Source organism: Rhinoderma darwinii, chromosome 1, assembly GCF_050947455.1.
Source record: "Rhinoderma darwinii isolate aRhiDar2 chromosome 1, aRhiDar2.hap1, whole genome shotgun sequence".
NCBI lineage: Eukaryota > Metazoa > Chordata > Amphibia > Anura > Rhinodermatidae > Rhinoderma > Rhinoderma darwinii.
The window spans coordinates 403,082,205-403,226,383 of NC_134687.1; the positions used below are offsets into that span (position 1 = coordinate 403,082,205).

Sequence of the window (144,179 nt, forward strand, 5' to 3'; positions counted from 1 at the left end):
GGAAGAGAGAACAGCGTTTCATTATGCGCTTGGCGGCAATTGACACCGGGAGAGAGAACAGCGCTTCATTATGCGCTTGGTGGCGCTGATCACCAGGAGGGAGAGCAATGCTTCATTGTGTTTGTCGCTGCTGAACACTTGGCAAGAACACTCTCTCTCTCCCGGTGTTCAGTGGCGCCAAGCGCATAATGAATCACTGCTCTCTCCTGGTGATCAGTGCTGCAAGGACGGAGTTCAGTAACCACTTCGTAGAAGAAAAATGTAGCAAAAGTTGGTAGTTCAGTCTTATGTGCATCCCCCTAAAGCAGGTGTTCAGTAGACGTAGTCTCTCCTACGTGCCCCCCCCCCCAAATCTGGTGTTCAGTAGTTGTGATTTCTCTTATGTGCACACCCCAAGATGGTGTTCAGTAGTCTCTTTCTCCTGGGTGCAGCGCCCCCAAGCTGGTATTCAGTAGCCGCAGTCTCTCCTGTGTACAGTTCCCCCTAGCTGGTGTTCAGTAGCCACAGTCTCTCCTATGTGTATCCCCCCTCCCAGCTGGTGATCAGTAGCCGTGGTCTAATATGTATGGTAGCTCCTATGTGCAACCCCCCCCCTCCCAAAGCTGATGTTCAGTAACTTGCTTAAAGCTCCTAGAGCCATTTAATTTGAAGCACACAAAAAAGGACAGAGCATCAATTAACTTGCATAAGTTAGGTGTATTGAATAAAATATAACAAAAACAAAATTAAATGCGAGTGGCATATGTCTCTTCCTGTGACACCGTGACGTCTTTTGCACTGCAGAAGTGACCTGTAACCAATCACGAGCTGGTCATAAAGAAGAGAGATATGGGCAATGCTTATGTAGTGGTGTAAAGCTCTGTATAAGCAACATGTTCTGATGGCAGGAAGTGCATATTGTAGAAATATACACTACCGGTCAAAAGTTTTAACACCCCTAAATTTTTCCAGTTATGTAATGTAAAAAAATTAACACAAATTCTAGTACATCAAATAATGTGAAATGGTTGAAAGTTTCAAAAGTATGTTAAAAACATAAAAATAATATGAATTTTTAACCTCCAACGCAACAATAGTCTGAATTTTCTGATTTTAACCATAGGGCTTTTTTCAGGGAAGACATCAAGGACAGTTGCTCTGCAGCACAGAAAGCAAATGGTTTTTAAATTGGATGCAATCTATTTCTATAGGTGTCTCAACTTTTGGAGATTACTTTCAAACCCTCTGATTCTAGATAATGTTGGAACAGACTACATTACAACACCCTGTAGGGCAGGATTTGGACAGTTTTGCTATTCTGGACAGAGTACATTGATATCATAATGGCAAGAAAAAGGCAATTAACAAAAGAAGACAGACAATTATAACCCTTAGGCTGGGTTCACACGACCATGTTACATCCGTAATGGACGGACGTATTTTGGCCGGAAGTCCCGGACCGAACACACTGCAGGGAGCCGGGCTCCTAGCATCATAGCTATGTACGATGCTAGGAGTCCCTGCCTCGCGGCCGGACAACTGTCCCGTACTGTAATCTAGTTTTCAGTACGGGACAGTAGTTCCACGGAGAGACAGGGACTCCTAGCATCGTACATAACTATGATGCTAGGAGCCCGGCTCCCTGCAGTGTGTTCGGTCCGGGACTTGCGGCCGAAATACGTCCGTCCATTACGGACGTAATGTGCTCGTGTGAATCCAGCCTTAGAAGCGTAGGTGTGTCCTACAGAGAAATTGCCAACAAAGCCTAGGTGGCAGTCAGTACAGTTACCTATACCATCAAAAGGCACTAGGAAACAATGACAGAAAAAAGTCTGGCAGACCAAAGGCCACTACAAAATCAGATGACAAGTTTTTGAGTGTCAACAGTTTGCGTGATCGGCGCCTCGGCACAACACAACAAAATCTTCAAGCCCAGCTTAATGCAGCAAAATATAAACAAGTTTCCATTTCAACTGTGAAGAGAAAACTTTTATCTGTAGATTTAACAGGTAGAGTATGAGTAAGGCTATCTTCACACGCTTAGCAAAAATAGTCTGAAAATACGGAGCTGTTTTCAAGGGAAAACAGCTCCTGATTTTCAGAAGTTTTTTTTAGCAACTCGCGTTTTTCACAGGAGTTTTTGGAGCGGTTTTTCCATAGAGTAAATGAAAAACCGCTCCAAAAACGTCTCAAGAAGCGACATGCACTTCTTTTTCCGTGGCATCTTCTTACGCGCCATTTTTCGAAAATGAGGCGTAAAAAAAATGCCCCATCGGAACAGAATGCCGAATTTCCCATTGAAATCAATGGGCAGATGTTTGGAGGCATTCTGGTTCCGATTTTTCAGCCATTTTTCGGGGCCCAAAAAACGTCCGAAAACGGGTCATGTGCACATACCCTAAGAAAGCCACTGCTAAGATTGCAAAAAAAAAAAAAAAAAAAAAAAAAAAAAGGACGTGCATAGGGTTACACACTGGACAAAAAGGGCAACCACAGCATTTTGATGCGCCATGCAAAACGCTCTGGTGTACGCCTACTTGGTCAGGGATTCATATTAGAGCAAGACAATGATTCAAAACATTCTTCTAGATTATGTCAGAACTACTTAAGAAGACAAGAAGCCAGTAGGCTTCAAAGAATGGAATGGCCTGCACAGTCGCCAGCCTTAAACCCCATTGAGCTGGTTTGGGATGAACTGGACAGAAGGGTGAAAGCAAAGCGACCTCAGCACATTTGTGGGAACTTCTGCAACAATGTTGGGAAGAAATTTCTGAACTATATCTGAATGCAATTGTAGAAAGAATGCCTCCATTGTGTAGAACGGTTATATTAGCTAAAGGCGGCTAACTTTGAAGTGTCAAAAATATCGATTTAATTTGTTAAGACAAAGTTAATCCATTATTTTTATTCATCTTAACTTGTTTATTTCTTCTATGCTTTCCTTTCAAAGTACATTTGAGACACCAAACTGTGTAAATATCAATAAAAACTGGAAAAATTGAGGTGTTCTAAAACTTTTGACCGGTAGTGTAGATTGACAGCAATCAGATCTTGAAAACCAACAAAAATTGATACAGAATTAAAAAAATAAAAAATAAATAATTATATATATATATATACACACACACACACACACACACACACACACACACGTTAAAAAAAAATCAGGCAGCACTCCAAGGTATAAGCAAAAAGCCTTTCTCAAGCAGCGTATGTATGCATATATATATATATATATATATATATATATATGTATGCATATATATATATATATACACACACACACACATACACACACACATACAAAAATTGTATGACTTTTCATCAAGCAACAACCTGTATTTGCGGAAACCGCAATACTGCCGTTAAACGATTATTCCCATCTTATAAAATTATGCCATATTGCTAGGATATGCCATCATTTTATGTTCAGAGGGTAGTCTGGACACTGGGACCCCACCGATCCTGATAATAAAAGGCGCCACAGCGACGATTTAGGCCTCATGCACACGGCTATGCTTTTGTGTCCGTAATGTATCCGTATTTTTGTGGATAAATTGCAGGCCTATTAATTTCTATGGCCCCATGCACACGACCATGGTTTTCACAGATCCTGGTGCTGGGGCCGCAAATCCGGACAAGTCATTTTACGGTCCGGATTTACGGCTTCATAAACTGGTAAAATCATATTTTTTTTGTTGCAGATCCGTGAATCCTTACGAAAGAGATGCACAATGGTTTTTTTTTTGCGGACAAATGGACCACAAGGATTTGAGGTTGTGTGGCCCATAAAAACCTCGTCTAAAGTTTTCCCTGCACATCGGCGCTCTGGGCCACCCAGCTGTGCACAAAGCTAAAGCCGGCTATTTTTATTATATTTTTTTTAGTATCTTTTTTTTTCCACAAAGTGGAAAGTATTAAAAATATAATAATAAATTGACATGTTTTCCTATGTGGCCACCAGAGGGAACACTGCCAAAAATTACAGCAAGGTGAACCAGGCAGAAGAAACCCGACTCACAGCTGCTGTAAATGTGGGCGGGAGACTCACCCCTCCCTCCCTATTTTTGGCTACAAGCCAGGAAAACGTATCTTCAAATTGCTAAGCAGATTGTACAAATGGTAGTTGGCTGAAGCTAAAGAACACACCAAAAGGCTAAAGGGCTTGTCCACACACAACGGAGTTGCTGCAGAAACGCACCATTTCCCATGGTTCTTACCACAGAAAATGGTGTGTATTTTGCTAAATTTTACTCAATGCGGGGAGATGGTAACATCTCTGAAAAACGCAGCAATTCTGGCCACTTTCCGCAGCAGGAAGTCACATGCTGCGGTCAGAAAAATACGCACCACAGGTCAATTTCTGCTCTGAATTTTTACGCAGCGTGTGGATGACATTTGTTAAATCTCATCCACTATGCGGCTACTGTATTCTGCTGCGTTTTTTCCATCCAAAATTCAGTACGGAAAAAACCGCAGCAATTCTGCAGCGTGTGGATAAGCCCTAAGAATGATGAAAGTCAAGAGGGAAGACCCTGTGGTGAATGACTTATCAGTTGACAGGTTCACACAGCGTGCATTTTACATGGTTTTTGGCACATTTTATGTGCCAAGAGACACGTAAAAAAAAAACCGCTTTAAGCAGAAAAAAAAATATTCCACAGAATTCCTTTAGCAATTTTGAGGTCGATTTTGAACTGCCTGCCCTTTTTTTGTCCACGGTTTTCGTTAAGGTTTTTGCCTGCGGCCATTAAATCTAATACAAAGACCGTAAGCAACAAGCGCCACAGGTTTTTTTTCTGCCTCCCATTGATTTCAATAGGAGGTAAGAGGCGAAAACTGCGCCAAGAAAGGACACACTGCTTTTTTTTTTTCTCCCGTGAGCGGCGAAATCCACCCAGGAAGAAGACGCCTCTGCATCACATTGAAATCAATGCGGGGCAATTTCGGGGGTTTTATGGAGCAGATTCCAACACGTTTGTGCGACAAAAATATCTGTTTTTTAATACTTTATTAGTACCTTAGTAATGGCAGTTGTCTGTTTGATGACGTCCATTACTAAGGTGGGGCTTCGTGCTAGCCAATAAAAAGGCTAGATGGTCGGGTACTGGATCGTACCCGGATCTTCCCGATACCACTGGTAGCGGTGGGTACTGGGGTAATGGGGGGTTAGCACTAGCCTTTTTACTGGCCAACACTAAGCCCCACCTTAGCAACAGACACTATCAAACAGACAACTGCCATTACTTAAGGCACTAATAAAGTATTAAAAAAAAAAACAGACATAAGAAAATATTTTTTATTGAAATAAAAACTCCCCCACACAACCCCCTTTCACCATTTTAGTTATTTAAAAGAAAAAACCCATAGATCGCAGTAGTTCAACGAATCTACGATGTAGTCCAATAGGTCCAGCAGAACCTGCAAAATAAAAGAACTTGGTAATATGGAAACTATAAATACTCCCCTAGAGCAGACGTCTGTCCTCCCCTTGCGCTGCAAAAAAACAAAAAACTAGAGGTCAATGAACTGGGATGGAAACTAGAGATGCAGCAGAAATATTAATAGTTATTAACCCCTTCCCGACATTTGACGTAAATGTACGTCATGGAAAGCATTGACTTCCCGCAAAATGCCGTACATTTACGTCAAATGTTTGGCACCGGCTCAGAAGCTGAGTCGGTGCCATCATCGTCGGATCTCAACTGTATCTTACAGCTGACATCCGACTAACGGTGGGGACCGAAACTAGCTTCGATCCCCGCCATTAACCCCTTAAGTGCAGCGCTCAAACGCGATCGCTGCACTTAAGGTGTTTGCAGCTCATCGGAGCCGCAGCAATGAAATTGCCGGGGTTCCGGTGGCTGCAATGGCAACCGGAGGCCTAATACTGGCCTCCCGGTCTGCCTAGCACCGAAGCCGGTCAAGATCCGCCCAGCGGCGGAGCCTGATCGGCTTCCGTAGCTGCCGGCAAGATGGCGCCGGGTCAGGAGCTGATCCGGCGTCATCAGCGGTGGAAGTCAGCTGTACTGTACAGCTGACATCCACCTGTAACGGCAGGAACCGGAGCTAGCTCCGATCCCTGCCATTAACCCCTTCGATGCAGCAATCGAAAGCGATTGCTGCATCGTAGCGGTTACTAGCAGATCGCCAGCCCTGAGAGGCAATCGGGACTGGCGACTGCTGTTATGGCAACAGGAGACACAATGGTCTCCTGCTCTGCCATTACGGAAGCAGATTTAGGCCCCGCCGGGAGGCGAAGCCTAATCGGCTTGCTGTCAGTGAATGACTGACAGATCTAATACATTGCACTACATAGGTAGTGCAATGTATTAGAAAAAAAAAATCTGACCGTTGGACCTTCAAGTCCCCTAGTGGGTCTTGAAGAAAAAAGTGTAAAAAAAGTATAAAAAAAGTGTAAAAAAAAAGTGCAAAAAATAAAAGTTTGAAAACAATAAAAGTTTCAAGTAATCAAATAAAACACAATCCCCCTTTTACTCTTATCAAGTCCTTTATTATTGAAAAATAATAATAAACCATATGTATTTGGTATCGCCACGACCGTAACGACCTGAGGTATCAAAATATTATATTATTTATTGCACGCGGTGAACAGCGTAAAAAAAAAACGTAAAAAACTTTACCAGAGTTTCTGTTTTTTGGTCACTTTGCCCTACAAATATTAGAATAAAAAGTGATCAAAAAGTCGCACGTATCCAAAAATGGTACCTATAAAAACTATAGCTCGTCCCGCAAAAAACAAGCCCTCATACACCTTCGTCGACAAAAAAATTAAAAAGTTATGGTTCTCACAACTTGGCGACAGAAAAAATACATTCTTTTTACAAAAGTAATTTTATTGTGCAAAAAGTTGTAAAACATAAAAAAGTGCTATAAATTAGGTATCGCCAGAATCGTACTGACCCGCAGAATAAAGTTAACATGTAATTTATAACGCATGGTGAACGCTGTATAAAAAAAAACGAAAAAAAGCTGTGCCAGAATTGCGTTTTTTTGTTTACCTGGCATCCCAAAAAATAGGATAAAAGGTGATCAAAAAGTCACATGTACCCCAAAATGGTACCAATAATAACTACAGCTCGTCCCGCAACAAACCAGCCCTCATACCGCTACGTCTATGAAAAATAAAATTAGTTATGGCTCCAATAAGTCACAAAATAAAAAAATATGCAGTTGTGCCCGAGGGGAACATTTCTTCTGTTTCAAGAGGCGATTTATCAAGGACCTAAAATTAGGGAACCAGGAAGGGGAGAGCCCAAACATATCCGCTGGAAGAGACGGTGCCCGTATTATACCAGGACAACACTTTCCCAGCAAAATTCCCCAAACTACAAAAGGTGCTGAGTGTGGACCAAAAGGGGGATAAGAAATGACACCATTTATCAGTGAGACACTGGCCTGTGCGGAAAGGATTGCTTCACAGCGTAACACACATATATGGATTATTATTTTTTTTTTATACCACCCGACTATGCCCCTTATATACTCCACCCCGCTTACATGTACCCCCACATTATAAAACACCAGCAATACTCAAACAAATATAGTACCAAGCAAAATCTGCTCTCCAAAAGCCAAATGGTGCTCCCTCGGCTCTGAACCCTACAGCGTCCCCAAACAGCAGTTTCCTTCAACATATATGGCATCGTCATACCCGGGAGAACCCTTTTAACAATTTTTGGGGTGTGTGTCTCCAGCGTCATAAGCTGGGCATGACATATTTGCCACTGAATGGCATATCTAGGGAAAAATATAAATTTTTAATTTGCACCATCCGCAGCGCATTCATTTATGGAAAAGACCTGTGGGGTGAAAATGCTCACTACACCCCTTAATAAATGCCTTGAGGGGTGCAGTTTCCATAGTGGGGGTCACTTATCAGGGGTTTCTTTTTATTATTTCATATCTGAGCCTCTGCAGTTGTGAACCAATACTTTGTAAATCGCCAAATTAGGCCTCCACTCCGCATGGTACTCTTCACTTCTGAGCCCTGTCATATGTCCAGACAAAAGATTAGGGCCACATGTAGGGTGCTTCTAAAACCGGGAAACACCACATAATAATTAGAGAGCTGTCTTGTTATGGTGGCACAAGCCGGGCACCACATATTGGCATATCTATGGAAAAAAATCCCATTTTCACTCTGCAACATCGAGTGAACACTAATTTCTACAAAACACCTGCAGTGTTAAAATGCTTACTACACCCCTTGGTAAATGCATTGAGGGGTGTAGTTTCCAAAATGGGGTCACTTCTGGGGGGTTTCCACTGTTTTGGGCCCACAGGCGCCCAGAAACCAATCCAGCAACATCTGCACACCAAATGGCGGTCCTTCCTTTCTGAGCCCTGCCGTTTGCCCAAACAGCAGTTTATGACCACATATGGGGTATTGCCGTACTCGGGAGAAATTGCTTTACAAATGTTCGTTTTTTTTTTCTTCCTTTATTTGTTGAGAAAATGAAAAAATTTGCGCTAAAGCTACATCTTATTGAAGAAAAAGGACTGTTTTTATTTTCACTGCCTAATTCTAATAAATTCTATGAAACATCTGTGGGGTCAAAATGCTCACTACACCCCTAGATGAATTCCTCAAGAGCATTTCTGACCTGGCTGTGTCCATTTGTAAGTATGGCCTTTTTCAGTGTTTTTGTATATGTCCCTGTGTTTTTATCGGTTCTGAATTCCTCAAGAGGAGTAGTTTCCTAAATGGAGTCCCTTTTTGGGCGTTTTCATTGTTTTGTCCCCTCAGGGGCTTTGCAAATGTGACCTGGCCTCCGCAAATCATTCCTGCTAAATGGGATCTCAAAAAGCCAAATAGTGCTCTTTCCCTTCTAAGCCCTGCAGTGTGTCCAAACAGCCGTTTATTACCACATGTGGGGTATTGTTTTACTCGGGAGAAATTGCTTTACAAATTTTGTGGTGCTTTTTCTCCTTCAGTCCTTCTGGAAATGAGAAAAAATTAGCTAAACCTAGATTTTTTTTTTGAAAAAATGTAGATTATTATTTTCAGGGCCTACTTCCAATAATTTCTGCAAAAAAAACTGTGGGGTCAAATCGCTCACTATACCCCTAGATAATTTCCTCAATGGGTGTAGTTTCCAAAATGGGGTCACTTGTTGGGGGTTTCCACTGTTTTGTCACTTCAGGGGCTTTGTAAATGTGACATGGCCTCTGCAAACCATTCCTGCTAAATGTGAACTCCAAAAGCCAAATAGCGCTCTTTCCCTTCTCAGCCACGCCGTGTCTCCAAACAACAGTTTATTACCACATGTGAGGTAGTGTTTTACTCGGGAGAAATTGCTTTACAAATTTTGTGGTGCTTTTTCTCCTTTAATCCTTGTGGAAATGAGAAAAAAAAAAAAATCGCTAAACCTACATTTTCTTTGAAGAAATGTTGATTTTAATTTTCACGGCCTACTTCCAATAATTTCGGTAAAAAACCTGTGCTGTCAAAATGCTCACTACACCCCTAGATAATTTCCTTGAGGTGTCTAGTTTCCCAGATGGGGTCACTTTTGGGGGATTTTTACTGTTTTGCCACTGCAAGAGCCCTTCAAACCTGACATGGTGCCTAAAATATATTCTAACAAAAATAAGGCCCCAAAATCCACTAGGCGCTCCTTTGCTTCTGAGGCCGGTGCTTCATTCCAGTAGCACGCTACGGCCACATGTGGGATATTTCCTAAAACTGCAGAAACTGGGCAACAAATATTGAGTTGCATTTCTCTGGTAAAACCTTCTGTGTTATAAAAAAAAATTTATTAAAAATTTATTTCTGCAGAAAAATATGAAATTTGTAAATTTCACCTCTACTTTGCTTTAATTCCTGTGAAATGTGTAAAGGGTTAAGACATTTTCTAAATGCTGTTTTGAATACTTTGAGGGGTGAAGTTTTTAAAATGGGGTGACTTTTTGGGGGTTTCTAATATATAAGGCCCTCAAAACCACTTCACAACTGAACTGGCCCCTGTAAAAATAGCCTTTTGAAATTTTCTTGAAAATGTGAGAAATTGCTGCTAAAGTTCTAAGCCTTGTGAGGTCATAGAAAAATAAAAGGATGTTCAAAAAACGATGCCAATCTAAAGTAGACATATGGGTGATGTTAATTAGCAACAATTTTGTGTGGTATAACTGCCTGTCTTACAAGCAGATACATTTAAATTGAGAAAAATGCTAATTTTTGCAATTTTTCGCTAATTTTTGGTGTTTTTCACAATTAAATACTGAACATATCGAGCAAATTTTGCCAGTAACATAAAGTCCAATGTGTCACGAGAAAACAATCTCAGAATCGCTTGGATAGGTGAAAGCATTCCGGAGTTATTACCACATAAAGTGACACGTCAGATTTGAAAAATGAAGCTCTGTCAGGAAGGTCAAAAGTGGCTAAAGAGGGAAGGGGTTAATAATTCTGGCGCATCATGGAGCTTTCCCCCCACACACACACATGCAGCCACTCCCAAAAAAACAAACAAACACACCCTTGAAGTAAATAAATAAATTAGACCTGGGACCGGCATTTTGAAAAAAAAAAAAAATGTGTTATTACTATTCTCCCTCTCCTGACAGCATGCCAGGAGAGGGAGAAGTTACAGCAGATCAGTGGGCGGCGGCGTATGCCCCAAACATGCAGAGCGCACGCAGTGCTACCGGTCTCCAAAATGGCGCAGGCTTTCCCCCTATAAACCAGCTCTATGCTGGTTGCTCTGAATTGCGCATGTGCAGTACAGAGCTAGACAGCAGAAGCAAGGGACATGTGAACGGGAGCTGTTCATTATAGTGTGCGTGTGTGTGTTGGACAGACACATACACAGAAGAAATAAACAATGTCAGCCCCCAGTTAAGTTAAAAACGTAAAATGACAAAAAAAAATCTGACAAAAAAAATAAAGTAAATAACATTTTATTGAATAAACACACAAATGAAGAAAAAAAAAACAAAAACACGACACCTTTCCTTTAACAATTATTATAAAAGGCATAATCTTACAACTGCATTACTAAAAACAATTGGTACAAACAGATGGACATCTGCTCCTTTAGTCAGAACACTTTATACTTGTTTCAAATAAATTTTGCAGTCATCATTGGTAGGAAGTCATTTAGTTTACCATCTTCTATGAAAAATACAAGTTTGTTTTTTCCTTTTGAGCCATCTCCAAACAGAATGTCCCATGAGAATTTGTACCAAAAATTGTATGCAAATATAAAAATCTTGGGAGCACACAGACACTGCATGGTTCAGGAAGGAGGCACATATTAACTTCTAGGGCTGAACAAACGTTGGTTTCAGCGTCAACCATGGCGCCGCATGGCTACGATCTAATGCTCTAACACAATAGCGTGGCATGCTGCATTATGGTCTCCGGAAAACCCTGCCGGATCTGCAACGAAGGCCCCTAACGGAGCCTCCGACGCAGATGTGAACATAGCGTTAGGGTATGTTCACACGCAGTGAGCAAAAAAGTCTCTAAATACGGAGCTGTTTTCAAGAGAATACCGCTCCTGATTTTCAGACGTTTGTGCCACTCGCGATTTTCGCTGCGTTTTTTTACAGCCGTTTTTGGAGCTTTGTTCAATAGAATCTATGGAAAACTGCTCAAAAAAAAGTCCCAAAAAGTGTCCTGCAATTTTTTTTTATGCGTAAAAAAATGGATGTGAAAAAGAACACAGCGAAAAATGCTCCGTCGAAACAGAACAATGTTTTCCCATTGAAATCAATGAGCAGATGTTTGGAGGCGTTCGGCTTTCGATTTTTCGGCCGTTTTTCGGGCGTTTACGGCCCGAAAAACGGCCGAAATTAGGCCGTGTAAACATACCCTTAGACCACTTTTTTGCACCAAAATATTTAGAGCACAAAAAGTGGCTGAAACACTATCAATATGATGCACAGAATGTGTAACAGAACTCGATTTGATTAGTAAATCTGCCCTATTGTATTACTTTACTTATACTGATTCTGTGTTACAGCCCAGAGCTGAATTTTGGACTCTTAAGAGCCGATATATCCCAGCATTCGTTGCTGGCTCAATGTCTGCTTAAGCATGTTTTGGTTAGCTGCATTCTGGAAAGTGTAGTTTTTACACTGGGAACTGAAGTGCAATCTGATGAATAGGAAAACCTCACAAAAAACATCAGCAAACCCCCCCCCCCCCCAAAAAAAAAACCAAAGAACAACGCACGTGTGACCGCAGGCTAATCTTTATTGTAACAACCAGCAAAATACATGAATACAGCTCTGGGATATAACATAAGCTGTATTCACAGGCTGTGAACAGAAAATTTCTTCCAGTAGGAGAGCAGCAATATCTTAAAGGGGTATTCAGACGAGGGCCATATAATTTGGGATTTATGGGTTCCAAAGCCGGCTCGCTCGGTAGTTTATGCTACTATCAGACTACAAGGAAGAGTTCCATGGATATGTGCGGCCAGAGGGAACATTTTACACCCTTCTTTAAATTGAGGTAGTGCTGTGACTTTCTGCTACAACACAACTACTATTCTGTCACGTCACCCATAACTGGCAAATTTCTAATTGGCAATACTGTAAATAAACATTATAGATGTACATAAGGACAAAACATGAAACATTTTTTGTACCGTTTTATTTAAACAAAATTCTATTCCAATTCTAGGAGTTCTTTTATTTTAGCAGCAACAAAAAGGCACATGTTTAAAAAAATAAAAATAAAAATAAAATTCAAAAAAAGGAAATTTAGTACAAAACATCAGTAGTTACAAACGATCCTTTAAAAGTCTATTTACCATGGATTTCTGATGGTAGGATACTCGTTTTTATTATTGACAGTTATTATAGTTACAAAATACCATGCCTTGCGAGACTATTTACCGCCATGGTGTTTTTCCGGTTTTGTTGCATTAAAAAAAAAAAAGAATTAGATTTTATGTAATGGACCGGACAAAAAAAAAAGTCCAAATTGTTGCAGTGGAATGAAAAACAAACAGACACCTTGTTAAAAAACAAAACAACTAAAAACCCTTTTAATCATCCCAAGAAGCATGGTGGTGGCAGCATCATGCTGTGGTGAGGCTTTTCATTGGCAGGGACTGGTAAACTGGTCAGGATTGAAGGAAAGATGGATGGCAGTAAATACTGGCAATTCTTCAGGAAACCCGTTTCAGTCTGACAGTAAACATATTGCTAAAGCTACACTGAATGGGGAACATTTATATATCTTGGAATGGCCTAGTCAGAGTCCAGACCTCAATCTTATAAATAATCTGTGACATGACTTGAAAACTGCTGTACACCAACGAAACCCATCAAGTTGGAGCAGTTCTGCCTGGAAGAATGGACAAAAATCCTAATGTCAAGATGTGATAAGCCAATAGAGACATAACCGCACGAGACTTATATCTGTAATTGCAGGAAAAGGCTGTGACTGTCACCGTATAAAATATTTTGCACCTTGAAAAGTGGTAGACATGTTGTGTAAATCAAATGGTTCAAACCACCCAAAAAAATTTAAATTTTAAAATCAAGGTTGTAATGCAACAAAACCGGAAAACTGGTGGGGGGGGGGGGGGGGTGGGGAGGGGGACGACGACGACTTTCGCTAGGCTCTGTAAGTAGCTGCTTTCAAACTTTGTTCAAAAATCAACAAACCTCCTTGGAAAAACAATAGAGTTTGCAAAGACATATTACCTAAAAGGGTCACTATCATTTTATCTGCTCTGCTCCTCCCGGCCGAGGTGACAGGGGCAGCTTGTACATTGGACGGTACAGTTGACAAGTCAAAATGTACAAAGCCTAAAGTCAAAGCTATTATTTAGATTAGCCCTAACTTTAACGTTACGTCACTGTTAACTGGAATCCGGCAAATGTTTGAATTTAGCTTTCTGTCTGACCAAAGACTAAGACATTATATAATTAAAAAGCATAAAGTAACACTAAAGTATTCATAAAGTTACTAAAAATGTAATGCAGATATAATAGTGAGAATTCCACTTCTGAATGCCATTTTACTTAGTAAGTGGGTATACTAATAAAATATAGAATTGTTATAATTATCAATATAGGCAGCATATTTTTCATAACATGACAAGAACTAAAAGTAACACGCCAGGTTTAACTAGTAAATATAAAGCTCTTTTTGTACATGTGAACATGTAGATGTGCGCAGTATAAAAATAGACACGACCGATAGACAATAGCGGATGTGGAAAACAAGCGTGAAGTAACATTTCAAACAATGTGTAGCTGCCATTATGATCACTAACCGGGTATAGATCAGACGGTCGTCTAAGCCCTAAATGACTCTCACCCGAAAAGGCAGTCACTTGGTAGCATGAAGTTCACATGACTCTTCTTCAGGATTTTTATTCCTTTCAACCACATATCTTTGTGAATTCTACTTGTGACTTATAGGTAAGAAACAGAGCAGAAATTTTGAGGTTACATCCATCATGCACTTTCAAGTCAAATTGCCTTGAAAATGATCAGAAAGTAGCAAATGTCAAGCATTCCCTTCACTACTATGAAGCAGACATATGCATTAGTAATATTTGCAAGACAGATAGGTGCCTTTAAGTCGAATATGCTTGGAACCAGAAAAAAAAATTATGTAAACCGAGAAATGCAACCCACCCTTATGGCACTGACCAGTTCTACAAAAGGTGAACTTGTGCCCATTCCCATTTAGCATACAGAGACTGTAGTGCTTTTATGAAGGGAAGCATAAAATATACTTCATATAGGTGTATACGTTATAGGTACGCAAGGCCCCATCGGAAGTAAAAACCAAATCCATGGGGCTCCATGCAGATCAATGCTGAAAATTAAGTGTTTGGTTAAATACATATAAAAGGAGTGTCATCTGCTAATGTTAAAAAAAATGAAAAAAATGTAATTATGTTATCACGTTAAGAGTTTTTACACATGGGCATTTTAAGTCATAAAAAACAACCAGTGATTCAATTACACTTTTATCCAGTCAGGAATACAAATAGCAAGTCAGGTTTGTTAATAAACAATCTTTTTTTTCCTCTTTGAAACATCTGAAATCTTGGAAAAGGTTCAACATAAAAAAAGTGTGCCTGTATCCATCTGCATATATGTACACCTTTATATAGAAGCACACACACCTATCAAAATAATATTCACATATATCGTGTATCTATAAACATACATGTCCTCAAGTTAGCTGTAGGAGGTTTCCAACATGACAGGATGGAAGATTTGTTCCAAATAAAAAAAAAAAAAGACTAATAGACCCAGGTTTCTATTCACTTTACTGTGGGTAATACCTTTTAAAAAATTTATTTGTTAGCAAACAGAAATTAGAGAAAAAAACAAAACAGAAAATCACAGCGTAAGTTGTAAAAAAGGTACATGACAATCTGTTCTGCACCATTATTTGGTTTTCTGCTAGTTTTCTTTCCCCCTCAGACTTGGAATGTATGCTGCTCTAAGGCTACATATGTAGCGCCTTCTCCCTGGATCACGGTAAACAGCTTACCGTCATCAGCATGTCCTTAATTTATCAGAAATGTATCAACTTAATAAAAATAAAAAATTAATTTAATATCAAAGAGGCTGCTTGCTTGATCACTGAGGCGGCCGTGTTCAGTTCTTCATCTGTTTGCTCGACAGTCACTATTACCCTTATGCTGTAAAACACAGAACATGTTTTAGATCCTCTCAAAGCGGTTATTAGGGAAAGAATTATACGTAAATGAGAATACCATTATGGTTTTCATGACAAAATTCTGTCTGCCGGCAGCAATCACTAGGGGGCGCACAGAAGCTAACTACATACTGCTTTAAGAATTAATTTCAACGTACACACAGTCAGTCTGCGTCCTAAGATCTCGACAGTACATAATGCTTTAACCAACGAGACGAGGGCAGGCTATCCTGATCTTCCCCTGGCTCATTGCTCAGTTGCAGAAGCACAACACAACTTCAGCGTTTTAAAAACGCACAAAAATAACATGTGTTTTTAAAAAAAAATAAAAAATTAAAATGAGTCGTTTTGTACAAGTCCTCTAATGAAGACTACGGGAAAAAAATTACAGAAAGACCACCATACTGAGCGAATGATGTGTTTTGAAAAACTGCACAAACGCTGAAAAAAAAAAAAAAAGATGCTACAAAAAAGGCACAAACCAAAATGCAGTGTTTGTAGGCTTCTCAATGTTTCACTATAGACTTTAAAGGCAGCGCTTATACCTTCTATCCACCCTTGTACCTGGAATTTTCTATTTTTAATAAAATCTCGAATAAAATTGGAACGGAGTTCCCTTTTTTAATATATCTTTTGTCTTGGCGCTGGATCCATCCTTCACAACCCTATACGTTTCTACACCGTGTGCCGACGCGGGTATCCGGGCGCAATCAGCAGTGCAAACCTGCCTAATGTGAGCTGGAGGATTTCTCCTACAAAACTTTTAGACTTTAAAGTGCCATCTTCCACAGCATTTTTTTGGTCCAAATAAAAAAAAGTGCTAATTTTTTTTGCAAAAACCGCCCACAAAAATGTGAGTACACGGTGTGTGTGAATCCAGCATTACAATAAATTGAAGATGGATTTTCGGTTTGCAAATATACTGTATCACACTGTTCATATTAAGAAAAAAAAACAATACATTATAAAAAAAAAATCTATATACAGATCTGTCTATTAGTTATAGTCAGAAACTTCAATCAGGTTGTTGTGCAATTTTGAGGCTTGTGTCTTGGATCCTGTCATTTGTTTGTGTCGTGCCGGTCTTCCCTTTTGCAAATGTTCTCAATCTTTTGACAATAGTGTATAAAACAACAACAACCAATCATCAGACCCCTATAAACAGCATTCTCTGAACTGTGCCAAAAATATCTGTAGTGGTGATATTACACTAAGAAAAGTTAAGAGACAGTACAAGATACTCTTAAACATTTCCAAAAGAAAACTCTAGCGTTACCGACCTTGGTGGTGGGAGATTCTTCTCCTCTTTTTCCAAATAACGAGCTTGAGTTAATGCAATTTTCCGATTCATGCACTGAAACATGAATAAATTGGGTTTTTATAGAAGGCCCAGATGTTGTGCATTTAAACAGTTGTTAAACCTATAACCAACATCACTGAATGATCATAGGTGGAGAAACGACACTTATTAGAAGAAATCAAGGTAAGAATAAAGGGTGCCCGTACATGCAGCAGTCGTGCCACCCTTACAGTCTTTGTGAGATGACCTGCTACGTCCCAAAAACAGCAACACATTTTCCAAATATACTTCAAATAGCATGATCCGTCTCATAACTGGCTTGTAGGAATTGGAGTGCATTAGTTCAAATAAAACACACATGGAAGTAGAATAGGACATCAGCTTACTTCTCCTAAACATCTTTCGTTTCACACAACCAGAGCAATAGTCATGTAAGATCATATGATTACGGTCTTAGTAATAATCTGATGTCATTTAAAATGGCAGTACTTCATTATTATTGGTTTATGGAAGAGATGTGAACCTCTACTGTGATTGGATATCAATGTATTTCTAGGTTCTTCATTACGGTATAGAATCAGCTGTACTTCCTGAATAAAGGTAGAACAGAACAGAGTCTTCGGAGTGTCTGGTCTCTTTGCGCAAGTTAAAGAATCTAATAATGTTAACAAAATGGGGATGATTAAGCCCTTAATGACCAGCCTATTTTAACCCCTTAGTGACCAGCCCATTTTAGGCCCTAATGACCAAGCTATTTTATTCGTTTTTCTATAGTCGCATTCAAAGAGCTATAACGTTTTTATTTTTTCGTCTACATAGCTGTATGAGGACTTGTTTTTTGCGGGATTAGTTGTGCTTTTTAATAGCACCATTTTTGGGTACATATAATTTTTTTATTAACTTTTATTAACTTTTGGGGGGGGATTATAAAAAACCCTGAAATTCCGCCATTGTTCTATGCGTTTTTAAATTGACGCCGTTCACTGTGCGGCGTAAATAACATGTTACCTTTATTCTATGGGTCGGTACGATTACGCCGATACCACATATGTAGAGGTTTTTTATGTTTTACGACTTTTGCACAATAAAAACACTTTTGAACTAAAATTATTTGTTTTTGCATCGTCTCTTTCCAAGAGCCGTAATTTTTTTTATTTTTCCATCAATGTAGTGATTTTTTGGGCTTGTTTTCTGCGGGACGAGACGTACTTTTGATTGGTACTGTTTTGGGGTGCATGGGACTTATTGATTAATTTTTATTATGACTTTTTGGGGGGCAATAGAAAAAAATTGCAATTTCGCCATTGTTTTTGAGTTTTTTTTTTACGGTGTTCACCTTGCGGTTTAAATTACATATTAACTTTATTAATGGAGTCATTACGGTCGCGGCAATACCATATATGTGTACTTTCATTTATTTTTTACACTTTTACTAAATAAAACCACTTTTTATGGAAAAAAAATGGATTTATTTACTGTAATTTTTATTATTAATCTTTATTTCACATTTATTTTTTATTTCACTAGTCCCACTAGGGGACTTTACTGTGCGATCTTCAGATCGCTGCTATAATGCTTTGGTATACTTCGTATACCAGAGCATTATTGCCTGTCAGTGTAAATCTGACAGGCAATCTGTTAGGACGTGCCTCCGGCACGTCCTAACAGGCATATGTCCAGGGCAGACCAGGGGGATTTTATCAAGCCCCCGGCTGCCATGACACCCCATCGGACACACACGATTGCATTCGCGGGCCGCCGATGGGTGACAGAGGGAGCTCACTCCCTCTGTAAACAAAGTTAAATGCCGCATTTAACGGGTTAAACGTCCGCGATCGAAGTAAACTTCGATCGCGGGCGTTGGAGCAGGAGCTCAGCGGTCATCAGACAGCAGAGCCCCGGCTCCTGCCTGCACGGGAGACCCGTGCAGGACTTAGACTAGGCTCACGTGAAAAGGCGTCAGCCTAGCCTAAGGCCCCTTAGTGACCGACGTAAAAAGGCGTATTGGTGGTCACTAAGGGGTTTAACCTTAATGACCAAGCTATTTTCCAAGTTTTTCCATCGTTGCATTCCAAGAGCTAGAACTTTTTTATTTTTGCGTCGACATAGCTGTGTAAGGTCTTGTTTTTTGCGGGACAAGTTGTATTTTTTAATAGCACCATTTTTAGGTACATATAATTTATTAATTATCTTTTAACAACCTTTTTGGGGGGGGGGGGGGGGGGAATTGAAAAACAGAAATTTTCTTTGCGTCCTAAATCTACGCCATTTACCGTGTGTTATAAATAACACAATAACTTTATTTAGCGGGTTGCAAATTTGTATCGTTTTTGTATGTTTTACTGCTTTTACTCAGTAAAAACGCTTTTTTTCCAGAAATATTTGCTTTTATGTCTCCATATTTGAAGAGCCATAACTTTTTTTCTTTTTTTGCCGATGCGGTTGTATGAGGACTTTTCTTTTTGCGGGACGACTTGTAGTTTATCGGTACCATTTTGGAGTAGATGCGACTTTTTGATCACTTTTTAGCACATTTTTTTTAAGTCAGAATTCACAGAAAACAGCAATTTTTCCATTGTTCTTTATTTTATTTTTTACGGCACTCACCGTGCGGGTTAAATAATGTAATAGATTTATAGTCGGGGTCGTTACAGACGCGGCGATACCAAATATGTGTAACTTTTTTGCTTTATTGTGTTTTTGAATAGTAAAGCATTTTGTAAGGGGAAAAAGTGGGTTTTTCATTTTTTTTCACATCTTTTTTTATTAACTTTATTAACCTTTTTTTTATTTTTTTTTACTAGTCCCACTAAGGGACTTTAATATGCGATTATCCGAACGCATTCATAATACACTGCAATACTTTTGTATTGCTGCCTTTCCGTTTAAAACGGACAGGTATCTGCTAGGCCCTGCCTCCGGCATCACCTAGCAGGCATTCACTACAGGCAGACCTGGGGGCCTTTATTAGGCCCCCGGCTGCCATCGGAGACACAGACAATCGGCGATCTTATTGCCGGGTGCCGGTGGGATGAGAGGGAGCTCCCTCTCTCCAAAATCACTCAGATGCGGCGCTCGCTATTGAGCGCCGCATCTGAGGGGTTAAACGGGTGAGATCGATACTTATATCAATCTCACACGTTCGAGCGGGGATGCCCCAAGCCCTCAGCTACCAGAGGATTGGGGGTTGCCTGCCTCGAATCCAGTCTTGAACACCAAACCTCCCCATCACTAAGAAGCCCAGCGACATGCAAACAAAAAAAGCCTCCAGGATGGTGACCTAATGTTGAAGATTTCTACAAAGTTCTCCTCTTCCACATTCCATGGGGGAGTGAACAAGAACAAAAAGGTTAGGGGAAGGAGAACGTGAACCTCTCCTGTATTTCACCTGTGCCTGAAAAGGCAAGGAACTCCTCATGGTGGTGCTGTCTAGGAGTTGTACGGAATAGGAAAGTTTTACTTTAAAGGGTTGTCCAGGTTGGGGGCTGTTTTTATTTACTGATGACCTATCCAAATGACAGGTCATCGGTATATGATTGGTGGAGGTCAGACACCCAGACCCCGCACTAATCCACTGTTCCAGCTGCCTCCGGGGACCAAAATCTATGCAGGGGTCGGTGCCGGAAGCAATAGGCTCGGACTGCTTTATAGCGGCCGTGCTGCAGCTCTGCTTCTCTTCAAGTGAATAGAAGCAGAGCTTCAGTAACCCAACACGGCCGCTATACAGTGGTCGGAGCCTTCTGCTTCCGGCACCGACCCCCGCATTGGCTCCGGGGACCGTAAGCTGCCGGAACAGCCGATTGGTGCTGTGTCCGGATGTCTGATCTCCCACCGATCATAAACTCATGAATTATCCTGTGGATAGGTCATCAGTATAAATTACAGCCCCCAACCTGGACAACCCATTTAATTCCTTGTTGACATCATTTGAAAACCACACCATGACTTAAAAACGATGAGTTCTGTCATGAGAAAAAGGATCACATTTCATGATTGTATGCTGTGCCTATTTCTGTGTAAAATTATAACGCTAGTCTCTAAAGAAATAGTTGAAAAGGTCAAGGAGAACTCTGCTGGGTCTGGCAATGATTTCTGTCATTTACTATAATACGTTATGTTTTCAGGTACGTAGGAGTTTAAAAGTCAGTCAAAAAATAAATCAATGGTCATTTGCAGCACTTACGTGATCTACAATATCTTGTAGCATTTTTGTATCTGTTTCCCGGCATCCTGTGCTTTTTTCTAACTGCAGATGAAAGGCAGGGGAGAAGTTCTCACCAACAACCTTTAACCCTTCAACACTACATAAAACAAATACAAGATTAGTAGGAAGAACAACATTTCAAGCAGTCCTACATTGAAAAAAGCTCCTCAGTGGCTAAGGATTTCTTACTAAGAATGTGGCTAATAATATTTTATAGTAAAATAAAAGTAAAGCACATATGTCATAAGCTTCAATTGCTATGTAAATATACTAAGTGACATATTTCCTGCTTTAAAGAGAATCTGTTACAGGGGTTCACACAGCAATAATCACGCATTGTGCACCTCTGACTTTTTGAAATCCATCTATGTAAAATTACGCCACCTTTGGAAGGGTGCCATCATATACCGCACTGCACTTGCACAGAGCAGCATTAGTGCCTGCTTGTGCAAGTGCAGTGGCAAATATCTAGAATGATCAATAGAAATCATTTACATTTAGGGTACATACAATTATACAGGTGGGTAGAGCACATATGCCCTGGGCGGTAGCGTCATTGGACACCATGAAGGCATTTGATTCTGTTGAGTGGCCCTTTCTTTCAGCAGGTCTTCAGCATTTTAGCTTTGGACATAATTTTATGTCATGGATCCCCAGTAGCTAATGTAGTGGTTAATGGCATCCCTTCTGATACCTTTTATCTCACTAGAGGCACGAGGCAGGGATGCCCCCTATCCCCGGGCCTTATTCGCCAACACCATTGAGGCCATCGCAATTAGATTGAGATCTACTTCCTCGATAACAGTTGTGCAGTGGGAGGGAGAACCAATGTAGTTGGCCTCTACGCGGATCATATGGTCCTTTTTCTACGTAACCCCAATGAGTCATTTTGGTCATGCCATTCATTTACTGGATAACTTTTCTCAATTCTCTGGGTTGAGAGTTAATTGAAATCCGCTATAATGTATACGGCAGTTAATCCAATTTCAGATCCTTTAGTATCCTAAGGCCTTATTTACACAAATGTGTTAAACGTCCGTGGGACGGCCGTTGAAACAGCGGCTGTCCCACGGACCTATGTAATTCAATGGGGCCGTTCACACAGCCGTTATTTCAATGGACCGTGTGAAGGGTCTGTGCGAAAATAGGATGTCCGTTCTTTTCACGCATCACTCCATAGACTCAACTATGGGGGATGCGTGACATCGCGTCCCGCAGCGGTGCGTACGGATGCACCTTGGACGTGAAAAACCAGCAGTTTTTCATGTCCGAGATGCGCAACGCTTGCGTGAATCAGGCCTTAGCGGTGGTTACTTACTTCACATATTTTGGTATCGTAAAGGCTGAAACTATTGACCCACTATTGGCCCACATAAGTTTGAAAGTAAAACAATGATCTAAGTTGCCTTTGTCAGTAGCGGGACGTATTAACCTTATTAAAACGGTTATTCAACCTAAATGCCTATACATACTACAACTTGTTCCCCAATCATACTTTCACTCATTGAATTCTCTAATAATTACCTTCATTTGGGGTTCCTCCAGATCAAAACTTAAACTGACTACCCTGCACCGCCCCAAGGTTAATGGAGGAATGGCGTTGTCAGACCTATACTTGTATTATTTGGCGGGCCAGATACGGGGATTACGGGCTTGGTTTGTTGATACATCTTTATTAGACTCCCCTTATTTACGGTCCTCCCTGGTAGCTGGCAATAGCCTGATTAGCGATTTAGAATATCCTTCGCATGCACAGGGTAGCCTTAGCAGTATGGCGCATCTCCAAGAATGTGTTACTTTTTAGTGATACCCTCCCAGAGTTACCTTTAGGGCATAATCCCACACCACCATCCATACAGGCAATGCCTAATCCTTAATTATGGCAACAATTGGGGATAATGACGGTGGGGGATGTGTATACGGACGGGGCATTTCTAACCCTCCTTCAATGCAGGAGATCCACCATCTCACCCGGTTGTAATGGTACAGATATTTTCTGCTTCGCCATGCCTTTCACTCTCAGTTCCCACCCAATACTACTACCATATCGATGTACCCTTTAAAAGGGCTACTGAAGTTGCAGGGCCCTAGGGGTCTTATCTCTGCACTGTACACTCATTTGTTGTCTACTAAAGTGGCCTCGACTCCATTGCCGGTGTATGACAAATGGTTACTGCAGATCGCAGTTTTATCTTCAGGAGTAAGATCTGGGGTTTTAAGCTCTCACCTTACAGTCTCTCCGGCTATTAATAGTAAAATTATTCAGATGTGTATCTTACATCAGGCCTATCTAACCCCTACTAGATTATATAAAATGGGTAGAATGTCCTCTTCGGCTCACCATAGATGTTACCGCTTAGAGGCAGACTTCTGGCACCTTATGTGGGACTGCCCTTACATCTCTACCCTACTGGTCACAAGTGTTCGATTTTCTTACATCCCTTCTACCTGATATTCTACCTAATTCTCCCAAAACTGTATTATTTGGACTTTTGGATGAAGAAATATGGACATATTATATTTCTATATTCTTAAAGAAAACATTGTTCTTGGACAGGAAGGTTATAGCACTACATTGGATGAGAGATATCACAGTGGCAGGCATTAGTTAACACTATCATACCTTATGAGCGCCTGGTTTATCAGCATCGCGGCTGTCTTGACAAATTTGGGGTTTGTGGTTGGATACTGCTGAAACTCTAGATGCAGAAGACTCTTGATTCACCCATCGAGTCTCTAATTTTACTTCCATTGCTTACATAACTTACTCTTTAATAGTCTTTATCTGCACATATTTTTAAGTGGCTTAGACTACAGGTTTTGTTGTTAATGTTTCTACTGGTTTGTACTTAGAAATGTTGCTAACACATTCTACTCATTTCTACTATGTGATATTGATTGTACCATTCTATCTGTACACTGAAGATTTTGTACTATGTTTTCATGATATTGTCTGCAACGTTTTAAATAAGTTATTAAAAAAAACAAAACACTTTACATAAAAACCATTAATAATCAGTGAGCATGTGAAGAAAAGTCTGATAAAAATGTAATCATTATGTTTATTTTGGATTTGTGTACAATATACACTATGAAGCACTGGTTTCTGATTCAAAACCATTCCTACGGTCACAATCAATTTAATTTATGAGATAATGTTAAATGACCCAAATGGTCTTAGAAAAAATTTGACTTAACTGGTTGAAGACGCAGGACGAGAATGCTCGTCCTGAGCGGCGGGTCGTTGCCGCATTAGGACGAGCATTCTCGTCCTGCAGTTAAACTGTCACCGCTTGTAAACAAATGGTGACAGGAAAGTGACTTCAGCTGTCAGACAGCTGAGCGTCACAGCTATCGGCGGTGGGACCAATCACGGCTCTCCCCCCCCGTGGATCGCTGTGATTGGTCAGTCACTCCAGACTGACCAATCACAGCAGAAAAGTGAATTGCCGCCCTTCCTCTGTGACGGATCTCCTAATTTCTGTCACAGTTGTGACAGTTCTGAGGAGATCGGACCAGAGTGAATTTAGTGTGTCCCCTCACGTGAAATACAGCACACAAAGCCGTTTAACCCCATAGAGCTCCCCAATCCACCTGCCCTTCCCTCTCCTTTTGCCAAGTTACTTCCTTTGTTAAAAAAATCAACAAAAAAAAATCTAAAAAAATTATATGTAGTGTAGGATATATATAGGTGATTATTTTTTATATATTATATATACACACACACACACACACACACACACACACATATATATATATACACGTGTATATTATATACATACATACGCTATATAGTATATATATATATATATATATATATATATATATATTAAATATACGCTATATATATCGTACGCAGACGTCCGAAAAAGTGTTAACCCTTCCTGCGCTGACTTTTTAGGCGCGATTTTTTGTTTTAGCATAAAATAAAAAGTTCACATTTTAAATCTAAAAAATTTTAGTAGTAGTTTAGGTAGGTTTACATATACACGCATACACCAGGTTTCTGACGACATTTCAGACGTCGTTTTTTTATTTGTCATAAAATTTTAAAAAAAGTATACATTTATGGCTAAACAGAATTACACTGTGGAGGAGGCCTACGCCATGCTGTGTTCAGACACAGACACGGAAACCGCCAGTGAGGATGAGGAACACTTCCTTATTTTGTCATCCTCTAGCGATAGTGAGGAACCCCCACAAAGGCGGAGTAGGCAGAGTGACAGTCACTCAAGTGACTCCAATTGGGTGCCCCCAAATATTTTTTCACCCCAAATTCCTGAATTCACTTATGCCCCAGGAATAAAAATGGATACCACTGGGTACACTGAATGAAAAAATTTTCACATTTTCTTCACGGAGGAATTGGTGAACCTAATGGTCACGCAAACAAATCTTTATGCCGAACAATACCTGGCCAGTCACCCCGCGTCATATTACGCTAGAGGCCAGAAGTGGCATCCAACATGTGCTGCAGAAATTAAAAAGTTCTGGGGGCTCCTTCTTAATATGGGGCTTATTAAGAAACCCACCATACGGTCCTACTGGTCGACCAACGTTTTGTATGCTACCCCAATGTACAGGGCTGTAATGGTGAGAACTCGGTTTGAGGCAATATTGAGATTCCTCCATTACACTGACAACAGCCAGTGCCCTCCGCCTGGTGACCCCAACCAGGACAGGTTATTTAAAATTAGGCCGCTCATTTCACTTCTGAGTGAAAAATTTTCAGAGGCATACACACCTAATAAAAATATTGCCATAGATGAGTCACTCGTTCTCTTCAAAGGAAGGCTACGCTTTAGGCAATACTTGCCAAGTAAAAGGGCAAAATACGGGATCAAAATTTATAAGCTCTGTGAGAGTGAAAGTGGATACACTCACAGATTTCGAATTTACGAGGGAAAAGACTCCCAAATCTGCCCAACAGAGTGTCCCCCTGTCCTCAATATAAGCGGCAAAATTGTGTGGGACCTTTTGTACCCCCTACTAGATAAAGGTTATAACCTTTATATAGATAATTTCTATACTAGCGTCCCACTGTTCCACTACCTATTTGATAAAAATACAGTCGCCTGTGGCACAATACGGAGGAATCAAAAGGGCCTCCCAAAAAATTTGGTCGACCAGAAACTGAGACCTGGTGATAGCAGGTCATTGTCTAATGGGACTGTGATGGTGACCAAATTTAGGGATAAAAAAAAGATGTTTTTATCATCACGTCCATTCATGGGGACAGCAGCACCCCTGTTCCAGTAAGAGGGCGTAATGCCACCGCCCTCAAGCCTGTGTGTATACAGGAATATAACCAGCACATGGGTGGCGTAGACCTGGCAGATCAAATGCTACAGCCATACAGCGCAATGAGGAAGTCCCGCGTATGGTACAAGAAGACTGCAGTGCACCTCATACAAACAGCGCTGTACAATTCTTTTATTATTTATCGGAAGTCATGGAATAAAGCACGGTATCTTGAATACCAGGAAAAAGTAATAAAGCAACTACTTTTCAAAGACCGAGCAGAAGAGGCTGCAAGTACATCCCATAGCAGCGAGGCCAGCACTTCCCAAGTGAAGTGCCCCCCACTGAGAAAAAGAGAAGACCATACAAAAAATGTTGCGTCTGTTATAAAAACGGAATGCGAAAAGACACGGGCTATCAGTGTGAGACTTGTCCTGATAAGCCAGGATTGTGTATCAAGGACTGTTTTCGCGCCTACCATTCCTCCCTAAATTATTAATTTTATGACTTACTCTACTTTTTTTTTTACCCATTTTTGGCCTTTCATCCCTATTTCCGGTACATTATTGCCCATTTATGAATTGGAATTTAACCTAAAAAAAACCTAAATACTTCATTATACCCCTAGATGAATACTAGTACATTATTGCCCATTTATGAATTGGAATTAAACCTAAAAAAATAACTAAATACTTCATTATACCCCTAGATGAATACTGAAGGACAGTGTTTTCTGCTCAGTCACTTCAGAAAGTCTGCAAATAAATTGTGCCTGGAATTCATCTAACTAGGCCCAAAAAGCCACAAGGCGCTCCTTCAGTTTTATCCTCTCCCATAATTCTAGCTAAAAAAAACGACATGGTCAACATAATCACTATACCCCTAAATGAATACTTTCAGGGTGTAGTTTCCAAAATGGTGTAACTTTTTTGGAGTTTCCACTGTACTGGCACCTCAGTGGCTCTGTAAACATGACATGACACCGAAAACCATTCCAGCAAAATCTGTTCTCAAAAAGCCAAATGGCACTACTTCCCTTCTGAGCCCTGCCGTGGGTCCAAACAGCAGTTTACGGGAATACCTCATATGTGGTTGTAATCAGGAGAAGTTTATTTACAAATTTTGTGGTTCTTTTTCTCCTTTATTCCTAGTAAAAATTTAAAATGTCTAAGTTTTTTCAGAAAAAAAGTAGATTTTCATATTCATGGCCGAATTCCACTAAATTCTGCAAATAACCTGTGGGGTCAAAATGCTCACTATACCCCTAGGAAAATTCCTTGAGGGGTGTACTTTCTAAAATGGGGTCGCTTTTGGGGGGTTTCCACTGTTTTGGTACCTCCAGGACGTTGCAAACGCGACATGGCACTGAAAATCATTCCAGCAAAATCTGTGCTCCAGAATCCAAATGGCGCTGTTTCCCTTCTGAGCCCTGCCGTGGGTCCAAACAGCGGTTTATTACCACATATGCGGTATTCCCGTAATCGGGAGAAGTTGCTTTACAAATTTTGTGGTTCTTTTTCTCCTTTATTTCTAGTAAAAATTAAAAAGGTCTACGTTTTTTCAGAAAAAAGGTGGACTTTCAATTTTACAGACTATTTCCAATAATGTCACGAGAAAACATTCTCAGAATCACTTGGATAGGTAAAAGCGTTCTGGAGTTATTACCACATAAAGTAACACGTCAGATTTGAAAAAAAATCGGCTGTGTCCTGAAGGCCAAAACAGGCTGTGTCCTTAAGGGGTTAAAATGGATGAGAGAAACATAAAAAAATGAATAAAATAAAACTGTGCCGACCGCACAATACTGCTGGGTGTCTTTGGTGGTGGATCATGGGATTGAAGACATCTGCCACATTTCTTGTGAAGTTTAAAATTGCCCAAGGGCTTATGAACACCACTTGTCCAGATGATATTTTTCAAAGGAATATGTGACAGTAATGTGTGTGTGTGTAGTGTTTCATGCAATGATCTGTTTAAGCATGTGACGTTTTCACACTCGTTTCTTATGTGCTGTGTGACCTAGCTCAATACAAAGAAGCCTGCTTAGTAATATCTATGAATCTTTAAACTATTCGTGAAGAAAATCAGCAACATTCTTCAAACTACTGGATCACCTCTGACATCCCTCCATAATCTTCTTACCAGCTTAGGCTCAGAACTATTTGAAACAGGCTCTTGAAGTGTGGTTTTTGAGCTACTGGTTTTTGTTTTTTTATACAGGGATTTTACATGAAGTCTAAGGACTCATGCACACGAACGTGTTTTTGCGGCAGCAATTCAGCCGCAAATGTGGGGAGTGAATTGCGGACCCGTTCATTTCTATGGGCTCATGCACACGACCGTGGTTTCGACGGTCTGTGCATTGGCCGGAAACCCGGGCCGCAAAAAGATAGGACAAGTCATTATACGGTCCGGGTTTGCGGTCTGGGCTCATTGAAATCAATGTGTGCACGGTCCATGAATTGCGGGCGTACCACGGATGACTCAGCGGCCGTCCGTGCCGCAATCACGGGCTGCGCACACGGCTACGTGTGCATGAGGCTTAAAGAGGCTCTGTCACCACATTATAAGTGCCCTATCTCCTATATAAGGAGATCGGCGCTATAATGTAGGTGACAGTAATGCTTTTTATTTAAAAAAAACGATCACCACTTTATTAGCAATTTTAGTACAACGCCCACTTGGGCATTAAGCAACTCATTAGCATAAATCTAAAACCGCTAATAAAGTGGTGAAAACAGATCGTTTTTTTCTAAATAAAAATCACTGCTGTCACCTACATTATAGCGCCAATCTCCTTATGTAGGAGATAGGGCACTTATAATGTGGTGACAGAGTCTCTTTAAGGCCCTGTTCACATGTTTTTTTTGCAGGCAGAAAAAAAATGTGCCTCAGAATTCCTTCAGGAATTTTGAGGCAGATATTGAACTGCCTGCGCTTATTTCCTGCGTTTTTGCCTGCGGCCTTAGAATCGAATGCAAGGACTGCAGGCAAAAAAACGCTGTGGAAAAAGATCAGAAACGAGCGCCATGGGTTTTTTTATGCCTCCCATTGATTTCAATAAGGGGCGATTTCAACGGTTTTTTGGTGCGAATATCGACGCAGTTTCTTCCTCAAAATCGGCACCAAAAACCTCTGTGTGAACTGACCCTAAAGGAAAGGTTAATGGACATATTCTATACATACCCTTGCAAAGCTTTATTGATTCTTTGGCACTTTTCTTTTAAGGTGTGGAATATTTCTATTAACAAATAAAATAAAAATAAGTAAAGAAATGTAAGAATGTAATAAAACAATTTTAATGAAAAATGTTCGTTCCCAACATAAGAAAACCAAAAGGCACAGCAGTATCAGAAGAAAACAAATCATATTTTGTAGAACTTGTGGCATCGCTCATTTTGAAAACTAAACCCAAGGAAGAAATTGAACAAAAGTTTAAAAAAAACTCTTGACAAAGTTGATTTCAATAAGTAAATAATTATAAAATGTGTAAAAACCAAGTATAGCGTTTTAAACATTTGCTAGAAAAGAAAGCATACATTATTGGTTAAATTGGCCACTCAGGCCAACAGTATATTTTCAGTACCAGAAAGTGTGCACAAAGCCACTTTAAATATGCCTCTGCTGAAAGTTTGAGCCTGTGAAAGAGTATGCGGAAAAAAATAAAAACTAAAGATACACCAAGCCTTGTAGATTTCCATTCACACACATTCAATAGCTGCAAACTGCTATAGGAAATCCATGGCAGCGACCGAAGACAAAATGATAGAAGGGTCTTTGGCAGGCCGCAAATCTAGACTTCATGCCATTGATGCCTTTTGGAGAAACAATAAAACAATACACAGATCAATACTGCAGCTTGTTATGGGAAGCAGTTTTGTAATCGGACATACCGCTAATAGTTTAGCGGAGCTTCAATGATGTAGTAGGAGATTTTTTCCTATATATTAGATTTCTGTCCACTAGCTGGTATAAAGTTGAAACTTCCCAGAATGCAAATCCCCAGTATAAGATCTGTGCAGCAGTCAGAAAACGATTGCTGGGAGATTTCAGCTCTTAAGCCTGTAGAATTGGGAATGCAGCTCTGGGCTAGAAACTCAGGGTCAGTAAAAGGGAAGCAATAAAATGTATTTATAAAATTATTTAGCTTTTTGTGCAGATTTCTTCTACAGTTTAAAGGCAACAGACAGCCATCATGTAAAACACATAAGATGCCGACCTCAATCCTATTAATCAATACCTGAGGTTTCCTCCATAACGTTAAGACCTTCAATAGCAGCAGAAGCCAGCAGAGGAGGAAGAGATGCGGAGAAACAGTAACCTTGGCCAGAAAGTCTCTAAGAAATATATAAAGAATACATTATAGAAAAAAAAAAAAAAAAAAGTTTTGTTATTTTCAATACCACATATATTTAACGGCTACGAAGCGTAGAAATACCCGCATTTTCTAGCTGCAGTCCATCACACCTCACTGTAGACCACTCTGCTACTTACATGATGTCAACAGTTCCTACACACTGCAGAATAGTGAAGGGACTGTATTTAGTACATTTTCAATATTTATAGATACATATACAATAACCAGATTAATATAAAGAAGAAAAGAAAATCTTAAATCAATATCTCCTAGAACCCTACAAATAAGTAGAGCAGCTATATCTAGTGCTTAATTCTGCTCCTGTCAGGTCCGCAGGTCTGACGGGTTCAGTGTCAGCGGGTCCTGCGTGACTGACATGCAGGATCGAGCTGCTATCGATCACATCTAAGTTCATACCTTAGATGTGTTGGATAACAGGTGGATCCTGCGTGTCAGAGTCACGCAGGACCCGCGGTCACCGAACCAGTCAGACCTGCGGACCTGACGGGAGCAGAATGAAGCACTAGATATAGCTGCTCTGTATATAGTATACAGAGCAGCTGTAACTCAAAAAGTAATAATTTTTTAACTAAAAACGAATTATAAAGTTGCACCAATCGCACGGATTGACCTTTTTATTTATTTAATAAATAAATAAAATATATAAAAAAAAAAAAAAAAAAAAAAAAAAAAAAAAGACCTTTGTGCTTTCCAAGAATCATACGATTTTCAATGAATGAGGACCTCCGCAGATCATGAGAACGGGGACTTCGAACCCCCAGATCCTTCTAACTGCACCCCCCCCACGGAGGAAAGGGAGAAGAGCATGAATAAAGGGGCAGTCTAGCATGTGCCCGCCGCTCTATTCTCTGTCTATGAGAATGACGGAAACAGCTGAGCACTGTATTCGGCTATTTCCCTCATTTTCATTGATTTTGGATTGAGTGTTAGCACGCATGCTTGACTACCGCCCCATTCAACACACCCCTTAATGCGGTCGAGCAATGAGGAGGAACAGGAGCTTTGGGACCCCCGTTCTCAAATTCGATAGGGATTCCAGCAGTAGGGCCCCCTGCAGTCAGACAAATTATCACCTATCCTGTGGATAGGTCATAATTAATGATTCTGGGAAAACGCCTTTAAATGGCTTTCTAAAAATCAGAAAAGAATTTAGTACATACCTGATGATCAATAACAAATGATCGGCCACAGCAAAAACCTCCGATGGAAGCCAGAGCATTCTCCATATTTGCGCTTATCAAGTCAATGTCATCAATCTAAAAGGAAAGAAGAAACAATGCAACCATTTCATTCTTCGTTTTAAGCATGTATGACATAATTACGTATGTTACACTTGAAATACATTCCACCATGCGTTTATATAAAATGTATTCCTGGAACTAAATGTTTAGCCGTGGCAGTTTAGTTGCGGGGATTTGTTGTGCACATTGAAAACCTTATATACACGTAGTAGATTATTTGGCTGTAGATTATTTTATTTTTTTTAAAATCTGCAGCATACCTATTCTGGTGTGGATGTTAAGTGTATTTAGACTACAGATTTCACTTCTTGCATTGCAAGAGGTAAAGTCTGCAACAAATGTAGAAAAAAAATAAAATAATCAAGGACTTCACAAAACAGATTTGTTGTGTAAGGACAGGGCTCTGAAATTCTGTACTGAAGCGCAGTACAATGCAAGTGAAGGAATTTATCAAACCCTATGCGCACAGTCAGTATAAATCTGCAGCACTTTCTAGGCATGCAGCAGATTTTCAAAATCAGCAGAATGTCCTCCCTATCTTTTGCTAATTTTTGCCAAGGATTACATTAATTGCAATGCGGGAAATCTGCGGCCACATTTGCATGTAAATTTCATTGTGGATTTCGGTGCAAATTTTATGACTGGTCCCGCAGCTTATTTCATACCGAGCCTAAAACTCTATTTATTTATGCTGCTTAAAAAGTGCCTACGTAATTCACAGCGCTGCATAGAAGTTGTCATCACGGACTGTGCCCAGTAAAGCTTACAATCTAAAATCCCTCATCAGTAGGTTTTTGAAGTGTAGTAGGAAACCGGAGTACCGATGGGAAACCTATGAAAAGGCAGGGAGCACATACATATTCCATGTGGAGGTTTTCCTTGGTCAGATTTGATCCCAGGACTCAAGCAGGTAAGCCAACAGTATGACCAAAGCTTAAAGTATATGTCTACCTATGCAGCCATTTAAAAAAAAAAAAAATTGTAGTTTTTTTTGCTCATATGCATCCAAAATAAAAAAAAATAGGCATATTTGCAAATACTCGCATACCGTTATTTTGTCAATTTCTATGCAGACCTACAAGTCTATATGATCACAGACTACAAAAAAATCCTACGTAACCTGATCCTGCAGTCATGCGTTACACCATTCCCTTCCTTACCGCTTTCCAAATTTATGTATGAAGTAGACGAAAGAGAAAAAAAACTGAAAAATAGAAAGCGAGAAAGAAGTCTGACAGGTGAAGTGAATAACATTGATTATCTTGGAACAAATGACACCTGTCAAGGGGTGGGATGGCTGTATTAGGCAGCAAGTGAATAGTCGGTTCTTGAAATTAATGTATTGGAAAAATGGGCAAGCATAAGGATCTGAGGGACTTCGACAAGGAGCAAATGGCTCGACAACTTTGTCATCTACAAAACAAGTCTTGGTCATGGGCGCTCAAGGCTCCTTAATTCGCATGGCGAGCAAAGGCTAGCAGTCTGGCCCAATGCCACAGAATTGCTACTGTAGAACAAATTGCTGAAAAGTTCTCTTCAAAATCGCTCCAAATCAAGAGTTAAGTTACTTGTAAAATTTGGGATTACTGTATAGAAAAAAAAAGCATTACGCCAAAAAGATTAGTTATTAAAAAAAATTCTTAGAGATTCTTTAGAAAAAAAAAAAAGGTAATTCAAATTAGAACATTAAAGGGGTAGTCCCATTTCATACAAATTATGGCTTATCCACTGGCCACCACACTCAGGCAGGGACTCAATTCCAAGGTGGCAGGGAGTAAGGAAACAGCCAAGCTACGCTGTTTCAGTAACTCGAGTAAATAGAACTGGGAACCCGGTTCGAGAGAGGTGTGGGTTCCGGAGCTGGCCATAAATGTCTAGGATGGCAATACCCCTTTAAATTAATAAAGATCAATTACAAAAGATCAAGTGGCTAAGCTGAAGTCTGGACTTGATGAAAATATTTCTGACAATAGCACTGGACCAGACGTTTTGTACTAAACGTAATAACTCCATAAATCTGTTTTAATTGGCTAGGGATGAATGAAGGCAGCCTTGGACTACAGATTTACAAAACTATTTTCTGAGACAACATTATAACCACACGTACCAAGGATTTACAACAAGGGTTCATATGTTAAATAATGACTTTTTTGTGCAGAGGTTCAAAAGAGCCAAAAAACGCTCAGCACCAGTTTTCGTGGGACTCTTGCTTGTAGTCCTTCATGATAACGTAAATGGACTGAAAAGCAATTTATTAGCCATAAAATTAATTTCAATTTCCTCTGCTGAAAGCAGAATGAAGCCCCATTGTGTATTCTGAAATCCTTCTACCCTGCTCATGATTTGGAAATGCCATATCAATGCACAAGATGACTACAAAAATACACAAATTATGTTACGTAATACCCTCGTCCATATGACATGTGCTTAGCTTATAGTTTTAGAGCAAGTAATAGGTTATATATGGATTAAATTACTCTAATTTGTCCCAATGTGCTGAGCCTCAACTAGGCAATGGAATGTAGTTAAAATACACAAGGCAGACACCAAACATGTAGAACTTGGGGAAGATTTACTAAGCAAAATGCACCAGAATTCTGTGCGCCAAATTTATTATGTGTTTCAGACACATTTTGCACCTTCCTAGACAGTTTTGAAAAGGGCCTAAAGGGAAAGAAAACAAGACAAAAAAAAACACTGGCTACGAGGAGTTGTAAAATGTGCATGATTTATTAATGGTGCACCACTTTTTTGCGCAAAATATCGATGTAAAGAACGCCAGTCACGAGGTGTCGTAAGGAGGAGAAAAATATCTAACATGTCCAGCAAGAAGCGCCAAATGTATCATACAGCATGCGCCATTGTGAAGTTTCTGCCTGTCTGGTCTAGTTTCATCCTGCCTAACTTTAAAGGAAACCTGTCACCAGAATTTCACCTATTGAACTTTACTTATCCCTCACTGGCCGCTACTATCAAAAGTTCATTGCAGTTATCCCCTCTCCTAAACTCCTCTTCCAACTGTAGATAACGGTCTGCAAACATTTCACGCTTTTTATCATAAGGCTATGTTCACACGGGGTATTTTGCCGAGTTTTTTGACGCGGAAACCGCGTTGCAAAACTCGGCAGAAACGGCCCGAGAACGCCTCCCATTGATTTCAATGGGAGGCGTCGGCATCTTTCCCGCGAGCAGTAAAACTGCCTCGCGGGAAAAAGAAGCGACATGCCCTATCTTCGGGCGCTTCCGCCTCCGACCTCCCATTGACTTCAATGGGAGGCAGGAGAAAGCGTATTTCTCGCTGTTTTATGCCCGCGGCGCTCAATGGCCGCGGGCGAAAAACGGCGCGATAATTGCCGCGAAAATCGGCGTGCAGGGAGAGGAATATCTGCCTCAAAGTTCCAAACGGAATTTTGAGGCAGATATTCCTCCCCCAAAATACTCCGTGTGAACATAGCCTTATACTCCGGTGTCCCTTTGTGCACACACGCCACAAGAGGACATCAAGGCACAAGCGTGGGATTGTGTATGTGCTGGGGGACGGCGAGGAGCTGTCAATCAAAAGTAAGGAGGCGGGGTAAACTCGGAAAGACTTGAGGAATGAAAATACGACTCTTATGCTCTTATGTCCGGCGTCCACTTCAGTTTACCTCCGGCGTGTTGAAGAAAAGCCGGAGGCAAACTGATGCTAGAACGGATTCCATTGTTTTCTATGGGATCAGTTGTGGCGCCGCACTTCCCTGGGAGCCGGATCTAAAAAAGTTACATGCAGCGTTTTTGGTTCCGGCTCCCAGGTAGGTCCGGCGCCGTATACTATCTATGTTAATGGTGGCTGGATGAACACCGGGTGCTGCCGCATGCACCTTCCGGCAGCACCCGGCGGGAAGGTGGATGTGAGCTAGGAGCGGAATCTTCGGTCCTAACATTGCCGGGGATTCCGCTCCAGGCGGGGACCCTGACAACTACCCTCCCACCCAGGGCCGGCCTTCGGGGTGTGTGACCTGTGGCATTGCACATGGCGCATTACCCCAGCAGGTGGAAGGGGGCGCTGTGCTGGCTCCCTTCCCCTGCTCGTTTCAGAAGCGCACGGGCCCGACGACTCAGCAGTCACCTTTCCACCCTGCCGCTTCTTCACTCGGTGACGTCGTTGCCGCTGTAGCAGCCATAGCGGCGACACCGGGCATGAGGGCGCCCGCCGGAATGGGGGACAGGACCACCCATGGCAGGCGACGCCGCTAGCAGCTGCTGCTACAACGGTAGCGATGCCACTATAGCAGAGGAGGGAGGTATCTCCCTGCTCTGCTATCTACTAGCACCACTGTAGCTTCCTGAAGGAGCGGAATTCCCGTGTGGCCGGGGATTCCGCTCTTGGAGCGCTCCGCTTGATGTCTCTGTCCATATATGGACAATGACATCAGGGGAAACTCCTGAAGCGGAATCCCCGTCCACAGCGTTGCCGACTGTGACCGGTGAATTCCACTCCAAGATAAGCCAGTGACGTCACTGTCCATATAAAGACAGAGACATGAAGGGGGAGCGCTCCAGGAGCGGAATCCCCGGCCAAAGGGGGCTGGGTGGCGCTACCGACAAGGGGGCTGGGTGGCATTATATACAGAAGGCACTGCGACATTATATACAGGGGCATGTGTGGCACTATATACAGGGGGGCGTGTGGCACTATATACAGGGGGCACTGCGGTATTATCTACAGGAGGTGTGGTGTGTGGCACTATATACAGGGCACATTTTCAGAGCCAAGACTACCATTTTGTGGACCAGTGTGGTAAAAACTGATGTTAAAAAACGGATGACAACTAGACAACTAACGACAACTGATGGTTTTGTAGTAAAAATCTTGAAAAAGTCGGATGGCAACTGATACATTTTTGCATCAGTTGTAATCACTTGACAAAAAAAAACTGATGCGGATTCAACTGATATATGTGAACGCACCCCAAGGTTCCCTTTAAGATAGGATTAAAAAAAGCTTTCTCCTAGTCTTCTGCGATTTCCAAAGATAGATGTAACCAGATTAACCAAAAAAACTAAAAGTGCATTTACACATGCCGTTTTGAGTTTCTTTTTTTGCTGTAATTAACCCAAGATTTTGCACAAATTGCAGCCTAGAAAAAATAAGAAAATAAAAATTAAGAAATAAAAATAAAAAAAGGCTAAAAAAATAAAATAAAAAAAAACCCAAAAACAGAACGTGTAAATACACCATGACTTATTGCAACCTATTGAGGCCTTGTACTAAAATAAAAAATTCAAGTTTTTCCCCATTATTCTTTACTCAATACCCCATAATGACAAAGCAAAAACAGAATGTTAGTAATCTTGCTAATTTACTGAAAAGGAAAAACTAAAATATTGCATTGACATAAGTACTCAGACCCTTTACTCAGTACTTAGTTGAAGCACCTTTGGCAGCAATAACAGCCTCCAGTCTTCTTGGGTATGATGCCACAAGGTTTGCACACCTGAATTTTGGGATTTTCTGCCATTCTTCTCTGCAGATCCTCTCAAGCTCTGTCAGGTTGGATGGGGAACATTGGTGGGCAGCCATTTTCATGTCTCTCCAGAGATATTCGATTGGGTTCAAGTCAGGGCTCTGGCTGGGCCACTCAAGGATATTCACAGAGTTGTCCCTAAGCCACTCCTGTGTTGTCTTGGCTGTGTGCTTAGGGTCATTGTCTTGTTGGAAGGTGAACCTTCGGCCCAGTCTAAGGTCCAGAACACTCTGGATCAGGCTTTCTTTAAGAATATCTCTGTACTGTGCTCCATTCATATTTCCCACAACGTGACCAGTCTCCCTGTCTCAGCCACTGAAAGAACACCCTATACCACGGGTTGCTGTGGTTGTCTAGACTAGAGAGACGCTTATTAGCGTCATTTGAATTACCTAAAAACCAGCGATATTGCGTGTCTTACCCTTAACATCCATTTGTATGTTACCATCATTCATAGTAATTTTAATCCTTTTTCAACAATAGAAAACCTTCTTATTTACTCAATATGTTCTACTGATATCAGGGACAAAGACACTCACTTGTACTGCCCCAATAATTCGGTAACTAGCGATATTACGCTCTACCCTTTTAACATCTATTTATATGTTTGCATTGCATACTTAGCGATTTAGTATGTTTTAGATTACATTTCACAATTTTGTTTTATATATCTTAAATGGGTTTTTAACTAATAATATATATGCTCATATAGATTAAAATGAGAGTTCTATTGATCCCCTCAGCCGATCTTTGAAACCTCGTTTGACAGATGCATCTTTTTACAATTGTATCTATGTTACTTTTTATAAGGCAATACGGATGGTCTTCCTTTCTGGACCGGACTGGTCCATTCGTCAGGTCAGTATACAATAGTTGCACTCACCTGACGAAGGGACCAGTCCGGTCCAGAAACGCGTCGTCTTCTCAATAAAAGATCTCCTAGATCCTATGCACTTGACTCCGTTCCTGATCCTCTTCAGCCTGGCGCCGATACCCGTAATTACACTGCATTTTTTTCTCTTCACCTTCTGACTCTCACCTTGTCCCAGGTACTAAGGATTTAGCACCAAGGGACTACAGTGGGTGGCAGCCGGCGATCTACACTTCACCACCTCATAATAGTCTCGGAGGAACGCCGCCATCCCCTCACCTTTTTGCTGTCCTAACTCATTGTGCTAGTGGAGACTTTCATTGCAGCAGACATTTTTTTTGTACCCTTCTCCAGATCTGTGCCTCCACACAATCCTGTCTATGAGCTCTACAGGCAGTTCTTTCCTCCTCATGCATTGGTGTTTGCTCTGAAATGCATTGTCAGCTGTGAGACCTTATATAGACAGGGGTGTGTCTTTCCAAATCATGTCCAATCAAATGATTTTACTACAGGTCAACTCCAATCAAGGTGTAGAAACATTTCAAAGATGATCTAGAGAAATGAGACCCCAGAGATAAATTTCAAGTGTTGGGGTATGTTCACACGCTTACTAAAAAAAAAAAAGACTATAGAGTCAATGAAAACCGGCTCTAAAAACGTATCAAGAAGTGACATGCACTTCTTTGTACGGGGCGTCTTTTTATGTGCCGTTTTTTCAAAACTACGTAAAAATACGCCCCGTCGGAACAGAACGCCTTTTATCCCATTGAAATCAATGGGCAGATGTTTGGAGGCGTTCTGCTTCCGATTTTTCAGCCGTTTACAGATTAAAATAAGCCGTGTGAACATAACCTTATAGCAAACGGTCTGAATACTTCTGTCTATGTGAAATTTGAGTTATTAATTTTTAATAATTTAAAAAATTCTGTTTTTACTTTGTCATTGAGTGCAGAATGACGTTGCACCATGTTCGGCGCGGCTGCCAAATACACTGTTAATGGCCGTTAACGCGGGTAAAATGTCTCTTTATCTGTAAAATTGTGGGGCCATTAATTAATACACCCTTTATGGCCCGACAATTTTGCAGGTAAAGGGTCTTTTTACCTGCAAGAACGCGCGGCAATTAAACGGGTATTTGACAGCTGCGCCGAACATGGTGCCGGCGCATTTGTTGGCCACATCACTACCACCGGGTCAGGGTAGCTCTGTGTGGCCTTATCCTATTAGTATTCTGAGCTACAACTGTATATTACTTACCACAAAAAAACAAAAGGGGGGGGGGGGGTTGAGTTGACAACTTTGCTCTTAGGCATTATTCACACGAGCGTGACAGACTTGCATCCACAAGAAAAAAAAAATATGACCGTTTTTCATGCAAATAAACGTCTGTGTTGCGTCCGTGTGATTTCCATGTGTCATCCGTTTTTATATATATCCTCCGCAAGCACTTCCTGGCTTAGACTTTTTTTTTTCCTGCATTTCTTTTCCAAACGGACCGTGTGCGGTCTATTTTTTCCATTGACTTTAAAGGGGTTGTCCACTACCGGACAACTGATGACCTATCCACCTATGACCTATATACTAATGACCTATGCTGATGACCAAAGGGTCATCAGTATATGATCTGTGGGGGTCAGACACCCGCACCGATCAGCCGCTCCGGCTGCCTCCGGGCACTGGACGTCGATGCCAGAAGCAGGTGACTCTGGTCACAGAATAGCGGCCGAGCTGCAGCTTTGCTCCTATTCAAGTGCATAGGAGCAGAGCTGCAGTTCTGCAGCACGGCCGCTATGCAACGTACGAAGCCAACTACTTCCGGCTGTGTACATTGACATCCGGTGCCCGCCGGCAGCCAGAACAGCTGATCGGTGCAGGATCCTGTGGATAGGTCATCAGTTGTCCGGTAGTGGACAACCATTTTAACGGATGAGTCTGGTCTGCAAAAACAGACCAAAATAAGACATGCTGCGAGTTTTTCGCAACGGACACACACTCCGTGAAAACAAAACAGATGGGTGAATAGCCCCATTGAATTGCATTGGTCAGTGTGCAGTCAGTTTTTAAAACGGTCCGCACACTGTAGAGCAACACGTTTGTGTGAATAAGGCCTTTGGGTAAGCTTATCCCAGGCATTTGCTGTAATAAAATGGCTATAAAAACACGTGCAATTTATACATTACATTTTTTTCTAAATAGGACACAAAGAAAATCCACAAGAAATTTTTCAGCATATAACTTTAGATCTGTTTTAACTGAACTAGAGATTCGTGTGGAGTTGTTCAGATAGCACCAGTTTTCTCAGGTGCTCAGAATAGGCTACCAACCCAGTTGAAGAAATAGAAAGAATTGTATTCGGCATACTCTTGGAAAGGTAAAGTGAATTTATTTCGATATTTTCTTAATGCCAGTGGCTATATGTGCAACGTTTCGGTCGTGGGCCACACTGCCCACCCTATATAACTTACTTGTGTGTAACCCTAGATTTACCGATACTCTGTGCTATCTTATTTTAGATATGTCCACCTGTTTCCTCAACTGCTACGTATATACGGTCAGGATATATACTATTACCTGTTGTGTGAACACACATACATATGTACAGATGTGTATCTATACACATACAAAACATATTTCTCCAACAGGGTTACCTCCCAGGTACTTGATGCTCTGCACTGTCGCTTGATGCTAGACACTGTTCCTATTTTATATTACCCAACTTTGTACACATCTCTGTTTAGTGTATATTTTCTATAATGCATTTCATTGTAAATCTGATTATACATCCTGTATTTGTTCATGGAATTTCTATACAATATTAAATTACCTGTATGTGTTTCTTTAGTGCCCGACGAAGGTCTCACGACCGAAACGTTGCACATCTAGCCACTGGCATTACGAAAAAAATCTAAATAAATTCACTTTACCTTTCCAAGAGTGTGCCGAATAGGATTCTTTCTATGAGCTAGAGATTCATTCAAACATTTCATAAAGACTGTGCTTAAAAATATAGAAAGATGGCACTAAAATGCCGCCTACAACACAATGTACATGGATGCAATCGGCACCACCTTTTTATTGAGATGTGGCTGTCACTCTACTGGACCACTAAAGCTACACTGCAGGCAACATTCCTATTGCATTATCTGAACTTATGGTGTAGATCAGGGGGTCAGCAACCTTCAGGACCCCAGCTGTTGGGAAACTACAGTTCCCAGAATGCCCCGAGTCTTTGGCTGGAATATTATATCCCTCGACTGTCCGTGCATGCTGGGAGTTGTAGTTTCACAACAGCTAGAGTGATTAAGGTTGCTGACCCCTAGTGTAGATTGTACAGCGAGAATTTCTCTTTTTGGGAGGAGTGAGATCATCTCCATGCTTTCACAATAAAAGACGACATGTTCAAGCTTACAATAATATTAACATTTAAGACATAAGACAGAAAATGCACTTGTTTTTCCCCTTATTTTATGGTAGCAGATAGCCAATAAAATACATTGTCGTCAATAGAACAGACTTACGTTTATACCAAAGTGTTCAGTAACTCCACGTCCATGTTCCCCTAAAACTCCAAAAGAGAGGCTTTCCTCCAGAAATATTCTTACTTTGTATTTGTATTTTAGCTCAACCTGCAATTTCCAAAAGACATCAAAAGACAAAGTTTTAATTAAAAAAAAGAAAGGCATATAAATACCGGATAAAAATGTGCATGAAATACAGGACACAGCAAAACTATTCCAATAGACCCTTTGTATATGCCTGGGAACTGGTTTATATTCAAACTTTGCACCCTGTGATTATTTTTAAATAGTCACCACATAAATGGAAAAAAAATTGTGTACTACTCATCACAATGATTCCCTTTTTATTAAAAAAAAACAAACAAATAAATTAAAAAAAAAAAAAAAAAAAACACTTTAAAAGTTTATGGATAAAGAGCTTAATTTAAGAGATTATAGAAGAATTTTCATGTCACTGACTGTCTGGAAACTTTTTTACCTCTTATAAAATAAAATAATTTTTTTTTTAAAAAACGCACAGCAAGGCCTTGTTCCCACAGTGCAGGGGTGTCTTTTTTTTTTTATAAAAAATTTTTTAAGCCAAAACCAGGAACAGAACCTAAAGAGAATAAATATATAAACGGGAAGGCCTCATCAGTCTACTCTACGGATCCAATTCTGGTTTTGGCTTAAAACATGCATGTAAAATCTGCGCTGTTGGAATAAGGCCCAGTTCCTATTCTGTATCAATCCGTGTAGCCATTGGCACAGCTATAGGGGTTCAAGCGGTAGCAATCCAAATGAGCCTCATATGGAGTCACAATAATTGCCTGCTGCTGTTCAGAAATCTCAGTGGTACAGCAAAGGTTTGAAAAGTATGAAAAATGCGGTGTTTTGTTTTTTTTAAAATATTTCAAAGACAAAAGCCTTAGGCCCAATGCACATGGCCGTGGTGATTTTGCAGTCCGCAAACCAATGGATCCGTTGTCTGTATTTGTGGGCCATTTGTCCGCAAAAAACCTTCTGTAGTGCATGTGTCAACAGTATTCAAGGATTAAAAAAAAAAAAAAAAAAAAAAAAAAAAAAAAAAAGAAGAAGGGGGAGTGGGTCACATGATCGTTCAGGGGCCAAATCCCTGGCGTAGCTTGGCAGCGTATCCGCAATTGCAAACGACACGCTGACGGCAACCCGTATGCCATCCGCAATTTTCACAGTTCCATAGACGTCTGCCGCAAATACGGACAGTAAAATCACATGTGCTGAGTTTTTGTGGACCAGACTCACGGCCCCCCACTGGGATCCATAAACATCACGGTCTTGTGCACGGGGCCATATGAAGGAGTCCGTGTGCTATCCGCAAAATTGCGGCTAGAACGCTCACAAAAAAACACTGTCGTGCACATTAGGCCTTAATATAAGGTAACACATATCCAATCAGGTACCAAAATAGGCTCACTTCCATCATGAAAAGGCATCTTCAATAAAACATGTACATAATTAACGCGTTCCAGTGAAAAACTCGAACCTTAGAGGCAAGGTGTTCGGTTATAAAAACGGTGACTAGGGCTTTCAATAATAGATATTAGCCATTACTCCACTGGTCCCAAAGCAGCTCTGTTCGCCCGTCTCTCTGAGAACAGTAATTAGTGGCCTTTCTGGCCCCCAGTTCTGCTGTATAAGAGTATAATCGGAAACCCAGATGTGGACAAGCAGTAACAGAGAGGATCTCTAAAGTACCCCTCAACTTTTCCCTTTGATACCATTGAGTGTAGCAGAAGGCATCCATCATGGTGTTTCTGACTTGGACCAGTGTCTAACAATAAATGGCTTCCACCTAACAAAGAATAACTGGGCTATGACCTCTGTTTAATAAAGGCCACCAGACATCCCAAAAATTTCAGGTGTGCTCTCACAGGTTCTGCGAAGGCAGCGCGATGATGTCATCTCCTCGCCTTCGCAGAACCCGTGAGACTAGAGACCACACGTAAAGTAGACGGCGCTGCATCGGTGAGTATGTGTCATCGCGCCGCCGATAGCCAAATTCCCTTGCATCTTGAATCCCCATGTCACAGATCAGTTTTTAACGGTTGTTACGTGTATTGACAGCCGTTATAACCGGATCCATTGACTTCTATGGGGGCCATCTGGCCGTGAAAACTGCCAAAAATAAGACATGACCTATTTTTTGACGGCCATTAAAAAAACCGCTGTGACACGGCCGTATACTGAAAAAGTTACGTACCAGTTGAGGAAGAGGACAGACGTAACCAGTGTTCATATACAGTCCTTCAGCAACGATAAATCGTCTGGTCACTCTAGCTTTGCGTGGATTCTTTTGGAATCAAGTATACAGAAAAAGCATTAATATTTTTGGCGATTACATATGATAAAGAAAAAAATAAATAAAAAAAAAGACAAACCTATACATACACACAATAATTATGCCTCATTTTTTTTAGGGAGCACAGGCTTATGCATGGTGCTGTCTACAACAGGTTTGTTTTCTAGCCCGTCGCCTAGTTTTCCTTTTCACAGGCCGGGTTTGTTCTCAACCACGAACAACGTGAAGTCTTCCTAATGATACACATCACTGTGGCTATTTATCATGCAACACTCGGTTCTTGGCAGAAGCCAGCAAAGTCGGTTTGCCAACAAAATAGAGCAAAAATAACCATAAATCATTGTCTGTTACATTTTAGCAAGCTTTTTTTTTTTTATTCTTAAATAATAAACATTGATCTCGTGGGCACTGGCCCATACATAGGAATTCCACAAATTTTACAAGCCTAGGCTATTACCCATAAATTTTACAAGACCATGTGTGTGATCCCTTTCAGTGTGGGCTACATTCTTTTGTTTTTCTCTCCTATTATTGCATAGGAAAAAAGTAAAAATGACACGGTGTTATCTATTAATATACTTGGTGCTTTGAATGCATGAGCTATATACCTAGGGGGAAAATGTACTGCTTTACTGGAGCAGTGGACATTAAATCCTCATGTTACATTTGTATGCAATTTGTTACACCACATTAAGAGAGACTGACCCAGAATCCAAAGTTGTTATTATTACTTCTACTTTTATTGGCCAGTTGAGGTTACTAGGCCTCATTTTTCTAGTGTTGTAAAGTAGTCAAATAATTATCATATATTGCCACAAGTGAGATTTACATGGATACAGGACTTCGCTGAAAGACTTGCCATAAACCGACATCAGTAAAAGTGCGTTTAATATAGAAGTTTCCATAAAAGATAATTTTCCCCGGTGGAACAACTCTGTAGCATTCTAGAACAAACAGATTGTTTCGGAACGATTTCTAATTATTAACAACTTGCCAATACAAAGTCTATTGCATTATAATTCAGACCTTTACATTTAGGATTTCAGTTCATGAAGCAATAGAGAATAAAAACCACATTTAGGTTTTATAGAAGTTCTTTTTCAACTTTTCAATTATCAGATAGAAGTTTAATAAATGACTATATACTAGCAAGAGAATTGTGTTGGCTTACAATCACATCTATGTAACCGCCACCAGAGGAGTATGGTTGTCTCTAGTTTATCCTCTGTAGCAACAACATGATTGGTTAAACAGAAGCTGCCAAAAGCAATTCATAAAATGCGGAAAACATTTATATCTTCTACGTGGATACAAGATTGTTTGTTTAACCCGTTAGTGACCGCCAATACGCCTTTTAACGGCGGCCACAAACGGGCTTTATTCTGATGCATGTGCCTTTTTACGGCACTGCATCAGGATAAAGTAAACAGAGCAGGGAGCCGTTAAATGTCCCTGCTCTCGGCTGCTAGAGGTAGCTGAGGGCTGGGGGCGTCCCTGCTCTGCCGTGTGAGATCGATATTAGTATAGATCTCACACGTTTAACCCCTCAGATGCGATGCGCAATAGCGAGCACCGCATCTGAGTGGTTTTGGAGAGAGGGACGGAGCTCCCTCTCTCTCCCACCGACACCCGGCGATACGATCGCCGAGTGTCAGTGTCTTCTATGGCACCCGGGGGCCTAATAAAGGCCCCCACGTCTGCCTGGAGTGAATGCCTGCTAGATCATGCCTCTGGCATGACCTAGCAGATGCCTGTCCGTTTTAAACAGACAGGCAGTAATATACTGCAGTACAGAAGTATTGCAGTGTGTTATAATAGCGATCGGAGAATCGCATAGTGAAGGCCCCTAATGGGACTAGTAAAAAAGTTAAACAAAAGTTGAATAAAGTTAATTGAAAAAAAAAAATGTGAAAAAATGAAAAACCCAGCTTTTCCCCTTACAAAATGCTTTACTATTAAAAAACCTAAATAAATGTAAAAAGTTACACATATTTGGTATCGCCGCGTCCGTAACGAGCCCCACTATAAATCTATTACATTATTTAACCCGCACGGTGAACGCCGTAAAAAATGTAATAAAAAACTATGGAAAAATTGCTGTTTTCTGTGAATCCTGACTTAAATTTTTTTTTATAAAAAGTGATCAAAAAGTCGCATCTACTCCAAAATGGTACCAATAAAAACGACAAGTCTTCCCGCAAAAAAAAAAAGCCCTCATACAACCGCATCAGCGAAAAAATAAAAACGTTATGGCTCTTCAAATATGGAGACACAAAAACAAATAATTTTGGAAAAAAAAGTGTTTTCACTGTGTAAAAGTAGTAAAACATAAAAAAACTATACAAATTTGGTATCGTTGCAATCGTAACAACCCGCTGAATAAAGTTATTGTGTTATTTATATCACACGGTAAACGGCGTAGATTTAAGACGCGAAAAAGCGTGGTGAAATTTCAGGGTTTTTTCTATTCCCCCCCAAAAAAAAGTTAATAAAAGTTAATCAATAAATAATATGTACCTAAAAATGGTGCTATTAAAAATACAACTTGTCCCGCAAAAAACAAGACCTTATACAGCTATGTCGACGCAAAAATAAAAGAGAGTTATAGCTCTTGGAATGCGACGATGGAAAAACGTAAAAAATGGCTTGGTCATTAAGGTTTCAAATAGGCTGGTCATTAAGGGGTTAAAGCTACAGGGCCAAAGCCTCCAAATTGCACTGCTGACAGATTCAACGTCATGTTCCGTTCTGATTTGTGTCAAATACAGGGTTGTCAGAGACCTTGTGGGGATCACCGTTTACACATCAGCCACTATTAGTCTTAAGTGCGGATTAAATTCAATAAGAGGTCTCGTACATGGACACGTGACCACGGCAGCCAATCTATGGCCGCCATGGTGATGTGCAAAACTTAGTAGCTTCACAACGGCAGCCAACCATTGACTGCCACAATCACATGTGCATGTACAACACATCTTGCTCTCATGGCAGGTGATCCTGGTACCAGAAACATTGTCAGATGTCATAAAATCCCTGCAAGATCAACCATGACACTTCTATTTTTGTTAAAGTCTATGGTTATAAACATCATGATCATACATCTCTAATTGTTTTTGACAGTACACCACATTTTAAGTTTAAGTTTTTAATAATGTACTAAAAAAAAACAAAAAAAAACAAAAAGAAGAAATATTTAAAGGGAAACTAAACGCTCAAACTTCTGACATGTCATAGTGACATGTCAGAAGTTTTGACTGGTGGGGTTCCAAGCACTGAGACCCCCAGCAATTGCTAAAACGAAGCAGCCGAAGAGCTCATGTGAGCGCTGAGCCGCTTATTTTCTTTTCGGCTTTTTCCAGAAAATCGATGTAGCAGTGTACGGACTCAATAGAAAGACTATGATCCTGTGCACCGCTACATTGGCTTCCCGGAAAACGCCGAACAGAGACGAAGTGACACAGCACTCACACAAGTGCTTCTGCTGCTTTGTTTTAGCGATTGGTGGGGGTCTCAGCGCTCGGACCCCCAAGAATCAAAACTTCTGACATGTCACTATGACATGTCAGAAGTTTGTTGATCGCTTAGTTAGCTTTTTTTTTTTTTTTTTTTTTTTAGTACATTAAAAACGCAAAAAACTATTAGTTACCCTTAATTCCCCTTTATTCCCCCAAAGTAATATTAGAAATAAAATAAACATAGCTGGTATTGCCATGTCCATAAAATTATTACAATACTACACGTGTTCACATCAAGTTTTGGCCCTACTTTTGGCATGCACGTCTGGAAAGCTCCCTACGTACACGCTAAATGCTATTCCATCATGAAAGAACTGGCAAATAAAAAAAAAAAACATATACCGCACGAGCGTGTCTGTGTGACAGATGCCACTGCATAGCCACCGTATAGCATCCGTCACAGGAATACGTTAAACGTATACCTCGGGGAGCTTTCCCAGGGCAGGAATCCCCGGCAAGAGCATCAGGTAGCGCTCGGCCCAAGGATTACAGCCCTGGGGAAGCCCCGGATGTCACTGTACATACATGGACAGAATCCCTAGCCAGAGCATTGCTAGCGCTCTGGCCTAATAATCCAGAACTACAGGAGCCCCAGGAGTTACTGTCCATATATGGAAAGTGACGTGAAGGGCTTTCCCATCATAGGACTGCAATGATGTGGCAGGGGACAACATAGCTAAAAGCCCCTGATATAACTATCAATATATGGACAGTGACGTCCGGGCTCAGTGCTTGCCTTCCGTCGGAAGTATACGTTGGGACTCCTCCCGAAGTATACCTCCAAATGGAGGAAAAAATGCGATGTGAACAGGCCCTTATCGTGCAGATCCAATATTCTCCAGATCAAAAAGCATATTCACTACAACACGCTAAACTCGCATTTTTGCTTTTCCAAGTCCTATCCTATCCGTACTCTGGGCGGTGTAATATTTTCTGTAGGACACTGTCCAATCAGCATGCAGTTTCTCCCCTTCCCTGCCCAGCAACACAGCGTGATCATATAGTACACAGCCACTGCCCCACAGCAACTAAACCACAGCAAAGCTGCATTCAATTACATGCAGTTTTTACCAGTTTCACCTTGATTGTGGCTTTCTTAAACAATTACCACAGTTGTGATCAAACCCTGCCAAAGTACACAAGTATTTTCATGTGGTGCCGCAAACAATCTGTATGAATACACAGAATAAAAAATAATTCAGAGTTAAAAAAGGATGTTAGGGGCCGTTCACATATATCTGATGTCCCTGTCAGTTTCCCTATGGCGTGTTGCAGAAAAGCCGGAGGGAAACTGAAGCTAGAACGGATCCAATAGCTTTCTATGGGATCTGTTCTGGCACATGGAACATAGGGTGTGGCGCTGTACAGGAGCATTGCCGACGCTCTGGCCAGGGATTACGCTCCTGGAGGAGCCCTGGACGTCACTGTCCATATATGGACATCAGGGGCTCCCTCTAGGAGCGGAATCCCTGACCAGAGTGTCGGCAACGCTCCGGCTGGGGATTCCACTCCTAGAGGGAGCCAGAATGAAGCCATCTACAGGGGGATGTGTTGCATTATCTACAAATGAAGTTCTTCAGTTTTCAGAATGGACAGTGAAAAACGTAACTGAACGGATGCAAAACGGGCGTGAAAAACGGACGAAGATGGCAGTTTTTAACAGCGGACACCAGGACCCGGTCGTGTGAATAGAAACAGCAGCAATCCCGGTGTGGTGTGAATAGGAGATGCGGGGTGGGAGTGGGTAGCTGTAAAGGCGCCAAACACTAGCTCCTCCCCGAAGTTAGGGCTGCTTCAACGATCTGATGTGAGTGGACAGTAGCTGCCTTCTAGGCTCTCCCTCTCATCGCCGGCCTCGCCGCTGCACTAAATAGGACAAGGATCACGTCAGAAGTTTTGGGAAATGACAAGTACACATGTATCTAATCTATCATGTAACCAATCTATCACAAACTATGCACCACTCTGATAAAATTGGCACATTTTCAGACCCTAGACTACCTTTTTGGTGGACCATTGTGGTAAAAACTGATGTTAAAAACGGTTAACTATCGACAACCAATAGTAACTGAGGTTTTGTAGTAAAAAGTTGATAAAGCCTGATGGCAACGGATACATTTTTGTATCCGTTGTATTCACGAAAGAAAAAAAACAAAAACTGATGCGGACGCAACAGACATATGTGAACGCACCCTTAAAAGGATGCCAGTTTAATTATTTTTTTGTTATTTTCAGTCAGATCAATGCTGTGGAGTCGGTAAGCCTAACTTCTGACTGACCCCTCAGTTCTCCACAATCCGACTCCTGTATAAATGGCTCATGTATAATATAAGTACAGTTGTTTGCTCGCTATGTATAAATGTAAGAAAAAGAGAACAGCGTGAACTCCTATAACGCTATGCGACTATATACGTATATATGTCCTGGAAATCCTCTGGACAGAAACAGCAGGAAACAGTTAATGGAGGCTTTGAGGCGGACACTCAGAGGAATAAACACAACACTGCCGCTCTTCCCGATCCCTGTGTATGCGTCCCGTTCGCCCTTGCGTCCTTCACCTTAATTGACGGTCTATCTTCCTACTCCCTTTCTGTGTTGATCTGGTTGTTCTCCCTCCTATAGTACGGATCAGCAGCGCAGCTCGCTGTAGCGCCACTGAACACTCTGTAGTGTTCCTGTGTGTCAGAGAGACAGATTTTCCCCAGGTGGCAGGGCTAAGAGGGAGGAGGAGCGCATAGTCAGCTTTAATGGAGGCAAGCGCTGACCAGGTATAGCGGCGCCACACCAGCTGAGCGGATTGGCTGGGCGCCGAGGAGGGAAGGAAAAATATAGGAGAGCAGGGTTACGAATCAGACGGCATGATAAGTACAGGACACTACAGCACAGCCCTTGTACTCACAGCCCTAAGTGAAGCCCGATCCCTGGGAACAGAAACAATATTAACCCTGAGCGCTCCAGTCTGTTCAGGAGGAGGGGCCCCGCCAACTTATGAAACTTTTGCACTATGCCCACCAAACTGTTAAAACTGCACAGTGCACAGTAGTATTGACTTTGTTATTTTTATTTTAAAGCCAGAGTTGGGGTCCGTACATTTCTAGAGACTCCAACCAAAACTGACCCGGACTCCACGGCCCTGTATGGATCCACAGGAACATTACAACTAGAGCATGCATTTTTATTTTAAAAAAACAAACAAAAAAAAACAAAAAACGACCGCTCTAAAACTGCCGACAAGAATACTAATGTATCCGAATGTGGACAAAGCCTAAACTGGCTTTTTTTTCTTCACTTCTTTAATTTGGTTGAATACATAAAACATTGTATGGACAAGTAGATTTGTGGAGGCAGTATGTGTATAGTTAGTAATGCTAATGAATTATTCACCTTTTGATCTTCTCGTTCCTGTTCCTTTAACAATCGCTCCAAGTCACTCATATCGTTATGTTTGAAGTACTTGATGTTGCTTCTTGAAGCTTGTAGCCCCTTCTGAATAGCAAAACATGCTGCTTCATCCCTAGGAACAGAGCAGAAACTCATAAATACCATACTAGGATTCCCCTTCCTTATGACAAATTTGAAGTGTAACAGTGTCATTTCCATCAGGTCATTAACAGGATTCATGAAAAACTGCTACAAACAATACTGGGTGATTCCCATTGATGTCAAACAGTACGAGGGTCAACCAGGTGCATAAAATAAAAAATACAAAAGCACCCCGAACTGATGCTTCGTCTATTCTAGTAAACATTTATATTAAAACCTATAGAATAGAATGCTTTTTTTCTGCCCACTTACAGACCCTACTTGTTCACTTCTCTCCCTGCACTGGATCAGGATCAGTGTTTAGTAAAATAGATTTGGGGGTATCAGTGTGCACAGGGCTATTTTTCTAGTGCTTTTCTCAGTTGCTCAACGCTGTCTTTTTTGCTTCTGCGGTTGATGCTCTATCTTGGCCTGCGTGCTTCTTCATGTATGCACATTATGATCTTTTGCTTGATATTGAAAAGGAAAATAAAATAATTTATTTAAAATATAAATAGATTTGGGGTTTAGGCAGTACAGACCTGCACACATGGTTTGTCATAAATAAAAACAACAACTTTACCCCAGCGCAACAATACAGCTGCACTTGAGAAATAAAAGGGTATGCTACAATGTAAGAATGGAGAATAAAAAAACAAGGGAGGCAGGCTCTTCATAAAGAAGCTGAAACACAGGCTTAGGCCCAGGTCACATGTTTTTTTTACACTGATTTTGATGCTGAAACTGCATGGGAGTCAGCGCCAAAAACCACCCCCATTCAAATAAAGCTTTTAGCCGCTCACCGTAAAAAAATAAAATAAAAAATAAAAATAAAACAATTTGATTTCAATCCCATTGATTTCAGAAAGCGGCAAGAAATTGCAGGCAGGTCAAAATCTGCATTAGATGTTCTCTGCCTGCAAAGAAACGGTGTGAACAGGGCCTTAAATTGACAACTGCTGGAGCTCAAGCCAAGCGAACTACAAGAACACACAAACTGCTAATCCGGGAATGCTGGAATTTGTAGTGATACAAAGAAGAGCCTCTAGTGATATAGTTAGCATTTTGACCCCACAGGTTTTTTTGCTGAATTTATTGGAATTAGTCTGTGAAGATGTAAATCTACTTTTTATCAGAAAAAACATTTTATAATTTTTATAAGGAATAAAAAGGAGAAAAAGCACCTTAACATTTGTACAGAAATTTTTCCCGATTACGCAAATACCCCATATGTGGTAAACTGCTGTTTGGACCCACGGCAGGGCTCTGAAGGGAAGGAGTGCCATTTGGATTGGTTTCTGGGGGCCATGTCGCATTTGCAGAGCCCCTAAAGTATCAGTACAGTAGAAATTCCCCAGGTGTGCTCCCATTTTGAAGACTATACCCCTCAAAGAATTAAATTAGAGGTGTAGTGAGCATTTTGATCACTCAGGTGTTTTAAAGATTATTAGAATTGGGACGTGAAAACGAATTTTTTTCCCCAATAACTTGTAGATTCAGCTAATAATTTTCATTTCCACAAGGAATACAGGAGAAAAGACAACCCGAAATTTGTTACACAATTTCTCCTGAGTATGGAAATACCCCATATGTGGCTGTAATCTGTTATTTGGACACACGGCAAGCGTCTAAAAGGGAAAAAGCACAATTTAGTTATTGGAGTGGAGATTTGACAAAATTGTCTTTTGGCGCCATGTTGCATTACGCTGAGGTACCAGTACAGTGAAAACCCCCGAGAAGTGACCCCATTTAGGAAGCTACACCCCTCCAGGAATTCATCTAGAAGTGTAGTGAGCCTTTTGACCCCAAAGGTTTTGCAGAAATTATTGCACAGTGGATGTTGCAGATTGAAAATTGCCATGTTCCACAGATATGCTATTTCAGTGCCCAATGTGTTGTTCTCAGATTGTGCCACTTTAAATTGTTAAGCGGGTTCTCCAGGGAACAGGAATACACCGTATTTGGTCATAAACTACTGTTTACATTTATCTCACACAGTCAGCGAGGTTACAGAGTCAGCGTTCTGATGCTGTGTTGAGACGATACACAAGGTTTAGTGAGACCATTAGAATATTATAGGGACATTCAGATCACATTGGGTACTTTAATTCTAACTGTGTGCTTAATATTTAGTTCTAATAAAAGTTATGTTTTATACAGAATAGGAAGTATTCATTCGGTACCTGGGAAACCAGGGCTAATTTATTTGCCTTAGGCAAATTTGGTATTTGGGTCTGAACCTTTGCCCACCATCTAACTGGGTCCACTATTCTTTGCTTGTATAAAACTGTTTGGGCACACTGCCAGGCCCAGAAGTAGCGCAATTTGGCTTATGGAGAACAGATTTTGCTTGGTAGTAGTTTTGTTTAGTGTTTTACTTGTGTTTCAGTTTATAATGTGGGGGTATACGCAAGCTGGGCAGAGTGCATCGGGGTACACGCAAGCTGGGCAGAGTGCATCGGGGTATACGCAAGCTGGGCAGAGTGCATCGGGGTACACGCAAGCTGGGCAGAGTGCATCAGTTCATAATAGGATGATGTAATAATGGGGTAAATTAATAATAAACTTAATTATCCATGGATAGTGACGTATGTTTTGAACCAATCCTTTATGCACAGGTCAGATTTTTGGGTGCAGGAGTCGCAGTTCTAAGGGGTGGCCATGGTATTATACAAAATATCCGCACTCCAGCATAGACTAATCTTTCACTTCTTCACTAGCCCCATATGTAGCACAGACCCCAAAATGTTATAGTTTCCGCTGCATTTACAGGGTCTACCAGTGGTGGCTGCAAATGATGACGTGGGGTTTTAGGTGAAGAACTGCTGCACATATAAATTAGTCTGGGCCGTCGTTTTGCATTATTGCGTTCCAAGAGTCATAACTTTTTATTTTTCCGTTGACGAGCTGTGTGAGTGCTTGATTTTCATGGGACGAGCTGTCGTTTTTATTAGTATCATTGTGGGGTACATGCGATTTTTTTGATCAGTTATTCAATTTTTTGGGGAGGTGAGGAGACCAAAAAAAACTAAATTCTCAAACTTTTTAACGGTGTTCTCTGTGCAGTATAAACAGGTTTACTTTATTCTGCGGTTTGATACGATTATGGCAACACCAAAAATGTATATAGTCTTTATAGGTTTTACTACTTTTACACAATAAAACCACTTTTTTCTAAATAAAATAATGTTTTAGTGTCACCATATCCAGAGAACCATAACCTTTTTATTTTTTTTGTCTACAGAGCTGTGTGAGGGCTTGTTTTTTGCGAGGCAAGCTGTCGTTTTTATTGGTACCATTTTGGGGTACTTGCGACTTTATCACTTTTTATTCAATTTTTTTGGAAACCATGTGACCCAAAAAAGGAAATTCTGCCGTTGTCGGATTTAATTTTTTTACGGTGTTTACCGTGCAGGATAAATGTTATTTTTATATGCCAGACCGATACGAACGCGGCGATACCTATTCTGTTATAGGTTTTTTGTTTTTTTTCTAATTATAAAAAGGACTTTATCAGGGAAACAGGGCGATTATTGTTTTTATTACATAAAACTTATTTAGCTAAAACATTTTTTTTTTTCACTTACTAGGAGACTTGAAGATCTGATCTTCTGATCCCCAGTACAATACACTGCACTACTTCTGTATGTACTTACGTAGTGCAGTGTATTGTGACGGTCATTTTACAACTGACCATTAAGCCTATTACGTCCTGCATTGGGCAGGATCTAATAGGCTTCCGTACCTGGCAATTAGGGAGCAGTTGCTGGGTTACCTGGTTGCCATAGCAATCATTGGCATAACGTGATTTTTTTTGCGTGGGGCCAACCGGTTACAGAAGGAGCCCCCTTCCACTGTGTCAATAACTTAAATGCCGCTGTCGCTATTGACAGCGGCATTTAATGGGTTAAACTGCAGCAAGCGGAGACAACTGTGATCGCTGCCGTTGCAGTGGGATGTTGGTTGTACATTACAGCCGACACCCGCTGAAGCGCGCACAGCTCCTGTGCCCGCTTCATCCTCAGGGCGTTATTGTACGCCCATTTGGGGGAACGCACCACTAAAAATGATATACAGTAACGCCCATTTGCGGGAAGGGGTTAACCTGTATTTTATAGTACAGGTGTGCTCTTATGTGGGACAATGCTCACTGGGTCCAGCCCCCCCCCCCCCCACTCAGGCAGCAGGTGCTATTAAAGCCTCTGCACACCCTATAGTTACGCCCTAGCCTAAGAATACAAGAACGTATCAGAATACATGCTGCCAGATACCACAGTAATGCATCTCTCGTTAAAATTCTGCTCTTGTCCAAAGGACTTTATGTTTACATGGGCAAAGCCACACTGTGGCCTGCAGCTATTGCACCCGCATTACCATACATCTCTTTTAATTTAGGGATGTATGGTACACACTGAAACATTTCCTAATGCACAGCCCTGTTTTTTTCTGGGCAGGTGTCGCATTGGTAACTTTCCCTCCATATTCCAGAACATACACAACTTTTTTGGGGGTCCGCTTTTTTTGGTAGCAGGGGGCACTTCAGATGGGAAAGGTTGTCCTGGGACAATTCTGCGGGCTTGACTTTATGAAGTCAACCCCCTCCCCTCCTCTGGGGCTGGTCTCCAAAAACTTTTTCATGATAATCGAGATAGGATCCCTGGGACACTTGAATGAGGTGAACGGCAAGTTTTTGTTTTTTTAAACCATATCCAGGATTTCTGTACAGCATTCGGGGGCTGCAACACCTGGTCTGCAAGGTCCACCCCACCCATAAATGTATTGTAGTCCTGTATGCAAACAGGCTTACGGACAGTACTACTTGTCCCGTGTACAGGAACGTGGCTGCTGCTGTCTGGATGAATGGATGTTCGCATGAAAACATCTTTTTTCACGAAACTTGACAAGCAGCAAGTCCTAATTACAAAGTCTCCTGATTTCCCCAGCTTTGAATTTTTGGTTGACATGGGATATTAGCAGGCCTTTTTGATTGTGACGTATGATGCCACAGGTTCTCTCTATCTGAAGGGTACATTAGAATAGAAATCAATAAATAAATGGTGCCCCCTATCCAAAAGAGGGTGCAAAAGGTCCCATACAATTTTTCCACTACGGTTGAGTAAAGGGGGCATTCTGGAGGGACAGTTTGGGTGCCTTTCCCTTCATAAGCTCTGAATTTGCGAGTGTAGTCTGAGTCACTAACAATTTATACCTTTTTAATCCGAATCAGGCCCTTATATCTGGCAAATATTGCCTGCATTGTAGCAGGCCTTTGAAAACGAGCAGAGATGCAATCACGGCAAAAAAAATAAAAATAATTCGGGGGTATATGTCTGCGCAAACGTGCTATTTATAAAATTAGGCCACTTTTTTTATTTAAAGTCATGGCTGGGGGTCACCGCAGGGTGGACAAATAGAATGGTCATAGAAATGCAGGAAGCGCAGGATAGTTTCAAAGCGCTGCCTTGTCATTACTTTTCTGTATATACCAGTGTTGTACAGGACGTCAGATGTCCAATAGGACCCAATTGTGGATTTCTCTACCAAACCAATGTTCAAAAGGAGGCCCCAAAATTTTAAAATGTCTGCAACAACTGGGTGCCACACACTAATTTTGGCGTATTAAGATGTGGAGTGACTGACAACAAAATTGAGCAGCATAAGCACATGAAATGTTTATGTTAATGACCGTACAATTAGAAATAGGCAGAACAGGTATTGTTTCATGAAAGGCAGCTAAGTAAAAGACCCTTCTCTCCAAAAAGAATATAAAAGCACAACTTAGGTTTATATAACTTCATCTGAACTTTGGAGCCTTTGGACGGATGAGACCAAGGTGGAGAGGTTTGGTCATCATGCACAGTGCCAGGTTTGTTGAAAACCAAACACAGCGTAATGCCTCATACCAGCTATCAATAGTGGCAGTGAAGTGATGATATGGGCTGTTATGCAGCCATAGGACCACATCAGCAGATCAGAATCTAGTCATAAATCTGCATGGCTGAAGAATACAAAAATTCAAAAGTGTTCTAATGTCTAAGTCAAAGTTCTACCTCATTGAGATGCTGTGGCAGAATCTTAAGTGAGCTGTGAATAAACTAAAGTAGGGCTGGGTGATATTGGCAAAAAATAAAATTACGATTTTTTTCAACCCTATAAGCGATTTTCTGTTTGAATCTCGATTTTCTTACTACGGTTAAATAAACTGAAAAGATACAAAGCCATAATTTAATAAATTATTTTATTTCCATAAATAACTTTTTAACATATTACTATAATTGTACATAACTTCACAACTTATAACCTCTGCAAATATTTCATCAGAAATACAATTGGAAAAATGTATATCTAATGGATTAGAACTTCTGCTGGCCTGTTCCCCGGCAGGGAACATGTTAACAGAATCTATAATCAATTATGCACTGCATGAACTAATATCCCTCTCTGCCAGTCACCACCCCATCCGGTCTCCGACATTGTGGGCGAGAGCAGTCTAAATTGAGTGGACACTTTGGGGAGAGATTAGATTAGCATCTGAAGTCTGAGCAGGACCCTGTGCAGCACCGGCCCCACGATGGGGTTTTAAATAACTGACATTTAGGCCGGATTCACACAACCGTGAAAAACGGTCCTCGTCTCCGCCGGATTTTCCGCCCCCCCCCATGGTACATGTGAACGGGACTCCTGGCATTAGTCATTTAGGCTACATTCACACGACAGTGGGAAAAAAATGGCCATTAAAAACGGATTAAGGCCTCATGCACACGACCGTAAAAACTCCCGTTATTACGGGTCGTAATTACGACCCGTAATAACGGGCTCATAGACTTCTATTGGCGACGGGTGCCTTCCCGTTTTCTCACGGGAAGGTGCCCGTGCCGTTGAAAAAGATAGAACATGTCCTATTTCAGGCCGTAATAACGGCACTGACAGTCCATAGAAGTCTATGAAGCTCTCGTAATGACGGGTGGCTACATGTGTGCATCCGTCATTACGGCAGCGTTGCTAAGCGACGTCAGTAAATAGTCACTGTCGAAAGAGTTAACTGATCGGCAGTAACTCTTTCTGCACCCTGGACAGTGACTACCGATCAGTATAAACCTGTAAAAAATAAAAATAAAAGACGTTCATACTTACCGACAACTTCCTGCTTCCTCCAGTCCGGTCTCCCGCCCGTTGCCTTGGTGACGCGTCCCTCTCGACATCCGGCCCGACGTCCTGGATGACGTTTCAGGCCATGTGACCGCTGCAGCCAATCACAGGTCAATCACAGGCTGCAGCGGTCACATGGACTGCCGCGTCATCCAGGGATGTCGGGCTGGATGTGAAGAGGGACGCGTCACCAAGACAACGGCCGGGTAAGTATGAATTTCTTTAACTTTTATTACAGAAAAGGCTGTCCCTTCTCTCTATCCTGCACTGATAGAGAGAAGGGGCTGCCGATTAGTGCAGTGCTATTTTGCCGCCAAAAACGTGCTCGTAAATACGGGTGGAATACGTGTGACACCGGACCCATATTTACGGGCACGGGTTCGTAAATACTGGTGCAAAACAGGTGGAATACGTGTGACACCGGACCCGTATTTACGCCAGTATTTACGGGTGGGAAAAAATACGGTCGTGTGCATGAGGCCTTACTGTCAGTTTTTCATCAGTGTGTCTCCAAATTTTCATCCATTTCCAGTCCTTCTGTGCATTTTTGCTGATCATATGCCATCCATTCATGGCCATTAAAAAATATAAAATAAAAATTGATGAATTTCATTTGTCAGGGTTTTCTTTGTCCCAACCCCCTGAAAACACGAGTGCCCACATATAAAGTGCCAGAGCCTACAGCACCTCGCACAGCACCCACGTAGACAGCGCCTCGCACAGCACCACTGTAGCTCCCTCTAGGAGCCGAATCCCCAGCCAGAGCGTTGCCCAAGCTCTGGACGGGGTCTCCGCTCCTAGAGGGAGTCCCTGACACCTCTGTCCGTATATGGAAAGTGACGTCAAGGGCTTTCCCAAGACAGGAGTTCCCAGCCAAAGATCTTGCGATGCTGCGGCCAGGGAAACCGCTTCTAAACAGAGCCCCGGAAGTAGGGCTGGGCAATTAATCAAAAAATAACCAAAATTCATGGCAATTATACGGGCATAATACTGTGTGGGGAGCACTGTTAGGCAATATACTTTGTGGGGGCAGTGTCAGGGTGTATATTAGATACAGTAGTTTACAGCAGGCTCAGGGCATAACTATTAATACAACAGCGTAGCATGCAAATAGGGGGATGTGGTATGCAAAAAGAGAAGTGGCCTAAATAATAGTTAATGAGGTTACATGTTCAATTAATCATGATTTAGATCATAATCTCCGAGCCCTTCCCTGAAGTCACGGTCCATATATGGACACAGACGTCAGGGACTCCCTCTAGGAGGGGAATCCCTGACAGGGCGCCGGCCGGGGTTTCCACTCCTACAGGGAGATACAGTGGCGCTATCTACAGGGCGGTGTGGCACTAGGAGTCCCTTCTTTGCCACGGATCTGATGTTGCGTACTGTATCATTTTGTTCAGTACAGAACAGCAGTTCCATGGGGAAGCATGGACAGAATAGGAAGACGACAGACAGAAGGGAGGGAGCACAGCCCCTCAGACGGGGTGGACCAGGCAGGTAACTAGGTGGAGCTTCCTCCTGCAGCACAGCGGCGGCGCCACTAGAAAATAGATTCAACGAAATTGCCAGAGGCTGTGAGGGCGAATGAATCAAATTAATTTGATTAGTCGCCCAGCCCTAAACTAATGCTCTCAAAACATCAAGTAACCGCAATTATATTGTAAAGAAGAGTAGGATAAAAAAAAAAAAAGCAATGGGAAAGACAAACTACAAAAACGTTTACTTACAGTTAACGTAGCTAAAGGGGTCAATAAATTATACGGTGCACTTTTTTGTTTAACATGTAGGTTATTTGGTCATAGAAGTGGGTGAAGATCTCGCAATTGGTATTTAATCCCTTAAGAGAACAGACTTCTAGGACCGAAAGCAGAAGTACAGAGATCTAATATATTCTTGTCAAAATGGGAGTCTTGGAAGTAAAATAAGGAATGAAGAGTGCTATTCCCAGAATTTTATTACCAAACGTATTAAAAAAATAAGTATGACTTTACTTGGATTGCCTGGAAGTATACTGATGAGGAACACAGAAGCCTTTGAATGATCCTTTAAGATGCATTAACTGTCGTAAAAGCAATAGTGATCTCTCCAAATTATTTAGCAAGGAGGAGAAAAGGTGTATGGAGTTACAAAGTGAAAATACAGGTTAGCTCCATTAGTCAGATCACAGAGTGTAACAAGTATTATGTGAGGGGTGAAACAATACTACAGATAATACTAACAAGTTACAAAGAAAACAAGGATCTCTAGAAGCTATAGTTGAGCGAATTAACTCGCTACAAATTTGCAAGAAGTTTCAGATTTTAGCAAATATGAAACGTTTGGGATTTGCCCCGCACGCCACCATTTCACAGATAAGAAGGAGAAGAAGAGCAGGAGGAGAGGAGAGGAGAGGAGAGGAGAGGAGAGGAGAGGAGAAGAATCCCATGGCCTCGGGCGGGAGCCCAGCGGTCTTCCCCATATTGCCTTGAAGGCATTCCTTCCACTAGCACAGCATAGATTTTAGACAGAGATAGGAGTCAGTGTGTTAGGCCTCATGCACACGAACTGATTTTTTCCTTCCGTAAATACGGGTCCTTGGTCACACGTATTCGACTCGTATTGCACCAGTATTTACGGACCCGTGCCCGTAAATACGGGTCCGGTGTTACCAGTATTCCACCCGTATTTATGGGCACTTTGTCGATGCAAAATTGCACTGCACTAATCGGCAGTCCCTTCTCTCTATCAGTGCAGGATAAAGAGAAGGGGCAGCCGTAATTACGGCCTAAAATAGGACATGTTCTATATTTTTCAACGGCCCGGGCACCTTCCCGTAGGCATACGGGGAGGTACCCGTGGCCAATAGACGTCTATGGCCCGTGATTACGGGCGTTTTTACGTTCGTGTGCATGGGGCCTTAAGGGGGTTTTACACTGGACAATTATCGTGCAGACGAGCGTTCATATAACGCTTGTTGCAGATAAGCAGATTAACGAACAAACACAAAGTGAGTGAGTGAGTGAGTCATATACACACCAGCAGACATCAGATACAAAAAGAATGAAAAATAAAAATTTGAATTTATGGACCATTTTTTTTTTTTTTTACTTTAAAAATGATCAGCACTGAGATTTTTTTTAATGCTTTTTAAACAGAAGGTATCTTCCCCATAGCCATATATATTGCGGACACTTTCACATTACTAATGCGGTCTTGGTGTTAAACAGCTTGAAAGGAGTTGGATACAATCCTAGAAGGCCTCCAAGAGTCATACAAGACTTTTCATGGCAATCAGGGCACTTTTGACTCGTGACAAATTTATTCGGAGCGAATCACATCTCACGGCCAGTTCGATCGAACCCGGAACAAAGTTCGGGAAATTCGCTCATCTCTACTAGAAGAATAAGGGTATGTTCACAGGCAGTGACCAGAAACTTCTGAAAATATGGAGCTGTTTTCAGGCGAACACAGCTCCTGATTGTCAGAATTTTTTTTTTTTAACTGTTGTTTTTCGCAGCGTTTTTGGAGCTGTTTTTCAATGGCGTCAATGAAAAACGCCTCCAAAAATGTCCCAAGAAGTGTCCTGCACTTCTTTTGACGAGCCGTCATTTTACGCGCCGTATTTTGACAGCGACGTGTAAAATAAAGGCTCGTGGGAACAGAACATCGTAATTCCCATTGAAAGCAATGGGCAGATGTATGTAGGCGTATTAGGGGCGTTTTTTCAGGCGTAATTCGAGGCGTAAAACGCCCGTATTACATCTGAAACCACTGCGTGTGAACATGCCTGGATCTGAATGATTAAGGGTATCTGACAAATTTCCGTCACATATGCCTGCTATGAATTGAAGTCCTGAAAAAAAAAAAAAGACACACACTGTCTCAAAGTGCAATGCTCATCTGCGGATTTGACCATATATCTACAGATATCCAGATATCCATAGAAATCAACCCTTTCGGGGCAAAACAAATTTTTTTACTCCCCACCTTCCAAGAGCCATAAAGTTTTTATTTTTTTCCATCAATGGAGTGGTGTGAGGGTTTATTTTTTGTGGGAGGAGCTGTAGTTTCTATTGGTATTTAAAGTACTATATAATGTACTGGGAAACTGAAATAAAATTCTTTGTGGTGTGGAATTCGAAAAAAACAACAAAAACAATTCCTCCAGTTTTATGGGTGTTTTACAGTTTTCACCGTACAGTAAAAACTAAAACAATATGATTATGGTGATACCAAATTTAAAAGTTTTTTTTTTTATATATTTAATTTCACAAAGAAAAGAGTATATGTTAAAAAAAATAAAGTATTAGTTTTGTTTCACCACATTCTGAGAGCAATAACTTTATTTTTTTAGTCTTATTTAGGTTATGTGCACATCTGCGTTCCGACGGAACGGATCCGACTGACACAGTTTGTCTCTGTTGTGCAAGAGTTCTGTAGTTTTGACGGGATGAATAGCGTAGTCGAGTACTGTATTCCTCCCGTCAAAATGACAGAACCCTTGCAAAAGGGAGACAAACAAACCATTGGCACCAGATCCGTCACCATTGAAATCAATGGGGATGGAAACGGAAACCTATGGTTTCAGTTTGTGTCAGTCAGGGCTCCGTTCTGACGGAAAGCTCCGACGGAACATCGGAATGGAGCCCTGATGCAGATGTGAACGAAGCCTAAGTCGTGTGAGTGTTTATTTTTTGCAGGACGAGCTGTAGTTTTCACTGGTACCATTTTCTGTTTTGTTTTTTTTAGAGCCATGGTGATCAAAACAAAAAACTGATTTCGGTGTTTTGCATTTTTTTTTTTATTGCGTTCACCGTGTGGGTTAAATAATATTATATTGTAATATTTCAAACTTCTACGGACGTGGCAATACCAAATTTTGTTACAATTTTACATTATTTTAGAGGAAAAATAGAAAAGGGCTGTTTTTTTTTTTACTACTGAAAACTTTAAACTTTTTTTTTTTTTACACTTTTTATCACATCGTGGGGGGGCTGTCTGAGGGGGTCGTCTCCTCTTCCTAATGGCTTGGACGTCACAGTCGCTGTTGACTTCAGCATCGAATTTTTTTGCCTCCATATGATTTTTATTAGAAGAGTTATCAAGTTACAGACAGAGGAAAGAAACAAATATCCATGATAAAATATGCATACAGCAATGGTAATCGTACAAACGCACAAAATACAAAACGAGCAAAAGAATGCACAAAAAAAAAAAAAAAGAGAAAAAAAAAGGTAGACAGCTATAGCACATATAGCATAAAAACTTCAGCAAAGTATGTATTGAGCAGCACATACAGCATCATTAAAAGAAAAGCAGTAGATAGGACAGGTGTGCTGCATGGAATAAGAGAAGGAAAAAGAAGGAAATGAGGAAGAGAGGGATAAAGAGAGGGTGTTCGAGTTGCCAGATGGGGGTCACAATATCAAGTGTATATTGCGTTCAGCACCGTACAGGAGAAAGAAATCTCAATGTAACTATAACAAAATGTGGACCAGACGTATGAGTGGACCATGACCGTTACAGAAGCATGACACAGAGTGGTCACGACCTTCAGGCATTCGAGATTCCACTCTATAAACTAGATCCATCTTAGCCACTGATTCTCTAATAGTTGGGGGGGGGGGGGTGTTTAGTGGACTTCCAATGTCTAGGAACGACAGTATGAGCAGCTGTCAGGAAGTGCCTAAGGAGGGCCTTCTTTATACCTAGGGGACAGGGATCAAGGACAGAAGTGAAGTCTTGGGCGTAAATATAAAAAAACAGCGTGGCAGAAATATTGTAGAACCACACAGGACTGCCAGCACAAATCAGGCACCACAGGGAAGAGTTTGAGCAAAGTCTGAGGACACTGATACATTGTAGTTAATAGCTGGATATTCTTTTCATGGGCATGACATGCAGTAAACATTTTATGTGTTAGGAGAAAAATTGTATTACACTCTGACTCAGATAGGCTTATATAGAGCTCACGCTCCCAAGCATTCATGTGTGAAAGCGGTTGCTCAGACGAAGCATCTAAGACAGGGGGTCTCAAACACGTCATCTGTAGCCCGCAGGGAGAGGAGAGAGCAACTTCATGACAACAGTCCTTTTCCCACACTGCCGACGCATTGGTGATAGGGGAGCAGTGGCCCGACCGTCCCCTGTAGTGAAACATCCCCCTGTTGATAGCGCCACACACAGCCTACTTTTGACAGCGCTACACCCCCCTCCCTGTAGATAGCTGCATTGGGGCTCCCTCCAGGACCGGAATCCCCAAAGCGCTGCCGATGCTCTGGACTAGGATTCCTCTGCTGTAGGTAGCGCCCCACACACCCCACCCTGTTGCCAGCACTACACACCCCCTCGACGTAGGTAGCTTCATTGGGGCTCCCTCATTGACCGGAATCCCCGACCAGAGCAATGCCAGAGATTCTAGCCAGAGATTCCGCTCCTGGGAGGTAGCCCCGGACGTCACTGTCGATGACAGGGTTCCTCCAGCTCTGGCTGGGGATTCCCCTTCTAGAGACGGGTGTGTGTGGCACTATCTACAGAGGGGCTGCCCAATATTGACATTCTTGCGTCTGCCAAAAACTGCCAATTGAGCCGCCAGACTGCATTTAGCGACACTTAGACTGGAAAACAAGATTGTTAAAAGAAAAAAACATGGAGTAAACTCGTAAATTTCCGGTAAGTTTAAACCTAGTGGTATTATAGTAATGTAGTATTAAAGTAGTTAGTATTAATATAGTAATGTAGTATTGTTATAGTAATGTAGTATTATAGTAATATAGTATTAAAGTAGTGTAGTATTATTATAGTAATGTAGTATTAAAGTAGTGTAGTATTATAGTAATGTAGTATTGTTCTAGTAGTTTAGTATTATAGTAATGTAGTATTATTATAGTACTGTAGTAGTGTTATAGTAATGTAGTATTGTTATAGTAATGTAGTATTAAAGTAGTGTTGGATTATAGTAATGTAGTATTGTTCTAGTAGTTTAGTATTATAGTAATGTAGTATTGTATTATAGTAATGTAGTATTGTTCTAGTAGTTTAGTATTATAGTAATGTAGTATTGTATTATAGTAATGTAGTATTGTTCTAGTAGTTTAGTATTATAGTAATGTAGTATTGTATTATAGTAATGTAGTATTGTATTATAGTAATGTAGTATTGTTCTAGTAGTTTAGTATTATAGTAATGTAGTATTATAGTAGTGTAGTATTGTTCTAGTAGTTTAGTATTATAGTAATGTAGTATTATAGTAGTGTAGTATTATAGTAATGTAGTATTGTTCTAGTAGTTTAGTATTATAGTAATGTAGTATTGTATTATAGTAATGTAGTATTGTATTATAGTAATGTAGTATTGTTCTAGTAGTTTAGTATTATAGTAATGTAGTATTATAGTAGTGTAGTATTGTTCTAGTAGTTTAGTATTATAGTAATGTAGTATTATAGTAGTGTAGTATTATAGTAGTGTAGTATTGTTCTAGTAGTTTAGTATTATAGTAATGTAGTATTATAGTAGTGTAGTATTATAGTAATGTAGTATTGTTCTAGTAGTTTAGTATTATAGTAATGTAGTATTATAGTAGTGTAGTATTGTTCTAGTAGTTTAGTATTATAGTAATGTAGTATTATAGTAGTGTAGTATTATAGTAATGTAGTATTGTTCTAGTAGTTTAGTATTATAGTAATGTAGTATTATAGTAGTGTAGTATTATAGCAATGTAGTATTGTTCTAGTGGTTTAGTATTATAGTATTATAGTAGTGTAGTATTATAGCAATGTAGTATTGTTCTAGTAGTTTAGTATTATAGTAATGTAGTATTATAGTAATGTAGTATTATTATAGTAATGTAGTACTAAATTAGTGTTGTATTATAGTAATGTAGTATTGTTCTAGTAGTGTAGTATTGTTCTAGTAGTTTATTATAGTAGTGTAGTATTGTTATAGTAATGTAGTAATGTAGTATTATTATAGTAATGTAGTACTAAAGTAGTGTTGTATTATAGTAATGTAGTATTGTTCTAGTAGTTTAGTATTATAGTAATGTAGTATTATAGTAGTGTAGTATTATAGCAATGTAGTATTGTTCTAGTAGTTTAGTATTATAGTATTATAGTAGTGTAGTATTATAGCAATGTAGTATTGTTCTAGTAGTTTAGTATTATAGTAATGTAGTATTATAGTAATGTAGTATTATTATAGTAATGTAGTACTAAATTAGTGTTGTATTATAGTAATGTAGTATTGTTCTAGTAGTGTAGTATTGTTCTAGTAGTTTATTATAGTAGTGTAGTATTGTTATAGTAATGTAGTAATGTAGTATTATTATAGTAATGTAGTACTAAAGTAGTGTTGTATTATAGTAATGTAGTATTGTTCTAGTAGTTTAGTATTATAGTAGTGTAGTATTGTTCTAGTAGTTTAGTATTATAGTAGTGTAGTATTATAGTAATGTAGCATTATAGCAATGTAGCATTGTTATAGTAATGTAGTATTGTAATAGTAGTTCAAATAACTAATTAACAATAATTTTTTATTGTATCAAATTTGAAAGTAATACAGCCCATCAACTTCAATTTTTTTCTATGTGCGGCCCATTTAACCCAAAGCAGAGTGGTACGTCGCTCCATCGTCACAGCTGTGGAGATCAAAGCAATATGCCACCAATATCTGTCATGAGACAGCCCCATTAAAGTATCTGGGTGCGGTTAGACAAACCTTTGTTATATGTCCTGTTAAGCCAATAGAAAGGGGGGCCCTAGAAGCAAACTAGATGCTTGCAGGGGTGCTCATTAAAAACAGTAGACAAGGACACATTCATTTCAGAGGGTGATCTGTGGTTCAAAGGGGCTTACAGCAGTGAGAATCCTGCAACCAGCTTCCAAGAGTAGGGCCCACAACAACGAGGGGGTTGCTCAAACTTTTCATTCTCTACATACAGTATAGTAAATGTCCGAGAACTAAAGTGAGGTATAACCATACATATTAACTTATATTAAAGGGGTTATTCTGAAATGTAAAAGTGACAATAAAAGATAAAATAAATACAATGTACTTACACAAATACTATGTCTCCTCGTTTTGAGTAAGCTGGAATAGCACTTGCAATGGTGGCAAATCCATAAGAATAAATGATTGCTTCTTCTGTCCTCATAAACTTGGCTAGTCTTTCTTCTAGTTCCAAATGTACATCTGCAAGATACGTTGTAAAGGGGTTAAGTACTGTGGTCAGCCGCTTTTTCCATGTTAAACGTGGCAAACATCTGTGGGCCTTCCATTAAGAAACCTGAGCTATACATGTCTGATAAAGAAGATGATTTGAAATGCGTTTATACCTGAAGCTCCACATTTTGTTTAAGAGTGCATATGGATCTTTAATCCTTGGACACAGATCTCCCAAAATATCGCACATAAGAGCATTCAACATAGGCAGTCAGGATCAGCAACGACAGGAAGTGGCATCTATTTTTAATTGACTTAACTCATTTACGTTTACCTACTTAAAGCCTCATGCAAAGCTGTGCTGCAACATAGCACTGTTTTACATCGGGTTGCACAACGCATCGAAACTTCGATACGGTTTCGATGCTGTGCACCCTTCAAACGTTTCGATAGTTATTTCATGTATTTCGATACAATACTGAGCTGTGTGGCCACACAGCTTAGCAACACATGGATGTAGTTAGAGCGGGGCTGCGGGTGTGTACTACAGTCATTGCCCCGCTCCTGAGTCTTGATAAGCTTGTGCGTGGTCAGCATGAGGTGATGCGACCAGCGCTGCACTAATGATTGCTATCACTGAAGACAGAACATGGCGGGCACTCTACAAAACACCCCATGTTCTGTCTTCAGTGCCTGGGCCACCGCTCATTAGTGCAGCGCCAGCCGCATCACCTCATGCTGACTGCGCACGCGCTTGTTGTCAGGAGCGGGGCAATGGCTGTATTACACAGCCGCATCACATGAAGCTGACCTCGAGCACACACTTGTTGACAGGAGGGGCAATGGCTGTATTACACAGCCGCAGCCCGGCTTTAACGGCGGAGATCAGAGAAACCGCTCATCTCCGCTGCTATTCCCTTGAATGCTGCGATCAAAGCTAACCGCAGCATTCAAGCTTTAAATGAGAAGGGGGTGATGCCCTTTGCATCGCATCACATAGAATCCCTGTGACGGATTGAGGGACATACCATATATGGGCCGACAGCCCAGGGTCCATTGAAGGACCCCAGGGCTGTCTGACCATATTTCCTGTTAGGGCATACTGAAGTATGTCCTTACAACTGCCTGTGTACTATGAGTATATAGATATATGCCAGTACATGAAGGTTAAAAAATAAAAAGTAATGTTAACCCCTTCCCAACATCCGCCGTGTATATATATATGGCGCTGTCGGGCTGGGCTTCCCGCAAAGCGCTGTATCATTAAGTCGCTGTTGTAGTGCGGGCTCAGGGGCTATGCCCGCACCATCACCGCCGTGTACCAGCTGTATGTTACAGCTGGCACCCTGAGGTATCAGCCAGGACCGGAGCTAGCGTCCGATCCGGCTGATTAACCCCTCAGATGCTGCGTTCAATAGAGCTCGCAGCATGTGAGGAATTCTTAGCCACCGGCATCCCAGCAATGTGATCGCTGGGTTGCCGGTGGCCGCAATGGCAATCGGAGGCCTAATACTTACCTCCCTGTCTGCCAGCAACGGAAGCCTCCTATGCCCCGCTCGCTTCCGGTACCATCAGCATGTTACAGCAGACACCCCGCTGTCACGGCAGGAACCGGAGCTAGCTCCGATTCCTGCCATTAACCCCTTTGATGCAGCAATCCAGTGCGATCGCCGCATCAAAGTGGTTTGTAGCAAATTGGCAGCATGCCATGCGATGGTAAGGCTGCCAACTGCTACTATGGCAACAGGAGGCCTAACAATGGCCTCCTGTTCGCCATTAATGAAGTCGATTAGTCCCCAACAGGAGCTGGATCGGCTTGCGCTCAGTGACAAGGTGGCGCAATGTATTAGCACATCAAACAGTTGGACCTTCAAGTCCCCTAGTGAGACTAAAAAAAAAAAATTAAAAAAAAATGTGTCAAATAAAAAAAGTTTCAAGTAATAACAAAATACTATCACCCTTTTTCCCTCATCAATTAATTTATTATTGCAAAAAAATTATATATACATTTGGTATGGCCGCGTCCGTAACGACCTGAACTACAAAAAATATTATGTTATTTGTCGCATGCAGTGAACGCCGTAAAGGAAAAAAATTCCAGAACCGCTTTTTTTTGGTCACTGTCTTCCAGAAATTTAAATAGAAAGTGATCAAAAAGTCGCATGTATCCAAAAATATTACCCATAAAAACGATATAGTTCGTCTCGCAAAAAAACAAGCCCTCATACAGCTCTGTCAATGAAAAAATTAAAAAGTTATGGCTCTTACAACTTGGCGACAGAAAAAAAAAGACATTCTTTTTACAAAAGTAATTTTATTGTGCAAAAAGTTGTAAAACATTAAAAAAATTCTATAAATTTGGTATCGCAGGAATCGTAATGACCCGCAGAATAAAGTTAACATGTCATTTATGACGCGTGGTGAACACTGGAAAAAAAAAAAAAAGCCTATGGCAGAATTGCTGTTTTTTGGTCACCTTGCCTCCCATAAAAAAAGGATAACAAGTGATCAAAAAGTCACATGTACGCCAAAATGGTACCAATAATAACTACAGCTCGTGCCGCAAAAAAAAACCAGTCCTCATACCACTACGTCTATGAAAAAAATAAAAATTAGTTAAGGCTCCAATAAGTCAGGAAAGAAAAATATGCAGTTGTGACGACCCGAGGGGAACATTTCTTCTGTTTCAAGTGGCGATTTATCAAGGCCCTGAAATTAGGGAACCAGGAAGGGGAGGACTCAAACATATCTGCTGGAAGAGAGGGTGCCCGTATTATACCAGGACAACACTTCCCAGCAAAATTCCCAAAACTGCAAAGGTGCGGAGTGTGGACCGAAAGGGGGATAAGTAATCACATTTATCAGTGCGACACTGGCCTATGCATAAAGGATTGCTTCACAGCGTAACAAATGTTTATGGATTATTTTATTGTTTACCCCATTATTATACCACCTGACTATGCCCCTGATGTACTACTCTGCCCAGCTCACATATGCCCCCCACATTATAAACTGAAATACCAGTAATACTCCAAACAAAACTACCACCAAGCAAAATCCACGCTCAAAAAGCTAAATGGAGCTCCTTCCCTTCTGAGCCCTACAGCGTGCCCAAACAGCAGTTTACGTCTACATATACGGCATCGCCATACCTGGGAGAACCCTTTTAACAATTTTTGGGGTGTGTGTCCCTAGTGGCATAAGCTGGGCACAACATATTTCCCACTGAAATGTCACATCTAGGGAAAAATTTAAATTTTTACTTTGCACCATCCGCAGCGCAATCATTTATGGAAAATACCTGTGGGGTGAAAACGCTCACTACACCCCTTAATAAATGCCTTGAGAGGGGGTAGTTTCCAAAATTGTCACTTCTCAGAGGTTTCTTTCATTATTTCACATCAGAGCCTCTGCAATTGTGAACCAATACTTTGTAAGTTTCCAAATTAGGCCTCAATTTCCCATGGCACTCTCACTCCTGAGCCCTGTCGATAGTCCAGGCAAAAGATTAGTGCCACATGTAGGGTGTTTCTAAAACCAGGAAACACCGCATAATAATTAGAGAGCTGTCTTGTTATGGTGGAACAAGCTGGGCACCACATATTGGCATATCTATGGAAAAAAACAAATTTTAACTCTGCAACATCAAGTGCACACTAATTTCTGCAAAACACCTGCGGGGTTAACATGCTCACTAGACCCCTAGGTGAATACCTTGAGGGGTGTAGTTTCCAAAATGGGGTCACTTGTCGGGGGTTTCAACTGTTTTGGTCCCAAAGGGGCTTTGCAAATGCGACATAGTGACCAGAAACGAATCCAGCAAAATCCATACTCCAAAAGCCAAATGGCACGCCTTCCCTTCTGAGCCCTACTGGGTGCCCAAACAGCAGTTTATGACCACATATCGGGTATTGCCGTTTACAAACGTTGTGGTTCTTTCTGTCCTTTAATTATTGAGAAAATGAAAAATTTTGAGCTAAAGCTTTGTCTTATTGAAGAAAAAGGATTTTTTTTATTTTCACTGCACAAATCGTAATAAAACCTGAAACATCTGCGGGGTCAAAATGCTCACTATACCCCTAGATGAATTCTTTAAGGGGTGTAATTTCATGAATGGAGTCACTTTTGGGCCGTTTCCACTGTACTTGTTCCTTAGGGGCTTTGCAAAAGCCACAGTTCCAAGAAAACAATCCAGCAAAATCTATACTCCAAAAGTCAAATGGCGCTCCTTCTCTTCTGATCCTTGCCATGTGCCTAAAAAGCAGTTTATGACCACATATGGGGTATTGCCGTACTCCTGAGAAGTTACTGTACAAACGATGTGGTTCTTTTTTTCCTTTATTTGTTGAGAAAATGAAAAAATTGAGCTAAAGCTACGTATTATTGAAGAAAAAGGATTGTTTTTATTTTCACTGCCCAATTCTAATAAAATCTATAAAACCCCTGTGGGGTGAAAATGCTCACTACACCCATAAATGAATTCCTCAAGGGGTGTAGTTTCCAAAATGGGGTCACTTGTGGGAGTTTTCCCACTGTCACAAATGCGACATGGCCTCCGCAAACCATTCCTGCTAAATTTGAGCTCCAAAAGCCAAATGGCGCCCTCTCCCTTCTAAGCCCTGCTGTGTGTCCAAACAGCCATTTAGGACCACATGTGGGGTATTGTTTTAATTGTGAGAAATTGCTTTACAAATGTGGCGGTGCTTTTTCTCCTTTAGTCCTTGTGGAAATGAGAAAAATTAGCTAAACCTAAAATGTAGATTTTAATTTTCACGGCCTACTTCCCCCTACTTCCAATAACTTCTGCAATAAACCTGTGGGGTCAAAATGCTCACTATACCCCTAGATAATTTCCTTGAGGGGTCTAGTTTCCCAAATGGGATCACTTTTGGGGGATTAACACTATTTTGGCACCGCAAGAGCCCTTCAAACCTGACGTGGTGCCTAAAATATATGCTAATAAAAAGGAGGCCCCAAGAACCACTAGGTGCTCCTTTGCTTCTGAGGCCTGTGCTTCAGTCCATTACCACACTAGGGCCACATGTGGGATATTTCTAAAAACTGCAGACTCTGGGCAATAAATATTGAGTTGCATTTGTCTGGTAAAACCTTCTGTGATACAAAAAAAAAATAAAAAAATAAAAAAAAAAAAAGACAAATTTATTTCTGCAACAAAACGAAAAAAAAAAAAAAAAAAAGGAAATTCGTAAATGTGAAAACGTCTGAAAAAGTCTAAAGTGAAACGTCTAAAGGGTTAAGAAACGTTTTAAATGCCGTTTTTAATACTTTGAGGGGTTTAGTTTTTAACCCGTTAGTGGCCGCCAATACGCCTTTTCACTGCAGCCACTAATGGGCTTTATTCTGATGCATAAGCCTTTTTACGGCGATGCATCAGAATAAACAGAGCAGGGAGCCGTTAAATCTCCCTGCTCTCAGCTACTAGATGTAGCTGAGGGCATCCCTGCTCGAACAGGTGAGATCGATATAAGTATCGATCTCACCCGTTTAACTCCTCAGATGCGTCGCTCAATAGAGAGTGCCGCATCTGAGTGGTTTTGGAGAGAGGGAGGGAGGGACCTCCCTCTCATCCCACTGACACCCCGATGGCATCCGGGGGCCTAATAAAGGTCTGCCTGTAGTGAGTGCCTGCTAGGCTATGCCAGAGGTATGTCCTAGCAGATGCCTGTCCGTTTAAAATGGACAGGCAGTAATACACTGCAATACAAAAGTATTGCAGTGTATTAGAATAGCGATCGGAGGATCGCATATTAAAGTCCCCTAGTGGGACTAGTAAAAAAAAAAAAAAAAAAGGTCAATGAAGTTAATAAAAAAAAAAATGTGAAAAATAAAATATGAAAAAAAACACTTTCCCCTTACAAACTACTTTACTATAAAAAAAAACAATCAAAAACAAAGCAAAAAAATTACACATATTTGGTATCGCCGCGTCCGTAACGACCCCGACTATAAAGATATTACATTATTTAAGCTGCACGGTAAACGCCATAAAAAATAAAATAAAAAACCAATGGAAAACTTGTTTTCTGTGAACCCCGACTTAAAAAAAAATATAAAAAAAATGTGATAAAAAGCAATCAAAAAGTCGCATCTACTCCAAAATGGTACCAATAAAAACTACAAGTTGTCCCGCAAAAAAAAAAAAAAAGCCCTCATACAATTGCATCGGCGGAACAATAAAAAAGTTAAGCCTCTTCAAATATGGAGACACAAAAACAAATAATTTTGGAAAAAAAAGTGTTTTTACTGTGTAAAAGTAGTAAAACATACTAAATCGATACAAATTTGGTATCGTTGCAATCGTAACAACCCGCTAAATAAAGTTAGTGTTATTTATATCACACTGTAAACGGCGTCGATTTAGGACGCAAAAAAAAAAAAAAGGAGTGCCAAAATTTCTGTTTTTTTTCTATGATGTTTGCAGGCGTACTGGATCCGTCTTTTCAGGTGTAATTCAAGGCGTAAAACGCCCGAATTACGTCTGAAAATAGGCCGTGTGAACATACCCTCAGGCTGTAGGAGTCCTGCCTCGCTGCCGGACAACTGTCCCGTACTGTAATCATGTTTTCAGTATGGGACAGTACTTCCATGGAGAGGCAGGGACTCCTAGCGTCGTACATAACTATGATGCTAGGAGCCTGGCTCCCTGCAGTGTGTTCAGTCCGGGACTTGAGGCCGAAATATGTTCTGTCCTTTACGGACGTAATGTGCTCGTGTGAATCCAGCCTAATGCTCTCCTAGAAGCAGAGCTACGTAATCCCGCATCTAATGGATCACAAATACGGTACAGCCACATAATTACTAGAAGTATGTCTTCACTGTACTAACTATTACAGCCTACACAGCATTTATTTAACATTCTTTTTTTGCTTCTACAAATTACATTGTTGTTAAGTTAAAATATTTGGTAAAAATATAGCTGATAAATTAACTTCACGGGATTTGTAAAGTTAGGTTGCTTAAAGATAGGTGGGTAAAGACTGCCCTCTAACTGGCAATTTAGGTATTACAGACATGCAGAACAAAATTAATGTAAACCATTGAAAGTGTTTTTTTTTTTTTTTTAATAAAAAAAATGTCCGTTTGTTTGGTGCTACTTTCAAATTCGTTTTTATAAAAAAAAATCTTACTTATGGAGATACAGCTACTCTGTAGCCTGTATACAGGGCAGCTGTATAGTTCGCTGAATCCCGTACCAGTCAGGTTCGCGCAGAGGCGTAACTAGGAAAGACTGGGCCCCATAGCAAACTTTTGACTGGGCCCCCTCTCCCCTGGGTATCACACAACCCCGACTGGTAATTAGTGCCTCACTGTAGATTCCGCCACACAGCGCCCCCCTATAGAAGGCACCATACACAGCCCCTTGTAAAGAACGCCGTACAGCCCCCCCCTGTAGATAACGCCATAGAGCACCCTTCGGACTACCGGTGTCTGCGAGGTTCAATAAAAATGAAAGGAGCGCTGGTCATGCATGCGCACAGGCGCGACCGATGCACAATTAATTTCTATGGAGCTGCCGACAGACCTCGGAAGTCCGAGGTTTGTCATGGAGAACTTCGGGGGACTTTGGGTCCCCCCTTTCTCCTTATCGCTGGGCGTCCCAGCGATAACACGTGATCCTGTGGATAGGGGATGCATGTCTTTTGCAGGAACAACCCCTTCAGTGGCGTCACACTGTAGCAGCCATAGTGGCTGCTAGCGGAGCCTCCGGCCATGGGGGGGGGGGGGATGTGCCTCATGCTGCGGGCCCCGTGGTACTTACGCCACTGGGTTCGCGGGACTACGGTTCAGTGAAAGCAGGTTTTGATCTTATATGTGATAAAATGACAGGTGGATCCTGCGTGACCCGCTGACTCTGCACCAGTCAGGTCCACGGGACTGACGGATTCAGGTCTTCGCGAACGATAGAGCTGAGAATACAGAGCAGCTGTATCTCAATAAGTAAAAATCGTTTTTCTAATAAAAACTAAAATTGTAAAGTTGCACTAATCACACTGATTGACACACACAAAAAAAAAAAAAAAAAAAAAAGGTTTGCATAGCCTTTAAAAGGGAAGGTGTCATGATTTTTATTTTATATTTTATTATATTGCTTTTAATATAATGTAAACAAATTTTATTTATTTGTGTTGTCACTTTCTACTTTTTTATGTAGTCATACTTCTACTTCTCTATGGGGGCTGCAATTTGTTTTTCCTCTCTGTATATGTCGTTTAACGACACATACACAGATGGAATACGGCAGCTACAGGGCATAGGGCACAATGAACGTGAGCCGTTCATTGCTTCTGCTATCTGGCTATGTACTGCGCAGACGCAGGTCAGAGTCACAGCAGAGAAGCCGGTTTGTAGGGAGATAGCAGGCGCCATTATGAAGACCAGCTGCACTGCAGGTAATGTGTGTGTCTCGGTCTGTCCCTCTCTCTCTCACAGACTCCGGCTCTCGTGACCCCCAACGGCCCCCCCCCCCCACTGTCGCTAGATGTATTGTCAGTGTGGACGGTGTGCGGAGCTAAGCTTGTCAGATGTAGTAGAGGTGTGTGTGTGTGTGTGTGTGTGTGTGTGTGTGTGTGTGTGATGTAATGTCAGTGTGGACGGTCTGCGATCGGGTGAGGAGGTGAGGTATCAGTCAGCATGAGGTCGGGGAGGAGACTGTCAGCAGCAAATGGTTATTCCTATCACAGAGTGGTGTGACAGTCTCCTCTACTGCAGAGGAGACTGTCAGCAAGATTGTATGGGGACGATGGAGGAGACAGTCAGCAAGATTGTATGGTGATGCATCCCCACCCAATCTTGCTGACCGTCTCCTCCAGCATCACCACCTAATCTTGCTGACCGTCTCCTCCAGCGTCACCATACAATCCTGCTGACAGTGATCCTGGAGGAGACTGTCAGCAGGATGGAGGGATAGAGACATTTAGCAGGAGAGGCATATAAAATGCGCAAAAAATACTTGTCAAATACACGCCATGTGAACCTGTCAACTGAAAAGTCATTCACTTCATTTTCACCATTCTAAGGGTATGTTCACACGCAGTGTTTTCAGTGGTTTTTCGGGCCTTAAACGTCCCGAAACACGGCTAAAAATCTGAAGCCGAACGCCTCCAAACATCTGCCCATTGGTTTCAAATGGGAAATACGGCGTTCTGTTCAGAAGGGGTGTTCCTTTACGTGACCATTTTCCAAGAAAGGCACGTAAAAAGACTCCCGCCAAAAAGAAGTGCATGCCACTTCTTGGGATGCTTTTGGAGCCGTTTTTAATTGACTATAGAAAAACAGCTCCAAAAACGGCCGTAAAAAACGCAGCCAAAAACTCGAGTTTGATTAAAAAAAATGTCTGAAAATCAGGAGCAGTTTTCCCTTTATTTAGTGAGCATGTGAACATACCCTTAGCCTATTGGTGTGTCCTATAACTTCTGCCAGATGCAGAATCACACCCAATATGGCTGCCGGACACTGCTTAGCAATTTGAAAACACCTTTTCCTGGCTTGTGGGGGGGGGGGGGTGAGATTCCCTCCCACATTTACAGCAGCTGTGAGAGTCAGGTTGCGTTGCCTTATTCACCTTGCTGTAATTCTGGGAAGTGCTCCCTCTGGTGGCAAACATAGGGAAACATGTCAAATTATTATTACATTTTTAATACTTTCCACCATGTAAAATAGAAAAAAAAATACAGCAATAAAACGTAAAAATATAATAGAAATAAGTAACTTACCAAAAAAAAAAAAGAAAAAAAAAAGTTTCATTCGCAACACATTCCCTTTAAAGAGGCTATCAATAGTTTAGTAATGCCCTATCTCTTAGCTAATCTAATAGGCATTGTCACATCGATTTGTGTCCCAAAAAGTTTATTTTAAAAGTTATGAGCTTTTATTCTAAATATGCAAATGAGGCGATACTAAACAATTAGGCTGGGTTCACACGACCTATTTTCAGGCGTAAACGAGGCGTATTATGCCTCGTTTTACGTCTGAAAATAGGGCTACAATACGTCGGCAAACATCTGCCCATTCATTTGAATCAGTTTGCCGACGTACTGTGCAGATGACCTGTAATTTACGCGTCGTCGTTTGACAGCTGTCAAACGACGACGGGTAAATTGACTGCCTCGGCAAAGAAGTGCAGGACACTTCTTTGCCACGTAATTTGAGCCGTTCTTCATTGAACTCCATGAAGAGAAGCTCAAGATTACAGGCGTCAAAGACGCCTCGCATAATACGAGGAGGTGCTTTTACGGCTGAAACGAGGCAGCTGTTTTCTCCTTAAAACAGTCTGTCATTTCAGCCGTAAAAGCCTGCTACCATGTGTACATACCCTTAAGCGTCAACACGAGCGATTCTCCTGAGGTGGAGCCTCCTAACAGCCTCTGACGCTGTCCTATCAGCATGAAGCTGCTTCACACAGTGTGAGAGACAGAGGCTGGAGGGAAGGGGGATCAGTTCAAACTAGGGATGTGTCACGATACCAGGATTTGGACTTCGATACCGATACTGTGTGTAATATTGCGATTTCGATACCAAAACGATACTTTGATAGTTCTTCAATTCTGATGTGAGGCGCGAGGTGTGATGAATTTTGAATGTGCCTCACATTAATAGTAATTAACCCCATCATGTTTCTCAGTCATAATGGGTTAATGTGTAAGTTACATGATTGGGTTAATAACTATTAATGTGAGGCACATGGAGGTTAAATTCATCACACCTTGTGCCCCACAATAAGTGATAGAAAGCAGTTTTTATTTTATTTTTTCACAGCGTACACATCATAAATGATGCAAAAAAATTGTTGTGAAGGTTATTACGGCCGCGCCAATACCGAATGTGTATATATTTTATGTATTGAGACTTATTTTAATGTTTATTGTAAAAAAGGTGTATGTGTATGTTTTTTTTATTTAACATTACTTTGTTTTTACTTTATTTTTTAAACTTTAATGTACTGGCATATATCTATACACGAATAGTAAACAGGCAGTTAGGACATACACAAGTATGCCCTAACAGGAAATATGGTAAGACAGCCCTGGGGTCCTTCAATGGACCCTGGGCTGTCTGCCCATATATGGTATGTCCCTCAATCGTGTCACAGGGAACCCTGTGATGCATTCCAAAGGGCATCCCCCTTCTCATTTTCCCCTGAATGCTGCAGTCAGCTTTGATCGCAGCATTCAGTGGAATAACGGCGGAGAGAAGAGGTTTCTCTGGTCTCCGCTGTTATAGAGCGGGGCTGCGGCTGTGTGATACAGCTATTGCCACGCTCCTGACATGAAGTGCATACGCGGTCAGCATGAGGCGATGCGGCCGGCACTGTACTAATGAGCAGCGGTTCAGGCACTGAAGACAGAACATGGGGGTGATTTGCAGTGCGCCCGTCATGTTCAGTCTTCAGTGCCGCCGATCATTAGTGCAGCACTGGCCGCATCGCATCATCCTGACGGCACCCACGTGTCAGGACTCAGGAGCAGGGCAATGGCTGTATTACACATGCATTACACAGCAACAGCACCGCTCTCATACATTCATGTGTTACTATAATAAGCTGCACAAAGTATCAAAGTTTCGATGCATCGTACATCCCTAGTTCAAACAGTCAGATCTCTGGCTGTGGACCACCTAGAACAGTGATGGCATATGAAAGATAAGATTCTTTTTTTTTAAATCAAACCAGTTTTTATTGATAATACAACATATATCATACATCTCATGTACATTAACTTGGTTCCAACCGTCAATACATTTTCAGTTTTGTACAACATATACAGTTATATGTATCACAACTCCCACTTCCCTCCATCCCAACTCCCCCCCCCCCCCCCCCCGCAGTACCTCCTCCTTTCCCTGACTCATATAACCATTCTCTCTCCTGCCTCCTACTGATATATCCATACTTGCCTCCTGATCATTCCACCTTAAGGTGTATTCTACCTCCCTGCAGTGCCATAATTGTGTTCCCATTTTCCCCATTGCTTATCGTATTTGTGTATTGCCCCACGTTTTAGGTATATCCGATGTTCCAATGCCACCGTGTGATTAACGTATTCCACTAGCTCAGACGCCTCCGGGGGATCCGCATTCAACCAATATTTTGCTATTAGTTTCCTAGCATGATACAAAACCTTTTTTATGGCCAGTAATTCAGCTCCATCTCCTCCCTCCTCCCCCATGCAGCCCAACACATAGATCTTAGGTTCCAACGGAAAAACTCTCCCAAATACCCTCTCTACCATGCCTCCAACCTCCTTCCAGTAATCATTCAGCTTCGGACAACTCCAGAACATATGCTTTATGTCTGCCCCCTCAAACGAACACCTGGGACACTCCTGCGTTGGTCTGAGTCTCATTTGCATTAACACCTTAGGCGTCCTGTACACTCTATGTAGGAGAAAAAGTTGTGACCTCCTGTGTGCTACATTAATGGAGAGCATTTTGGGCGATTCCAGTATCTCCTCCCACTCATCATCAGTTATATTCCCCACATCCTCTTCCCATTTGCATCTGATCACCCCCATCGGATCTCCAAGGAATTTGGAAAGTAATGTACCATAGATCACAGAAATAATCCCTTTAGTGTCTTTTGCTCCCAATACCTGTTCCATCACTCCCATAGTAGAGCAGCCCAAATCCACCAATCTACCCTGGGCCTGCGCCGCATGCCGCAACTGGAGATATTGATAAAACATCCGATGTGGGAGTCCGAACTCCTCCTGTAACTGTGAGAACAATTTGAGACTTCCCCCCTCATATACCTGGTATACATATCTGACCCCAGCTTGTTCCCACTCCTGAAAGCCGTCCAAGATATGGAATTCCCATAAGTATGGATTATCCCATAGAGGCATATAATTGGAGCACCAAGTAACGCCCAGTATTTTTTTGCATTCCCACCAGACCCTATGTATCAATAGCAAAGTCGGTTTCCCTTTCGCCTCCCTCCTTAGTTTATGAGACTCCATTGCCTCTAGTATATCCTCGCCCCGACTCAAATGATGCACCAGTTTCCCACTAGAGTCCCACTCTTCCCTATTCTTCCAACCTTTAAAATGTTGTGCTTGGGCTGCTAAGTAATATATCCACGCATTTGGAATAGCTAATCCTCCCTTTTCCGTTGGTAATTGTAATTTTTCCAATTTAATCCTGGGGATCCCCCTTTTCCACACTAAGTCCCTAAACAGATTATGTATTCTCCTGAACCAGTATTTAGGCAACCACACTGGGGCATTATGCACCACATAAAGAACCTGAGGCATCAGAATCATTTTAATCAGGTTTGCTCTTCCTAGCGCTGAAAGTGGTAGTCCAAGCCATATTCTGGTCTTATCTTTTAGTTTGTCCAATAATGGTTTCACATTCAGCGCAACAAAATCCTGCACCCTCCCCGAGACCTTAATCCCCAGATATTTAAATTCCTTAACACAAGGTACAGCAATTCCCCCCACCACCAGTGGCACCTCCAATGGTTTGAGTGGCAGCAATGTCGACTTACTCCAATTAATTTGAAGCCCTGAAAATTTGCCAAACCGTTCCAATATGGTCATTATCAACGGCAGTGACCGAACTATCTCTCCCAGGAATAGTAAAATATCATCCGCATATAATGCTATGCGTTCCTGCAGCTCCCCACATCGAAACCCTTCTATACCCGGATGTTGCCTTACCACATTTGCCAGAGGTTCGATCGCTAGAGCGAATAATAGCGGGGAAAGTGGACATCCCTGACGCGTCCCCCTCTCTAGTCTAAAGGAATCTGACATCCGCCCATTGGCTCGAATCCTAGCGAAAGATAAGATTCTAATCTTTCATATGGCACCATGATCGCAGTTCTAGCTGTGAAACAACCGGAGGTATCACCAGTTGAAAACACAGTCGGGAATGTAAGCTGTATGCTATATGGTCACGCTGTATTGCTGGGCTGGGAAGCGTCACACAGAAAACATTATACCGCCCAGAGTGAAAAGAAAGAGTAACCTCCCATTTGGCAAGTATAGCCAAATTAGCATATTTAGAAAAATGCTCATTTTTGAAAAAAAAATTACACTGTAGTTATCAGCATCATAGCGCCTATTAGATTAGTTATGAGACAGGGCATTAATAAACTAGTGATAGAAAGATGAACGCTAGTACAACAAATTAATGACATACAAACACTTAATAGCCGTTTTCAGTACAATGCTAAGAATAAACGACTGGCTCTTGACATATTATACATTCTAGATTAAAGAGTTACTGCACTTTCAGAAAACTTTTGATATGTCAGAGACATGTCAGACGTTTTGATCGGTGGGGGTCTGGGTTCTGAGACAGTCACTATCACTGACACAAAGGGACGGAAGCACTCAGCCGAGAACTCTGCACCTAAGGCTGCAATTGGCTCTCCTAGTTAGCCTGAAGACGGACTTAAGTAGAATGAGGAGAGACGATTACAGAAAATGTGCAGAGTGCTCGGCCGAGTGCTTCTGCCGCTTCTTAAATTAATACCTTAAAGTCAGTACAAAATTATACAAGCCTAATTCAATGGTATAGCTATAAGTGGGTACACTGGTTGCAACTGCATATGGGCCTCCGTGCTTCATGGTGCCCTGTAGGCCATGTAAGAGGAAAGCAGTACCATAAATAAGCAGGTCAGAGATGTAATACCATGTCATGATATTAAGCTGGAAGAGATTTTGTATTGTGGTCAAGAAGCTTAAAAGTTCTTCCAGTGATCAAATAACTAGCTATGGCCAATTTTTTTTTCATCATAAACTCTTCATGTTAAAAAGCTATAACTTTTTTCCCAAAACTTAATGGGTAATGTACTTACCAAAAGTACCATAAAATCCTCTTGGACCACATGTTCCAACACCGTACTTTCTAAGCGATGCCAATGCTGCACTCTGCAAGATACAGGGAGAAAATGCTTCATTCAATATTAACCATTAAGACTGTGTTCACATGACCATTGCTCTTCCGTTGAGGGGTTCCGTCAGAGCTTTCCGTCTGGGGAACCCCTCAGCGGAAAGGCAAACGGAAACGTTAGCTTCCGTTTGCATCACCATTGATCTCAAGGGTGACAGATACTTTGCTATGGGTTTCCATTCGTTGACTGCGCTACTGATTCCATCAAAAAAACTGAACCCTTTCACAACGGTGACAAACGGAAACCATTAGCAAAGTATCCGTCACCATTGAGATCAATGGTGGTGCAAACGGAAGCTAAGGTTTCCATTCGCCATTCCATTGAAGGGTTCCCCCGACAGAAAGCGCCCACTGAACCCCTCAACGGAAAGCAACGCTGATGTGAACAGGCCCTAACCCTTTCGGGACAGAGACATTTTTTTGCTTTTTCATCTTAGTTTTTCATTCCCCGCCTTTGGAGAGTCATAACTTTATTATTTTTCCGTCAATAGAGTGGTGTGAGGGCTTATTTTTTGTGGGAGGAGTTGTAGATTCTATAGTACCATATAACGTGTTGTGCAACTGTAAAAACAAAGTCTTTGCGAGCTGAAATTGGGAAAGAACTGTGATTCCTCTATTGTTTTTTGGGTTTAGTTTTTATGGCTTTCACCGTGCGGTAAAAACGGTAACTTAACTTTATACCGTGGCTCAATATGATTACGGCGATACCAAAATTTATTTAGATTTTTTGTACATTTTACTACTTAAAAAAATAAAATAAAATAAATTGTTTTGTTTCCACACATACTGATACCCGTTACATTTTTTTTTTTCCATAGCTTGAGCGGTGTGAGGGCGTATTTTTTGCAGGACAAGCTGTAGTTTTTATTGCTACCATTTTTTGGTACATACAACTTTTTGATCATTTGTTATTAAAAATTTTTTGACCTCTAAGTTGACCACCGATTTTGTCGGTTGAAATTTTTTATGGTGTTCCCCGTGCAAGTTAAATAATGGTATATTTTAATAGTTCTGACTTTTACGGACGCATGAATACAAATTTTGTTTATTTTTTACAATACTTTAGAGGAAAAATATATATTTTTTTTCACTACTAATAACTTTATTTAACTTTTCTTAACACATTCTATTAGTCCCCCTAGGGGACTTGAACCAGCGAATGTACGATCGCTGGTGCAATACGAATATATCGCAGTATATGGTCATTTTTACAGGCTTCTGTTAAGACCTGCCATAGGCAGGGCTCAACAGAGGCAGAGTGAAGGCAGACCTGGGGGCCTTCAGTAGGCCCCTGGGCTGCCTTGACAACCATCGGCACTCCACAATCATTTTGTGGGAGCGCTGATCCCCTCTTTTTATTGACTCTGATGCTGCGGTCGCAAATGACCACAGCATTTGAGGAGTTAAAACGGCAAGGAACAGTGCAATCGTTGTTCCTGGCCGTTAGTCCCGGGTGTCAGCTGTAAAACACAGCTGACACCCGGAGCATATGAAACAAGCTCAGCGCGTGAATCCGCTGCAGACATCACCCCCCCCCCCCCCCGCACCCCGACATGCTATTATGTCATGGTGTGCAAAGGGGTTAAAAATCAACAATCAAAAAAAAAAAGTATTAACACAAACCGTTAAATCAGGCTCCATTCACACTAGCTTTTTTTCTCATTTCTGTTCCCTTGCTTATATAAGAGTAAAGACATTTTTCTGATAAGAGCTCCATTCATTTAGATCAGTTAAAGGTTTTTTTTCCATGAGGGACATTTATGACATATCCACAGGATATGTCATAAACGTCAGATAGATGCAGGTCCCACCTCTGGGACCCACACCCATCTCTAGAACAGGGCCCACTAATCCCCATTCTAGCTTTTTGTGCTCGCGCGGCCTCCTGACCACTTCCTGACTATATGGTCGGGAGTTACGGAAACAGCTCAGCTAGCTGCGCTACTCTGTTTCCATAACTCCCACAGTAGTGAATGGCAGTTATGGGAGCAACGTAGCATAGTCCTCATTCTGGAAATCCTTTATTTTATTCTGGCCAGAGAAAAAAAAATTGTCTACTACACGATTCTATCCACAAAAAAGAAAAAGAAAAAAAAAAGAAAAACTTACATTCCTTGTCTTCATTTAAATCAATGGGAAATTAAAGGCATCTGATAAAAACAGTGTGACACTAGTGTAAACAGCAGCAGAAAAAAATGGGACATAGATCACTTCAAAACCACAAAAAGGCCAGACTTACTAAGTGGGTGGGTGAAAACCCGTTGCCAGCAGGACGCAGACAGGTAAAAAATGCTGCAGAAGGAGGGTGCATTACATAATGATAGCCACTCCCACTAGTCTTGAGGGGAGTGGCAAACTAAGTGCTCACAAGTGTAAACATAGTCTAAATAGAACAAGATTCCCTGACCCAGTCATATTGCACTAAATAGTGGATTTCCTAGTGCAGACTCGAGAGCCAAAAGTCATCAAGTCTCAAGAGAAAAAGGCATGGAATTTGGAGCAATGTCAAAACCGCTTTGTTCTAGCATTCGCTGGGGTTCTACGGACTCATCAATGACATCTCTCAGTGACTTGTCAGAAGAGGTTTAACAGGTGAAACCACATGGCCTAAACCTGTACAGATACTGAAGGTCCAGACATTCTATATTAAAAAGACATATATAGAGGAGATGTTCATAGGGGCACAAGACAAATGTTAGAACGATCTACACTTCAGAAGCATAATGGGGATTGTTACCAACCTTAACCCTATCGTTATCAAGGAGGCCAAGGAAATTGAAAGATGAAAAATTGATGCATTCCTTCCCATTGACAACAATCTTGTGACTTGGAGGGCTGCAAGACAAAACAAAGGCATAAACATATTATAAATCCGGATAGGGCCCAGATTAAAAGCATTTTGAAGCGTAAAATTAATAAACTTACTCAGGACTAACAAGGGTGTATTTTAGGTCAGTATCTTGCATCAGTATTCTTAACCCCTTGATGACCAGGACTTTTTGCACGTTAATGACCAGGAATTATTTTTTGTTTTTTCAATGTCGCATTCCAAGAGTCAGAACCTTTTTTAATTCCGCCGATATAGCCGTATAAGGGCTTGATTTTTGCGGGACGAGTTGTATTTTGCAAGTGTACCATTTTTGGGTGCATATAACATATTGATTAACTTTATTTTAGGAGAGAATTGAAAATAAACAGGTATTCCAGCATTGATTTTCGCGTTATAAATTTACGCAAAAATAACCTGTTAACTCTATTCTATGGGTCGGCACGATTACAGGGATACCATATATGTAAAGGTTTTAGGTTCTTATATTTGCACAATAAAAAAAGGAAAGGTGTCACGAAAAAATTTTTGGGATATCAATTTGCATTTAGTGTTTTATTATAAAATCTTTTATTTATGTGTGTTTGTTTTTTACTTTTTTCTAACTTTTACTTCACTATGGGGGCTGCCATTTTGTTTTTCATCTCTGTATGTGTCGATTAACGACACATACAGACATGGAATACGGCAGCTACAGTGCATAGGAGTCAATGAACGGGAGCCGTTCCATTGACTTTGCTCTATGGCTCTGTCCTGCGCAGACGCAGGTCAGAGTCACACAGAGCAGAGCAGCTGTTTGCAGGGAGAGAGCAAGCGCCATCTTGAAGACCAGCTGCACTGCAGGTAAGATGTGTCTCTATGCATGTCCCACTCTCTACCTCACAGACCCCCGCTCTCGTGACCCCCGACGGGCCCCCCCACCCGACGCCCCCCCCCCCGAACCGGCCCCCCCCTCCCTTGTGTGAAGGACACACGATGAAACTGTACTGGGAAAGCCCTGAACGATAAATCTCTAGTTGTGCTGAGACTGTTTGGGGATGTGACTAATGAACCTCTCAGTCTCAGCACAATTAGAGAGATTTATCGTTCAGGGGTCTGGGAAAGCTGGGTCACCACCATTACCCCTCCTACTGGAGTGTGAGAGGTTCATTAGTCACATCCCCAAACACACTCCACTAGGAGGAGTAATGGTGGTCACCCAGCTTTCCCAGACCCCTGAATGATAAATCTCTCTAGTTGTGCTGAGACTGAGAGGTTCATTAGTCACATCCCCAAACAGTCTCAGCACAACTAGAGAAATTTACCGTTCAGGGGTCTGGGAAAGCTGGGTGACCACCATTACCCCTCCCACTGGAGTGTGAGAGGTTCATTAGTCACATCCCTAAACACTCCAGTATGAGGGGTAATGGTGGTCACCCAGCTTTCCCAGACATAACCAGGAAAGGGCTGGATGGACGGGCTGAGGGTGCACAGGGTTTTTGGTGACCCTCTCTGTCATGTGATCGGACCTAGCTTACCGGTTCATCAGACGGTGTTCATGTGACTATAACTCTGTCCATAACAAGAGACAGTGCACTCAGGACAAGCCCTGCCCTCATGCCATAGTTGTGGTTCTGTCTGCGGGGATGGCGGTGGGTGGCTCTGACACCCGCCTCCCCCGTCGGGTCATCTCAGGACAGAAGGGGTGTCCGGATTGGAGACACAGCGCCGCACCTGTCCTCAGGTATTGCAGTTCACCTCCATTGAAGTGAATAGGACAGAGCTGCAATACCACACACGACCCGAGGACAGGTGCGGCGCCATGTTTTCCTGGACGACCCCTTTAAGACTTTTCCCGTGTGTGTGTGTGTGTGTGTGGCAGAGCGGTGTGCACGGGGCGCCGCTGATACTTCATAGCCGCTTATCAACTGTTTTGAAGAATCAGCGGCGAGCACACACACATCCCCCAAACACGCAAAATCAAGTGTAATCAAGCGTTTATGTGGTTTTTTTTGCACGTAAAATGTGCAAAAAAAAAAAAATATGTCAAATACACGGCGTGTGAACCGGTCAACTGAAAAGTCATTCACTTCACTTTCATCATTCTAAGGCTGGGTTCACACTACCTATTTTCAGGCGTAAACGAGGCGTTTTACGCCTCGATTTACGCCTGAAAAGACGGCTCTAATACGTCGGCAAACATCTGACCATTCATTTGAATGGGTTTGCCGACGTACTGTGCCGACGACCTGTAATTTTACGCGTCGCTGTCAAAAGACGGCGCGTAAAATAACAGCCCCAGCAAAGAAGTGCAGGACACTTCTTGGGGCTTAATTTGAGCAGTTTTTCATTGAATTCAATGAAGAAGAGCTCCAAACTACGGCCGTAATTGACGCCTCGCCTTGAATTCTCCTGAAAACAGCTCCGTCATTTCAGACGTAAATGCAGTTAGTGTGTGCACATACCCTAAGAGTATGTTCACACACAGTGTTTTCAGCTGAAAAATCGGAAGCAGAACGCCTACAAGCATCTGCCCATTGGTTTCAATGGGAAATACGGCGTTCTGTTCTGACAGGGCGTTTTTTACGTGGTAGTTTTCCAAAAACGGCATGTAAAAAGACGCCCGACCAAAATGAAGTGCACATCACTTCTTGGGACGTTTTTCATTGACTTTATAGAAAAACAGCTCCAAAAAAGGCCGTTAAAAAACGCGAGTTTGATTAAAAAATTTGCTGAAAATCAGGAGCGGTTTTCCCTTTGTTTAGTAAGCGTGTGAACATACACTTAGCCTTTTGGTGTGTCCTAGAACTTCTTCCAGCTGCAGAATCACACCCAAATGGCTGCCGGACACTGCTTAGCAATTTGAAGACACCTTTACCTGGCTTGTGAGAGGGGGGGGTGAGGTTCCCTCCCACATTTACAGCAGCTGTGAGTCAGGTTGCTTTGCCGTATTCACCTTGCTGTAATTCTGGGAAGTGCTCCCCCTGGTGGCCAACATTGGAAAACATGTCAAATTATTATTTAATTTTTAATACTTTCCACCATGCGGAAAAAAAAATAAATAAATAAATAAATACAGCAAAAAACTAAAAAAATATAATAGAAATAAGTAACGACACTTAAAAAAAAAAGGTTTAATTTGCGACACATTCCCTTTAATTACTTGTTTTTGCATCACCGCATTCCAAGAGCCGTAACTTTATTTTTCTGTTGCTGTAGCCATATGTGGGCTTGTTTTTTTGTGGGACAAGGTGTAGTTTTCATTAGCACTATTTTGGGGTAAATGTGACTTATTGATTAACTTTTATTTTATTTTTTTATTGGGGGGGGGGGCGAACAAAAAAACTGCAAAAAGCAACCACAATTTTTTTTAGACGCGGTTCACCCGGCGGTTTAATTAATGCGTTAGCTTTCTGGTTCGAGTCATGGAGGAAGAGGAAGAGGAAGAGGAAGAGGAAGAGGAAGAGGAAGAGGAAGAGGAAGAGGAAGAGGGAGAGGGAGAGGGAGAGGGAGAGGGAGAGGAAGAGGGAGAGGGAGAGGGAGAGGAAGAGGAAGAGGAAGAGGAAGAGGGATTTTATTTTTACTCTAATTTATTTAAGTGTTTTGTTGTTTTTTTTTTGTCCCACTAGGGGACCTCACTTTGCAATCTTTTGATAGCTTATATAATGCTTTGGAATACTTATTATACCAAAGCATTATTGCCGGTCAGTGTAAAACGGACAGGCAATCTTTTACGACGTGCCTCCGGCAGTCGCTGAAGGCGGACCTGGGGGCCTTTGTTAGGCCCCCGGCTACCATGGAAACCCATTGGCACCCCACAATCTTGTCGCGAGTGTGCCGATGGGGTGACAGAGGGAGCTATTGACAGCGTCATCTAACAGGTTTTTCGATTCTGGCAGGAGCCTGGCTGTGTATAACAGACGTGCACATGCCTCTGATCTTGTGGGTACAGTGGCAGTACCCACGAGATCAGAGTTAGTGATATATCGGCGCTATGCTGGAACTAGCTCCTGCTTGTGAAGGATACAGCAGTCACTCGTATTTAAGGAAAAACCAGGAGTGGAAAATAAACATGGAAAAAAGAATAATGGAAATATTTATAAGTCTTAGGCCTCGTTCACATCTGCGTTGGAGACTGTCATGGGCCCCAATCGCAGATCCGGCCTGACGCTATGGTTTGCGGTAAAACTACGGACACCCAGACGGAACCCATTAAAGTCAAAGGGTTCCGTCGGCCACCGTTGGTGTCTGTGGTGCAGCGGAACTGGTGCTTACGATTTTTCCCTTGTTCTGCTCCTGTGACTGTGCAGAACAACGTAATTTCGAATGCTGGTGTGAACCCAGCCTTTCACGTTTGGATGCTCTTCTGGCTTTGCCCTACAAATACTGATGCAAAATACTGATCTAAATACGGTCATGTGAAAGTGGTAGCAAACATAACATAACTACTGAAAATATTTAACTCCTTACTGACCAGTCTATTTTAGGCCCTAATGACCAAGCTATTTTTTTAGTTTTTCTTCGCATTCAAAGAACTATAACTTTATCATTCAGTTAACATAGCTGTATGAGGACTTGTTTTTTGCAGGATTAGTTGTACTTTGTAATGGCACAATCTTGGGGTACATATTTTTTGATTAACTCTTAACTTTCTTTTTTTTTTAGGGGGGGGGGAATAAAAAAAAAAAAAAACCTCAGAAGTTACACCATTATTCTGCGGGTCGGTGCGATTACGGTGATAGCACACATGTATAGGTTTTTTATGTTTTACTACTTTTGCACAATAAAAACTCTTGAACTAAAATTATTTGTTTTTGCATCGTCGCTTTTCAAGAGACGTAATTTTTTTATTTTCCGTCAATTTAGTGATACGTGGGCTTTTTCTTTTGCGGGACAAGACGTAGTTTCGATTGGTACTGTTTTGGGGTACATGGGACTTATTCATTAACTATTATTATGACTTTTTTGGGGGGCAATGGAAAAAATTTGCAATTTCGCCATTGTTTTTGGCGTTTGTTTTTTTTTTACGGTGTTGACCTTGCATATTAACTTTGTTTGGGTCATTACGGTCGCAACAATACCATATAGGTGTACTTTTATTTTTTTTTACACTTTTACTAAATAAAACCACTTTTTAATGGGAAAAAATGATTTATTTTATTGTCATTTTTATTAATAATTTCTATTTCACATTACTGACTTTTTTTTTTTAGTCCCACAAGGGGACTTTACCAAAGCGTTATAGCAGCGATCTAAAGATCGCATAGTATACTTCGTATACCAGAGCATTATTGCCTTTCAGTGTAAAACGGACAGGCAATCTATTACGACGTGCCTCCGGCCCCAGACATGGGGGCTTTTATCAGACCCCCGGCTGCCATGGAACCCCATCAGAGGCCCGCAATTGCATTTGCAGGCCGCCGATAGGTGAGAGAGGGAGCTCACTCCCTCTGTAAATAATTTAAATGCAGCAGTCGCTATTGACCACAGCATTTAACGGGTTAAGCGGCCGCGATCGAAGTTCGATCGCGGCTGCTGGAGCAGGAGCCTGTGCAGGGCTTAGACTGGGCCGCCGTGAAAAGGCGACCACCTAGCCTGAGGCCCCTTAGTGACCGACGTGAAAAGGCATATTGGTGGTCACTAAGGGGTTAAATAACATTCCAGTCACAGTTGGTAAAAACAAGTGTATATAAAACTAGAAAATATTGCTGTATTAACGGACGAGAAAAAGAATGGCTGAATAAAAAAATTAAATTAACCACTTCTTGACCAGGCCCATGTTTTAAGTTTCAGCCATGTGCTAATTTAAAAGCAAATTGTTCAATTATTTTTCCAACCTACATGTATTTGGTCTTTTTTTTTCTCAGAACATATTGGGCTTCCCTATTGTGTAAAAAAAAAAAAAAAGATATATTGAATAATTTTTTATTTTTTTTTTAAATATGGAAGGAAAAAATAGGGAAAAAAAAAAGTTGGAAAAAACGTGAATGTGTGATTTTAGGCGATTTTTTTTTTTTCTCTACATCTGGTGCATGCCACTGGGTAAACACATCTGAATACATATTTGTCAATTTCTGCCGACTTAAACGATACCAAATCTGCTGGGCGCAAGGTGGTGCTTACAATGAATGGTAAGCAAATTGGCTTTTAGAGAAAACATTTCCAAAGCTGGTTCGCTGACACCATACGACCATTACAGATGATGTGACATTTCCAGTCCACAAAAACTGATGGCCTATTCTCAGGATAGGCCATCAATATCTGATCGATTGTCTGTTTTGAAGGGGCCGCAGCGCTTGTACGAGCGCTGCTTCCCCTTCGTTTCAATTACTGCTCACACTGTGAATCACGGACACACTTGTAGAGGCAGTTCACAGTATTACAGCCTTCTACCATTCAAGTGTATCATGTGAGGCCGGAGTCACACGAGCGTGTGCGTTTTGCGCGCGCAAAACACGCAGCATTTTGCGCGCGCAAAAGGCACTTGACAGCTCCGTGTGACAGCCCCGTATGATGCGCGGCTGCGTGCTTTTTGCGCAGCCGCCATCATTACGACACTCCGTTTGAATGTTTGTAAACAGAAAAGCACGTGGTGCTTTTCTGTTTTCATTCATCCTTTCCACAGCTGTTGCGCGAATCACGCTGGTCGCACGGAAGTGCTTCCGTGTGGCATGCGTGGTTTTCACGCACCCATTGACTTCAATGGGTGCGTGACGTGCTAAAAACGCCCAAAGAACGGACATGTCGTGACTTTTTCAGCGGACTCACGCTGCGTAAAAATCACGCAACTGTGTGCACTGCCCCATAGACTAATATAGGTCCATGCGACGCGCATGAAAATCACGCGAGTTGCACGGTCGTATATCCCATTCGTCTGAATAAGCCCTAATACTGTGAACCGCCGCTACAAGTGTGTCAGCAATTCACAGTGTGAGCAGTAAACAGCTGATTGGAGGGGCAACGGGCCACCACCGATCAGATATTGATGGCTTATCCTGAGGATAGGCCATCAATTTTTGTGGACTGGAAAACCCCTTTGACACCCCAAAAATGATTATTTTATGGAAAGTGGACCCCAAGGTATTAATTTAACGACCGTTTAAAGATTTGAAAATCTGCCTGTGTAAAATGTTTGCAGCATGCAGATGAGTTTGGTAAAATCTCATCTACTTGCCTTGTACTGTAATCCGCTGCAGACTTTGCCTGTGCAAAACCGCAGGTAAAATTTGCCGTGAATCCGCCACATCTAATGTCACCCTAAGGCCCAGTTCACACAGTTTTTTGGCACCGATTTTGACGTGGAGACCGCATTGGAATTAGCACGAATATACGGCCGAAATTGTTCTTTTTTCCCAGGCGGCTGGGAGGCAGAAAAAAAAGTTTTACGCCCACGTTCCTCAATGGCCTTTGGTAAAAAAAACACAGCAAAAAAGTGCAGGCAGGTCATTTTTTTTCTGCCTGGAAAATACTCCGTGTACAGGTTGTCCGACCAAAGATCGCTATGCCCCATAGCCTTCACCGCAAGTAATGAAAGTCAATGTGGTCGCGTTGCGACCTGCAAGTAACTGCGACACAACAGTTTGGATTTCTTGCAAATGTCATGTCGTGGCAACTTGCACGTTGCGACACAACCACATTGACTTATTACATGCAATGGCTACGGGACATAGCGATCTTTGGCTGCTCGACCTGTGTCGTGCGTGGCCAAAGTAGTCGTGTAGCAGATAGACAAATTTATTTTTAGAGAAAATTTTTATTGAAAAAAAACTGTTTTTTTTTTTTTTTACATTACATTATTTTTCTCCCTCTCTGGCAGTCATACACTTCCTTACAACGCCCACTTAGTCAAAAGCTAAAAAACGCCCAATTTTAAGGGCATTAAGAAAGTTATTAGCATAAATATAAAATAGGTCATAATTCCGTCAAAATGTATCATTTTTCTAAATAAACACTGCTGTAATCAACATTACAGCGCCGGTCACATTACGTAGAAGATGGGCCCTGTCCACAGAGGATTTTGCAGGCAGATTTTGACCTGCCTGCACTTTCTTGGCGTGTTTTTCCCCGCGGGCAAAAAACGCATTCTTTGACTCCCATTGATTTCAATGGGAGGTCTGAGGGAGAACCGCAGCAAGAAAGATCATGTCGCTTTATTTTTCCCGCGAGAGGCTTAAAGCCGCCACGGAAAAACAGCTTTGCCTCCCATTGAAGTCAATGGATGGGGGTTTCGGACATTGTTTTGGCGCCGATTCCAACGCGGTTTCCGCATCAAAATCAGCGCTAAAAAAAACCTCTGAACTGGGCCTAGGGGTATGTTCCCACACAGGATACGCTGCAGATTTTCTGCAACAGAAAATCTGCAGTAGAATCTCAAGAATCACATAAATTTGCATAAAATAGTGCGTTTTTCCTGCTCATATTGCTGTAGAAACGCTGTGATTTCTCCTGCGGATTTAGTGTTAAACATGGATTATAGAAAAGTATATGTGCACTTATGGATTTCCAGCGGTTTTTACTGTGTTTCCGCTGTAAAAACTGCAACAAAACTGTTGCGGAATTTATGCTCCCCATTGAAGTCTATGGACCAAACACGAAGCATCACCACACAGAACCCGCAGCATAAATAGACATGCTGCGGAATTGAAAGTCGCAAAGCAAAACACTTACCGCACCTATTTTTTTCTGCAGGGTGAGCATGAGATTTCTAAGGGTATATTCACACGGCTTATTTACGGACGTAAGTCGGGCGTTTTAGCATTGAATTACGTCCGAAAATGCGGCTCAAAAGCGTTGGCAAACATCTGCCCATTCATGTGAATAGGTCTTACAATGTTCTGTGCCGACGGTCATTTTTTTTACGCGCCGCTGTCAAAAGGCGGCGCGTAAAAAAGACGCCTGTGTCAAAGAAGTGCCTGTCACTTCTTCAGACGTAAATGGAGCCATTTTGCATGGACTCCATGGAAAACCAGCTCCATTTAACGTCCGTAATGGACGCCGCAAACAGCGCCTCAACATGCCATTACGGAGCTGTTTTCTCCTGAAAACAGCCCCGTAATTTCAGCCGTTACGGACGCTGCCGTGTGAACATACCCTTAGTCTCATTCACTTTGCTGCTACTGTAAATGCAGCGGAATTTCTACACAGAATTCCGTTGCAGAAATCCAGTAGCGTTTACCCTACGTGGGAACCCAGCCAAAAGCCCCCATGCACACGTCCATAATAACGGCCCGTGATTGCGGGCGCGGCAGACAGCTGCCCTCATTTTCGGCCCGTGCCCCCATACAAAGTATGGGAGCACGGCCAGTAAAAAGAATAAGATAGGATACGTCTTATCTTTCGCGGTACACTTCTACGGCCCGGACACCTTCCCGTTTATTTACGGGAAGGGGTCCATGGACAATAGAAGTGAATGGGTCCATAATTGCGGACTGCAATTACGGTCGTGTACATGGGGCCTATATGTGGGGCACGGCTTGAGAGAATGCGATAACATTCTGCCGGCATTGGAGGTGTATGTACTTTATACCCCATTTATACACTTCTGAAAATATGAACGCGAAATAATGAACACAGTGCAGATATTAACATCCTCAACATGTTCTTTATTGCCACAGATTCTGCTCTGCTGTAAAATCTGTTTAACCTGTATCAAGCGGAGGAAAAAGTAGCTGGGGTACTTTATAATCTTAAAGGTGTTTTCTAGTCCTATCCATCAATATCTGATCGGTGGCGGTCCGACTCCCAGCACCCCCCCCCCCTCCGCCGATCAGCTGTTTCCTACGAGCGCTGCTTCCCATTTATTCATTACCTGCCCAAAGTGAATCTCCGACAGTTGTAGCAGCGGTTCACAGTATTACAGCCTTCTCACATTCACTTGAATTGAAGAAGGCTGTAATATTTTAAACCACCGCTACACGTGTTTCGACATTTCACAGTACGAGCAGGTTGAAATGAAAGGGAAAGCAGCGCTAGTACGAGGGCCGCGGCCCCTTTGAAACAACTGATCAGCGAGGGTACCGGGAGTTGGCCCCTCACCTATCAGCTACTGATAGCCATCAATTTATTAGGACTGGAAAACCCCTTTAAGTAAGATCATAACATAGAAGGAGCACATTTAAAATATATAATGTATTAGGGAAATACTGTACAAGAGGATACTACCATGACTCGGGGAAATTGTTCTAATCCTGCTAAGATGCCCTAATGGAGCTATGAAAGTGTGCTTGTCAGCAGGTCAAAAATGGATTACCTGGAAACCAGGCTTGGAATTTGGGGTTTTGTTTCATTTAGCACATCTTATGGCCTTTCCGGGGACAGTACGATGTAATAACTTAGTATGTGGCGGCTACAGTTTGTAGGTCTCTCCCACTTTAACTTGTTTTTTTCCAGTCCGCATCGTCTGAAAGAAGCACACTGGAGGAGATGCATGAAAACTGGTGCAAAGGAAAAGAAGAGTAGCTGCCTGCGGTAACCAATCAGGTCACTGCTTTGAGAGGTGACATTTTATTGTTTGCCATGAGCAGCTATTCAACTTATGATTTGCTCCAGTTTTGATACATCTCCTCCACTATCCTCAAAATACAGACACTTACCCTGAAACAATGTTATAATTGAGAGCTGGGTGATCTTTAGAGACAGGAGGGACAAGAGGATCAGGGTGCCACTCGTCAATTAACTCTTCCTTCTCCTGCAAAACCAGTTACAGAATGAAATATTAAGTGAACAGGAAGGTTGTTTTTATTTTTTACCTTCTACATATACAGCACAAATTTATAATAACTCATATATACAACAAAAAAGAAAAACAACAAAAACTATGGTAAAACATTTATTGGGAAAAAAAGAACCTTGTTCACAATTTTAGGTGTTTTTTTGCATATTATGTTACTATATGGGGTACACCAATACATTATAAAAGAAATAACCCCCCCCCCCCCTCTGGTAGTTGCAAATGTGGCTTTACTCCTGTCAACAGGTGACCTAATATTTTGTAATATCTTATATTCCAAGGCTGATTAAATCAGAGGAATAAGGTGGCCAATGTGCTGTCTGGACTCTGTATATGAATGGCAGACTACACCACCCTTCCATCACAACATCATTATTGCTTGTAGAAATGAAATTTCTAAGAGGTCAGGTGTTTAAGTCAGGGCTGAACAAATCCCATTAGCCAGGAAGCCAGTGCAGCTTGAAGTTTACTACTGGTACCTACAACTGCGTTGTGGTCTATAAAAGTCCATAAAAAGTTCTTATTATCAGATCAATGAAAAAGTCAAATTGGCTCAGATTAGATTTTATTGACTGGTAAAGTCTATAGCAAATATGGTCAAATAGTCAATGAAAATGACTGGCCAGATACTACCCATTAAATTCCAGTCCTTAAAGGCGCCAGCAGTTGTAAGAAGGGGGATCGGATGGGGCTAGCATGCCATTTTGGAGTGCGAATGTGGCTGGCGTGCTATTTCAGGGCGTCTATGGTGCTCACATTCATTATAGCATCAGGGCTGTAGAGGAAGCATCTGATGCTGGTACACAAGAAACTCCATGACTTGCTCCATTTGAATAAAATGCGCTGCATAATAGCTCTCCCACACTAAGGGGTCAGACCCTAATCGCTGTTTGGCAGATCACTTGGCTCAGACTTCACAAAAAGCAGCTCACGTCCAAGAAAAGTCATGCCACCCATGGTCTACAGCACCTTGACCATCCTTGGATAAGGTTTCATAAATAACCAAGCTACTATGCAAAGTTTAGTGTGTTGCTTCAACTATTAACACAGCCATCTATACATTGGGATAACTTCTTGGCTTAAATTTTATTACCTTTTCTGTAAGGTCAGACCGTTCCTGGAGTTTGTAAGTCTTGGAAAATATAAGTCGAATAATCCACAGGATAAGAATCCCTTCTAGTATCAGGTGATAGGCAGGTGCCTGGAAAAACACAAAAAGTAGTGTAAATATTAGGAACCAGTAATGCCAAATAACGCTGCCCGAGGAGCCACAGCATTCTAACCACATGCAGGTCAGGGTTGCAAATCACAATTTCTGCTGCTCCACTAACATGACCACAGTCTGTGAACGATCTGCCAGCTACACACGGATGAAAGATAGTCGGGATGGGGGAGCTCTGTAATTCTTCACCAGGGACGTTAAATGGCTTCAGTCCGGCACAGCAAGCAGATCACTGTAAACTGATGCAAAGTATAGAGTAGCTGCACATTACAACAGATCTGTCACACTGAACACACTCCCTATATGCAGGCAGCATGTTATAGAGCACAAGGGGCTGGGCAGATTGATGTATAGCTTTGTGGGGAAATACTCAGTAGAACTTGTAATGTATTGTAAATGCCTGCTCACTCCGGGCCAGTGAGTGCAGCCTCACTATGTGACCAACAGTCCTCCCAGAATACACATTACAGAAGCGCTGTCAATTATTCAGGGAGATCACCCAGCTAATCTCTTCCCAGAAAACACCACCTGCAGACAGGGAGCATGTTCAGGTGACAAATCTGCTTGGATGGTCCAGGACTTCATATACACAAGTGCATCATGTGCACGCTTGTGACCGGAACGCCATGAAAACACGGAAAGAACACAAGATAATCGAGACATCTGAACCTGGTAGCTGATGAAAGAGATAGCAATGTATTCTTTTCAGGACTTAATGCTGATAAAGATTTAAAAGAAGACATTGAATTAGGGCCACTTATTAATAGGCAGTTGTATATATGTGAGAACGTAGTCCATACCATAGTAGCACACAGTCCAGAATCTGAATAGGTAAAACTGGGATAAACTGCCCCACTATAGAGGCCAGCGCACAATAACCCCCATCAATTTAAAGGAATATCTCCAAAAGAATGTATTCCTTTTGTGAGCCTAAGAACAGGACTACCCTCTGACTGTAGATTATAGAGCGGTAAATAGAGCTAATCTCTAAAGGAATGCTACATGGAGCGAGTAATTCCTCAGATTAATAACCACTCACAGATTTAGGAATTGCATAAATGGAACAAATGATCCATCATCAGGAAGTTCTATCAATACAGAGTAATCGTCTGCCGAACTACTGAGAATTGATGACGGGCCATTAAGCCAAGGCTGGACTACGACTTCTAGCTAGAAGCGGGCTGTGTGACTTGTACTGCATAACGCGACTAGTCTCTGCTTGAGTCACACTCCAATAGAAGTGAAGGTGAAAAATTGTGTGACTGCCTTCTATTAGAGAGCGACTGTGCCGCCATGTAATACTACATTTACCCTGCAGTGGTCTCTTCGCTGGATCTACAGTGATCACAACTCCCATAATAAAAGGGGTAATCTTTCATTTAAAAAAAATAAAATAAATAACTTTAAATCAGACACACACACACACACACACACACACACACACACACACACACTTCTGATGCAGTTGTTGGATCAGGTTTTCGAGCCAAACACAGGAGTGGACACAAAATAAAGGCGATACGTCGTCAGTCTTTTCTTTACATCTTTCCTTCCTTTTGGTTCCACTTCTGGCTTTGGCTCAAAAAACCGGAGTATAGGACCATCATGGCCTCTTGAGCATAATCACTAGGCCCAGTGCGTCAGGTCAGTTCTTTCCCCTTCCTCTCTTCACTTCTTTCCTGTTCTCTTACGGGTTATTATGCATGGCTGCGGGTTCAGGGTTCATACCAGAGTTTCTTTATCACTATTGATTTCAGTGGTACGTTGTTATTCTTTGTACTCTCTGTAATTCCATTTACTGGCCTGTGGGCCGATGTCAGTGCTGCATTTGTGTGCACCATTATATTTTGTGTGTTGAAAAACAAAAAAACACCGGAGCCAAAAACTGCCACAAAAACAGTGTGTGATCCTGGCCTTAAAAGGGGTTGACACATCAGCAATAGCAACATCTTGCCAATACGCCCATAATCGTGCCCAAGGACAACATTGGAGGGGGGGGGGGGGGGTCTCCCACTCTTGACCCTCCTCTATATACTAGAGTGGAGGGCTGCCGCAATGAATAAGTCCCACTGGGGTGGAAAGAACTAACTCACTGGAGTGAATCTTGTGTCATTTTACATTTCCCCTTCCGTGGCACGTGGTGGCCCACAGGGGGTTTCAGGAGGGGTAGAAGGAGTCTTAAGTTGCAATGTAAAAGTGATGGAAAATTATCCATCCTGCAACTTCAAACACGTGCAACTGAAGTAGTGGAAATAACGTGACAGAGTGAAACTAAACGATGCTGAGACCAGGAAGTTTGCTCCTTCCTACAGGATAAAGGTCACCATTTTGCCTGTGATCATTTTGCGCATTATAGGTCTCTCACCATAGAGAATTTACGCAACCCCTCCTATGAAGCCCAGATTATGGACATGCCCGGTGAGGGTGGATACTGCATGGTACAAGGGGTACATACAGGAGTCCTGGGTGAAGGAGTTACGTCACTATCAGCTTACCACACCTGACACGGAAGTTCCTCTGAAGTAGTTACCAGCGCTCTAAATGAGAGGGAGAGCTGGGCAGAGACGCGTGTGGCAAGCCGGGACACTGACCGTGTGACACTTGTAACAAGTGGCCTCCCTTCCTCTGGGTTCGCCGACCTTCTCAAGTCTTCACAGAAAGACGTTCAATGAGCCAACTTACCTCATAAAACGCCTGCACCATCTCCACCAACACCCACTGCTGACTCGCCGCCATGATATCGGAGAGGCCGGGGCGGTAAGCCTAGATACGAGAAGACGGACGCTTCCTGGACTGCAAGTGACAGAGGTCGGTAGGCGGGGCTTGGAGAGAAGCTTCGTGGGCATTGGTGGTTACTAGGTGATGTCATCATACGGCAGAAACTAGGGGAGAAGCCGAGTAGTCTAAGAAAGTAGGGCGGGGCCTCGACGGCGCTGTCCAATGCTGATAGTTATGAGGCGAGGCGGAAGTGGCAGACGTTAGAGTTGGGTGTGTTGTTGCTCTGGTAACAGGAAGAAGCGGAAATAGAGAAGCTGCTGATGTGGGCGCTCATTGGATGTTGTATTCCGGCGGTTAAGTAGGATTCTTTGCCGTAGGAAGGAGTTACACGGGGAACTTCCCATAGCTAAAGCTGCCACACACCACACAGTGCATTTTTTGATGCGTTTATAGTCTTATTTTAGCGTTTATAGTCTTATTTTAGCTCTTGGCTTAGTGTATGTCGATTTATTATTATTTTTAATTAAAGTTGTATCATATTAATAATTCTAATCTTTATATAGCGCCAACATATTCCGCAGCACTTTACAATTCAGCGTGTACAGACAATATCAGACAAAAGTAGTTAAAGAGACTCTGTCACCACATTATAAGTGCCCTATCTCCTACCTCTCACCCATTGAAACTTATGGGTCCGACAAAACGATGGACGGCACACGGAAGTCATTCATGTGCCAACCGTTTTTTACGGATCCGTTGCCAAGCAACGGCAGGGCGTGCCATAGTTCCCAGCATTCAACACACAAGATGGATTTTTACAGACCGTTTAAGACAAACGGAAGCACAACGTCCGTTTAAAACGGATGCGGAGTGACAACGGAAAACACACGGATGTCACAACAAACACACGGATCCGTTTTAAAACGGACATGAAAACGGTGAAGGATGCGTTCATGAGGCCTAAAAGACACGGCCAATTTTGGCCTCGAGGACAGAACAATTATTTTTGATATTTTCCTCTTTGCATCCCGGTGCTCATAACATTTTTATTTTGTGTTTGACATCGCCGTATGAGACTTTGTTTTTGCAGGACAATTTGTACTTTATATAGGTGCCATTTTTTGCTACATTTATATTATCGTTTAATTTATATACATTTTTATGTTGGCAGAAAAAAAGCAGTTTCCATTAAAAAAATGTTTACAGCATATATCAAGCATCATAAATGACACGATAAATTTGTTGTGCAGGTTGTTACGTCGTGGCAAAACCAAATATGTGTATATTATTTTATGTTTTGGGACAAATTGTTTGTATATTTTTACAGATTTTTTTATTTAACCCCCCCTTCCCGACATTTGACGTATCCATACGCCAAAGTCGGGGGGTAGGGGAAGTATGGAGTGGGCTCCATATGATGCCGGTGTCGGCTGTATGTTACAGCCGATACTTCAGAGTAACAAGCGGCATCACGCTCGAGCGGGTGATGGTTGCTATGGCTGCCTGGGGGCCTAATGAAGGCCCCCCCCGGTCCGCCATCTTTTCCTCCTATGTTCGCCTCCAGCAGGGCTTAATAGATGCCTGTCAGAATCACGATATACTGCATATACTGCAATACATTAGTATTGCAGTATATCGTGCAAGCGATCTAACGATCGCTGGTTGAAGTTCCCTAGGGGGACTAATAAAAAAAGTAAAAATGAGTTAAAGAGGCTCTGTCACCAGATTTTGCAATCCCTATCTGCTATTGCAGCAGATCGGCGCTGCAATGTAGATAAGAGTAACGTTTTGTTTTTTTTAAAAACGAGCATTTTTGGCCAAGTTATGACCATTTTTATATTTATGCAAATGAGGTTTTCTAAAGTACAACTGGGCGTGTTTAAAGTTAAAGTACAACTGGGCGTGTATTATGTGCGTACATCTGGGCGTTTTTACTTCTTTTACTAGCTGGGCGTTGTGAATGGAAGTGTATGATGCTGACGAATCAGCATCATCCACTTCTCTTCACAACGCCCAGCTTCTGGCAGTGCACAGACACAGCGTGTTCTCGAGAGATCACGCTGTGACGTCACTTCCTGCCCCAGGTCCTGCATCGTGTCGGACGAGCGAGGACACATCGGCACCAGAGGCTACAGTTGATTCTGCAGCAGCATCAGCGTTTGCAGGTAAGTCGATGTAGCTACTTACCTGCAAACGCCGATGCTGCTGCAGAATCAAATGTAGCCTCTGGTGCCGATGTGTCCTCGCTCGTCCGACACGATGCAGGACCTGGGGCAGGAAGTGACGTCACAGCGTGATCTCTCGAGAACAGGCTGTGTGTCTGTGCACTGCCAGAAGCTGGGTGTTAACGAAGAGAAGTGGATGATGCTGATTCGTCAGCATCATACACTTCTATTCACAACGCCCAGCTAGTAAAAGAAGTAAACACGCCCAGATGTACATACACAATACACGCCCACTTGTACTTTTACTTTAAACACGCCCAGTTTTACTTTAGAAAACCTAATTTGCATAAATATAAAAATGTTCATAACTTGGCCAAAAATGCTCGTTTAAAAAAAAACAAAAAACGTTACTCTTATCTACATTGCAGCGCCGACCTGCTGCAATAGGAGATAGGGGTTGCAAAATCTGGTGACAGAGCCTCTTTAAATAAAGTTGTTTTTTTTTTGTGTAAAAAAATATTTAAAAGTTTAAAAAACCCCCCTTTTCCCATTTTCCCCCTAGAGCATAGTAAAAAAAATAACTAAATAAACATAATTGGTATCGCCGCGTCCGTAAAAGTCTGAACTATTACAATATATCATTATTTAGTTTCAAAAGGTATTTATTGGTATATCGGTACAGAAATGTGATATACAATTATATTTAATCAATCCTCGCGCAGGAGGATACAGTAATAAGTGCTTGTTTTAAACAGGGAGACATTTACAGGGAAGTAAGGGATTTGGAGGGACATAGGGATGGAAAAATATAAACCAGCCAACTGAGCCATAAAATTGTACATATTAGTCATATGACGGTAGAGCGAGCCTAGTGTCACATTGTTGGACCACAATTTACAGGGTAATAGTATACTGAAAGTCGGGTGAATGAGGGGAGGAGAGCCATTGGTCCCACACAGTACGATAGAGGTGGAGTGAATCAGTTCTCACAGCCTCAAGTTTTTCAAATATAGCTATACGATTGACTCTATTAATAACCATAGAGATATCTAGATCAGCTGTACGCCACTTGGACGCTATATAGATTCGAGCCGCTAAGAGTATAAACTGGGCAAGCTTAAATTTAGAGTTCGGCATTCTGGGAGGAATGGCTCCCAGTAGACATGTAGGAAGCCGTTTTGGAACGGTAAACTGGCAGATATTAGAGATCAAAGTACAGATACCCGACCACAAAATTGTGACTCGTGGGCACGACCACCATGTATGGTACATAGTTCCATCTAAGGCACATCCTCTAAAACACTCGGCCGAAACCGTTGGGTATATGGCGTGAAGCTTTGCCGGGACGTAGTATGCTCTATGTAACAATTTCGTGGACGTCTCAACCAAGGATACCTGCCAGCTACCCTTACTAATGGTGTCACAGCATTGTCTCCACTGTGCAGGTGAGAGCGCGGCCCCCATGTCTTCCTCCCACTTCAACATATACGGTAATTTGGTATCGGGGTGTGGGGTATTAAAAATACTATATACCATAGATAACAAACCCTGCCGAGAGGGCGAAAAGATTAATATTCTTTCCAAAAGGGTGTATGTCATTTTGGTTTGGGCAGGGAGTAGTTTGCGCAAAAAAGAAAAAACATCTGGATAGCCCTATAATGTTCAGGGGCAGGGGGGGTATGGGCCTCATTGAAATGCGCATATGAAATCAGATGGTCAGCCCTATTGAAGTAATGGACTTTTGTTAGGTTTTTGGAATACCACCAACGATAGCTTGAGCTCTGAAGGCCTGAGGGGAACCCCGGATTTCCAATCATAGAAAGCAGCGGGGAGCATTGGGACTGCAGCCATTGTCGGAATCTAACTGATCGCCATAGAATGAGGGAGTGATATGATAGAAGGGAGATATTCTTTAACGTAGTCGGTAGGAGAGATACCATCCACAGCAATGCGCCCCATGAATAAGGTGTAATTTGAGCCGCCTCCAATGAGACCCACACCGGTGCCCTATCTGGCGGAAGATGCGTTAGTAACAGTTGAGCCACCCTAGCCGCCTTGTAGTAGTGTAGTATATTGGGAACCGAAAGCCCCCCCACTCTTTTATGATACATCATGACACTTGTCGATATTCTGGGGCGTTTATTGTTCCAAATAAATTTTAAAATGTCTTTCTGGAGGAGTTGCAGATCACCTTTCTGGAGGGGGATAGGAAGAGTTCTAAATAAATATAGTAATCTGGGGAGGGTCACCATTTTGATCGTATTAATTCTACCCATCCAAGAGATCGGTAGTTTAGTCCACTTCGCCATATCAGCCCTAATGGTCTTAAATACCGGTGGGTAATTGTATTTGTACATTGTATCAAGGGAGGGGGTTAAAGCTATGCCCAAGTAAGGGAGGTAATGCGTTTGGGTGTGGAAGCCAAAATTTATTTCTATCAGTTTTTGCAGAGAAGGTGGAGCGTTACAATACAGGGCCTCCGATTTAGATTGATTCACACGTAATCCCGAGACTGCGGAGAAAGAGCCGAGAGCCGCCATCAGATTCGGGAGGGAAGTCAACGGTTTAGTGAGCGTGAGGATGAGATCATCAGCAAAGAGACTTATCTTTTGTTCCCCTTTACCAACCCTCGGTCCCGTAATATTTGGATTACACCTAATGAGTTCTGCTAACGGTTCCATAGCGAGTGCAAATAAAGCTGGCGAGAGGGGACAGCCCTGTCTAGTACCTCTCCGTATGTGTATAGGATGAAGTGTGGTAGTTGGTAGTTTAAGGTGTGCCTCAGGGTTGTGGTATATTGTCTTGACAGCCCGAAGAAAGGGGCCCCCAATCCCCACCCTTTCTTTTTTTTATAAATTCTCTTTTATCAAGGATATTAACATAGAAAACAACCATGAACAACAGTCCTTACATCCATCGTAATAACATTCTTACAATGTAATAGGTTACAAGCAGGGGCGTAACTAGGAAAGACTGGGCCCCATAGCAAACTTTTGACTGGGGCCCCCCCTCCCCTGGGTGTCACACAACCCCCCCCCCTTGTAGATAGTGCCTTTTTTACAGCCCCCCCTGTAGATAACGCCATACAGCCCCCCCTCTGTAGATAGCGCCATACATCCCCCTGTAGAGAACGTCATACAGCCCCCCTGTAGATAACGCCATACAGCCCCCTGTAGATAACGCCATACAGCCCCCCCTGCAGAGAACTCCATACAGCCCCGCCTGTAGAGAACGCCATACAGCCCCCCCCTGTAGGGAACGCCATACAGCCCCCCCTGTAGAGAACGCCATAGAGCCCCCCCTGTAGGGAACACCATACAGCTCCCCCCCTCTAGGGAACGCCATACAGCCACCCCCCCTGTAGGGAACGCCATACAGAGTTCCCCCCCCCTGTAGGGAACGCCATACAGCGTCACCCCTCTCAAAAAAATGCGACCTACAGTGTGTCCTACAAAATACATGTATCCCCTCTCCACAGGATCTCCACAGGAGAGGGGATACATGTGTGATCGCTGGCAGCAATAGGGAGAACGGGGGACTGAAAGTCCCCTGAACTTCTCCATGACTAACCTCTGACTTCCGGCGTCTGCGCAGCTCAATAAAAATGAAAGGAGCGCTGGTCACGCATGCGCACAAGCGCGCCCGGCGCTCCATTCATTTCTACGGAGCTGCCGACACAGATCCCGGAAGTCCGAGGTTTGTGATGGAGAACTTCAGGAGGCTTTCAGTCCCCCGTTCTCCCTATCAATGCCAGCGATCACTCATGTATCCCCTATCCTGTGGAGATCCTGTGGAGAGGGGATACATGTCTTTTGCTCTATTTTGCGCCTTCAGGACCAGACACCGTTTAGCCATTTTTAGCACGTGTTAGTTAAATTGCTATAACTTTTTTATTTGTTGGGCTAACGACGTGATTTTTGCGAAGTTTTTTCCGTAGACAATGCAGGTTTCATTTTTTATCGTTTTTATACACACCTTTTTTGCTATTTTAGAATTTTTATTCATAAAGTTTGAAAATAATAGTAAAAAAATAAGCTTTTTTACATTTCAGCTATTTATTTTTTGGTAATAACATAGTTTTACCCTAAAATAGACCTTTTATTTGTGATCGTCATTGTCTACCGTAAATTTTTATATATTACATGTCTATATTAGGGTAATTGGGTCAGCGCTAGCGTTACAACAATGATTGGCGGGGGGAACGGTATTTTTTTTGGCGTGGGTATTTTATGTGTATTTATTATTTATATTTTTTTTGCACTTTACTTTATTCTTTTTTTATTACTATGGTCTGTCCCCCAAAGGTCAAAGAAGACCTTTGGGGAACTTTATATATATTTTTTCTTTCTTTTACACCATGTTTTTCCACTGTAACTGGAGCTGCACAGCAGCCCCAGTTACAAGGGAAATCAGCCCTCTCATAGTGACGATTGTCACTAATAGGGCTGTGCTGGGTCTAGTAAGACCCAGCAACAGTCTGCCACTAACGGCACCCGGCGATCATGTGACCAGTCACATGATCACCGGGAGGAATAGAGACAGCGCCGCTGCTGCTGTCTCTATTCCTGTACACAGCGCGCATTAAGCGCTGTGTACAAGTGATCGGAGAAGACAGAAGCAGCGAAAGCTGCTTCTATCCTCTCCTCAGGGTCCCCGGCAGTCACTGACAGCCGGAGACCCGACATTCAGCTGCCCGATCGCGTGGGCAGCAAGTTAAAACCCGAACCGTAGAAAGTCTATGGCTCGGGTTTTAAGGACCCTGACCGCTGGCCGTAAAAATACAGTCAGCGGTCGGGAACCAGTTAATGGCAGAGCGGGGAGATACCTCCCTGCTCTGCCGTAGTGTTCAGTGGCGTCCCGCTGTAGCAGCCATAGCGGCTGCTAGCGGAGCCTCCGGCCATGGTGGGGGCCCGTGCCGGCGGGCGACACGGGCCCCCTCATGCTGCGGGCCCCGTAGCAGCCGCTACTGCTGCTACGGCGGTAGTTACGCCACTGGTTACAAGAATTCAAATATCTTTAGTAAGATTGTCTCTGAGCGAAAGGGATAATTCCCGACATATCTTCATGAAATATATTGTGAAAGAAAAACAGAGACATGCATTACAAGTCAAATATCAGTAACCTACTGTGTGCTCACAACAACACAAAATAAAGGATAGAAAATAATATTACACAAAAGGATAGATACAAAACAAAAACATACAGTCTCCCTGGTGATGGAAAAAATGTGGAATGTCAACACTTTGCTGCGTCCCTGGTCTCGTCCATCAAAATAAATCCAGTATCATGGTATAGAAATTATTCATCCCGTAATCCCTATATATTAATTTACCTTAGCACAACAGGGCTTCTAGAGTTGTTTCTGGATAAATTTTCTAGGTATTGCTTCCAAAGTTGCCATGTCTTAAGAAAGCTGTCCCTTGTGAAAGTATTCCAGCCTACCAACTCCTCCAGTCTATATAGTTGGTGCATTTTAGACCACCAGACCTCTATCGTAGGGGGATCTGTTTTCCTCCAATACAAGGGAATTAGAAGTTTTGCAGTGGCCACCATAAAAGTTATCAAATTCTTTTTCGAAGGCGTAAAATCTTTCACTGGTAACCACAACAGAACCAACTCCGGGGTTAACCGGATATTATTTCCTGTTATCTTGCCTATAGCTATTTCCACCTCCTTCCAGAAATTCTTAATTTTAGGGCAAGACCACCATATGTGTGCAAGCGTCCCTGTCTCCAGGCCACATCTCCAACAAACGTCCGTGCTAACTAGATGTATTCTATAAAGATAAGCAGGTGTCCTATACCATCTTGTCACCAATTTGTACGAATTTTCCTGGTACCTCACACATCTAGAGAACCCGAGAGTAAGAGAGTATCAGATCAATCTCCATTTGCGAGAAGATGGAGCCCAGCTCGACTTCCCATTCTCTAATGAAATGTGGTTTAGATGGAGCTCGTTGTAGGAGGAGACCAGAATGTATCTTAGACAGAAGCTTGGTCGGGGTATTGGGTAAGAGAGAATAATTTTCAAGCCACGTAGGGTCCGGATATAAGCTTAGATTAGTTGACAAAAATTTACGACATACTGATTTAAAATTGAGTTGATGTAGAAAGGGGACCTTAACCTTATGAATAGGAGGATTCGGATCATTTCCCCTAAGTCTTGTCCTAAGAACATCCAATTCAGGTAGAACTGCTGCACCTAATATCTCCGCTACTTTATAATTTTTAAGTGTATGCCACATTGAAGAACTCATACTTTGCGTTTTATTTACATAATGTGGTAAAACAGCCAATGGAGCCAATGAAGAAAGATTTCCACTAGACATGGCCAAAGCACCCGATTTCTGACAAACTTTAAGCATTCCCCTAGTCAGTACACTAACCAATACCTTTGGTGGAGGTAATGGTAATTTCACCCACAGCAAATGAGCTAAGTCCTCCGAGAGGAGCGCTCTTTCCATATCCAGATGAAGAGTTCCTATAGACAAATTAGCTAATTGTGACCATCGAGACAACTGGACCGCTTCATAATATGTCTTTAAATCAGGCAATGCCATCCCTCCTTGCGTTTTTTTAAGAGTGAGGAGCCGATAAGCCAACCTGGGATGCTTCTCCTTCCACAAGAACTTAACAAAAAGACTCCTGAAACTGTTGAAAAAGCTATTTGGCAGCTCAATAGGTAGACTCTGCAGCATATACAGGATTTGTGGGAGAACATAAGTCGCCAATAAATTTTTCCGTCCTATCCAAGAGACATAAGGTATGTTCAGTTGGGATATATATCTATGAATCCTGGAGAGGAGGGGTTTAAAATTAAGTACGAAGAGCTGGGAAACATCAGCTGAAATCATTGTCCCCAAGTATTTAATAGCCTGCGAAGGCCATTTAAAGGGCGACATAGATATCAGAACCAACAGCTGACCAACCGGTACATTAATACCCAAGGCCTCCGACTTATCATAATTAATCTTAAAGTTAGATATCTCTCCAAATTCATTAAAGACGTCTATTATTTTTGGAAAGGCCTCAAGTGGATTTGTAATCATCAATAGCAAATCATCCGCAAAGGCTGCCAGTTTATGAGTATAACTCCCCATCTTCAATCCTTCAATCCCAACGGTCTGTCGTAATTTCGCAAGTAATGTCTCCATCACCATACAGAACAGAGACGGGGACAAGGGGCAACCTTGACGTGTTCCATTTGTAATAGAAAAATAATCTGACAAAGAACCGTTCACTTGAATTCTAGCAGATGGGGAGGTATATAGAGAAAATATAGCATCAATAAACACAGGAGGAAAATTAAATTTAAGTAAGGTAGCTCTCATGTACTCCCAACAGACCCTATCAAACGCCTTCTCTGCGTCAGTACCAAGGAGAACCATAGAGTGCCCCCGGCGCCTTATTTGACATATAGCGTGCAATACCCTGCTCACATTGTGCCTACCTTCCCGACCCTTCACAAATCCCACCTGTTCTTCATTTATTAGTTTCGGCAATATTGGTTGAATGCGAAGAGACAGAATTTTAGCCCACCACTTCACATCACAATTCAAGAGCGAGATAGGCCTATAGCTCCCACAGCATTCTAGATCCTTCCCCTCTTTAGGAAGAATAGTTATAAAAGCTTCCAATGCTTGCTTAGGTAATGAAGCTCCCTTCATCAGAGAATTACATACTTCCACAAACTTCGGTATTAATTGCTGACTAAATTTTTTATAGTACGAAATACGTAGGCCATCCGGCCCCGGGCTTTTCCCAGACGGTATTGAATGCAACACTTTCTCAACCTCCTCTTTAGTGATAGGCGCCAGGAGCTCTCCTCAATCCAACTCAGAGAGGCCAGGTACCGAGATAGAATCTAAAAAACTCCTTATTTTGCTAGTCTTCTCCTGTGGTGTCAACCCCAAGTTCCCCACCGGGTTTCCCAGATTATACAGTGAAGAGTAAAAGGATTGAAAGGTCTTTGCTATAAGCGGAGTGGTAGTCACCTTTGCCCCTTTGTCATCTTTTATGGTCTCAATAAATGTTTTGGACTGTTTTTGTCGGATCAGACGGGTCATCAATTTGGAGCCTTTGTCTCCATGAAGATACATGTGACGTTGAGCAGCCAAAAAAGCCTTAGCCGCGTTTACATTCATATGGTCCTTAAGTTCCTGACGTAACTGACTTAATTCCCTATAATCCTCAGACGAGTTAGAATTTTTATGTGATAATTCCATTTGAGTTATCTTATGGAGTAAGTCTAGAATTTGAGCATTCCTTTGTTTTTTAACACGTGAGGACAGGGCAATAAGTTCTCCCCTCATAAAGGCTTTTTGCGTTTCCCAGAGAATTGGTCTGGAGATTTGCGGAGTATCATTAAAGCCATAGAATTCCTCCATTTTTAGGGCAAGTGCTTGACTATGCTCTTTGTTTGCGATAATGGTATCGTTCAATCTCCAGGTCCATTCTTTACGAGGTAAATTAAGCAATTCTAAGGAAAGTGATATCGGAGCATGGTCCGAGACCGTAATACTTCCTATATCCGCTTGAAGTAACGAGGGAACAAGGACCATAGGAATGAATATATAGTCAATTCTATGATAAGTCTCGTGTGGTGTAGAATAAAAAGTAAAGTCTTTTAACCCCTTAAGGACGCAGCCTTGTTTTGGCCTTAAGGCTCAGAGCCCATTTTTCAAATCTGACATATTTCACTTTATGTGGTAATAACGTCGGAATGCTTAAACCTATCCAAGCGATTCTGAGATTGTTTTCTCGTGACACTTTGGGCTTCATGTTCGTGGTAAAATTTGGTCGATATATTCAGTCTTTATTTGTGAAAAATTGCAAAATTTTGAGAAAATTTACAAAAAATAGCATTTTTCAGAATTTAAATGCATCTGCTTGAAAAACAGACGGTTATACCACCCAAAATAGTTACTAGTTCACATTTCCCATATGTCTACTTTAGATTGGCATTGTTTTTTGAACATTATTTTATTTTTCTTGGACGTTACAAGGCTTAGAACATAAACAGCAATTTCTCATATTCTTAAGAAAATTTCAAAAGCCTTTTTTTGAAGGTGCCAGTTCAGTTCTGAAGTGGATTTGAGGGGCCTATGTATTAGAAACCCCCATAAAACACCCCATTTTAAAAACTAGACCCCTCAAAGTATTCAAAACAGCATATAGAAAGTTTTTTAACCCTTCAGGCATTTCACAGGAATTAAAGCAAAGTGGAAATGAAATTTGCAAATTTCATTTTTTCTGCTGAATTTCAATTTTATTCAATTTTTTTTTAGTAACAGAGAAGGTTTTACCAGAGAAACACTACTAAATATGTATTGTCCAGATTCTGCAGTTTTTAGAAATGTCCCACATGTGGCCCTACTGCGCTCGTGGACTAAAACACAAGCCCTAGAAGCAAAGAAGCACCTAGTGCATTTTGAGGCCTCTTTTTTATTAGAATATATTTTAGGCAGCATGCCAGGTTTGAAGAGGCGTTGAGGTATCAAAACAATGGAAACCCACCAGAAGTGACCCCATTTTGGAAATTACACCCCTCAAGGAATTCATTTATGGTTTTTGTTATCATTTTGACCGCACAGTTTTTTCACAGCACCTATTTGAATTGGGCTGTGAAATGAAAAAAATGATATTTTTTCCAATAAAATGTCATTTTTGATCAAATTTTCTTATTTTCACAGGGAACAACATACCCCATTTTGTTGCCCAATTTGTCCTTAGTGCGGCAATACCCCATTTGTGGTGATAAACTGCCGTTTGGGCCCATGGGAGGGCTCAGAAGGAAAGGAGCGCTATGTGTTTGTTGGAGTCCAGATTTTGCTGGATTGGTTTTCGGGTGCCATGTCGCATTTGCAGAGCCCCAGAGGTATCAAAGCAATGGAAACCCACCCGAAGTGACCCCATTTTGGAAACTACACCCCTCAAGGAATTCATTTATGGTTTTTGTTATCATTTTGACCGCACAGGTTTTTCACAGCACCTATTTGAATTGGGCTGTGAAATGAAACAAATGATATTTTTTCCAATAAGATGTCATTTTTGATCAAAATTTCTTATTTTCACAGGGAACAACATACCCCATTTTGTTGCCCAATTTGTCCTTAGTGCGGCAATACCCCATTTGTGGTGATAAACTGCCGTTTGGGCCCATGGGAGGGCTCAGACGGAAAGGAGCGCTATGTGTTTGTTGGAGTCCAGATTTTGCTGGATTGGTTTTCGGGTGCCATGTTGCATTTGCAGAGCCCCAGAGGTATCAAAGCAATGGAAACCCACCAGAAGTGACCTCATTTTGGAAACTACACCCCTCAAGGAATTCATTTATGGTTTTTGTTATCATTTTGACCGCACAGTTTTTTCACAGCACCTATTTGAATTGGGCTGTGAAATGAAAAAAATGATATTTTTTCCAATAAGATGTCATTTTTGATCAAAATTTCTTATTTTCACAAGGAACAACATACCCCATTTTGTTGCCCAATTTGTCCTTAGTGCGGCAATACCCCATTTGTGGTGATAAACTGCCCTTTGGGCCCATGGGAGGGCTCAGAAGGAAAGGACCACCATTTGGCCTACTGGAGCTTTTCTGGTGCTAAGTCATGTATGCAGAAGCCCCTGAGGTACCAGTACAGTTGAAACCCCCGAGAAGTGACCCCATTTTAAAAACTACACCCCTTAAGACATTCATCTAGAGGTGTAGTGAGCATTTTGACCCCACAGGTACTGTGTAAAAGATAATGCGCAGCAGATGGTGCAGTGTGAGATTTGCAATTTTATATATGTATATGCCATTTCAGTGTCCAATATAGTGTGCCCAGCATGCGCCACCGGAGATATACACCCCTTAAATTGTAATGTGGGTTCTCCTGGGTACGACAATACCCTACATGTGGCTGTTATCAGCTGCCTGGGCATACGGCAGGGCTCAGGAGGGAAAGATGAGGGGGGTAAGCTGTGCGGAGTGCATCAGGGTAAATTAAAAATCAAGGGATGTATGATACATTTTAAAACAATCTTTTATACAGAGCCCTGGTTTTTCGTGACACGTGTTACATTGGTATATTGTGTTCTTCCTTATCCCCCTCTTATAGCAGACTCTGCACCTCTTTTGACTCTTTCCCTTTCCACCGGTTTGGGGACCTTCTCCTGGAAAGTGTTGCCCTGGTACGATGCGTGTGGCCTCGCTTCCAGAAGTACTGGGTGCCCCCCCTTCCTGGTCCCTAAAGATTAGATCTTGAAATTCCAGGAAAGTTCCCCTCTGGCCTGCACATCGACGTAGCACGTACGCATTGTACAATGCCATCTGTATGATGTGCCCGGCCAGCTTCTTATACCACACCGCATGGCGCTGTAGGGCTTCAGGACTTGATTTGACAAGTCCATCCCTCCCATGTACCTATTGTAGTCCAGGATGCAGTCTGGTTTGGGGGTGGCCTTTCCTTCATATATCCTAAACCTGTAGGTATACCCGGATGCACTCTCACAGCTTATACATCTTCACGCCATACCTTGCCCTCTTACCTGGCAGGTACTTGTGGAATTGAACCCTCCCTTTAAAATGTACCAGGGACTCATCAATAGAAAAACACTTCTCGGGGTTGTATGCTTGGGAAAACCGGGCACTGGAACGGTCTAATAGGGGTCTCCGTTTATACAAACGGTCAAAACTGGGGTCATCTCGGAGTGGGCACGGCTCATTATCAGTATAATGTAAGAAGCGAAGTATTGCCTCATTTATTTATTTTTTTAGGTTCCAGTTCATTTCTGAAGTTGCTTTGAGGGGCCCATATATTAGAAACCCCTATCAAACACCCCATTTTAGAAACTAGACCCCTCAAAGTATTCACAACAGCATATAGAAAGTTTATGAACCCTTTAGGTGTTTCACAGAAATTTAGAGCAAAGTAGAGGTGAAATTTACTCTTTTTATACCATTTTTTTTATAACACAAAAGGATTTATCAGTGAAACGCAACTCAATACTTATTGCCCAGATTCTGCAGTTTAGAGAAATATCCCACATGTGGCCCTCGGGCGGTAATGGACTGAAGCACCGGCCTCCGAAGCAAAGGAGCACCTAGCGGATTTTGAGCCCTCTTTTTTATTAGGCACCATGTCCGGTTTGAAGAGGTCTTGTGGTGCCAAAACATTGGAAACCCCCCAAAAGTGACCCCAATTTGGAAACTAGACCCCTTGAGGAATCCATTGTAGTTTTCTTGGGGTGCATGCGGCTTTTTGATCAGTTTTTATTCCATTTTTAGGTGGCGTGGTGACTAATAAACAGCAATTCTACTATTGTTTTTGTATACTTTTTTTTTTACAGCGTTCACCGTGCGCTATAAATGACATATTCACTTTATTCTGCGGGGCGATACGATCACGGCGATACCAGATGTTTATAGTTTTTTTTTATGTCTTATGGCGTTTGCACAATAAAATAAGTTTTGTAAACAATCATTCACTTTTTGTGTTACCTTATTCTAAGAGCCAGAACGTTTTTATTTTTCAATCAATAAAGGCGTGCGAGGACTTTTTTTTTGCGTAACGAACTGTATTTTCCATCAGTACCATTTTTAGGTACATGCGACTTTTTGATCTCTTTTTATTCCATTTTTTGGGAGGTGAAGTGACCAAACAATTGTGATTGTGGTACGGTTTATTAATATTTTTTTTTACGGCGTTCACCGTGCGGGATAAATAACAAAATAATTTTGTAGCTCAGGCCGTTACGGACGCGGCGATACCAATTATGTATAGTTTATTTGTTTGTTTATATATTTTTATTAATAATAAAGGACTGATAAGGGAAAAAGTGGGACTTTTACTTTTATTACTTTTAAAACTTTTATTTTCTTATTTTTACACATCTTTTTTTAACTTTTTTTTTACTTTATTACTTTGTCCCACTAGGGGACATGAGGGCAGGAGGCCCTGATCGCTATTCTAATACACTGCACTACATGCGTAGTGCAGTGTATTAGAACTGTCAGCTACTCACTGACAGCAAGCATAGTGGGTCCTGACGTTGTCAGGACCCACTAGGCTTCCGTCTATGGCATAGCCGGACGCCATTGTTTGGTGTCCGGTTGCCATAGTCACCATCGCCGGCCGCTATCGCGTAGCAGGCCGGCGATGGCAGCTTAACCCCTAAAAAGCCGCGATCTCTATAGAACGCGGCTTTTAAGGGGTTAATCAGCGGGGACACAGCGATCGGTCCCCGCTGTAGGAGCTGTGACAGCTGCTGAACAAGACAGCAGTGTCACAGCTCCTGTATGTGTCGGGAGGACGGCCGAAACGGCCGTTACTCCCGAGACGTACTATTACGGCATGGAGCGCGAACGATACAGCTGCCATGACGTAATAGTACGTCAAGGAGCGGGAAGGGGTTAAGGACGGATTCTTAACACGCCAGGCATCTACTAACCCTAGTTGTGACAGGATAAGTTTAAGGCGACGCATAGCAGGTATGGAAAACCTCGTGCTAGAAGAAGTGGAATCCAGAGCAGAGTCCAAAGATACATTAAGATCTCCCCCAAAAACAAGGTATCCCTCACTAAACGTTTTAAGAGAACAAAGAGTTTTGCGCAACCACGTCAATTGTCCAACATTAGGTGCATATACAGCTGCTATCGTAAACTTTGTGTTGGAGATGTGTCCCTTCAAGAAAACAAACCTTCCCATAGGATCTAGCAAAGAAGCTTCTACTTTAAAAGGAGTGTCTTTGTGTATAGCAATAGAAACCCCCCTCGATTTGGAAGAGTAGGTGCTATGAAACCATTGTGTATATGATTGCGTAGATAAGTTTGGTATATGTGTAGGCCGGAAATGAGTTTCTTGCAGCATTAAGACATCCGGAGTATTAAACTTTAAGGAATTAAAAATACGAGATCTCTTTTGAGGAGAGTTCAACCCCTTCACATTGAAGGAGCAAATACGTAGTCTACCCATGATATTTTACATTTAGAACCATCCTGACTGCAGGTACATTTGTTAAGTGCCACCACCAGGGAGATAAGACCAAATCAACAATAAAACGAATAACAACAAAACAATAAGGAATGGTATCAAAAGGAAACCTCCATATCATCCCGGAAATAGGAGGTGCTATCATGATGCACCTAAGCATCCAACAAATCCCCTGCCAGAGGGGAGGGGGGGAGAAGAAAGTTGCCATTTTGTACAAAACATCGCACCAATTCTTCATAACTCTTAAGACATAAACCGAATACTGATTCACATATTAATACTAAATTGAATCACCGCATGATTACACTGGAGGGTTGAGAGAAATACAAATACATATAGGGAGTATAAGTCATGGCCAACTTTACCCATGATATAACAATCGCTTCCAACCCCCCAATAGAACCATAATACACCTTCCTCCCCCTTATCGCGGTGAATTTGCCACAGTGTATTGGATTTACCTGGGTAAAATATAATGCCCAACATATATAAACAATCCCAACATTTCTGTGAAGAAATTTAAAACTAAATCACTTTAAGGCATCATTCAAGTGTCCTCTGCCATACGCGTCTTCTTGCCTCTCGGAGACTTGGGCTTGGGAGTAGGTTGCCACGGTTCTTGCACTGAAGGCATTCCCAAATCCAGCGACACCGGCATCCAGGACGGAATCTCCATAGGCTCTATCCCCAGCTTTTTCCATGCAGTATCCAGATCTCCAGGTGTGCGGATGGTGATCTGCCGGCCATCTTTCATCGTAGCAAGGCCGAATGGATAAAGCCAACGAACAGGTAGTTTCTTAGCACGTAGCACCTCTGTAACCGGCTTCAGAATGCGGCGTTTGGCCAATGTGCTCGCAGCCAGGTCTTGGAAGAGTAAGATCTTAGTCCCTTCATACACTACTTCCGGAGCATCTCTTGCAGCTCTTAAAATGGCCGCCGTGTGAACATAGCTCAAAATCCCACAGATGACGTCACGTGGAGGTTCACCAGCCCCAGGCCTGGGACGAAGGGCTCGATGTACCCTTTCTACTGTGATATCCAAAGCCAGCTCGGGACCTACTAATGAGCGAAAAATAGAGTCCACCGCAGCAGGTAAGGCATCATGGTCAATTGACTCGGGGATACCCCGAAGGCGAACATTCCTCCGTCTACTACGGTTTTCCTGATCTTCCATGTGAAGATAGAGATTATTCAAGTGCATGTGATGAGCAGAAAGCTCCTGGTGAACCGAAACACCAAATTTAGCAGCGCCATTACTCTATGGCCAATGTGATGCATATCGGTTTTGATGTCTGATAAGTCCTTCATCACAGGCATAAGTGCCTGGAGCAGTGTTTTCTTTAGATAAGCCCTAGATATCGGTACAGAGTCTGCATTCCCCGCCGAGTCTGAAGGCGCACATGAGCTATCTGAATCCTCTCCCTGTTCACAGCGTGAAGATGTCGGCGCCATCTTGGATCTGCTCTCTGCAGGCGGCATCTTTTTGCCGAAGTATTTGTCCATGTCGGACGACTGTTTATGGGATCTGGGGGTACCTGCATGTTCCTTAGACTTGTCCCGACCTGTCTTCACCATTTTAGCCGAAAAAAGTGGGCAATATCCTGAGGAATCGGTGGATGTAGTGTGGAGCGCCGGGATTACACGTCCATCACCTTGCTCGGCAAGCTCCGCCCCCCATCCCCACCCTTTCTAATACTTTAAATAGGTATTCCCAGGAAAGGCTATCAAAAGCCTTTTCTATGTCTAATGCTAAAAGGACCATCTTGGATTTAGTAACGTTGGCTGAATGTATAGTATTGAGGATTTTCCTAACATTATCAGGTGCTTCCCGTCCTGGAATAAATCCTACTTGATCTCTATGAATTAATTGGGACATAAACCTGTTCAACCGTTTGGCTAGAATAGAAGTGAATATTTTAGTGTCTAGGTTAAGTAACGATATCGGTCTGTAATTACCTGCCATCAAGGGGTCCTTGTTAGGTTTGGGAATAACTGTAATCATGGCGGAGAGGAATTCAGTAGGCATGGGCCGACCCTTCATCAGGTCTGTACAAAAGGTAACTATATGCGGGACTAACTGCTGAGAGATTTTTTTGTAGTATAAGGCCGTGAATCCATCGGGTCCCGGGGCCTTCCCCAATTTCAACTCTTTAATAGTGTCCTCTACCTCATCGCTCGAAATCTCGGCATTCATAAATTCAATATCCTTTTCGGAAAGTTGAGGGATGTTGACAGAAGCTAAGAAATCCCTCACCGCAGCCTCAGAAGGGGGGGAAGGGTTGGCATATAAAGTTTGGTAGAACTTGGTAAAGACCTCATGAATACGGTCCGGGTTAGAGGTGGTCTGTCCCGGGCGTGATTGGATACAAAACACCTGATTGATTCGCTGCCGAGCCTTAAGCTGTTGGGCCATAAGTTTATCTGGTTTATTGGCCCATTTATAATATTTTGATTGAGTCCATCTAAGGGCTTTTTCTGTCTTGTTGGTCAGTAACATATCAATCTGGAACTTAGTGTCTTTAATAGCGCGAATGAGATACAAGGAAGGACTTCGTTGATTGGCCGCCACCAGTCGGGCCAGTTTAGCTTCAAGAGCATTTTGAGCCTGAGACCTTTCTTTTTTACAACGAGATGCCATTGCTATTATCCTGCCCCTTATAAATGCTTTATGGGCAAGCCACACAGTATGTGAGTTAACATCAGGAGTGGAGTTGTCCATAAAGTACTGAGAGAGTTCAGTCTGAATCTGGTGCTGAACAGTAGGGTTAGATAAGAGTGACTCATTGAGCCTCCAGGAGAAGGGCATGACGCCTCGTTTGGAAAAGTCAAATTCAGCTAGAACTATATCATGATCTGACCAGGCCGACAGGATATGTCTAGAGTAGGCCAATGAGGGGAGGGAGTTAGTTGAGGCCAGGATCATGTCGATCCGGGTGTATAAACGATGCGCCGGAGAGAAGTATGTATAACCCCGTTGCGCCCCGTTATATTCTCTCCAAGTGTCTGCAATAGAAAGCGAGCCCAGAATCTTATTGATCAAAGCCGCCTGAGTATGCGTGCGTCTAGAGGGAGCGGGCGAGGAAAGGTCTAGTGTAGTGTTCATCACAAAATTAAAATCCCCACTCCATATTAAGTGTTGGTATTGTAGAGAGAGTAAGGTATCATGTAACCCGTCAAAAAACTGAAGCGGGTCTTCATTTGGGGCGTAAGAATTCACTATACATAGGACTTTATCATATAATACACCTAGGATGATCACAAATCTGCCCTGGGGTCTACTATAGACTCAGTGACCTGGATAGGAAGATTATTCTTAATTAAGGTGATCACTCCGCGTGACTTAGAGGGAAATGTAGCAGAGTAAAATGTAGTGTACCGGGGATGGAAGAATTTAGGATGAGATGTAGGTGTGAAACATTCCTGCAAACAAATAACATCGGGGTTATGCTTAACATAAGAGAGAAAAGCTTTTCTACTTTTTTGCGGTGAATTGAATCCCCTCACATTATGACTTAGTACTCTACACATAATACGAGGGAGGAAGTGGCATACGCTCTGCAGATACACAAAGCAGAAAATTACTAGGCATACAGTGTAACGAAGTAGGTGACTGGTACTTTTAGCATATAGGCTCGTATATGGCATAGAGAGTCAAATAAAAAGGTTAAACAAAAAACAATGGACAACTATTCTGTGGAGTATTCCGCAGACAGGTAGCACCTCTTGGGGTGCACATCTCTGCTACAGCAATTCTCACAAAAAAGGAGGCCAGCATGGTGGCCAGCAGCACTAAGCCTGATGATAGGATCTAGCCAGAAAGTTCCTTGGTACAAGAAATAGCAATGATGGCCTAGATGAGGCGAGGCATATAGAAATAATGTGGCTCCCCATAGGGCATGATACTCATCTGGATATCAGGCGAGGATCCTTATATATTGTGTCCTCCTATTCCCCGGGGATCGGGCAGCCTAGCAGTGGAGTTGGAGGTTCTCGGCCCGGGTGTCCAGGTCCTAGTCGGCCGTTGAGGTCTGGGCGGAAGGGCTGAGACAGGGACCAATGGAAGTCCAGCACACTGCAAGGCATCTCGACCCTCTGCCGGTGATTTGACCACATAGGTTCTGTTGTTGACCTGAAAATTAAGCGAAAAGGGGAATCCCCATCGGTAACGGACCTGGGTCGTCTGTAAAGCTTGAGTAATGTCCCGCATTTCTCTTTGACGTTGGAGTGTAACCTGCACGGTGAACGCTGTAAAAAAAAAATTGTAAACACCAGAATCTCTATTTTTTGGTCACCTAATCTCCCACAAAAAATGAAATAAAAAGTGATCAAACCGTCGCATGTACACCAAAATGGTATTATTAAAAACGACAGCTTATCCCGCAAAAAAAAAGCCCTCATACCACTTAATCAACGGAAAAATAAAAAAGTTATGGCTCTCGGAATTTGGCGACACAAAATAAATTTTATTTTTTACACTTAGGTTTTTACTTGTAAAAGTAGTAAAATATAGAAAAACCTACACATATTTGGTATCGCTGTAATCATATTGACCCAAAGAATAAAATTAACATGTTGGTTTAATTGGACAGTGAGTTCCGTAAAAACGGCGCGCAAAAAACCATGGAGGAATCGCTGTTTTTTTCATTTTCTACCCCACAAATATTTTTTTTTCCTGTTTCCTAGTACATTATATGGCAAAATAAATGGTGCTACAAAAAACTACAACTCGTCCCGCAAAAATCAAGCCCTCATAGTACTATATCGACGGAAAAATAAAGAAGTTATGGCTTTTGGAAGGTGGGGAGGGAAAAACTAAGATGAAAATCTGAAAAAGGGCTGCGGCGGGAAGGGGTTAACATTACTTTTTTTTATCAATTATACTTTTTTTTCACCCTTAGTGAATTTTCCATTTTGATTTTTTAACTATAATGTACTGGCATACAGTACCAGTCAAAAGTTTGGACACACCTTAATAGGTGCACAAACTTAATAGGGGCACAAAGATGGCGGACCTGGGGACCGTAGCAACCATCGCCCCTCCGCGATTGCGTTGTGGGGGACGCGATGAGCTGTTAGAGGGGGTCGCCCGCCCCCCTCTTTCTAACTATTTAAATGCTGCGGTCGCTATTGACCGCAGCATTTAACGAGTTAAACGAGCGGGATCGCGCTCGAGCCTTTTCACGGCGGTGCTTTGGCATAAGATAGCACCCCCGGGAAGAGCTTAAACTCCGTATACTCAGCCACGGAGGTAGCTGAGGCCTCGGAGCACAGACCAAGGATCATTTTGTCCGATCCCTGGTCACGTGATCTCCGTTCACCAAATAATGGCGAATTCTGTAAAAACAGCGGCGGTTAGTTATCTCACAGAATATATTCTGTGAGAGAAGAGAGAAATGGTCAAAATATGGGCCAGCACCCCCCATTAGACCCCCGATCACCCCCCCCCCACGTACCTGATCAATCATCAAGATGGCGTGACTGACTGTCACGTCACAATGACAGAACACCTTACACTACGTAGGTATTGTGATGTATTCTAGCAGCTATCAAAGCTTCAAATCTAAATGTTCCCTAGTGGGACAAGTAAAAAAAAAGATAATAAAAATGTTTGAAAAAAGTGTAAAAATAAAAGTTATACGTTACGTACACAAAAAATGCTTTTTTTCCTATAATAAGTCTTTTATTACAGGAAAAAAATGAACACGTTAAAAAAAGTACACATATTTGGTATCACCACGTTCGTGACGAACCCAACTATAAAACTATAATATTATTTTTCCCGCACGATGAACAATGCAAAAAAAATATGTAAAAAAACAATGTTAGAATCACTATTTTTTTATCAACCGCCCTCTCAAAATATACAATAAAAAGTGATCAAAAAGTCGCACGTACCCCAAAATAGAACCAATACAAACTACAACCCGTCCCGCAAAAATCAAGCCCTTACACAGCTTTTTTTGACTAAAAAATAAAAAAGTTATGACTCTCAGAATATGGTGACACAAAAAAATTATTGATTTTATAAATAAGTGATTTTATTGCGCAAACGCTGCAAAACATAAAAAAAGATATACATATAGTATCGCCGTAATCGTACCGACCCGCAGAATAAATTAAAATGGTCATTTATAGCCCATGGTGAGCGTCGTAAAAAAAAATATTAAAAAATATTGGTTTTTGGTCACCTTGCTTGCCAAAAAAGTGATAAAAAAAAAATCGCATGTATCACAAAATGGTATCAATGAAAACTACAGATTGTCCTATAAAGAATAAGCCCTCACACAGCTACGGTGGTGAAAAAATAAATAAGTTCTGGCTCTCTGCACATTTTGCATCGCCATATTCTGAGTGTTCCAAAACTTTATTATTTATTTACCCCATTATTATACCCTCTTATTATGCCCTGATGTTCTCCGCACAGATTACATATACCCCCACTGTAATAATGGAGGTAGGGAAACGGACAAGTGAGCCCTAATCTACCCGCCACTCTGTCCCTGCCTACTTGCAACGACCCGCCCTAGGCGACGGGGTACAACTGGGCGGCGGTCCCTACGCTCAGTAAGTGCACGAGACAAACAGACAAGGGTACACAAAGCTAATTGAAATGGGGCTGTTGCCCACGGCAACACCGTGAGCAACAAGAGTGGTGAACGAGCCGAGTCAAACCAGGAGTGTACGAGGTACCAAACGGAGAGCAGGAGAGTAGTCAGTAAGCCAGGGTCAGTATGGAGCAGGATCAAATAGTCAGAAGCTGTAGCTGGGCCAGGAAACCACACGAGAAGAGTCACAAGCAAAGGAGGAACAGGAAAGGCAGGATATAAATAGACAGAGGGCGGGAGCTAGCTCCGTCTGCCCAGGCTGCGATAGGCTCTCCCACTCCTAAGCTTGCCATCCTGAGTGGTGGAAGATGGAGTCAGTCTCAGAGACATAGACTCAGGTGCAGACTGATTACCTATGGGCGTATACACAGAAGTTGTGCCTGGCAGATCCTTAACAGTACCCCCCCTTTTATGAGGGGCCACCGGACCCTTTCTAAGTGGACCTGGTTTATTGGGGAAACGAAGGTGGAACTTCCTGACCAATGCCCCAGCGTGAACATCCCGGGCGGGTACCCAAGTCATCTCCTTAGGCCCGTATCCTCTCCAATGGACCAGGTACTGGAGGGAGCCTTGGACCATCTTGCTGTCCACAATCTTGGCCACCTCGAATTCCACCCCCTCAGGGGTGAGAACGGGAACAGGAGGTTTTCTCGAGGGAGCCAAGGACGGGGAGCAGCGTTTAAGGAGGGAGGCATGAAACACGTCGTGTATTCGAAAAGATGGGGGCAACTCCAGTCGGAAGGAGACAGGATTGTGGACTTCAATGACCTTATACGGCCCAATAAATCGGGGAGCAAACTTCTTGGACGGGACCTTAAGGCGCAAGTTCCTAGACGATAACCACACCAGATCCCCGACCATAAACAAAGGGTTAGCAGAACGTCTTCTATCAGCCTGAGTTTTTTGTACACTCTGGGACGCCTCTAGGTTCTTCTGAACCTGGGCCCAGACTGTGCACAGTTCCCGATGAACGACCTCTACCTCGGGATTGTTGGAACTACCAGGTGAAACGGAGGAGAACCGTGGATTAAACCCAAAATTAAAGAAAAAGGGGGAGACCCCTGACGAGTTACTGACCCGGTTATTAAGGGAAAATTCGGCGAGGGGAATGAATGAGACCCAATCATATTGACAGTCAGAGATAAAACACCTTAAATATTGTTCTAGAGACTGATTAGTCCTCTCAGTTTGGCCATTAGTTTCAGGATGGAAGGCAGAGGAGAAGGACAGATCAATCTCCAACTTTTTACAGAAGGCTCTCCAAAACAAAGAAACAAATTGTACCCCTCTGTCAGAAACAATATTGACAGGGACCACATGGAGACGCAGGATGTGTTTGACAAACAAGGTAGCTAACGTCTTAGCATTGGGTAGTTTTTTGAGGGGCACAAAGTGGCACATCTTACTGAAGCGGTCTACTACAACCCACACCACCGACTTGCCTTGAGATGGAGGCAAATCGGTGATAAAATCCATGGAGATATGGGTCCAAGGTCTCTGGGGAATGGGCAAAGAACGTAGTAAGCCCGCTGGTCGGGACCTGGGAGTCTTGGACCTAGCACAAACCTCACAAGCGGCGACGTAGGCCTTAACGTCTTTAGGCAACCCAGGCCACCAATAGTTTCTGGCAATGAGGTGCTTGGTACCCAGGATGCCTGGATGACCAGATAGTGCGGAGTCATGATTTTCCCTAAGTACCCTTAGCCGGAATTGCAGGGGAACAAACAGCTTGTTCTCAGGAAGGTTCCCGGGAGCTGAACCTTGATCAGCAGCAATTTCAGAGACTAAATCAGAATCAATAGAAGAAATGATTATACCTGGAGGCAAAATACAAGCAGGATCTTCCTCCGAAGGAGGGCTGGCCATGAAGCTACGCGACAGTGCATCAGCCTTAATATTTTTAGACCCAGCCCTATAGGTAACCAAAAAATTGAATCTGGTAAAAAATAACGCCCATCGAGCTTGTCTCGGGTTTAGCCTCCGGGCAGATTCTAGGAAAACCAGATTTTTGTGGTCGGTAAGGACCGTTACCTGGTGCCTAGCCCCCTCCAGGAAGTGGTGCCACTCTTCAAATGCCCATTTAATGGCTAAGAGTTCACGGTTGCCAATATCATAGTTACTCTCAGTGGGCGAAAACTTCCTGGAGAAGTAGGCACAGGGACGGAGATGGGTGAGGGACCTGGTAACCTGGGACAAGACAGCCCCCACTCCCACCTCGGACGCGTCAACCTCCACGATAAATGGCTCCATTTGGTTGGGCTGAACCAACACCGGGGCCGAGATAAAGCACTTCTTAAGGACCTCAAAAGCCTGGACAGCCTCAGGAGGCCAGCGGAGGAGATCAGCACCCTTGCGAGTGAGGTCCGTAAGAGGCTTAGCGATGACCGAGAAGTTAGCAATAAATCTCCTGTAATAATTAGCGAACCCCAAGAAGCACTGTAACGCCTTCAGGGAGGCAGGTTGGACCCATTCCGCCACAGCCTGGACCTTGGCGGGGTCCATGCGGAATTCATGAGGAGTGAGGATTTGACCCAAAAATGGTATCTCCTGCACCCCAAACACACATTTTTCGGTCTTCGCAAACAGTTTGTTTTCCCGAAGGACCTGGAGCACCTTCCTGACATGCTCAATGTGGGAGGACCAGTCCTTGGAAAACACAAGTATGTCATCAAGGTACACTACAAGAAATACCCCCAGGTAATCTCTTAAAATCTCATTTATGAAATTCTGGAAGACCGCGGGAGCATTACACAACCCAAAGGGCATGACGAGGTATTCGAAATGACCTTCGGGCGTGTTAAACGCAGTCTTCACTCATCCCCCTCTTTGATGTGGATAAGGTTATACGCCCCCCGTAGATCAAACTTAGAGAACCATTGGGCCCCCTGAACCTGATTAAAGAGATCAGGAATCAAAGGAAGGGGATACTGGTTCCTTACAGTGACCTTATTCAAGTTACGGTAGTCAATGACTACCATCCTTCTTCCCTACGAAGAAGAAGCCAGCACCTACCGGAGAAGTAGAGGGGCGAATGTAACCCTTGACCAGGCATTCCTAGATATACTCTCTCATGGCTTCACGTTCGGGACAAGAGAGATTAAATATCCTACCCTTAGGGAGCTTAGCTCCTGGTACCAAATCGATAGCGCAATCGTATTCTCTATGAGGAGGTATCACTTCGGAGGCCTCCTTAGAGAAAACATCAGCGAAGTCCTGAACAAACTCAGGTAGCGTGTTCACCTCCTCAGGGGGAGAAATAGAATTAACAGAAAAACATGACGTCAAGCATTCATTACCCCATTTGGTAAGATCCCCAGTATTCCAGTCAAACGTGGGATTATGCAACTGCAACCAGGGAAGGCCTTAAACCAAATCGGACGATAATCCCTGCATCAACAGTACAGAGCACTGCTCCAAATGCATGGAGCCAACAAGGAGTTCAAAAACAGGGGTATGCTGTGTAAAATAACCATTAGCAAGAGGAGTGGAGTCGATACCCACTACCGGGACAGGTTTAGGCAAATCAATCAAAGGCATAGCTAGAGACATAGCAAATTCCAGAGACATGATATTAGCAGACGACCCTGAATCCACGAAGGCACTGCCGGTAGCAGACCTACCACCAAAAGAGACCTGAAAGGGAAGCAAGATTTTATTACGTTTCATATTTACGGGAAATACCTGTGCGCCCAAGTGACCTCCCCGATGATCACTTTGGCGCAGAAGTTTTCCGGCTGCTTATTCTTACGCCTAGGACAGGTGTTCACTTGATGCTTGTCATCCCCACAATAGAAGCAGAGACCATTCTTCCTGCGGAACTCTCTACGTTGTTGGGGGGACACGGAGGCCCCGAGTTGCATAGGTACCTCCGAGTCTTCCGTGGAAGAACGAAGCAACGGAACCTCGGGAGGCATCATGGGGGAGTCAGAGGAGAAAACACATAAATGTTCACGTTGTCGTTCCCTGAGACGTCGGTCAAGTCGTACCGCTAAAGCCATAACCTGGTCAAGGGAGTCAGAAGAGGGATAGCTAACTAGCAGGTCTTTCAGGGCATTCGACAGACCCAACCTAAACTGGCACCTTAAGGCAGGGTCATTCCACCGAGAAGCTACGCACCACTTCCTAAAGTCAGAGCAATACTCCTCAACAGGTCTCTTACCCTGACGTAAGGTCACCAGCTGACTCTCGGCAAAGGCAGTCCTGTCAGTCTCGTCATAAATGAGTCCGAGAGCAGAAAAGAAAAGATCAACGGAGGAAAGTTCACGGGCGTCAGGAGCCAAGGAGAAGGCCCATTCTTGGGGCCCTTCCTGGAGCCGGGACATAATTATACCCACCCGCTGGCTCTCAGAACCTGAGGAGTGGGGCTTTAAACTAAAATAGAGCCTACAACTCTCCCGAAAGGAGAGAAAAGTCTTCCGGTCCCCTGAGAACCGGTCAGGCAACTTGAGGTGGGGTTCAAGAGGTGAGGTGAGGGGTACTACCATGGTAGCATCAGGCTGGTTGACCCTCTGAGCCAGGGCCTGGACCTGTAGGGAGAGACCCTGCATTTCCTGAACCAGGGTCTCAAGGGGGTCCATAGTAGTGTGAGGGACCAGGGTAGAGTAGGTATATGGGCTTGTGATTATGTAATGATGGGGGTAAGGAAAAGACAAGTGAGCCCTAATCTACCCGCCACTCAGTCCCTGCCTACTTGCAACGACCCGCTCTAGGCAGGCGACAGGGTACAACTGGGCGACGGTCCCTACGTTTAATAAGTGCACGACAGACAAACAGACAAGGGTACACAGAAGCAAGGGAAAAGGGGCAGTTGCCCACGGCAACACCGTGAGCAACAAGAGTGGTGAATGAGCCGAGTCAAACCAGGAGAGTACGAGGTACCAAATGCAGAGCAGGAGAGTAGTGAACAAGCCGAGTCAAACCAGGAGAGTACGAGGTACCAAACGCAGAGCAGGAGAGTAGTCAGTAAGCCAGGGTCAATAAGAAGCAGGGTCAAATGGTTCAAGAAGCTGCAGCAGGGCCAGGAAACAAAACGAGAAGAATCACAAGCAAGGAGGAACAGGAAAGGCAGGTATAAATAGACAGAGGGCGGGAGCTAGCTCTGTCTGTTATGGCATGAAGGAGGTGAAGGGAACAAGTGAGCCCTAATCTACCCACCGCCCTGTCCCTGCCTACTTGCAACGACCCGCCCTAGGCGACGGGGTACAACTTGGCGGCGGTCCCTACGCTGACTAAGTGCAAGGGGATACAAACAGGGAACAAGCAAGGGAAGGGGCAGTAGCCCACGGAACACCGTGAGGAAACGGAGTGGTGAACGAGCCAGTCAGGATCAGGATGTAGTGGAGTATACAAACGCAGAGCATGGAGCAGGAAGCAAGCCAGGGGCAGAGCGAAGCAGGATAAGCGGGAACTGAAGCAAGGCAGAAGCACGGCAGAAGCAGGCTGGAGCAAGGCAGCAGTGGGGCCAGGAATCCAAGAAGAATCACAAGCAATGAGGAAGAGAAAACGGCAGGTATAAATGGACAGGGGGCGGAGCTAACTCCGACTGACCAGGCCGCGATAGGCTCTCCCACTCCTGAGCCTGCCACCCTGATTGGTGGGAGCCGGTGTCAGTCTAAGAGGTCTGGCCTCAGGTGTCGACTGATTAATCCTGGGAGTATCCACAGACGTAGTGCCTGGCAGATCCTTTACACCGTCTGGCCAGGCTGTGATAGGCTCTCCCACTCCTAAGCCTGCCATCCTGAGTGGTGGAAGATGGAGTCAGTCTCACAGACATAGAAGCAGGTGCAGACTGATTACCTATGGGCGTGGATACAGAAGCTGTGCCTGGCAGATCCTTAAGGGTATGTTCACACGGCCAAATTTCAGACGTATACGAGGCGTATTATGCCTCGTTTTACGTCTGAAAATACGGCTCCAATACGTCGGCAAACATCTGCCCATTCATTTGAATGGGTTTGCCGACGTACTGTGCAGACGACCTGTTATTTACGCATCGTCGTTTGACAGCTGTCAAACGACGACGCGTAAAAATACAGCCTCGTCAAAAGAAGTGCAGGACACTTCTTTGGACGTTTTTGGAGCTGTTTTCTCATAGACTCCAATGAAAACAGCTCCAAAAACGGACGTAAAAAACGCCGCGAAAACGGCGTGAAAACGCAGCGAAAAATGCGAGTTGGTAAAAAAAACGTCTGAAAAGCAGGGTCTGTTTTCCCTTGAAAACAGCTCTGGATTTTCAGACGTTTTTGTTGACTACGTGTGAACATACCCTAACACAGTTAGTATATACATGATTACACATTGTTCTAATTTGTAAATTTTTTCACAAGTCAGGAAATATGATAAATTAGATTCTAATTTATAACATTTCCATGTGCTGGTCACTAGAGGGAGCATTTCCCAAAATTGCAGCATTGGCATGTGGTAAAGCAACCTCATTGCTTTATGCTGCAAAATTGGAGAAGACACACTCGCTCTAGTGTGCTCAAACAATCCCCCTCCTTTATCCTGCCTAGTGCCAGGAGAAAGGAGGGGGTTGAATGTTCAAACCTACTACACTGTGTGCCGCCATTTTTTGAGCGGATACACAGTGTAGTAGGCTTACATACAGTGGTAATCACCGCTCCCTCCGCTCCTAGTCCTTGCTTCTGAACATATGTCCGGAAGCCGCGACCGGAAGTAGTCATCTTACTGTCCGGCCGCGGCTTCCGGTCCACATGAAAATGGCACCGGAGGGGGGCGTGGCTGGATGAGCTGGAGAGCAGATGTACTTGAGAGAGCTCTCCCTAGGTCTGTGCTAAATAGGGACAGACCGGGCACTTAAATGGGGAAAACCCGCTCCAAAAAGGCCCCACAGGGTACCCAGTTGCAAGGGGGTGCAGATACCCCGATTTCAAACTTTTTCCTACCTCTGGCACCCGGAGATTCGGGTTCGGAGGGGGCTAAGACGCCGCCCTTGATGGAGCTGCCGGCAGGCAGCGTGGAGTGTAATCCCGTCCGGCTGGCTCTCAGCCTGGAGGAGCTGATGTCACCCGAGGGAGAGCGAGCAGCATCGCAGGCCCCCGGTTCCCTGGCTGGAGAGGACGACTGGGACAGGAGTGGAGATCGGAAGCCCGAGTCGGCGGGCACCTCGAGGAGGAGCAAAGATGGCGGCGGCCGTGACTGGGGTGAGTCACCGCATGAGATTGCGAATGCCGAGCCGTCCCTCAAAAGCGGGCCGACTCAGCTGGTACTGAGGCAGAGGAGGACGCTGCCGCAGGAGACGGAGGAGACAGAGGAGAAGAGCCCGAGAGAGGGCAAGATCAGCAGGAGCTGCAACTTACCTGCTTCTGCCGACACGGGGCGGAGCCAAGATGGCGACCGGGACCGGAGCATTGCAGGGGCGCAGGAAGATGCCGCTGGAGGGGTGAGAGGCAGTCTGTCAGCCAGCTCTCCTGTGCAGGTCGCCGGGAGGGACAGGGGTACGGTGGCCCAGATGACTGATCCGGAGATGCTGTCAGGCTAGAAGTCTGACCAGGCTCAGGAAGAGCCTGAGGAAGCAGAGGGAGAGGAGTGCTCCTCGGAAGAAGGGTGGATACCCCCAGAAACCTGCAGGCGTCAGAAACTTAGGGGGATTGTGGGAGAGAGGTCCTCCCTACTTTCCTCTGGTGGTGGGAGCCTGATGGGAGATCTCCTGCCACCGGACCGGGCGGCCCAGATGCTCCGGGGTCATCCGGAATTGCAAGCATTGCTGGCGCTTCTCCCCTCTAAGAGGGACATGGAAGAGATGGCTGCTGATTTGAAAGTGGCGTGGCGCCGGGATCTACACGTGGTCCAATCTGAAGTATGTACCCTGCGAGCTAAGGTGGGTGCATTGGAAACATGGAAGGACTCTGTGTCGGCAACTATACAACAGCTTACGGAGGCGCAGAGAGTGTCAGGCTCACAGCAATGGCAACTGCAAGGGCAACTGGACGACCTGGAAAACAGGAACAGGAGGAATAATATACGTCTGAGAGGTTTACCGGAAGCAACTAGAACTGCTGACTTAATGCCGACATTGACAGGTATCTTTAACACCTTGCTCAACCGCCCTGTGGATACCTATATTGAAATAGATAGAGCTCACAGGGCATTGTGTCCGAAGAGTGCTGATGCTGCTAGGCCACGGGATATCATCTGCCGTATGCACTACTATGGCCTAAAAGAAAAGATTCTACAGAAGGCGAGATTGAAGGCGGAGATTGATTTTGATGGGGCCAAACTGCTCCTGTTTCCGGATCTAGCGAGACGCACCTTGAGGCAGCGTGGGATGATGCACCCTTTACTTTCTGTGTTGCAACAACGGGGGATATCGTATCGTTTGGGATTCCCCTTTGCCCTGCATGTGCGAGTGGAGGACAGAACTGTCTCGTTGTATACACATGTGGAACTCCCGGGATTTCTGAGGGCCCTTGGATTGCCTGTCATCTTATTGCCGGACTGGGAGACTTTTCAAATGGATACGGTACGGGAGCCGGGAACACCGTGGACTGGGAGACCCGCACTTGGGAGGCGGGAGAGAGCTGGATCACCATTGCCGCAGAGACCGCAACGGCGTCAGAGAGCGTCCCCGTCAAGATTTCGGGAGCGTTGATGTAATGAATGTGCTTTTTCTTTAAGCCCGTTGCATTGCAGGTGTTCACCCATGCAGGGATGCCCGAGCCCGTCACGTTGGTGCGTTTGTGAGTCTGTGAAACGCAAGGTTATTATTTCCTGATGGGTGGATGTAGGGCCCTGGTCTAGATATACTAAGCGAAGTTAGGCTCTAGGGCGGTTAGACACATCCCGGAGTGGGCTTATATAGTTACATAGTTACATAGTTAGTACGGCTGAAAAAAGACACATGTCCATCAAGTTCAACCAAGGGAAGGGAAAAGGGAAGGAAAAATTTCTACACATAGGAGCTAATATTTTTTTGTTCTAGGAAATTATCTAACCCTTTTTTAAAGCCATCTACTGTCCCTGCTGTGACCAGCTCCTGCGGTAGGCTATTCCATAAATTCACCGTTCTTACTGTAAAGAAGCCTTGTCGCCTCTGCAGCTTGAACCTTTTTTTCTCCAGACGGAGGGAGTGCCCCCTTGTTTTTTGAGCGGGTTTTACAAGGAACAGGATATCACCATATTTTTTGTATGTGCCATTAATATATTTATATAAGTTAATCATGTCCCCCCTTAGTCGTCTTTTTTCAAGGCTAAATAGGTTTAATTCTTTCAATCTTTCCTCATAACTTAAATTCTCCATGCTCCTTATTAGCTTCGTTGCTCTTCTTTGTATTTTTTCCAACTCCAGGGCCTCCTTTCTATGAACTGGAGCCCAGAACTGAACTGCATATTCTAGATGAGGCCTCACTAATGCTTTGTAAAGTGGCATTATTACATCCCTGTCCCGCGAGTCCATGCCTCTTTTAATACACGACAATATCCTGCTGGCCTTTGAAGCAGCTGATTGACACTGCATGCTGTTATTGAGTTTATGATTTACAAGTACACCCAGATCCTTCTCAACAAGTGAATCCGCCAGTGTAGCGCCCCCTAGGACATATGATGCATGCAGGTTGTTGGTACCCAATTATAGTCCCCGTAGGTTGTTTACTCTAGCATAAGAGAAGTCTGTCCCTTTTTGCAAATGTTTCAGCAGGCGTGGATATTAAAGGCTGGGGAATTTAGTTAGGTATTTATACTTTCTGCTATCAGGTAACAGTGTATTGTTTTACGGTAGTCCTCTTTGACCCCCACATAGGAATATTGCTGCGACTGGACTGGTTCTAACCAGTGATACAAGTGCTGAGTGGCACAAATTAGTATAGTGTGTGTCAGGATGTTTTACTTGACATTTGTTTTTTCTCCTTATTATCCATTTTCTATTTTTTAGGCAATGCTGTGTTAATGCAATGTATACATGGACGGAGTGCGAGGTGCTTGGTGTCTTTGACGGGACGGTGGGCATGATCGGTAGCAGTGTCTGGCGAATACAGGTATTTTGTGATAAGATGCATCTTGAGTCTCTTTGACTTAAGGGATAATGGCTGATTTCACCATCTCATCCTTGAACGTGAAGGTATTTAATGTTCTGGAAAAGAGGTCTCAGATCTTGTATGCTTCACACAGAGGACCCAGGTGCTTTGTGTTCAGGAAACTCACTTCTGGGCAGATCAGGTTCCAACCATTTGCAATAAATATTATCCGGTGGGATACCACTGCAGTAATCCGCAGGGCAAGACTAGGGGGGTGTCTGTTTTTCTGCATAAGTCATTCCAGGGTAGAGTGATAGATAAGCCATGACTAAGGACCTGGAGAAGGTCAGAAACGCGTAGGCTACCGCCTATACTTCTTTTTCCCTCTGCTTTTGGACAATACCCACTTGTCACCTCAACTACTTCACGTAGTCTACCTACCACGATTTTAATGAAGACAAAATAAAACTTGGGAACAGATTCCCGTTTTAACTAGACATCGTATCTACAGCGCTGGACCCAACCCTCCTGTTTTTAGAGTGATAGATACCTATGTGGATTCAGAGGCACGGTTTCTTTTTCTGAAATGTGAGGTGGGGGTCCGCACGGTCACGATAGCCAATATTTATGCCCCCAACACCAACCAGGTTCCTTTTTTCCTGAAGATGTTGGCAGAGTTGAACGCTTTCTCGTCAGGTGCGCCTATACTGTGTGGGGACTTTAATCTGGCCCTTAACCCGTTGCTTGACACGTCCTCTGGGCGGACTTCCCTGGCCTACAATAAATTGAACAAATTGAGGAAGAGGCTTAAGAGATATGCGGCTTTGTGATGTGTGGAGGCTGACCCACCCAGACGATAGGGACTTCACTTTCTATTCGTTCGCCCATAACTTCTACAGCAGGATAGATTACGTTATGGTTCATCATAGTCTATTGTCTTTTGTGAAAGAGTCCTCTATCGGCAGTGTGCTTCTATCTGACCATGCTCCGATGTCTTGTGTACTGCGCTTTTCACTGCAGCGTCGCAGTGACTTTACTTGGCGCTTAAACGAATCTTTGCTGAAGGACCCATTGTGTAGGACAGAATTGAAACAAACGGTGGAGAATTTTAGGGGGGATCACGCTAAAGATGACACGGCCCCAGCGGTGAAGTAGGAGGCTCTGAAATGCGTGCTTCGGGGAGTACTCATCAAGCACGGAGCTCGCCTGAAGAGGGAGAGGGGGCGAAGCTACAGGCACTCTTAGTAAGCGTACAGTCCCTAGAATCCCAGCATAAGCAGACGTTACAGGAGCGCACTCTTAGGGAGCTTACTAGGACTCGCCATGAGATCCAAATTCTGCTAGATAAGCAGAGTGCTCGGCTCCGTCAGATGAGTGGGGTAATAAGGCGGGGAAGGCATTGGCAAGGGCATTGCGGGAACGGGGGGCGTCTTCCTTTATTCCCTCGACATGAACTGTAGCAGGGGACTTGGCGTTTAAGACGGAGGATATAGCATCGGCCTTCTGCGAATATTATTCCTCGCTTTATAACCGGCCCTCTCCTACCCTGGGTACTGTCCCGACCGAAACACCGCTCTCGTTAGCTGAATACATTAGGGACACAGCGTCGCCTCAGTTGTTTGCGGAAGAGGCTGTGGGCCTGGATTCACCATTCTCCAGAGAGGAGTTACTGCAGGTTATTAAAGCATTACCGGCAGGGAAGAGCCCGGGGCCCCATGGGTACACGGCAGGATTTTACAAATCCCTGGCAGAGGACTTGGTGACGCCGCTGCAGGAGTCGTTTAATTCTATTTCGGAACAGGTGAAGTTCCCCGATTCGTTTTTACAGGCTCATGTCACGGTCATACCGAAGGGGAGTAGGGATCCGCAACATTGTGCGAACTACAGGCCAATATCTCTCATTAACACAGACGATAAGATGTACGCTAAGTTGATAGCGAATAGACTAGCCGGGTTCCTGGGATCCCTTATTCACCCGGATCAAGTGGGATTTATCCCAAGACGCGAAGCTAGAGACAATACGCTAAAGACATTCTCTTTGATTCATCATGTGACCAAGAATAGAATTCCCTGTATGCGGTTGTCGCTGGATGCGGAGAAGGCCTTTGACCGGGTGGATTGGGGATTTTTGGAGGCGGCTCTGAACCAGATGTGAGTAGGTCGTCTAATGGTGACGCGTATAATGTCCCTTTATAATCATCCCCAGGCAAGGGTTAGGGTTAATGGATCTCTTTCTGCGCCATTTAGGATTAGTAATGGGACTAGACAGGGCGGCCCACTGACGCCCCTGCTGTTTGGCGGTAGTGATGGAGCATCTTTTGGTAGCAGTTCGACACAATGCTGACATTCGGGGGGTGCAAGTTGGGGAGATGCATTTTAAGGTGTCGGCGTTTGCTGACGATTTATTGTTTTATATTACAAGCCCACACCTCACATTGCCGCCCCTGATGAAAGCCATTTGAACGTATAGCTATTATAGTAACTACAAGATGAACATGTCTAAGAGCGAGGCTATGGATATATCTTTGTCAGGGGAGGACGCCCAGCAGGTACGTAGCAACTATCCTTTTTCATGGCAGACGGGCTCGTTGAAATATCTAGGGGTGCGGATACCTGTGGCTCTTGCGGACTCCTACTCTCTCAATTTTCTGCCTATCCTTCAAACTCTCAGAGCCGACTTAGACAAATGGGAGCCCAAGGACTTTTCGTGGTTGGGTAGGATAAGCGTGATAAAGATGAATATCCTGCCGCGCTTAATGTATATTTTTCAGACGGTCCCGTGTATCTTGCCCAGGGTTTTTTTTCTTCAGTTAAACAAAGCACTGGCCAGGTTTGTTTGGCGGGGCAGACCACCGCGAATAGCAAAAGCTACCCTGTTCAAGAGTAAGTGGAACGGGGGGTTAGGATTGCCTGACTGTTTTGTTAGGGATCTGCCAGGTACTTCATCTAGGTATACTCCTGGGATTAATCAATCCACACCTGAGGCCAGACCTGTTCGACTGACACCATCTCCCACCAACCAGGGTGGCAGGCTCAGGAGTGGGAGAGCCTATCGCGGCCTGGTCTGTCGGAGTTAGCTCCGCCCCCTGTCCTTTATTACCTGCCCTGTTCTCTCCCTCAGCGCTTGTAATTCTTTTGGATTCCTGGCCCCACTGCTGCTTGCTCCAGCCTGCTTCTGCCGTGCTTCTGCCTTGCTGCAGTTCTGCTTGACCTGCTTTGCTTTGCCCCTGGCTTGCTTCTGTCTCCGTGCCCGCTTGGGTGTACTCACTTCGTCCTGGTCCTGACTGTTCGTTCGCCGCTCCGTTTCCTCGTGGCGTTCCGTGGCTACTGCCCCTTCCCTTGCGTGTTCCCTGTTTGTTTTCCTGTGCACTTAGACAGCGTAGGGACCGCCGCCCAGTTGTACCTCGTCGCCTAGGGCGGGTCGTTGCAAGTAGGCAGGGACAGGGCGGTGGGTAGATTAGGGCTCACTTTCCCTTCACCTCCTTCCTGCTATTACATAATTACAAGCCCTTACCTAGTCTACCATTTCTCCTACGCTGACGCTATCATGGACCCCCTTGAGACCCTGACCCAGCAGATGCAGGGCCTCTCCCTACAGGTCCAGGCCCTGGCCCAAAGGGTCAATCAGGGTGACGCTGCTTTAGTAGTACCCCTCACCTCACCTCTAGAACCCGACCTCAAGTTACCTGACCGGTTCTCAGGGGACCGTAAGACGTTTCTCTCCTTCCGGGAGAGTTGCAGACTGTATTTCCGCCTAAAGCCCCACTCCTCAGGTTCCGAGAACCAGCGGGTGGGTATCATCATATCCCGACTCCAGGAAGGGCCCCAAGAGTGGGCCTTCTCCTTGGCTCCTGACGCCCCTGAACTTTCCTCTGTTGATCGTTTTTTCTCTGCCCTCGGACTCATTTACGACGAGACTGACAGGACTGCTTTAGCCGAGAGTCAGCTGGTGACCTTACGTCAGGGTAGGAGACCGGGTGAGGAATACTGTTCTGATTTTAAGAAGTGGTGCGTAGCTTCTCAGTGGAACGATCCGGCCCTAAGGTGCCAGTTTAGGTTAGGATTATCTGACGCCCTGCTGGTTAGCTACCCCTCGTCTGACTCCCTTGACCAGGTTATGGCCCTAGCAGTACGACTTGACCGACGTCTCAGGGAACGTCAGCTAGAACGCTTCAGTGTGCTCCCCTCTGACTTTTCTGCGATCCCCCCCGAGGTCCCGTCTCCTCGCCCCTCCATGGAGGACTCGGAGATACCTATGCAACTCGGGGCCTCCATGTCCCCTCGACAACGTAGGGAGTTTCGCAGAATGAATGGTCTCTGCTTCTACTGTGGGGACGACAAGCATCTACTGAACACCTGTCCCAGGCGCAAGAATAAGAAGCCGGAAAACTTCCGCGCCTAAGTGATCATCGGGGAGGTCACTTGGGCGCACAGGTATTTCCCGTTAATGTGAAACGCAATAAAATTTTGCTTCCCTTTCAGGTCTCGTTTGCTGGCCGGTCTGCCACGGGCAGTGCTTTCGTGGATTCTGGCTCATCTGCTAATATCATGTCTGTGGAATTTGCTATGTCTCTAAAGATGCCTTGTATTGATTTACCTTATCCTATCCCTGTAGTAGGAATCGACTCAACTCCCCTTGCTAATGGTTATTTTACTCAGCATACTCCTGTTTTTGAACTCCTGGTTGGCTCCATGCATTTGGAGCAGTGCTCTGTACTGGTGATGCAGGGATTATCGTCTGATCTGGTTTTAGGCCTTCCCTGGTTGCAGTTGCATAATCGCACGTTTGATTGGAATACTGGGGATCTCACCAAATGGGGTAATGAATGTCTTATGTCATGTCTTTCTGTTAACTCTATTTCTCCCCGGGAGGAGGTAAACACGCTTCCTGAGTTTGTTCAGGACTTCGCCGATGTGTTTTCTAAGGAGGCCTCCGAGGTGTTGCCCCCCCATAGAGATTACGATTGCGCTATCGATTTGGTGCCTGGTGCCAAGCTTCCTAAGGGTAGGATATTTAATCTTTCATGTCCTGAACGTGAAGCTATGAGGGTGTATATCCAAGAATGCCTGGCCAAGGGTTTCATTCGCCCCTCGACTTCTCCTGTAGGTGCTGGCTTCTTCTTCGTGGGGAAGAAGGATGGTGGTCTTAGGCCGTGCATTGATTATCGTAACCTGAATAAGGTCACCGTAAGGAACCAGTACCCACTTCCTTTGATTCCGGATCTTTTTAATCAGGTTCAGGGAGCCCAATGGTTTTCTAAGTTCGATCTACGGGGGGCATATAACCTTATCCGCATCAAAGAGGGGGATGAGTGGAAAACTGCGTTCAACACACCCGAGGGTCATTTCGAATACCTGGTCATGCCCTTTGGGTTGTGTTATGCCCCTGCTGTCTTCCAGAATTTTATTAATGAAATCCTGAGAGAGTACCTGGGTAATTTTCTTGTTGTGTACATTGATGACATACTGGTGTTTTCCAAGGACTGGTCCTCCCACGTGGAGCATGTCAGGAAGGTGCTCCAGGTCCTTCGGGAGAATAATCTGTTTGCTAAGACTGAAAAATGTGTCTTTGGGGTACAGGAGATACCATTTTTAGGGCAAATCCTCACTCCTCATGAATTCCGCATGGACCCTGCCAAGGTTCAGGCTGTGGCGGAATGGGTCCAACCTGCCTCCCTTAAGGCGTTACAGTGTTTTTTAGGGTTCGCCAACTATTACAGGAGATTTATTGCCAACTTCTCGGTCGTCGCTAAGCCTCTTACGGACCTTACCCGCAAGGGTGCTGATGTCCTCCATTGGCCCCCTGAGGCCGTCCAGGCCTTTGAGACTCTCAAGAAGTGCTTTATCTCGGCCCCCGTGCTGATTCAGCCCAACCAAGAGGAGCCATTTATTGTGGAGGTTGACGCTTCCGAGGTGGGAGTGGGGGCCGTCTTGTCCCAGGGTACCAGCTCCCTCACCCATCTCCGCCCCTGTGCTTACTTCTCTAGGAAGTTTTCGCCCACGGAGAGTAACTACGATATTGGCAACCGCGAACTTCTAGCCATTAAATGGGCTTTTGAGGAGGGTCCACTTCCTGGAGGGGGCCAGACACCAGGTAACGGTCCTTACGGATCACAAGAATCTGGTTTTCCTAGAATCGGCCCGGAGGCTTAATCCTAGACAAGCTCGGTGGGCACTATTCTTTACCAGATTTAATTTCTTGGTTACCTATAGGGCTGGGTCCAAGAATATTAAGGCTGCTGCTCTGTCACGTAGTTTCATGGCCAATCCTCCTTCCGAGAAGGATCCTGCTTGTATTTTACCCCCTGGTATAATCGTCTCTGCCACGGATTCTGATTTAGCTTCTGATATCGCGGCTGATCAGGGTGCAGCTCCCGGGAACGTCCCTGGGGACAAACTGTTTGTTCCCCTGCAATACCGGCTGAGGGTACTCAGGGAAAACCATGACTCCGCTCTATCTGGTCATCCTGGCATCTTGGGCACCAAACACCTCATTACCAGAAACTATTGGTGGCCTGGGTTGCCTAAAGACGTTAGGGCTTACGTCGCCGCTTGTGAGGTTTGCGCTAGGTCCAAAACCCCTAGGTCCCGACCTGCGGGCCTACTACGTTCCTTGCCCATTCCCCAGAGACCTTGGACCCATATCTCCATGGATTTTATCACCGATTTGCCTCCATCTCAGGGCAAGTTGGTGGTGTGGGTGGTAGTCGACCGCTTCAGCAAGATGTGCCACTTTGTGCCCCTTAAGAAGCTACCTAACGCCAAGACGTTAGCTTCTTTGTTTGTGAAACACATCCTGCGTCTCCATGGGGCCCCAGTCAATATCGTTTCTGACAGAGGGGTACAATTTGTTTCCTTATTTTGGAGAGCTTTTTGTAAAAAGTTGGAGATTGATCTGTCCTTCTCCTCCGCCTTCCATCCCGAAACTAATGGCCAAACGGAAAGGACCAACCAATCCCTGGAACAATATTTAAGGTGTTTCATCTCTGACTGTCAATTCGATTGGGTCTCATTCCTTCCCCTTGCTGAATTTTCCCTGAATAACCGGGTCAGTAACTCGTCAGGGGTCTCCCCGTTTTTCTGTAATTTCGGGTTTAACCCAAGGTTCTCCTCCGTCTCCCCTGGTTGTTCCAATAATCCTGAGGTAGAGGATGTTCATCGGGAACTGTGCACTGTCTGGGTCCAGGTTCAGAAGAACCTAGAGGCGTCCCAGAGCGCACAAAAGATTCAGGCGGATAGTAGACGTTCTGCTAACCCCCGGTTTGTCGTCGGGGATTTGGTCTGGTTGTCGTCCAGGAACTTGCGCCTTAAGGTCCCGTCCAGGAAGTTTGCTCCCCGATTTATTGGGCCTTATAAGGTCATTGAAGTCCTCAACCCTGTATCCTTCCGTCTGGAGCTGCCCCCATCCTTTCGCATACACGACGTCTTTCATGCCTCCCTCCTTAAACGCTGCTCCCCGTCCTGGTCCCCCTCGAGGAAACCTCCTGTTCCCGTTCTCATCCCTGAGGGGGTGGAATTCGAGGTGGCCAAGATTGTGGACAGTAGGATGATCCAGGGCTCCCTCCAGTACCTGGTCCATTGGAGAGGATACGGGCCGGAGGAGAGGACTTGGGTACCTGCCCGTGATGTTCACGCTGGGGTATTGATCAGGAGGTTCCACCTTCTCTTCCCCACTAAACCGGGTCCCCTTAGTAAGGGTCCGGTGGCCCCTCATAAAAGGGGGAGTACTGTTAGGGATCTGCCAGGTACTTCATCTAGGTATACTCCTGGGATTAATCAATCCACACCTGAGGCCAGACCTGTTCGACTGACACCATCTCCCACCAACCAGGGTGGCAGGCTCAGGAGTGGGAGAGCCTATCGCGGCCTGGTCTGTCGGAGTTAGCTCCGCCCCCTGTCCTTTATTACCTGCCCTGTTCTCTCCCTCAGCGCTTGTAATTCTTTTGGATTCCTGGCCCCACTGCTGCTTGCTCCAGCCTGCTTCTGCCGTGCTTCTGCCTTGCTGCAGTTCTGCTTGACCTGCTTTGCTTTGCCCCTGGCTTGCTTCTGTCTCCGTGCCCGCTTGGGTGTACTCACTTCGTCCTGGTCCTGACTGTTCGTTCGCCGCTCCGTTTCCTCGTGGCGTTCCGTGGCTACTGCCCCTTCCCTTGCGTGTTCCCTGTTTGTTTTCCTGTGCACTTAGACAGCGTAGGGACCGCCGCCCAGTTGTACCTCGTCGCCTAGGGCGGGTCGTTGCAAGTAGGCAGGGACAGGGCGGTGGGTAGATTAGGGCTCACTTTCCCTTCACCTCCTTCCTGCCATTACATGTTTGGCCTACTACTTTGCGGCAGTGAGTGCTACGATCTTGGATTGGGTCCATCATGCGGACTCTAAATTGTGGGTGAGGCTGGAGAATCTTCTGGCGCCAGTGCCTCTCACGGTCCTTCCATGGCTCCGGGGGAAGGTACTTTAAGGGGAGGGAGAACGCTATGCTCCTTTTGGTGGCGGGACAGGTGGTACTTGCATATTAACGCTATCGAAATATGGCTATGTGGATCCCTCCCGATGGCCCATTAGTGGCGATATCTCATAATGCGGACTTTCCGCCGGGTAAGCAGTCTACCTTCTTGTCCTTTTTGTCCAGGCCTTCGCCACTGACGTTTCGTCATGTTCTGACGGGTCAGGGTTTGAAGTCCTTTGAGGCACTTGTCCCGGAGCCAGAGAGATCATCGGTTGGGCACTGGGATTTTTTGCGGCTACAACACTTCTATACTGTTAATAGGGAGAGGCTGTCTTTGAACAGAGACCTAACACCGATAGAACAGCTGTGTGTTGCTGATTCCCCTCTGGAGCGGGCTATTTCCCTTCTCTATAAGTGTTTGCAAGAGTTACATGATGATGTTCCACCTTCCTATGTGAGAGGATGGGAGAGAGAGCTTACGTCGCCTCCATCGACAGCGGATTGGTCAAAAGCTTTTAATTTGTGTCACAGTTTCTCCATCTCCTGCAAGGCCCAGGAAACAAACTATAAGATCTCGCAGCCCGCACAGTTATTCCACGGTTCTGTTTGCTTGCTTTCTCCTCTATCCGATGTGGAGTACATACGTGATGCTTCGTCACAAGCTATGCTACCTGGCCGCCTGCCGTGGTGCCCACTGTCCTGGACGCATTTTCAGTATCGTTGGTAATGTATAGCTCTGTGTCCTCGATGCCCGGGTATCCTGTCCATTGTATTAACTTCGCCTCTGCTGGTACAGAGGTCTGTGTTACATTATAGAAATGTGTCATATGCATAATACGTCTTATTTATTTTTTGATGCTCTATGCGTGTTTTTTTTTGCTGATTCAATATGTAAGATGGATGCGTATGTTTTCTGTATTGCTGTATACTTTTGGCTTGTTATGATTTCTTTGTGTTGAAAAATACCCAAAAATAAAGAATGTTAAAAAAAAGAAAATGGCGCCGGATGTCGCTCGGCCGAAGACCTTCCTTTTGGACTGTGTGGGAGCGGCGCATGCACCGTTCCCACACAGACGGCGTGCACTATAGTGAATGGAACGGCTCCCGTTCGCATTCTCTATGGGGATGTATGTGCCGTATTCCATCTCTGTATGTGTCGTTAATCGACACATACAGAGATGAAAAAAAAAATGTCAGCCCCCATAGTGAAGTAAAAGTAAAAAAAAAAGAAAAAAGTAAAACACAAAAACACAAATAAATAAAATTTCTTTTAATAACACACTAAAAGCAAATTTATATAAAAAATAATTTTTTCGCGACACCTGTCCTTTAAGGTGTTTCCAGCTCATCGCCACCCCAGCAACTAAATTGCCGGGTGCTGGTGGCTGCAATGGCAACCGGAGGCTTAATACTGGCCTCCCAGTCTTCCTAAAGACTTCCGTAGCTGACGGCAAGATGGCGTCGGCTGAGGAGCTGAGCCGGCATCATCAGTGGTGGATGTCAGCAGTATGTTAAAGATGACATCCTCCTGTAGTTAGCTACGGTCCCTGCCATTAACCCCTTAGATGCAGCGATCGCTGCATTTTAGCGATTGGTAGCAAATCGGCAGCCCTGCATGCCTAGTCGTCTTGCTGTCAGTGAATGACTGATAAATCTAATACATTGCACTACATAGTTAGTACAATGTATTAGAAAAAAAATCTGACAGTTGGACCTTCAAGTCCCCTAGTGGGACTAAAAAAAAGTGTAAAAAAAGTGAAAACAAAGTTGTTAAAATTATAATAAAAGTTTCAATAAAATAAAATAAAACACAATCACCCTTTTTCCGTTATCAAGTCCTTTATTATTGAAAAAAAATAAAATAAACCATAAATATTTGATGTAGCCGCGACCGTAACGGCCTGAACTATAAAAATATTATGTTATTTATTCTACGCGGTGAACTGCGTAAAAAAACGTAAAAAAACAATGCCAGAATTTCTGTTTTTTTTGGTCATTTTGCCCTACAAAAATTGGAATAAAAAGTGATCAAAAAGTCGCATGTATCCAAAAATGGTACCTATAAAAACTATAGCTTGTCTTGCAAAAAACATACAGCTCCATCGATGAAAAAATGTAAACGTTATGGTTCACACAACTTGGCGACAGAAAAAATACATGCTTTTTCAAAAGTAATATTGTGCAAAAAGTTGTAAAACATAAAAAAGTGCTATAATTTATGTATCGCCGGAATCGTACTGACCCACAGAGTAAAGTTAACATGTAATTTATAACGCATGGCGAACGCTGTATTAAAAAGAACTATAAAACTATAGCAGAATTCCTGTTTTTTGGTCACCTTGCTTCCCAAAAAATAGGATAGAAAGTGATCAAAAAGTCGCAAGTACCCCAAAATGGTACCCATAATAACTACAGCTCGTCCCGCAAAAAAAAACAGCCCTCATACCACTACGTCTATGAAAAAATAAAATTAGTTAAGGCTCCAATAAGTCAAAAAATAAAAAATATGCAGTTGTGCAGGCCCAAGGGGAACATTTATTTTGTTTCAAAAGGCGATTTATCAAGGCCCTAAAATTAGGAAACCTTGGAAAGGGAGTTCCCAAACATATCTGCAAGAAGCGAGGGTGCCCGTATTATACCAGGACAACACATTCCCAGCAAAATTGCCCAAACTGCAAAGGTCCCGAGTGTATACCAAAAGGGGGATAAGAAAGGCCGCCATTTATCAGTGCGACACTGGCCTGTGCATAAAGGATTGCTTCACAGCGTAACACACATCTATAAACTATAAATTATTTTTTTATACCCCATTATTATACCACCTGACTATGCCCCTGATCTACTCTGCCCAGCTTGCATATGCCCCCTCATTTTAATTGAATACACCAGCAATACTCAAACAAAACTACTACGGTAGCAAGCAAAATCCAGGCTCCAAAAGCCAAATGGCGCTCCCTCCCTTCTGAGCCCTACAGTGTGCCCAAACAGCTATTTACTTCCACATATATGGCATTGCCATACCCGGGAGAACCCTTCTAACAAATTTTGGGGGGTGCATCTCCAGTGGCAGAAGATGGGTACA

The 144,179-nt window shown here is 43.0% G+C and overlaps 1 protein-coding gene across 1 annotated transcript; it reads right to left on the reverse strand.

Moving 5' to 3' along the window:
- Positions 1 to 10,886: 10,886 nt before the first annotated feature.
- SPTLC1 (serine palmitoyltransferase long chain base subunit 1) lies at positions 10,887 to 100,065 on the reverse strand. Its single transcript, XM_075828859.1, has 15 exons — positions 99,909 to 100,065; positions 97,098 to 97,205; positions 95,868 to 95,962; positions 85,211 to 85,304; positions 82,375 to 82,447; positions 67,451 to 67,583; positions 51,126 to 51,255; positions 44,128 to 44,217; positions 41,907 to 42,014; positions 31,930 to 32,025; positions 30,632 to 30,728; positions 29,578 to 29,632; positions 21,130 to 21,247; positions 16,927 to 17,000; positions 10,887 to 15,629 (listed from the first exon to the last, which is right to left on the reverse strand). Exons 1-15 carry the CDS (start codon positions 99,960 to 99,962, stop codon positions 15,536 to 15,538), a joined length of 1,419 nt encoding a protein of 472 aa, XP_075684974.1. The 5' UTR covers positions 99,963 to 100,065; the 3' UTR covers positions 10,887 to 15,535.
- Positions 100,066 to 144,179: the final 44,114 nt, after the last annotated feature.

Coding starts and splice junctions, on each gene's coding strand:
- SPTLC1 (XM_075828859.1), bottom strand. CDS start 99,962: ATGGCGGCGAGTCAGCAGTGGGTGTTGGTGGAGATGGTGCAGGCGTTT. Junction 30,729..31,929: donor CATTTGTTATTGATCATCAG/GTATGTACTAAA, acceptor TATATTTCTTAG/AGACTTTCTGGCCAAGGTTA. Junction 29,633..30,631: donor CGTTATGGAGGAAACCTCAG/GTATTGATTAAT, acceptor ATTTGTTAATAG/AAATATTCCACACCTTAAAA.